The sequence below is a fragment of the Crinia signifera genome, chromosome 5 (assembly GCF_055691185.1).
Source record: "Crinia signifera chromosome 5, ASM5569118v1, whole genome shotgun sequence".
NCBI lineage: Eukaryota > Metazoa > Chordata > Amphibia > Anura > Myobatrachidae > Crinia > Crinia signifera.
This window is the reverse complement of record NC_139221.1, coordinates 82,215,264-82,359,442: the sequence shown is the minus strand read 5'-3', so window position 1 is coordinate 82,359,442 and position 144,179 is coordinate 82,215,264. Positions and strand designations below refer to the sequence as shown.

General features: G+C 45.6%; 1 protein-coding gene and 1 long non-coding RNA gene across 2 annotated transcripts; one reads left to right on the top strand and one right to left on the bottom strand.

Annotated features, from left to right (window-relative positions):
* Nucleotides 1-47,619: 47,619 nt before the first annotated feature.
* Nucleotides 47,620-49,182, bottom strand: LOC146079495 (uncharacterized). The gene is made up of 3 exons (XR_014474567.1): nucleotides 49,126-49,182; nucleotides 48,010-48,114; nucleotides 47,620-47,721 (listed from the first exon to the last, which is right to left on the bottom strand). It is a non-coding gene; the product is annotated as an uncharacterized LOC146079495 (long non-coding RNA).
* An 18,473-nt stretch (nucleotides 49,183-67,655) lies between these two features.
* YES1 (YES proto-oncogene 1, Src family tyrosine kinase) lies at nucleotides 67,656-128,481 on the top strand. The gene is made up of 12 exons (XM_083187554.1): nucleotides 67,656-68,165; nucleotides 113,013-113,271; nucleotides 115,031-115,130; nucleotides 117,597-117,695; nucleotides 118,593-118,696; nucleotides 120,159-120,308; nucleotides 121,609-121,764; nucleotides 122,398-122,577; nucleotides 125,638-125,714; nucleotides 125,801-125,954; nucleotides 126,513-126,644; nucleotides 127,154-128,481. The coding sequence occupies exons 2-12, from the start codon at nucleotides 113,019-113,021 to the stop codon at nucleotides 127,360-127,362; spliced, it is 1,614 nt and encodes a 537-aa protein (XP_083043680.1). The 5' UTR covers nucleotides 67,656-68,165; nucleotides 113,013-113,018; the 3' UTR covers nucleotides 127,363-128,481.
* The last annotated feature ends 15,698 nt before the right edge of the window (nucleotides 128,482-144,179 follow it).

Sequence of the window (144,179 nt, the reverse complement as noted above, 5' to 3'; positions counted from 1 at the left end):
AAAATTTTTTATTTTCAGAAGGTATGAAGGAGAAAAAGCACCACAAAATCTGTGCCCCAATTTCTCCCGAGTACGGCAATGCCTCACATGTGACCAAAAAATACCAGTTGGGTGCATGGCAGGACTCAGAAGGGAAGGAGTGATTTTTGGATTTTGCGGCTCAGATTCTGGTGGAATGAATGGTGGGTGCTATGTGGCATTAGCAAGACCCCCGAAGCACGGTGAAATTATGAACCTAATAATCCATAGATGTGTGGTATATTTTAAAACACTCCTTTATACATAGGCCGGGTTTGTCGGGGCAAGTGTCACACTGGAAAATAGTTTGCTTTCTTATTCCCTTTTTATAGCAAACTTTGCACCTTTTTTGTGTCCTGCCCTTTTTTCCAGTGGAGGGGATTTCATCAGGAAAATGCTGCCCTGGTACAATACGGGGGCCAGTACTAGAAGTACTGGGGCCCTCTGCCTGCTGGTTCCCAAATATTAGGCCCTTTATGACTTCCTCTTGAAAGTGCATAAATGTCCCCCTCTGGCTGGTAGAACGGAATAGCACGTAAGCGTTATACAGTGCCATCTGGATGATATACACGGCCAGCTTCTTGTACCAGATTTTTGTTTTCCGCAGGGCACTGTACGGCTTCAGTACCTGATCTGAAAGATCCACTCCGCCCATGTACCTATTGTAATCCAGGATACAATTAGGTTTTGAGGTGTGGGTACTGGTACCTCGTACAGGGACGGAGGTGGTACTGTCTCCGTGAATTGTTGTCAGTATAAGGACATCCCTCTTGTCCTTATATTTGACCAACAACATATTTTCGGTGCATATTCCCCTGCTTTCACCCCTTCTCATTACTTGGGCAATGTGCTTTTTTGGGAGGCCTCTTTGGTTCTTGCGCACAGTACCGCAAGCTGCTGTACCTCTTGAACCAAGGGCCTTAAACAGGGGGATGCTAGTGTAAAAGTTATCCACATAGAGGTGATAACCTTTATCCAGGAAGGGGTGCACTAAATCCCAGACAATTTTTCCACTAACACCTACGAGGGAGGGGGGGCATTCTGGCGGTTCAATTCTTGAATCCTTCCCTTCATATACCCTAAACCTGTGAGTGTACCCTGAGGTGCTTTCACACAGCTTATACATTTTTATGCCATAGCAGGAGGAGGAGTTTGCAGGTGCACACTAAATATATATGCTAGACCTTTTAATATCTTGCTATATTGCATTTGAGGTTATTAGCATAGTAATGGCCATTAGTATCGGCTTGTCCACCGCGTCCAGGTTACCTCAATAGGACAAGTCCCTAACACTACTCTGGGACAGGTCCAGGGCACAGGGCCCCCCAGGCCAGCCCAGCAGAACCACCCCATGGCATCACATTAGTGTGAAATTAAAGTGATAGTAAAAGGGATAGGGGAAATTATATGTGATAGGACTTACCAAGGTAAGAAGTAAAAGGTAAGAAGTAATAATAAATGTGAAGGGTGCTACATATATATTAAACAAACTAAAGGGGTGATTGAAAGTATACGATATGATGCCATGGAGCAGCCCAGCAACAGCAGCCCAAAGAGCCCTGCGCCCCAAACACAGTCCCACAGACTAACACTCAGCATATATGTATAGTAGGACTTACCCTCATAGTGCCAAGCTGAGGTGTGCAGTCTTGAATGTTGGGACTCCAACCTAATTAAAATCAATTTGGGACAGGTGGGTGGGGTGCAAGTTAAGGAGGAAGGCGTCTCTAGTTCCTTCCAGTGTGTATGAATACACAATATATAGTACATAGGGGGAGGGGCCCTAAACTGCACACCCTGGACATATGAGGTGCTACCTGCTGAGACTAGTAGTGTTAGGGACTTGTCCTATTGAGGTAACCTGGACGCGGTGGACAAGCCGATACTAATGGCCATTACTATGCTAATAACCTCAAATGCAATATAGCAAGATATTAAAAGGTCTAGCATATATATTTAGTGTGCACCTGCAAACTCCTCCTCCTGCTTGCTGCACTACAAGTCTCAGCAGGTAGCACCTCATATGTCCAGGGTGTGCAGTTTAGGGCCCCTCCCCCTATGTACTATATATTGTGTATTCATACACACTGGAAGGAACTAGAGACGCCTTCCTCCTTAACTTGCACCCCACCCACCTGTCCCAAATTGATTTTAATTAGGTTGGAGTCCCAACATTCAAGACTGCACACCTCAGCTTGGCACTATGAGGGTAAGTCCTACTATACATATATGCTGAGTGTTAGTCTGTGGGACTGTGTTTGGGGCGCAGGGCTCTTTGGGCTGCTGTTGCTGGGCTGCTCCATGGCATCATATCGTATACTTTCAATCACCCCTTTAGTTTGTTTAATATATATGTAGCACCCTTCACATTTATTATTACTTCTTACCTTTTACTTCTTACCTTGGTAAGTCCTATCACATATAATTTCCCCTATCCCTTTTACTATCACTTTAATTTCACACTTATGTGATGCCATGGGGTGGTTCTGCTGGGCTGGCCTGGGGGGCCCTGTGCCCTGGACCTGTCCCAGAGTAGTGTTAGGGACTTGTCCTATTGAGGTAACCTGGACGCGGTGGACAAGCCGATACTAATGGCCATTACTATGCTAATAACCTCAAATGCAATATAGCAAGATATTAAAAGGTCTAGCATATATATTTAGTGTGCACCTGCAAACTCCTCCTCCTGCTTGCTGCACTACAAGTCTCAGCAGGTAGCACCTCATATGTCCAGGGTGTGCAGTTTAGGGCCCCTCCCCCTATGTACTATATATTGTGTATTCATACACACTGGAAGGAACTAGAGACGCCTTCCTCCTTAACTTGCACCCCACCCACCTGTCCCAAATTGATTTTAATTTTTATGCCATACCTTGCCCTCTTACTGGGAAGGTACTGGCGGAATTTAACCCTTCCTTTAAAATGTATAAGGGACTCGTCTATGCAAATGAATTTATCTGGGATGTACATCTCTTCAAATTTGGCACTGAAATGATCAATGACCGGCCTGACTTTGAATAGCCGGTCAAAGGTGGGATCATCTCTGGGTGGGCACTGTGCATTATCGTTGTAATGCAAAAATTTAAGGATTAACTCAAAACGAGTCCGGGTCATGGCCATACGGTAAAGTGGGGTGCTGTACAGAACATCTGTACTCCAATATTGCCTAATTTCTGGCTTTTTTACTATGCCCATATGAAACACCAGACCCCAAAACGTCATCATCTCTACTGCATCTACAGGGGTCCACCTAGCAAATGATGACGTGGGGTTTTGAGCAATAAACTGCTGGGCATATAAATTAGTTTGGTCCACCATTAAATTTATAAAATCATCAGAGAAAAATAATTTGAAAAAGTCAATTTCTCTGAGACCTGTGGAATCAAATTGGATTCCTGGGATGGCCAAAAACTCAGGAACCTGGGGCTCAAAATTGTCTGGTGGTGGGGTCCATACGAGATCAATTATTGGGGGGGGGGGTCTCAGCTGCTCTACGGGGGCGTCTTTGAGGGGGTCCCTCATCACTAGAGGAGGAAGAGGAGCTTAAGATGAATCCTTCAAATTCCCCGCTTGCCTCACTGGCTGTGTCAGAGTCAGAGGCAAGTATGGCATATGCCTCCTCCGCTGAATACATTCTTCTGGATGACTGGGATGACATTTGGGATGACATTTGGGATGCCATTTTTATTTTTATGTTTCTGGTAGTGAAATGTTTCAACACGTGTATAGTGTAGGGGGGTACAAACTTTATTTCAATGTAGTATGTAGTGTGTAGTGTGTATGTAGTGCAGAAAAAAAAAAAAAAAAAGGTCCTGCGCCAAAAATTGAGCACAGATGTTGGTCAGTAACGTCCGTCACTGAACAGCGCTCAAAGGCAACAGGAATTTGATCAAAAAAAAAAAAAAATTAAAAAAAGACCCCACAGCACCCTCAAAAAAAAAAAAAGGTGATCAGTGATGCGACACTGATTACCAGTGAGGGGCAGCAGGTGCACAACCTTTGGTGCAACTGACAGTGCAACTGGCAGCAACTGACAGGTATATATAAAAAAAAAAACCTCTGCACCCCCAAAAAGTTGCTGATCACCTCAGATATAGTGATCAGCACAAAAGGGGGGGGCAGCAGACACAAAATATAGCACTCTCTATCACTCTCTGTCACTATCTCTCTCTATCTCTCTATCTCTCACTATCTATCACTCTATGACACTGCAGCAGCAGCACTGACAGTTATATATATAAAAAATAACCCCTGCACCCCCAAAAAGTTGCTGGGGGTGCACAAAAGGGGGGCAGCAGACACAAAATATAGCACTTTCTATCACTATCTCTCTCTAGCTCTCTATCTCTCACTATCTATCACTCTATGACACTGCAGCAGCAGCACTGACAGTTATATATATAAAAAATAACCCCTGCACCCCCAAAAAGTTGCTGGGGGTGCACAAAAGGGGGGCAGCAGACACAAAATATAGCACTTTCTATCACTATCTCTCTCTATCTCTCTATCTCTCACTATCTATCACTCTATGACACTGCAGCAGCAGCACTGACAGGTATATATATAAAAAAAAAAACCTGCGCCCCCAAAAAGTTGCTGATCAGTTAATTTATACTGATCAGCACAAAAGGGGGGGGGCAGCAGTCAGTTGCACACGCAGTACAGCTGTATATATATAAAAAATATATAGCACAATCTGTCACTATCTCTCTATCTCTCTCTATCTCTCTATCTATAACTCTATCACACTGCAGCAGCACAAAATATAGCACTCTCTGTCACTAGCTCTCTCTATCTCTCTCTCTCTATCTCTCTATCTATAAATCTATCACACTGCAGCAGCACAACACAGCACAGCACAACACAGGAAGTCACAAGAAGTAACAAGATCCAGGAACGCTACAAGCAGTGATCAGGTAAGTATTTGCAAGGATCAGGTCAGTATATCGCGGCAGATAGGCACGGTGACCGCACTGCATGCAATTCCAGACCGGAATGGCGTCTGCAGTGCAGTCACCGTTAGTTTAAATCACCCTCCATGGCTGTGATTGGTTCGTCGGTCCGACGAACCAATCACGGCCTTTGGGGGTGGGTGGGGTGCGGTGGGGTGACACCAGTGTCACCCTTACACCCCGTGGTGATTGGTGCTGTACTTTACAGCACCAATCACCACCGATCCCTGTGTCACCGGCGAACGTTATTCGCCGGTACACAGGAAAACGCTGTGAATGGCTGTTCACACTGAACAGCCAATCACAGCGATCGCCGACGGGGGGGCGGCATCGCAGCCCCCCCTGGGCATGCAGGGACATATCTGCTGTCAGGGACAGCAGACATGTTTAAACTGTCACCGCGTCTATAGACGCGGTGACAGTTTAAAGCCATGACGTACATTTATGCCATGTGTCGGGAAGTACATCCCGGCCATGACGTAAATGTACGTCAAATGTCGGGAAGGGGTTAAAAACATTTTTTTGGGGGGGGGGCATCTAATAGTGTTCAAAGCTCAGTGAGGCACCCTAGGTGGTACACCACATAATGTATACATAGACACCAAATAATGTCGACATAGACACCAAAAACGTTAAAAAACGAATGTCAAACTTTTTCATGTTGACATTTTCCATGTCAACCTTTTGATTGTCCACCGATTGAGCATGTCGACCTAATGCATCTTGATCTTTTTAATGTGTCAACCCTTTTCCAGCTTAATTGTGTTGACCCTATGGCCCATACCCATTTAATACTGTGCTTCTATTTGATCTAGTAGGAGAATACCAAGTACGCACATATACTGTACTGTGATTTTACGTCAGTTATTTTACATGTATTAAACATTGTGATATTTTGCTGCTATCAAATATTTGTAACGTGCAAATTTCTTTATTATTCATTTATGAGAGCTTTTCTGAGTCTGCAGACTGTACCTAACATCTTATTGAAGCGCTGTGACTCATGAGTGCCTCGATTAAACTCAATCAAAGAGAAATCCTCCGGAGAATCCAAAGTAAATTTACAGTAAAACTCATGAAACTATGAATTATGGCCCAGGCACTGTCCCTTCTCTCAGGACAGTAACAAGGCATCACAAGTAAACCAATTGTTACATGTTAGAAGAAAATCCATATAAGCATTGTGTTCCCAACAGCTGAACAGGTGGCTTATAAAGGCTATAACTATAGCAATTCAGCCCTTGCTTCATTAATCTCTAGCCTAACATTTTCTAGGACCTTACAGAGATTGATGCTACTATTTTATAGAGAAGGGACACTTCATAATCTGTGTCATTTGAAATGAAGTGATTAGGGACAAGCCTTGGGATTATTATCTGACATTGTCTAAACAAAAGTATGAGGTAGAGCAAATAAGGCGCAAAACAAATTATAAACATAGAGCATAAAGTGTATTACCAAGATAGCCCACACTATTGATGATTCTTTTTATTTTATTACTTTATTTTATTACTAGTTCCCAGACCGTCAAAATGACAGAACAACATAATAGTAAAGTAAAGTAGCACTTGTTTTGTTCCACTGGTGCTATCCAGTGGCTTCCAGCTTGCAAACACTTGAATTCCCCTCAGAAATGTGAAGCTTTAGCCTTTTATTATATAGGTGTTAAGCATGATGCACAAGACAACTCCACCTTAATGAGCCATAAAATAAATTAAAACTAGTAGGAAAGGGGGTGATTCTATGCCACGCTTGGAATTGCAGCCAACAGTGTAACACCTCCTTGCCCTTGATACAAAGCCATAACGAAAAATATTAGCTGGGAAAAGAATCAAAATTGATGCTCCCCAAACACTCACTTGTACTTATCTAAAATATAGCCCTTATTACTAGAGGTTAGCAGGTTCGGATTTCCGAAATCCGAATATACCCGGACACCCCTGATCCAAGTACAGAACCGAGCACTGTTCGTGTATTCCCACCCAAACTCAGAGCTCAGAACGCGACAAAATGTCATCATCCTGCGTCAGATCCAGACTCGATATAGAAGTCCCATGCTGTTTGCCCCATCTTTGACTCCAGCATTGAAGAGGGAAGTGGGTGGATGGGTCTCTGGTGGTCTGTGGGGTTGACTACTTGGTGTAGTCCAGTCCTGTGCTGCTGTGCAGCCTAGTGCTGGTGTCCTGTGCTGCCTAGTTCTGGTATTCTGTACTGCCTATTGCTGGTGTCCTGTGTTGCCATAAGTCCATTGTTGCTGCTGTATAGGTCCAGCCCAATGGTACTGTCATTAAAGTCCAGTCCAGTGATACTGCTGTATTAGTCCAGTCCATTGATACTGCCATTAATGTCCAGTCCAGTGATACTGCTGCATAAATCCCATCCAGTGGTACTACCATTAAAGTCCATTGGTTCTTCCATTAAAGTCCAGTCATATTGCTGTTAAAGTCCAGTGGTACTGCAGTTAAAGTCCAGTGATACTGCCATTAAAGTCCAGTCCAGTGGTACTGCCATTAAAGTCTAGTCCAGTGGTATTGCCGTTAAAGTCCAGTCCAGTGATACTGCTGCATAAATCCAGTCCAGTAATACTGCAATTAAAGTCAATTGCTTCTCCCGTTAATGCCGAGTGATACTGCCGTTAAAGTCCATTGGTGCTGCTGTCAAAGTCTAGTGATACTGCTGCATAAGTCCATTCCAATGGTACTGCTGTTAAAGTCAATTAATATTGCCATTAAAGTCCAGTCAAGTGATACTGCTGTATAATTCCAGTCCAGTGATACTGCTTTATACAGTAATTCCAGTCCAGTAATACTGCCATTAAAGTCCATTGCTTCTCCCGTTAATGCCGAGTGATACTGCCGTTAAAATCCAGTCCAGTGATACTGCTGTATAATCCCAATCCAGTGATACTGCTGTATAATTCCACTCCAGTGATACTGCTGCATCAATTTAGTCCAGTGGTACTGCTGATAAAGTCCACTGGTACTGTCGTCAAATTCCAGTCCAGTGAAACTGCAGTTTAATTCTAGTCCAGTGATACTGCTGTCTAATTCCAGTCAAGTGATACTGCTGTCTAATTCCAGTCAAGTGATACTGCTGCATAAATCCAGTCCAGTGGTACTGCTGTTAAATCCATTGGTTCTGCTGTTAAAGTCCAGTCCAGTGATACTGCAGTATAATTCCAGTGGTCCTGCCATGTGTTGTATAGAATTCCAGGTGTGCTGCCATATGTTATGTATAATTTCAGGGGTGCCCCATGTTTGCCATATAACTCCAGGGGTGTTGCCATGTGTCGTATATAATTCCAGGGGTGCTGCCATGTGTTATGTATAATTCCAGGAGTGGCCCATGTGTGCCACATAATTACAGGGATGCTGCCATGTGTTATGTATAATTCCAGAGGTGAGCCAAATGTACCTCATAATTCATGGGGTGCTGCTAAATCTGCCGTATCTGTCCAGGGGAGCTGCCCTTTTTTTAGTAAAAGAATGGACTGGAAATGAGTGGAAATTAATGTTATTGAGCATAGGAGCAAAACAACAAAAAAAATCTGTGATTTTAGGGGTCTTTATGGTTTTAAAGAAAATACAGATCCAAAACACAAAATACGGGAGTCTGGTGTTTTGGAACAGATCCAGACCCAAAACACAGCAAGAGATACAGACCTAAAACTAAAAGTGCCCGGTGCACACCCCTACTAGTTACATGACAATTCTTTCTTGATTTATTACTGTGATAATTGACTGACACAATACAGATTCCTTCTACCACTTTGTGGGAAAGAACACTGCTGTCATTAATGAGCTACTGCAGTTGTCCCTGTCATGACAAAAGTAGTGTTGAACCACTTTTCCAAAAACTGCACAGACATAGCCACTTTTTATAATTTATTTATTTACAGTTTCATATATAGCGCAGCTAGACCATGTCAACCTAATGCTTCTGTCGACCTAATGACCTGTCGCCCTAAAACCATGTCAACCTAGAACCATGTCGACCTTGACCCATGTCGACCTAGAACCATGTTGACCTATCCCCATGTCGATCTAATGGTGTTGACCTAATGCTTGTCAACCAAGATGCTGTAGACCAAATGATCCCAACCCCGAATGACTTGATTATTGTTATTTTATCTGTAAATAGAATGTCCATTATGGTTATACAGTGTGCTATGTTTTCTGCCAAATACAGGGACCTTGCTGCCTTTAAAGGTTGCAATTATTTACAATATATACAGTAGTTAGTATAGTTAGTTATTAAAAGTATCACATATGAAACTTTTCTTTTATATTTTTATATGGAAAAGTAAGTCACTTTCCCACAAGTGATGTGCTACTTCAGTGAGTTCTTCTGATTAATGTGAGCAGTGAATGTGTACATTTTGACACTAGAGGGTGCTACAGTGCTAATACATGCTAACAGTCTACAGTAACTTACTAATCTACCATTTCTGAAGTTAAATAATACTAATAAAAAAAAACTTTATTCATATGGTACTTTCGTAATAGCATGGTGCCCGTTACGCAGTTAGCGTAGCGTTTCTGTCAGAATCAGCGTAGTGTCGTGCGGCCAGCGTAGTTAGCGTAGTCAGTGTCCCTGTCAGAAGCATAGGTGCCGATTCTGTGGGTGCTTAAGGGGCCGAGCACCCACGGAAACTGATGAGCAGCCACCCGCTCAGCAGCGGCCCACCCGCCCATGTCACACTGCACTCCCCCTCCTTCGTCACTGGCACAGGTACTGTGTGGGCATTTATGTACCTGCACCGTGGGGGCAATTATGTATTTGGCACTCTGGGGGCATTTATGTATTTGGCACTCTGTGGGCATTTATGTATTTGGCACTGTTGCCATAATTTCAATATTGGAGACAACTGTGCTGCATAATATAAATCAGTATTATTTTGTGGCCACGCCCCTTTCCCATGATGCCACTCCCCTATATTTTTGGCTTGAACACCCACCAGCAAAAACATAAATCGGCACCTATGGTCAGAAGTAGCGTAGTTTTCCCGCGGCCTGCGTAGTCAGTCAGAGTTACGCAGTTACATAGGACCCTATTCTGGTTAAGGCGGCCGTGCGTACGTACGTTCCGTATCAGCGTACGTTTGCCGTACGCGGCCGTTGAGCGAAAGTCCACCCACAAAACAGTCGCATACGTACGGGCACAAACACCGACAAAGGGGAGTGGCGTACAATTGAGCGTACGCCAACGTACACGGACGGATCACCCCTTAGACTCCGACAACTGGCGTACAACAGAGCGTACGCCACCGTTTACGGACGTCTCTCGTCCGTCTTACCACCGACTTCTTGCGGCTATCTGAGCGTACGCCACCGTGCACGGATGGGTCTCTATTGTTTTCAATGGAAAACTCAGCGTATGTCACTGCTCGTGAGAGTGAGCGTACGTCCGTGCACGCTGGCATACCCTTCACATATATGACCCTCATAATCTACCCTTTCAACTATGATTAAGACAATTAAAATAATTATTCTATTTGTTAATCAAACATGATGAAATTGCTTGTGAACAAACATGTTAACACATTTTCATAAAAATGATTTCTCAGTGTCATAAGCAGATGTAGCAATCCTTTGTTAAAGAGATGTGATTGCAATAATGTGATTGGTGACATTTTACATCCAGAGTGTAGTAAAATTAAATTCATAGCAGAGCAGAAAGTGGTACAGTAATGTATTTTGGGTGCTATACAAAGATTGTCAGGGCCGGTGCAAGGCACCGGAGCGCCCCAGGCGAGTCAGGGTGGGGGCGCCCCGGTGCCGGGGGGGGGGGGTGTACCTGTCCTGCGGCTGTGTATATAAAGCTTGCGGCGGCGGTGGCAGCGGGGGGTCCCTGCACTCAATAAGAAATAACGAGCACTATCCGCCTGGCTACGCGGAAGCGCTTCTGTTGTGAAAACACTGGCCGCACGGCGCACGCTGATTGGCTGAATCTCAGCCAATCAGCGTGCTGCCAGTGTTTCCACAACAGAAGCGCTTCCGCGTAGCCAGGCGGATATCGCTCGTTATTTCTTATTGAGTGCAGGGACCCCCCGCTGCCGCCGCCGCAAGCTTTATATACACAGCCGCAGGACAGGTACACCCGCGGCACGGGGGGGGGGGGGGGGGAAATGCCGCCCTTCAGTGGCCGGCGCCCTAGGCAAATGCCTAGATTTGCCTAGTGGTGGCGCCGGCCCTGAAGATTGTGTGCAAAATAGTGGGCATGGGCTGAAAACATTGCAGAAACATCCTTTGTAGGTGTTAAATGTGGTTTATGTATTTGTATCATAAATACAAAACATATGTTTGTATTAGATTGAAAAGGTTGACACATGTCGACTTGTGTAGATTGAGTGTGCTGCTGTTTAAAGTATATGAAAACACTTTCAGAATGTGTGTAAATGGTTTCCAAATAACTACCTTGGCATATATAAGCAGGTCTTAAAAAGAATCTTAACTAAAATGAAACCAACCTTTACATGTAGAGAAGTGTAGAAAGATATGCTTCCAATGTGTTTGAGTGCTGTGTGTGGCTTGCAGGTAGTGAAATAATGGTTTGGACTTAATAGACTGCAGCATTGCTTATTACATTCAGGTGTATGTGTTTGAGTAGTAATCAGTATTAATTAGCAGACACAGGCGTCCGCTCTCATGCGGTATCTGTAGGGGTGGTCTGAGGTGGCGGTTGGCGTCCGCCTGTTTTGTGTCCGAAATGAACGGTGCTTTCTCCGAACGAGCGGTAGTAGCAGCGTACATTTTTTGTGCACACCCCCGTGTACGCCCATGTTTACGCCCAGTTTCCCTCATTATTTTGGCTGCTCCCCTCAACACGCCCCTATGCCGCCCACAGTGACCGTACTCTTGCGGACAGGTTTTTTCACACGGAAAGACCCGTCCGTGAGCGTTGTGGAGTCGTCGCGCCTGCGCATTGCGGAAGGTACGCATGCGCAGATCAAAAAAAAAACAGGAACGTACGCTTACGGCCCAGCCGCCCGAACCAGAATAACCTCCATAGTTACATAGTAGGTAAGGCTGAAAAAAGACTTGCGTCCATCTAGTTCAACCTGGTATAGATATCCATTGCTGATTTGGTAGGTTCTGATATTTTACAGACAGATTATATTTCTTATTTGTACCCATGGATGTTTTTCTCCAGTAAATGTTTGTCCAACTTTGCCTTGAACGCATTTAATGAGCCAGCCGTTACCACCTCTCTGGGAAGAGAGTTTGACTGTTCTGACCGTAGTTATGGTAGTCAGTCAGAGGTAAAGGTGAAGTGACTGCAGAATGGCTGCAGAACCTCTCACGATGTTTAACCTGCCGCAGACAGAGAAAGAGTCAATGGCTTTTTTTCAGCAGCACCATTTGCTGCCACTGACACAAACCTGTGGACACCCAATGCGCTTGAGTATGAAGGAGTGCATGTGGCGCTGCCACATTAAAACCTGTCGTAAGAAGATAAGTCTCCGTGCAGCACATTGGTTCGTGGGGTGTTGTATCCCATTTCTTACCCTCATCCATTTTATTTATTCATGGGCAGAGGAGCTCACAAGCATATTGTTTTGTGAGAGACAACTAAAGTTGTCAAACAAAACCACCGTGCTGTACAATAACCTTATGCGGGAGGCCTGCACCGTGGACTTAATGTCGCAGCCCCAACGTCCCAACGACAGATGTGAAGCCAGCACCCTGATGTCCGCCATCAACAAATATATAGAACCGGGAACGACTATATATTCTGATTGCTGGCGTGCATATAACACTCAATAGCTGGAGCAGGCAGGGTACCACCATGCACGGAGTAAACCACCAATATCATTTTGTTGATCCGGAGACTGGGGTTCATACCCAAAACATTGAGGCCTTTGGGGATCTTGTAAGCGGCGTAACAAAAGGCAAAGAGGCACCGCACGCCAAAATCTGAACTCCTATCTCCAGCAATTCATTTGGCGCAAAACTGTTACATGTATTCCGCGTCCCCTCGCAGGGCTCACTATGCTCGCTATGCTCGCCACGCTTTGGGCTCGGTGGCTCGCTGCACTTGCCACACTTTATAAAATCAACTCCAAGCCGACGTGGAGAGTGGGGCATGAACAGGTCGTCTGTCCGCTCACCACGCTTCGGGCTGGCATGGATAGTGGGGGTTTGAAAAGGAGGCATTTGCCAGTATGTAACATGGAGCACTGGCAAATGCCTCCTTTATTGTGCATAAGATGCACTTGCGCCCACATACCCTTTTTGCACGAGACACACGTGCTACCGAACCCCCTAACCCCATCTCCCTGAAGCGGACACAGGCAGCATTGCCGTACACAGCCGCAATAATTACTGAAACGCAGGAGTGTCTGAGACGCACCTGCGTCTCAGACAGCTGGAGCACCTCTCCATGGAGCTCGCATGATCCCCTTTCCGCCAGCGTCCACCAGCGCAGGAGATCTGGTGGTTACCGGCGAGGTGTGAGAGGCGCTCACTAGGCTTGCAGAGCCATGGATGCCGGGGACAGAGCCATGGACGTCGGGGACGGAGTCGGGCTGCCTCGGAGTCACTACGCTAAGTACGCTAACTACACTAGGCAGCCGTTGGGCTGCTGCAGTCACTGCGCTCACTATGCTAGGCAGCCGTTGGACTACGCTGACAGCGTAGCTTATCCTTCACTGAAAACGTAGCGTAGCCGGGCACTGTGCTATTACACAAGTACACAAGTACCATTCATACATATTAAATATCTATCCATACAGCTGTGATTAGCATGGTTATGTTGTATCACAAGAACACAGATGATTGCTAGACGCACAGAATTATGCATAATAAAAATGCTTAGCAATTACAGTTATGAGGAAATAAGAAGGCACATTTATCCGTCACAAACATCGGGTGAAATATAATAGGATGAGAGATTCAGAAAGTGAGAGATTTGGTAAGAAATCTCAAGGTTTTTTTTTTTTAAATGGCAATCATTTACATTTCAAAATCAAACTGATTTTGCAGTGTAAATGATTAAAAAAACTGGAGATTTCTTACCAAATCTCTCACTTTCTGATTCTCTCATTCTTTTCATTTCACACATTTTTTCTATGCTTCTAAATGAGATAAATCATATTTGCATTAGTAATAATAAGCATGTGTGAAATCATTAGGGTTATCTTCAGCACCGACTAGTAGAATGCAACTTTTATAATTAACTAGCTGAGGCACCCAGCGTTGCTCGTGATTGGTTGTTCAATTGGCATGACTTGAACTTTATCCTTATCTTGTTTATCCCTAAATGTCTTTCAATGGTCCCAGGAGGTGTCTACCAAGTATCATTTTTGTTTATGGGGTTTTGTCTGTAGCCATAATCCCCAGACTTTCTCTGAGCAGCAATCTTTTTTATTTCATTTTTTCGGGGCAGGAAGTCACACCAGGAACCAAGGAAAAGTATTTAGGCATCCCAAACCATTTATCATGCATCTGCAACATTTCCACTGAAATCCATCTAATGGAAGGCACAAAAAACCTGCTGCTGGCGGCACGTCCCCTCCCCGGCTGTGTAGTCTACGATGGGACTGTAACGTCGCGCCACGTTGCCGGTGGCAGGGCCGGGTTGCTGGTGGGCAGGGCCAGGCAGAGGCTGATATAGTGCTCAGCGGTGCTGCCTGGCACTGGGACACAGAGTGGTAGATTTTTTTTTAGGTAGCGCTCCCCCTAAAAAACTCGCCCAGTGGGGAGCACTACCTTAAAAAAAACACCACTGAAGGGGTTAAGTACCAGGATAACCACAAAACCAAAATTGTGTACAACATTGGCGCTGCCAATAGTAATCCCACCACCTTTAAGGGTATGAGATTTTACTTCCCCTAATATATATTGGCGACATATGATTGTGGTGTTCTTTTTCTAAAAAAAAACTTAATAAACTCAATAAATTGTCAATAAAGTCAGTGAATTGTCAATAAAGTCAGTTGTGCCTTCTTGTTGGAGATTGGATGTGAGGGGTTGCCACCCATGAGAGTATGGGCCATAACCCCTTCAGCGGCAATCCCGAGAATTTTCTGAGCTTGCCAGTCTGGGCACTGAGGCATAGCCCAGAAAATTCTTGGGATTACCACTGAAGGGGTTAAGGCCCATACACACTGGGCGATTTTGAGCTGAAAGCAGCTCAGTTTTGTCGTTTGAGCTGCTTTCAGCTCAAATGCCGGTGTATGGGCCAGCGATTAGCGCTGATGCGTGCTCCCGCATAATTGCTGGCCACTGCCACTCATCTGCTGGTATTAGCATAATGTCTTGCTATGGAAAGTCGTCCACCCCCTGTGAAAATCACTGGCCAGGGAGAAAATCGCTCAGTGTGTATGCACTGAGCGAATTTCAGGCCAGCGATTTTCAAATAATTGCAGTCCACACTCGCTGGGCAAAATTGCCCAGTGTGTATGGACCTTTACATTTAGAGGCCTACAATGTTTTCTGCACTTACTGTACTTCCTGCCAATCCACCTTTCTTCACATAGGGTACTTACACAGCAAGCATGTCGCACATGGGGGATCCTGTCAGATACCCCTGTTTAATCTCTTATTTTGGAACCTTTTGGAGCTTTTGTGGTAAAGTGCACATTTTCCATTTTGGGGGGAATTTTCATTCAGTACTTTCAGGTATGTCTATGTACAGAATTTCTGGGTAAGCATCAAAGCATGAGTTTGCAGTAATGCTGTTGAAATAAAGCTGGGGCAAAATGAATTAAAATGAGCTTATGAAATAAAGTTAAGAGGAATGACCACTAGATGGTGCTGAATGATCAATTATTACATGACAGTGTCTAAGCTATGGACAGTGTATTTTTTATGCATTTTGCTGTTGTTTTGTAATGATAAAAGACTGAATGTAATTTTTATGGCAGCAGTGTCACAAACCAATAGTCCTCCTGTATTCAGTGCTACGCAAAAAGAGAAGGGGAATGGAATTCAATAGCATACAGTACACAACCTGGAAACACAATCACATAAAAGTGTCATAGTGGAAATGTTGAAGGCGGGGTGGGTTTCCATTGCTGAATCCCGGCATAGCCTTCCCATGCACCACAGGGATTTTAGCTAGGCATGGGCCATTGGGTTGCAACATATTAGGTCGATATGCATTGGTTCGACAACAAGAGGACACATGTAATACTGTAGGTCGACATGGCTAAGGTCAACAGGGTTGGAAGGTGGACACAAGCATTAGATCGACAATGGCTAGATTGACAGTCCAAATGTCTACATGACTTTTTTACATTTTTCTGTCTTAAATGTCAACATGTCGACACGGACACCGTAGAAGTGTACCGCGTCCCCTCGCATGGCTCACTGAGCTCACCATGCTTTGGGGACAGTGACTCATTACACTATATTATTCTCCCTCCACGCCCTAGTGGATGGTAGGGCATGAAGGACTGTTGACACATGTCGGCTCAAAAAAACGTGAAAAATGCATGCGATGCAGCTATTAGAATACCCTCCATATGTGTTCAAAAATGTATATGTTATCTAAATTAACATACAGTATATGCAAGAACTTGCTGCCATATGAAAGCATCACTGCTGCTTCCAATTAAAGGAGAAGCAATGCTCACTCCAACCACAAGAAGGCCCATACACACTGGGCGACTTTGAGCTGAAAGTTGCTCAAAACAGCAGGTTTGAGCGGCTTTCAGCTCAAAGCCGCCCAGTGTGTATGGCCCGGCGGTTATACCAGCAGATGAGCTGCTTTCAGGTTGGCTTTGCACGCTGGGCATAGTCGCCCAGTGTGTATGGACCTTAAGTTGAATTTAATTTGCATGATAAAGGTATATGAGTGCACAGATAAAAATGTGAATATTTGCCCATATCCTAATGTAATACTGCTTTAACACTGCAAAACCTGCTTTCACCCGGTTTTTGAAACGTTTCTTTAACCGGGTCAGAGCAAGTTTTACCCCTTTCACATTGTATGTTTTAAACGGTATATTACTGGTTAATTACCGTTTTTGTACCTTTCACATTCAACCCGTTGTGAAAGGTACAAAAAAGGTAATCCCCACGGTACTTGGTAGTGTTCCTCTGCTATCCCCCTTCTCTGGTACTTGCCAGCTCACAGCGGTCCATCTGCCGCAGGGACCCCGCCGCTGACTTCACATTTGCCGAACGGACCCCCCGCTGCACACTGCCCACTGCATGATCCCGGCTTCCCGGACCGCTGCAAGCTGGGAAGTACCAGAGGAGGGAAGGAGCAGAAGTACCCTACCAAGGACCAGGGGGGGGGGGGGCGTGTTAGCTGGCAAGTACCAGGGGAGGGAGCAGAGGCACCCTACCAAGTACCGGGGAGGGGGGGGGCAGGTGTGTTAGCTGCCAAGTTCCAGGGGAGGGGGGGGGGGGCGGTGTAGGATCCAATATACCGGATCAGACACGTAGACACGTTGACACTGCACACATACTGTAGCAAGTCTTAACCGTGTAGGATCCTTCTTTTCACCCGCTTTGAATTCTCTTTCTCTCCATCGGCTATGTATTTCTCCTTCTCTCTATCAGTCATGTACCTATCCTTCCCTTTCTATCACTATGTACCTCTCACTCTCTCCCCCCCTATATGTTCCTCTCACTCCCTCCTTCCCTCTCTATATGAACCTCTCACTCTCTCCTTCCCTATCTATATGTACCTCTCACTACCTCCTTCCCTCTCTATATGTACCTCTTACTACCTCCTTCCCTCTCTATATGTACATCTTGCTCCCTCCTTCCCTCTCTATATGTACCTCTTACACTCTACTGTAGCTCTCACTCCCCCCTCCCCTCTCTATATGTACCTCTTACACTCTACTGTACCTCTCACTCCCTCCTTCCCTCTCTATATGTACCTCTTACTCTCTACTGTACCTCTCACTCCCTCCTTCCCTCTCTATATGTACCTCTTACTCTCTACTGTACCTCTCACTCCCTCCTTCCCTCTCTATATGTACCTCTTACTCCCTCCTTCCCTCTCTATATGTACCTCTTACTCCCTCCTTCCCTATCTATATGTACCTCTCACTACCTCCTTCCCTCTCTATATGTACCTCTTACTACCTCCTTCCCTCTCTATGGCCCTTATTCTGAATCGGACGGTACGGCCCGCGTGCGGCCGTACCGCCGATGTTTTTAGTCTGCACATGCGCAGAGGTCAATCTGCGCATGTGCAGCCCCATTCGCCGCAGACGTATTTCGTCCGCCGCAAAGGGGGCGTATAGGGGCGTGAGGGGCTTCATACCCTCATTTCCCTATGTATACGCCCCGCGTTTCATGGGCGTTCCCATGCAAACGCGGGGCGTATGCATGCTAATCAGGGTATGACGCCACTGATGGGGGCGGAAAGCTGACGTCGCCGGATGTCAGCTCTCAGCCCCCATACAAGCTATCACACGGACGATTGTCCGTGTGGTCTCAGCTTGCGGGAGCTGCTGTGGCGTGCGGCCCTGCCTTCGATGGTCGACGACCATCGAATGCAGGGGGCAGCTCCCACCATGGTGGAGGCGTACGCCCCACCATTTTTATGCGGATCGCCAGCCGTCCGTGTACGGACGGCCGTGGCGATCCGTCTCGTGGGCGGGGATTGGTTTGTGCGGCCGGAGCACCGTGTGCGGCTCCGGCCGCACCAACCAGAATAAGGGCCTATATGTACATCTTGCTCCCTCCTTCCCTCTCTATATGTACCTCTTACATTCTACTGTAGCTCTCACTCCCTCCTCCCCTCTCTATATGTACCTCTTACTCCCTCCTTCCCTCTCTATATGTACCTCTTACTCCCTCCTTCCCTCTCTATATGTTCCTCTTACTCCCTCCTTCCCTCTCTATATGTACCTCTTACTCTCTATATGTACCTCTTACACTCTACTGTACCTCTCACTCCCTCCTTCCCTCTCTATATGTACCTCTTACTCTCTACTGTACCTCTCACTCCCTCCTTCCCTCTCTATATGTACCTCTTACTCCCTCCTTCCCTCTCTCTATGTTCCTCTTACTCCCTCCTTCCCTCTCTATATGTACCTCTTACTCTCTATATGTACCTCTTACTCTCTACTGTACCTCTCACTCCCTCCTTCCCTCTCTACATGTACCTCTTACTCTCTACAGTACCCCTCACTCTCTCCTTCCCTCTATCAGCCATGTACTTCCCCTTCCTCTCTATATGTAGCTCTCACTCCCTCATTCCTTCCCTCTGTATATGTACCTCTCTCCCCTTCCCTCCCTCTCTATATGTACCTCACACTCCTTCCTTCCATCTATTAGCCATGTACTTCCCCTACCCTCCTTCTCTGTTTTTACCTCTAACTCTCTTCCCTACTTCCTTCTATCAGCTATGTATGTACATTTCCTTCCCTCTCTTTCTCAAACCTGTACATCTCCTCCCCTCTCTTTCAGCAATGTACCTCTACCCCCCTCTCTCAGCCTTGCACCTCTCCCTCCATTTGTCTAAGCCATGCATCTCTCCCTCCCCCTCTCTGTCTGTCTCAGCCATCTACCTTTCCCACCCTGTACCCACCATGCACCTCTCCCTTAATATCTCTATAAGTTTCAGCCATGCACCTCTCCCTACTCCTCTCGGTCTGTCTCAGCCTTGCCCCTCTCTCTCCCTCTGTTTCTGCCTTTCATCTCTCCCTCCTCCTCTGTCTCAGCCATCCACCTCTCCATCCTCCTCTCTGTCTGTCTCAGGCATGCAACTCTCCCTCCTCCTCTGCCTCAGCCATGTACCTCTCCCTCCTCCTATCTGTCTCGGCAATGAACCTCTCCCTCCTCCTCTCTATTTCAGCCATGCACCATTCCCTCCTCCTCTCTATCTCAGCCATGCACCTCTACCTCCTCCTCTCTCTCTCTCAGCCATGACCCTCTCCCTCATCCTCTCTATTTTTGTCATGCACCTCTCCCTCCTCCTTTTTTATTTCAGCCATGCACCTCTCCATCCTTACAGTATCTCTATCTGTATCAGCCTTGCTCCTCTCCCTCCCTCTGTCTCAGCCTTGCACCTCTCCCTCCCTCTGTCTCAGCTATGCACCTCTCCCTCCTCCCTTCCACCCTGTCTGTCTCAGGAATGCACCTCTCCCTCCCCCTCTCTCTCAGCCATGCTCCTCTCGATCCTCCTCTCTCTCAGCCATGCACCTCTCCCTCCTCCTCTCTCTCTCAGTTATGCTAATCTCCCTCCTCTCTCTCAGCCATGCACCTCTCCATCTTCCTCTCTCACAGCCATTCACTTCTCCCTTCTCCTCTCAGCCATGCACCTCTCCCTTAGCCATGCTCCTCTCCCTCCTCCTCTCTCTCAGCCTTGCTCCTCTCCCTCAGCCAAAGCAGAGGGTCTGAAGCGCTAGGGATAGTCACTGTGTGCTGTGTACAACTGCTGCCGTGCGGTGGGAGGACAAAAAAAAGACAAAAACAAGACAAAAAATGCCGGCAGGCACTGTGTGTACACCAATTACACTTTAATGATAATACAATATTAGATATTAATTGCATGCATGCAAAAACATATACAATAAACATAATAACATTAATAAATTTAAACAAATAAAATAAAAAATGAAATATAAAAAATAAAAACTGTTTTAAAATATGCAAGCACAGAAGAAGTCTTGGCTCATATAAACTTGATCACTCAAAGGACCCTGTTAATCAATGGTTTAAATGCAGGTTCCAATATGGTTTTGCTCTTTCTCCCACTAATATAGAGATGGTAATGCCTTTATGTAAGCAGTTAGTATTACTCACACATCCGTCTCCAGAGTAGAATAAGGGCAGGAGCACGCAGTATGTATTCCGATATCTACAGGTAGATTGATCCTTGCTGGCTAGTGGTTGAACCGTTGGTGACAGGTATCTGCTGGTGGGGCTAGCCAGCAGTCTGGCCACTAGTTGCAGGTACCGTCAATTATAAAAAAACCTGCTAACACGGGTGGCTGGTTGTATGTCCACTACTGATGCCGCTGACCATTTATGCGGCGTATCCAAACTTCAGACTACAGTCCGTCCAGCAGGCTGGGCTGGAGATGGGTTAGTTCAGCAGCAGGCAGTGAAAGGCGGCTGTGACTTATAAGTGCTGCACGTACAGCCGATGGTCAGATGGGGCGGTTGAGAATGTGGGCGCCATCTGCACCTTCTGTACCGGACCCGTTGTTTATTATCATCCAGGTTTTGGGTTACCATTCAGCAGGTATGTGCCACGGGTTACCTGTCAGGCAGCTGTGTTTTTGGAGTCCTCAAAAAGCGCGTTTCACTGTGCTCAGGGCAGCTTTATCAATTCAGAATGCACTTCTCCCTCCTCCTCTCTCAGCCATGCACCTCTCCGTCCTCCTCTCTATTAGGCATGTGCCTCTTCCTCATCCTCTGTCAGCCATGCACCTCTCCCTCCTCTCTTACAGCCATGCGCCTCTGCCTCCTCCCCTCTCCCTCCTCCTCTCTCTCAGACATGCACCTCTCCCTCCTCCTCTCTCTCAGCCATGCACCTCTCCCTCCTCCTATATCTCACCTGATACACCTCTCCTTTGTCACACTAGCAGTGGCACCAGCTGGAGTGTAACGGAGGCTAGGTGCCTTGATGTGAGGTTTTTGCATAAACGACAGAAGGGAGTGATGCAATTGGATAAAAGAAAACCATTTTTAATAAAGATACTGTAATACAGGAGATGAATAGTGGCACAAAGGTAATACTGAAGATATGCGATAACCAAAGTCAATGATATATAAAAGTTATTGTAAAGCACGAGGTTGATATCTGAAGATGGCTTGAAGTGTAGATTGGATAATAAACGTAAACTTGAATAATCGAACTGAAGAATATACTTGGAAAGATGATTGAAGAATTGAATGAAAGATTGGATGATTGGACGGTTGGACGATTGGACGATTGGAATCCGGAAGGAATAATAGCAGGCCTGAATGGCTGTGACCAGGAGGGTTGCAGGTGAAGTGACCGTCAGGTGAGGAAAAGGGTGATCCCCTTTGGGGGGCTAACCTTGTCCGGACTGTAGAGGCGGCAGCAGGGTCCTGCAGGTGGATGGTCGAGTACAGCAGGCAAGCAGAAGTATTCCTCTTGGAGATACCTGGCAGGCAGCAGCGCTGTCAGCAGGAGGGAGTCAGATGTCTAGGGAAGGACATCATTGTACTGACTGACTCCTAGACCTAGTCAGTCAGTATTTATCAGGAGGGCTGCACTGCAATTGGTTAGAGCTGATTGGCAGTGCAGTCCCATTGGAGAAACCAGATGGCTGCCGCCTAGGGGCGGCGACAGTTCCCAGCCTGCAGGAAGCATGTGCAGCAACTCCAGGCTGTGTGTCCAGCAAGGCCCAAACAGGCACAGAGCATCATGGAGCCTCAGAGGTAACCATAGTATGGGAGGCATGGGTAGTAACCATGGTGGTCGTGACATCCTTCTCTCAGCCATGCACCTCTCCCTCCTCCCCTCTCTCAGCCATGCTCCTCTCCCTCCTCTCTCAGCCATGCACCTCTCCCTCCTCCTCTCTCTCAGCCATGCATCTCTCCCTCCACCTATATCTCACCCATAAACCTCTCCCTCTCTCAGCCATGTGTTTCTCCTTCCCTCATTCTTTCTCAGCCATGTACCTCTTATGCTGACTACCCTGTTTGCCTCCTGTTCTGTTGCCCCATACCAACTTCTCTAAATGTTATGCTATCCATTCCTCTGAATGTTTCTCCTGATACCTGTGCACAGAAGAAGGGGATGGAGAGCAGCGCACTGCACAGGCGGATACGGAGGTCGCTGTCGGGGATGTAGGTCTGTGCAGCCAGGTTCAGAGGTCACAGCTGGGGATGGAGGTCTGCGCAGCAGGGGTCAGAGGTCACAGCCAGGGACGGAGATCTGGGCAGCTGGGGTCAGGGGTCACAGCAAGGGACTGAGGTCTGTGCAGCAGGGGTCAGAGGTCACAGCCGGGGACAGAGGTCTGCGCAGCCGCAAAGAGTTATCCCTGTGTGCACTGCTTGTGATTATACATTGCCGTGGCCTGCCCGGCACTTAATAGTACCCGGAGAGGCATCGCTCGGGCCGGCGTCAGGGTACTGGAGTCCTGGTGGATTTAGCCACATTTAGGCGAAATCACTGTCACAGCCAGTTCCGCGCTCCTCACTCTGTGCAGCGCTGCAGAAGTTGAAGGTACTTGGGTCTGTGCCGAAGTGGCGGTATGTCATACTGTTGCATACTGCCCTACTTCGAGCACTGTTTGTAGGTATTCCACTTGTATCTGGATTGTAACCTTTGGGTATTACTTCAAGACACGACTAAAACTGAAAGTAAATAAATTACATACACATCCACTAATGTTTTTTATTTGTTTTTAAACTATCTTTAGATATTTTAGTTTTTATTCCAAAAATTAAATGGTGGGTAGTATTAGAAATAAACTTAGAATAATGAAATATAGATATTACGTTTAATACCACTTATTTACAATGAAAATATATCAAATACTAGGAAACTGCAGAGAATAACAATTGAAAATATAATACAGGCCGAGTCTCCCTTATCTGTTTTCATACTTTCCTCATCCCCCGGTTTCCACAGTGGCCATCGGAATCCTCTTCAGTGGCATCCCCGATCCCAAGGATGCATTGTGCGTGAGCGATGGTGACGTCACCAGCATACCCGCGCACTTGCACAATGCACCCCTAGGACCGGAGATGCCACTGTTGAGGATTCCAAAGGCTGCCGTGGATGCCAGGAGACACCGTGGACATTGGGGGACCATTGGGGCACCGCCGGGGGACCATCGGGGCAGAGCCGGAGGACCAGGTGAGTATAAAAAAAATATTCTGAAATCCGTAAAAATCCCTTATCCAAAATGCTTGTGGTCCCGAGCATTTCGGATAAGGGACACTCAACCTGTATCATATTGACAATATTTGTAAATGTAATTATGGTACAGTTAATGGTTCCTATTAAATATACAAATTAAGAGTAACCTTTATTATGTCTCTTAAAAAAAAAAAACACTTTAAATTCCAATTAGCATTTTCACCCCCGCATTGATCTTATAAACTCATTACATCTACACATTTATTAAAAACAGTCTGTTTCATCTTTTTCTTTGTTGCACTTGGTTATCTTCTGTTAAAGTGCAAGATAGAAGAAAGAGGGAATACTAATGTATTCAAAAGTATATACAGTGTATATAAAGTGAATACAGTCCTTTTTAACTGATGGTATACCACTATAAAACTATGCTGTACTTCATATTCCAGACAATGGCCCTTATTCAGATCTGATCGCAGTACAAATATGTTTTCAAAATGGGCAAAACCATGTGCACGCATTGGGAGGTGTTCCCTCCATCTGGAGCTGCCTCTTTGATGTCTATGTGCTGTAGACGAAACAGCCCATGAAACCAGGGATATGTGCATGCATAGTACCTAGGTTGGTACTGCACCTGCGTCAGTCCTGGGGCTTGTCATATCTATTATACAGGCACCAGGGACTGTGATTTCACTTCTATGAGCTGTTGCTGAAGCAGCCCATAGAAGCTGGCCGCATGCGCAGTACAGATGTCAGTAATGCGCATGCACCAGGTCCGGCACCTGTCATCATTGTACAGGGTCCGGGAACACTGCAGCAGTGGCGGGGACTAGGAGGAGTGGTGGTGATGCCGGTATCGCAGTCAGCAGCAGCCCCTGATCACTACTAATGAGTAGAACTTCTGCAGTCTAAAAAGCTGAGTTCAGTATTACGTGGCGACGGTCAGGATCCAGATGATTAGTGTACATCGGAATCCTGGACTCTGGTATGCTGACAGGGGGTGCGCAAAAAGCCCCATGCAGGCTTGGTGGCTCGCTTTACTCGGCAGAGGTTCTTTTCGGTACTTGTGTATTGTCACGGCGCCAGACTACGCTACATTTTCAGGGTAGGCTAAGCTACATTGTCAGCATAGTCCAACGGCTGCCTAGCGTAGTCAGCGTAGTGACTCCACAGCAGCCCTGCGTAGTCAGTGTAGTCAGGCAGCTAGTCACCATATTAGCTGCCTGACTACAACTAGGAAAGCCTAGTGAGCACCACACACACAGTGCCGGCACCCGCATGATCCCCTCTGCGCTGGTGGACACGGCATAGAGGGGATCATGCGGATGCCGGCAGAGAGGCACTCCATCTGTCTGAGATGCAGGAGCATCTCAGATGCTTGAGCATCTCAGTAAGTATTGCGGCAGGGTACGGAAACCCTGCCGACAGGGTTAGGGGTTCGGAAGCACGTGCGTCTCCTACACAAAGGGGGTTGCGGCCACAAGTGCTTCTCATGCACAATAAAGGAGGCATTTGCCAGTGCTCCATGTTCAGGGCCGTTTCTAGAGGCGGACAAGCCGTGCAGCAGCCCGGGGCGCCGCACGGCTTGTCCGCCTCTGTTTGACAGCTGGGGCGCCCTGCAGCTCCCCCAACGCCGCGGCCGCCGCAGCCTCCTCCCTGGCGTCCACACACAAGAAGCAGAGGGAGGGGAACGCATCGCGCGTCTCTTCTTCCCCCTCGCACAGTGTGTCACTGGGCTGTCAGCCTATCAGAGCTCGCGGGCTGGCAGCCAATAAGGAGCCAGCCCGCGGGGTATGAATGGCTGATGGGCGACGGCTCGTGAAGGGGAAGGAAAGAAGCGCGATGCGCTCCGCTCCCCTCCCCAAGGAAGCAGTGCTGCAGCAGCACTCTCCAAGGAAGCAGCAGCAGAGGCAGAGGCGATGGCACAGGGGGAGACACAGACACAGTGAGTTTGGCACTGTGGGGGCATAGATCTATGGCACTGTGGGGGCATATTTTTGGCACTGTGGGGGCATATGTTTGGCACTATGGGGGCATAAGTGTGGCACTGTGGGGGCATATGTGGCGCTGTGGGGGCATATGTGGCACTGTGGGGGCATATGTGGCGCTGTGGGGGCATATCTGGCACTGTGGGGGCATACATCTGTGGCACTGTGGGGGCATATTTGGCACTGTGGGGGCATATATCTGTGGCACTGTGGGGGCATATGTTTGGCACTGTGGGGGCATATTTGGCACTGTGGGGGCATATATCTGTGGCACTGTGGGGGCATATGTTTGGCACTATGGGGGCATGAGTGTGGCACTGTGGGGGCATATGTGGCGCTGTGGGGGCATATGTGGCACTGTGGGGGCATATGTGGTGCTGTGGGGGCATATCTGGCACTGTGGGGGCATATGTGTGGCACTGTGGGGGTATATATTTGTGGCGCTGTGGGGGCATATCTGGCACTGTGGGGGCATATTTGGCACTGGTGGCATATGTGTGGCACTGTGGGGGCATAGCTGTCACTGTGGGGGCATATATGTGTGGCGCTGTGGGGGCATATCTGGCACTGTGGGGGCATATTAGTAAACGGCATCAGTTGTGCGTCAGCGGCGCATGGGGCATAATTTGTAATGGCCATTACGGTGTGGGGTCTAATAGGCATCACGGTGTGCGACATAATGTGTAATTGTCATCACGGTGTGTGCGACATAATGTGTAAATGTCATAACGGTGTGTGACATAATGTGTAATTGTCATCACGGTGTGCGGCGTAATGTGTAATTGTCATCATGGATAAATAGTGTATAATGATTTAAGTAGCCTGTCATTGTTTGGCCTTGATCTGTGAGGTGTACTAAGTCCCTGTGTGGCCTTCAGCCGGCCAACTTAAGTGCGGGAGGACAATGACAATTCCTGCGGTAACCAATGTCTGGTCATGCAGGATGCAAATGTGTGATGTAAGGTAATTGTTTTCCTCCTAGACCACGCCCTTATATTAAGCCACACCCTTTTTTAAATTAAGCCACACCCCCTATTTTGGCGCGCGCCTTCGGCAATTTCCGCAGTACCATGTTATGTATTTGGTTGGGGGGGGGGGGGGCGCATTTTTTTTCCCTTCGCCCTGGGAGCTAAATTGTCTAGAAACGGCCCTGTCCATGTTACATACTGGCAAATGCCTCCAGTTGAAACCTCCACTATCCACGCCAGCCCAAAGCGTGGCGAGCGCAGCGAGCCCCGCAAGGGGACGCAATACGCGTCCTCCCAACATTTTCACACCCCCACTATCCACGTCGGCGTGGAGTTGATTTTATAAGGTGTAGCGAGCGTAGCAAGCCACCGAGCCCGGAGCGTGGCAAGCGCAGCGAGCACCGCGAGAGGACTCGGATTACTTCACATGTATTCCACGTCCCCTCGCGGGACTCGCTTCGGGCTCGCCACACTTTTTAGAATTAACTCCACGCCGACGTGGATAGTGGGGGTATAAAAAGGTCAGGAGGATGCTTAGCGCGTCTCCTCGCCGCGCTTCGGGCTGTCGTAGATAGTGGGGGTGTTTCAGGAACACATTCACACCTGTCATGTCAGGCAAGTTAAAATGGTCAATGGTTCCCACACAATGTAATAAGCACAGACTGACTACGCTAACTGCGTAAGCTCTGGCTGGCTGCGAACGGGCGGGAACACAACGCTGATACTAACAGGGAAGCCTGACTGACTAAGCTAACTACGTAAGCTCAGCTAGCCGCGAATGGGCGGGAACACTACACTACGCTGACTAAGGTGCCTACGCTGGCCGTGGGAACACTTCACCTATTCTGACAGGGACGCTACGCTAACTACGTATGGAGTGTAAATGGATATGTGAAGAATTATATGTGAAAGTGCAGAGATGTAGGAATGGTAAAATAAAAATTAGAATATAAAAAAAGCAAAGAAAGAAAAGAAAATAAAGGTACGAACATACTGTATAATGAAATATGAAGAAGAAGGAAGAAACGGAAACCTCTACAAAGTACGAGTTTACTTAAACACAGATTCTTAAAATAAAAAAGGAGATGTGAAGTTATACTGCAAGTATACAAAACCTGATAAATTACTATAAATTACTCATGATAACTACTCATGTCACACAATCAGTAGCAATCAAATATATTTTCTACATGAGCAATCCAGGAAAGATTATTGCTAGAGGGGCTGTAACATCCTTTTATAGTGATGTAGAGATGTGCCATTTGTTTGTCTTATGCCACTTTATATTCAGTGCACTATGATTGGTTCTCAGGGGGTGTAAAATTAATGCAAATGCAGACTGACAGAATGATGATGCCCAATTCTGCGTACCTCAGGCCTGACTCCTAATAAGACACAGTTCATTATGTGAATGGAAATTAAGAATTTTAGCTAAGTTCACAGAAGAGAATTTACACATTTTTGTACATTTCTGGGCGAGTTGGACGGATCTTGTCCAGATCTCTGTTTACATGAGATGGGCATTTCTGTGCTACATTACTATGGTTGGACAAAGAAACACTGCTTCATGTGAGTTGTAATGACAGAAATGGGAATGCTGGGTAGGACCAAAGCAAGTGCAGATAATAATGATAATGGTTACGCTAAACAATTAAACATTTCTATGGGGTTTATATTAACCTGCCGCCCACTCCAGATTACAGCTACAAACTACAAGTAAAAACAGATAGGGGGCCAGATTCTTTAAGCTTCAAAAGTGATAAAACGGAGAGTGAAAACCAACCAACCAATCAGCTTCTACCTCACATTTTTCAAACACAGTCTGTGACATGGCAGGTAGTAGCTGATTGGATGGCTGTTTATCACTCTCCATTTTATCACTTTTGAAGCTTAGAGAATCCGGTCCAAGATCAATTAAAGCATAGCGCTGGTTATGTGCAATTTGATATGGAAGTTTGTATAAAATAAAGTTCTTATATTCTTTAGATTTTCTTAATGTTTGCAGACTTCAGATTAGAATAGTTCTGTGTTTAATCCTCTTTTCTTCTTTTTCCAGTGTTGTATTTACCTGGTATTGAGTAAAATGTTTTTGCATGCAGATGGTCCGTTTCTGGTTGTTCAAATGAGATATAATGGCCGGGATGTAATGGGAGTTGAGTTTGGTCCACATTTGTGAAATGTCCAATTGTTCCACAAAAGTCACACATTTTGCAAAGTCAGACAATGTAATAGTGTCCGAGATCATTAAAAGTATATATATATATATATATATATATATATATATATATACAAACAAAAATAAGTGCGCAAGTCCCACAAAAGTCCAGTTCCAACAGGGTTAAAAATAGAACCCAAGGGGACGTGGCTTGGCGGCCATCGGCAGAGGCTGCTCTTTTGCTGGGCTCCGTTTGGTCTCACTCACATCTGCCCCCTGCGGGTTCCTACGTGCCCACAGGACCCTCCACGCTATCCCTCATCCACCCCTGGCCCTCCGGCGCCGGACTGACCGAGCTGCGGAGTCGGGGTGCCTTTTTCAAGGCACCTGCGGATTGCGGCCTACCTTTGGTCGGAGGCCGGTGCCTCTATTTCCTGGCTGCCCCTCAGATGATCCAGACGCCGCGGGGTTAACACTCCAGAAGAGCTCCCGCCGCCGGCTGCCGACTCTCCAGACAGGTACCTCGCCCTCCCGCCCGCTGGTGACACTCCCGAGCTGCTGCTGCGAGGTGGGAGTCGCGCTGTGACCCGGCGCTCCCGGCGCTCCCTCCGTGCACCCACCCTGCGGCTGCCTGTGCGACCGCAGCGCCACACTCATAGCGAGCAGTGACCGAGACTGCTGCGCAGTACACCGGGCTCTCCCCATCGGCCCCATCGGAGGACACAGCGGCTGCCTGCTGGGGGGCGGAGGTCGGCACTGTGACACGTGCGTTGATCTCTGCTTCCCCCACGGCTCTGCAGTTCCCTGACCCTTGCCTTGCACGGCGGGCAGGGGACTTTAAGAAGCAAAGCGCACAGCCTCCCGGCACCCAGGCAGGAACCCCCCCTGACCTCCCAGCACGACCAGTTCCCAAAGCCAGTTCTCTCACCTTCATCTCCCCTCACCAGGTGCTCCCTCCTCTGGCTCTCTGGACACCTCTGTCCCCCCTTTAAGAACTCTCACTAAACTGCCCCTGCTAAGGGGGAAAATTAACACACAATAAAAAAAAATATATATATATATATATATATATTAATAAAAAAATAACAAAAAATATACAAAGATTAAAGGGTAATAAAAAAAAAAAGTGAGGAAGAATTAACGCTCAGCGAACGCTCATAAGCAGTTTGCGCTTTCACTCTGTGACCCCCAGGAGCCGACAGATGTTAGCCCCCCCTCTGCCATGCTGCCCCACTAACGGGGGAATGTGATCTCCGTCCCCTAAGACACACAGTGCTTCACCTACATGTAACTGCCATCTAGCCACTTCTCTTAAATGGGCAAAAGAGGGAAGGGATCTCAAAGCCGAACCCCTCAAAAGCCACGCACCAGCTCCTACCAGCAGAGCTTACGCTCCTTTCTTTCCACTCCACAATTCGCTGATTCCCCAGAAGCCCCCTCGGACGACGCCGCTTCCACTTCTTCCAGCATGGCCGCAACCCCTCCACCAGGGCCCTCTCAGGACGCCATAACACAGTTAAGAGGTGAAATATCAGAGATCCTCTCTCATGTTAAATCTCTGCCCTCTAAACAGGACATGCAGGCCCTTGAATCGAGGATCCACGAATCTCTTCAATCCCAAATATCGCTAGTCCAGACTGATGTGACCCATATTGGCACACGGGTTGCCGCACTAGAAGATGACAGAGACGAAGTTCATTCCCAGCTCCTTCACATGCAAGAATCGCTAGCTCAACAATCTCTAGACTTGCGGGCAGCGCAAAGCAAATTAGACGATCTGGACAATCGTGGACGTAGGAACAACTTGCGGGTCCGCGGCCTACCAGAAGACATCCCCCCGTCGGGCCTAATGGACGTTCTTAACAAAATCTTTGGAGAAATACTGAACCTAGACCCAAATGACTCAATTGAATTTGACCGGGCTCATAGGGCCTTACGTCCGAGAGGAGCGTCAACGGACCGCCCGAGAGATGTCATCTGCCGTGTCCATTACTTCTCCCAAAAGGAGGAAATCCTCCGCAAGATTCGCTCCTTGGAAGCAGTGGAGTTTGGAGGAACCAACATTCAAATCTTCCAAGTCTTTTCCTGGCGCACTCTTCAGCAACGTAAGATGCTGAAGCCCCTCACGGAGGCCCTTCGCCACAAAAATATTAAATACCGCTGGGGTTTCCCGATGTCCCTCCAGGTCTCGCATAGCGGCCAACCCCTCACCCTCAAAGATCCCTCAGGTCTCCCGGACTTCTGCTCCACACTTGGTCTGGACCCAATACAACTACCGGACTGGCAGGCCTTCTCACTCCCCGCCATTCCCACACCGAGCCTACCGAGAAGGCCCCGTTGGGATCTGGTTAAATCCCCCAAGAAAAAGTCCAGGGATGCGGGCCCCTCTTCAGCTCCTGATCCCCCGTGACCTGCTGGGATCCCCCTCCTTGCCCATATCTGTCTCTCTTCCACTCCAATGCGTTGGAAGGCTGACCATACGTTACTACGGCTTATTTGAATGTGTTACCCCATGTTACATTACCTGTTAATAAGCATTGTGTTTATTGCTACATTTTACTGTTACATACTACTGTTTGCTCCTACTAATCTTCCCACTTGGGTGGACGGAGGCACTGACCCCCAGTGTGCCCCCTGCCGCAACAGTCTTTTCCGTGACATAAGGGCTCTGGTAGTCCCTTTTTTTTTGTCCGGATGCGGCTTTCCTTTTTTTTTTGTTCTCAGATTGTTTATTAATCTTCAGTATTGGAAATGTTATTGACTATGTTTATTTTTGTCTTCACCTCCTCCTCCACTACTATCCTTTTTCCTTGTCTCCCCTCCCCTCCTCTCCCCCGTTCCGGTACCCTAGCTCTAAGTTTCTTTGCCCTCCTCCTCCCTCATGACCACCTCTCTCAGGATTCTATCCATAAATGCTAGAGGGCTGAATGTCCCAGAAAAGAGGTCACAGGCCCTTCGCTCTTTCCGTGCTGAAAGGGCCGACATAGTCCTGGTGCAGGAGACCCACTTCCGCCAGTCCGAAACCTCCCCCAAACTTAACAATCACTATTTCCCCACTGTCCACTACTCTAACTTCTCCCAATCCAAGTCTAAGGGAGTAGCAGTCCTTTTTGCTAAGCATCTACCAGTATCCAATATTGTTGCACACGAGTTGGAGGAGGGGAGATGCCTCCTCATTACCTGCACTATAGCCGACTCCACCATTACCATAGTTAATATATACGCCCCTAACCAGGGCCAACCGGCCTTCCTAGAGAAAATGCTGGATAAGATATCATCCATGCGTGTCGGCCTTCTGGTCATTGGTGGTGACTTGAATTGGGCTCTTGACCCCCGCTTAGACGCCTCCTCTGGGCCCACCCACCCTGAGAGGACACTACGCAGGGTAAGGCGGCTACTCCATACTCACCAGCTGTCCGACATCTGGCGTATCTTACACCCCTCGGAAAGAGACTATACTCACTTCTCCCCCCCTCACCAATCCTACTCCAGAATAGACTACTTATTAATAGACCATAGCCACCTCCAGATTGAACACGATGCTAAAATCGGCCCAGTGACCTGGTCAGACCACGCCCCCATCTCCCTAGACCTCTCCCTAAGACCTACCCTACCAGGTCACCGACCCTGGTGCTTTAATGAATCCTTACTTAATGACACATACTGCAGATCACAATTAGAAGAGACCATCAAGGACTACATTACCAATAACTCGACCCCTGAAGTTGCCAAGCTCTCAATTTGGGAGGCGCACAAATGCGTTCTGAGGGGGAAATGCATCCAGTTAAGCTTCTTCCTTAAGAAGCAGAGATCTGATCAGATAGAGAAACTTCTCAGGGACATACAGACCCTTGAATCCTCTCACAAGTCCTCCCTCTCTCCCGACACTTACTGTGAACTCCTTGCTGCTCGGTCGGAACTGAATAGGATCCTTTTAGATAAGATCAAATTCTCCTACAGAAAATGCCGTAGCAAATACTATAAATGGGGCTACAAACCTGGCAAAATGCTGGCCCGTGCCCTTCGCGAAAAAAGAGCCATTTCCTTCATATCCTCTATCAGGGATGGGACGGACTGAACTTTCCACGAGACGGATAAGATAGCGGAAGCCTTCTGCTCCTACTATTCCTCGCTCTATAACCTCCCCCCTACAGAATCCTTCCCTGAGGCTGGGGAGAAGCAATGCGCGATATTATCTCACCAGGGTAGGGTTCCCGAAACTTAGTCCAGCCACTATAGAGGAACTAGAAAAACCATTTTCACTCCTCGAACTAGAGGAAGCTATAAAATCTTCCCCCTCTGGGAAGAGCCCAGGCCCAGATGGTTTCCCCATTGTTTATTATAAGGCCTTCAAGGACAAATTGCTCCCCATGCTCCTGGAAGCCATCAACTCGATCTCAGACTCGTCCCCCTTTTCCAAACAGTCCCTTGAAGCCATCATTACAGTTATCCCTAAAGAGGGCAAAGACCCGTCCCTCTGCCCCAGTTACAGACCCATATCACTTTTGAATTCTGACCTGAAACTCTTTGCCAAACTCTTAGCAAATAGACTGAAGTTGCTCCTCCCGAGCATCATACATAGTGATCAAGTGGGGTTTGTCCCGGGACATGAGGCCCGAGACAACACCTCCAAAATCCTGGCTCTAGTCCACCACATCTCTAAGACGGGTGCTCCAGCGATCCTGCTCTCTACCGATGCCGAAAAAGTGTTTGACAGGATCGACTGGAGCTTCATGTCAGGTATCCTCCAGCACATGGGATTAGGCCCCACTTTCTCCCAACACATTCTCTCCCTTTACCGTACTCCATCAGCCAAGGTCAAGGTCAACGGCTCCTTATCCACTTCCTTTAATATTAGGAACGGCACTCGCCAAGGCTGCCCCCTTTCACCACTAATATTTATTCTCTGTATGGAGGCCCTAGCCCTCTCTATAAGAGCGAACCCAGATATCTCTGGCTTCACCCTCCTCGGCCAGGAATATAAACTAGCCCTATTTGCCGACGACCTACTCGCAACACTCACATCCCCGATCATCTCCCTCCCTAACTTAATGGAGGAGTTTCGTCTCTTCGGGGCCCTTTCGAACTTTAAAATTAAATACACAAAGTCAATTGCACTAAATATTACCACTCCCCCTAGTATCATCTCCGGCCTCAAATCAGCGTTTCCCTTCACCTGGCACGACTCCCAACTAAAATACCTAGGCGTAGTCATTACTAGATGCCTCTTCCAGCTCTTTGAAGCTAACTTCACCCCCCTCCTTACGAAACTGCGGCACGATTTGTGTTCGTGGAGAGCTCGACCTTTTTCATGGTTTGGTAGATTGGGGATCCTGAAGATGAACTTCCTCCCCAGGATCCTTTACCTTCTCCAGACCCTCCCCATTAAGATCCCCCAACATTGGTTTAAAGATATACAGGCCATAATACGTGATTTTGTCTGGGCAGGAAAACGACCGCGTCTGAGATTAGATCTCCTACACAGATCAACATCTAGGGGAGGCTTAAGACTCCCATATATCCAAGGATACTATCAGGCCTCACTACGAACTAGGATCATTGAATGGTCGAGAAGAGATACGACAAAACAATGGGTTCGGATCGAGCAGCAGGAACTACGCACCTCGGTATACATAGCCCCATGGCTCCCCTCCTTACCTGCCTCAAGCCATCCCACTATAGGACCCACCATGCAAACATGGAAATCCCTTAGGAAATTCCCCTCCATTTCCTCAAAGACCTCCCCGTATAGGTCCTTTCTTGCACTTAGCTGCTTTCCTCCTGGTACAGATTTGTCGGCCTTCAGCCGTTGGTTAGACAGGGGACTCTTCCGAGTAGGACAGCTGGTGAGCGCAGGACGTTTTTTGTCTTTTGATGAAGTTAAAGCTGAATGGAGCCTACCAGATGTGGAATACTGGCGGTACCTTCAGGTCCGTCACTATTTCCACTGTCTTGATCCCTCCAACACGCTAACCAGCCCCCCGTCACCCTTTGAACTCCTTTGCGCCAATAAGACCCCCCCACAACACACCATCACCACAATATACAATCTTATCCTGGCAGATATCAGCCTCAAACCTCCCCACTTTACGGTAGCCTGGGACCGAGAACTGGGAGAGGAGATAGGTGACGTCAACTGGGAAAAGATTTTATGCCTGGCTCACGCATGCTCCACCAATGTGGGTGTCCGCGAAACACAATACAAATTAATATCTCGCTGGTACAGATGCCCAGACACCCTCTCCAAAATGGGCACTGGAGCTCCCAATATCTGCTGGCGTTGCTCCGGGGCCCCAGGAAACCCACTGCACATATGGTGGCAGTGCCCTCTTATCCTACCTTATTGGTCGGAGATATTCAGAATGTCTGCGATTATCCTGGGAGACCAGATCCCCACTGACCAACTATTCTGGCTATTCCACCTCTCACCAGCCCCCATATCGAGATACAAAAACTCCCTGTTATGCCACCTGAACAATGCTGCTAAATCGGTTATCCCGGTGAGATGGCGCTCCTCCTCTCCTCCAACAACAAAGGACTGGTTCAAAAAAATAGACTTTTACATGGACATGGAAGACATCCTAGCCTCTGCTGAGGACAGACACGCCCAGTTCAGGAATACGTGGTCCCGCTGGCTGCTCTTTAAGGACACCAAGACCTACAAAGAAGCAATAACACCCTAATCCTCTTGGTACCCCCTCCCCCCCTTTCTATCGACCGGGTCATCGGTCATCTCCCCCCCTCACGCTTACTCTCCCGCTGACCCTCCCTGTCGGAAGTGGCCGTAGACCCGCGTCCACGACTAAACTTTTTATCTTAACTACTGATAACTAAATTTACGAACCGGAATCCCCCCCCCCCTTCCGAAACCCATTCCTTTTCCCCCCTTTTTTTTTTTCTTTTCTCTTCCCCTCCCCCCCATACCAGTTTTTGCATATTCTATTAAGCTAATGTACTGCTCTTCAATTATCAAATTTACAATGGAATTATACTGTGTTTGCTACACCTAAAACAATAAAAATCTATTTGCATTAAAAATAGAACCCAAATCCAAGATTCCAAGATTCCTGCACTCTAGTCTGTATACGACCAGCAGCTCCTGATTAGACACCCGGATTCTGAAGGTCAATCAATCTATAAAACAAGCAAAGGAGCGCTCCATAGTGCAATATGTAATGTAATTTATTGACATAAAAAGCCCTCTGACGAAGTCCTTTGATGACGAAGCGCATTGGGGCGTGGCCTAGCTTCAACCTGCTGTGTTGAGCTGTGTGAGTGTGAAGGCCCCCATACACTAGCCGATTTTGGTCAGATTTCAGCCAGATCAGTCTGATCTGGCCGAAATCGGACCAAAATCGGCTAGTTTTGATGTCCCCTCAGATCCGATGCGCGGTCCCGTGCGCATCGGATCTCCGTCGGGTGGTCGGACCTGCTGCACGTCCGACCACCCGACTTGGGACCTAGTGGGGCGGCGAGGCGGTAGAGGGAGCAGGGGGGGCTGGGGACGCTGCGGGGGACACAGGCGGCATAGAGCCGCGCAGGGGGAGCCGGCGCGAGCTGTCAGTATTGAATAAAAAAAAAAAAGCCCATACAATGCATGGGCGGCCTGTGATTGGCTGAGCGCTCTCTCAGCCAGTCAGCAATTGGCTGAGAGAGCGCTCAGCCAATCACAGGCTGCCCATTCATTGTATAGGCTTTTTTTTTCTAGCACTGACAGCTCCCGCCGGCTCCCCCTGCCCGGCTCTATGCCGCCTGTGTCCCCCGCAGCGTCCCCAGCAGCGGGGGACACAGACGCTGTCCCCGCAGCGTTACCAGCAGCGGGGGACACAGACGCTGTCCCCGCAGCGTTACCAGCAGCGGGGGACACAGACGCTGTCCCCGCAGCGTTACCAGCAGCGGGGGACACAGACGCTGTCCCCGCAGCGTTACCAGCAGCGGGGGACACAGACGCTGTCCCCGCAGCGTCCCCAGCCCCCCTGCTCCCACCTCTGTAGCCCCCCCCCCCCCCCTGCTCCCCGGGTTTTTTACATGTGATAAATCAAGACGATTTATCACATGTAAAAAATGGCACATCAAGTGCCAATCTAATCAAGCTCCCCCGGGGAGCAGCCGGGGAAGCTCAGGGGGAAGTCGGGGGCGACTTGTCCTAAGGACAAGTCGCCCTAGTGTATGGGGGCCTTAACCTCTCCGTCACTCTGTGAGATTCACAGATCCACACTGTTAAACACTGCAGTTGTGACAACCGTCAGTAAGGGTACGTTACCCATTGCTTTTATGTGTTCTTAAAAGCTTTTTATGTCAATAAATTACATTACATATTGCACTATGGAGCGCTCCTTTGCTTGTTTTATATATATATATATATATATATATATATATATATCGCATACAGAGGGGAGCAGCACACCGGTGTAAAAATATATAAAACAACTTTTATTTGTGACAGCAAATAAAAGTTAAGTTTCATATATTTTTACACCGCTGTGCTGCTCCCCTCTGTATGTGCTACTATTTCCTCTGAGCGGGCACCCGGTGGAGCACTATCTCAAGAGGCTGTGCTGGACCCTGGCGTGATTTTATATATATATATATATATATATATATATATATATATATACACATGCAGAATGAAGGCACTCAAAGTTCCTTAGGTACACCTTGCCCGGGTGCTGGAACAGTCGGAGGACATCCGAATCATATGGAGAACAGCACTCACAGGACTTTCAACAAATAGTAAATAAAGCTAGGACACGGCGGTCTCTTAAGCAACGTTTCGTCCTTTAATGCACGTCATCAGGCTCAAATTGTACAGCAAATGACACTTACCTATATAGACACCCCCCATCACCGTGCGGCTGGGCTGCCAGGCTCCCGACCCCCGTCTGGTCACTTGTGACGTCACTCGTAGGCGGCTGGGGTAGCCATCCTCTGGTGGACAGCACAGACGCTGTTTCTAAGAGACCAAAATCCGGCCCCTAGAGATACAATACATAAAACAAAACATTAAAATCCTGGAAAATACAACAAAAATACAGATAATAGTCAGTTAACCAAGTGCTACTCCATTTCCCATGCCTCAACCTACTCCACACCCCCCAAACCCATTTCCAACCCCCCTACTACTCCCCACCACCCACCCCCAACCCCTACCAATCCCCACCACACCCCACAACCTTCATCTCTACTCCCATCCCAGCCTCATTCCTCCTTGGACCCCCATCCCCAACCACCCTAACTCCTGGAAATGTGAACCTGTATGTCACAGCCAGATGTAAGAAAACAATGTGCCTAATGTTGATATACACATTTACACACATCACAACACCCACATATGTGCATTCCAAATCATCGTTAGCTCCTCAACATCACTCCAGTCACACCATGACCTGTGGGGTGTCCTCCTCCAGGAACAATGGGCCCCTTGGTGTAGGTTTGGAGTGTGGGCATGCCTCACCCCTTCAGTGTTTGACATTACAGTACATCCATTGAAAGATCCTTGAGTAGTGGTGTAGAAGTCATGTTGGTCCAGCTGTTTTGGAACTACACTTCCCAGCATGATGTGCAACATACATTTATATATTGGCTTGTTAATACTGCGGCAGGCCATGCTGAGACATGCATTTCCACAACATAGGTCCATGATTTGTACACCAATGTCCTACATTTTGTAAAAAAATTAACTGGTTAAGCATCACCAATGTCATGACTCTTAAACTGCACAGGTTAATTCTAGGGTTTAAGGTATTTTCCCCAGCACAAACCTCCCAATTGTGATTCTGCATACATTGGAAGACACTTATTTGATATCATGTCATATGTATGTGTGTGTGAACATCATAGTAGTTTGTAACATGTTCACAGCAGGCCCATCTTCAATGCTCATTTACAATGTGTGCTGCCTTCTCATTGAAATTGCAGGTTTAAATTGCCCGGCTGGGTGAAAGACTTTAGTTTTTTATATATATTTTTTTTAAGATTATAAATAAAAGTTTATAAAAAGTTAGAAGTTAGATGTGATTTTTTATAGTAATATGTTATAGTGTTTGTAAGGACAGGTGGAGATACAGTAGGTGCATATACACATGTGTGATGTAACTTATATATGTATTTTAAAGTGAAGGGTCATAAATGAATGGTGTGTGAATGTGTGGGTTGTAGAGTTAAATAACACATACTGTAAATGCATGAATGTCTGTTGTTAGATTAAAACATCACACATATCATTAGGGTAGGTAGACATGTAAATAAATAGGAACATATTAAATATTCACATCATTTACAGCATGCATACAGTACCAACAATAGAAACGCAAAAAAATACAACATTGGGGTACACATAGATAGTGATTACAGTTGCACATTAATACACAATAAATACACATGTAATGTGGGTTGAATTGTAGATAAATTCCGGGAGACTAATAAGGTAATAAGGAAATCAAACATCACACTTAGAATAATTGGGAAACTGCTAGAAGCCAACTTCAAAGGGAATTCCCTTTGAGGTTGCCTTCTAGCAATTTCCCAATTATCTGAATAATTGCTGGTCCATACAAGTGATGCGTACGCTCCCGTGCTCGGGCGTACGCCACCGCCTCTGATCGGAGCTGCATTCTTTCTCCGATCGCTGAGGCTGTGAACCGTCCATGCACTGGAGCGTACGCTCATATGCACGCCACTCCCCATTGTCAGCTGCTGACTCCGTCCGTGTGCGGATGTGTTGCTCGCCCAAAAGAATGCGGTATTTGCTCGTATGGACCGTACATATGGCGGTCCACTCGCATCAACCAGAATAAGGGCCAAAGGGAGGTGAGTGAGAAGAGATGCAGGTATAGATGGTAGGCGAGTAAGAGAGCTGTAATTGAAATGCAAGAAGAGTGCTGTGAGAACTGGAGGGAATATATTATATTTGTTTGTTTATCAAAGTACATCGTCAGCCTGCTTACTGCACTGTATACCCAGCATTATGCTAAAAATAAGCATACTGGTATTAATTGTCAAAAGCTAATGCTATTACAGCAATGCTGCTGACATATTAAGAGTTTAAACACTGGAAACCATGACAGCTGGCTAACAAAAACACACATACACACACAAACAGAAGATCCTCACATAAACTCCTATGTCACTTTGATGGATATGTCAGCACCTGCACAGCACAAACATAGCAGCCCCTATATGACTGCAATGCATCTAACAGGATAGTATATTCCAAACACACTTACTACTTAACAACAAATGGGCCCTACAACTGAGCCACCCCTAGATTTAGTGTTGAACATAATTACAAACCAGGTGTGTAAGCAATTGAACATCCTGTGCTAACATCAACATAAATCTCCGCACCACCGGCAGAATGCCCTTCTGTCGACCATTCCCCTCAGGGTGAGAGATGTTCTAATCTGATTCTCAACTTTAACAGCGCTGGATCCACTCTTTATCCCACAGAGGCTTGATCCTCAATGTCTCAACCAGTGAACAAGAGAGCAGGCAAAAACTCTTTGATGAGGAACTGCCTTGCAGTATTGGCACTTCCGTGTTTTTGACCCGACACTGCGGCATATTCTTTCTCACATCCACTGTCCTCTTTCTTCTTCCTGGCAGCTTTTATTTTATTCTGTCTTCCCTCTACAATCTTCAGGAGAACTTCTCTGCTCCCTAATCGCTAACAAATTTTCAATCCCATGCTCTTGCTTACCAAAAAGCTGGAGCCAGGTGGTGGAACCATGACATGTTGAGCCACACACTGTCGGCCATGATTGGCTATAATTGAATGTACCACATTCCTATTGTTTTAATATTCAAGCTGTCCATAGCTGAACCGAGGATTCACAGTACCAGGCCTGCCTTCTTACTAGCACCCTTTTATTTTTGTGTGTACTGTTTTTAATCTTTGGGACCTCTGCTCTGTTCCTATAAACTGATGAACTGCCAGCATCTCGATTATATCATAATATGGCAAGCCATGATAGGCTTCCTGCACCTGGCTCTGCATGCACTGGGACCTATTTTTGACTCACACATGGCTCCAAATTCAAAGTGTACAATTCACATTGCTTGAGCTTGAAGTTTTAACATGGGGAATGGGTAATGGGACAGAGTATCTGTGCACTAGTACCACCTATGGTTTTTGGATATTTTATATGTTTAATATATATTGATCCACAGTTTGATTATATCAGGTGCCTCAGCACTAATGGGTGTTGTGGAGGTGCTCCCCTGAGAGTAAAATATAATGCAGAGCGGAGAAGATAAAGTACTCTCTTTTTTGGGGGGCACGCTTTTTTAAAACTTAGCGTTCAATAATAAATTGATTTAAAAATTGTGTATGATTATGACATGACAAGACGAACACACATTTAACATACAAAATAACAATTATTTCTATAATAATTGTGGGTTGGTCTATATTGTTAAGCTCACCAATCTGAAGATATTCTGATTGGGAGCTGCATATCACACAAAAGGAGGTACCACAGTGTGTAGGGTGGACCGCAAATATTTGAATGACGTATAATAAGTACAAATAAATGCCTATTACGCCTCTTCTCTTAATAGTTTATTTAAGAGATAAAAGAAGGAGTCCCTTCTTCCTGGGTGGGATTTAACATCGGGATCCCTGCAGTTTGTTTGTGTCACGGTGACTGCTGCTGATTGCTCTATCCGGACCGGCTCTACCAGTCCTTACAATTGAGTGGGACTGTCCGTGTGACAGTTGCAGATCTGGAAGAGAAGAAGTTTGGGTGTTAAATCTCTCTCTGTTAGAGTGGGTATCTCCCTGGTTAGCTAGTGCCCTTGCAGGGATGTACAATTCACACTGCTTGAGCTTGAAGTTTGCCATTACCAGTAAAGGGATTACATTTACCAGCCTAATGATGTCTCTGGCATCAGCTTCAGGATCAGGTAATACGGCTGCAATTATGGCAGCTCCTTTTCTAGCCTTGGGCTCCTCTTCATGCAGAGCCGGCCCTAGCCTAAATGACGCCCTAGGCAAGATTTTGGCTGGTGCCCCCTAGCACCGCCACTAGTTTTGCCTCTGACCCTGCTCCCCATTCCCAGCACCATCAACCCTCATCATAGCAGTCATCATTTTGTTGCTCCTACCCGCAATATTTTAAATAGAAACAGTGCACACATTCGGTGCGTGGCCCAAACAGGGGTGTGTTCTTGCTGGGAAGGGGCATGGCCACACAGTAGTACCCCTAATTCAAATTATGCCACACAGTAGTACAACTTTATTCACATTATATCATGCGATGGTGTCCCTCATTCACGTTAAATCACACAGTAGTACCACGTTACCTTATATACATTACTCTTCACATTATTCACATTATACCCTTAGAAAAAAATCCTGAGAAAATATTGTATTTTAAGAACCTCCATGGCCACATTGCAACCCAGCACAAAGCAGTGTGTGGGCAGAGGAGAAGAGCTGCAGCTGCTGCTGTCACTTAAGGGGAGGAGGCCCAGGGTCAACACTGGGCCCTTCCATCGGACTTTGTCCTGGGTTATTTGTACCCCCTACCCCTTTCTCTCAGCACCCCTGATAACACATGACACACATTATTAATATCCTTATAAAAATAATGCCCCTTACACATTATGCCAACCTTTATTAATGCACTTCATACACATAATGCCTCTTACACATATGTTGCACATTATTAATGCCCTTATATACATGACACACATAACGCCCATTACACATATGTTGCACATTATTAATGCCCTTATACACATGACAAACATAATGCCCATTACACATATGTTTCACATTATTAATACCCTTATACACACATAATGCCCCTTACACATATGCCGAACACTATTGCACAACCAACCCACCTCCAGACAGCACTCGCACAGCCACTAACTGTGACCTCTGCCTCTGCTTGGATACAGATGTTTCCTCATACATCTTGCCTCAATAGGCCATGCAGCTCCTGGCCAGTTCTGCTAATGTTGGGTGCCTTTTTTGCTGGAAATTCATCTTATTTGCATTGTTCTGTGCCAGGACACCCAAGGAGCTTCCGATTATTAAAATGATATGCAGCATGCCTATATTCTGTGTGCGACTGTGGCTGTACCTGCATACAGAATGCTATGTTACAATGATTTCCATGAATACACTATTTCATATGCAGATACAGCCTCACTCACACAGAAAATATAGGCATGCTGCATATAATTTTAATTAGCAGAAGCTGCTGGTGCCGCTAGGCATTCCAAATGCCCTGGGTGTTAACTACTTTGATAGGAGACTCACATTGGTACTTAGGGTTGTTGTTCATTCAGACATGGATGTTTCTGTTAGGGATGCCACCAAGGTGGTATAGGTGGCATAGGTGGTATAGGTGGCACTGTTGCACTTGCCCAGCAGTCCTTGAAGCCTCCTGCAGGCTAAGGCTTCAACTATAACAGCCACTTTCAAAGGGGTAAATTTGGTTCACCCCAACCCCGGTGCCGCCAGGACTTTTGAGGGAACAAGGCTGCTACAGGAGGCTGGACAAGGCAAACACAGGACTGGAGTCAGACTGGGACACAAAAAGAAAGGACCAGACAAACAAGATAAATACAAACTTTAGCACACCACCAAGTGCGACTAGCATGGGACCACTGCAGCAGGTGGTATACACGAGCACCACAGCACTGGAGATGGAATTACCAAGCACTGGGTACTGAACCACAATGGTGTCAGAGGTGCAGTCCCAGGCAGTGTCTAAATGCAATATTGTACAGGCAGACAAGTGACAGGACCGGATTGCGGAGCAGAGCCGACACAGGCAGGTAGATACAGACAGTACATAGAGCAGGACCAGACTGTGCGGCAGTTCTGGTTACAGACAGACTAATGGGTGAAACCACAGGTACATAAACAGAAGCTATATTGGAGCAAGTATTAACTGGGACAAACAGGACCAAACATAGCACAGGCACATGAAGGGTAAAACAAACTTTGGGAAACAGGATCCAGGTAGGTACAAACTCAGGGCTGGATATGATAGAGTATACAGACAAGGACTAAGTACAGGGGATAAGCATACATGTTAATCAGGTTAGCAAGCATGTGCTCTGCTGCAATGGCTTGAAACAAGCAGTATTACCCGCCCAGAGCTTAGGGCAGGCTGGGTAATATAAGGAGCAATGTCCAATCAGAACAGCTAGAATGGAAGGAGGAAAGTCACTGCAGGTGCGCAGCCTGACACATGGCAGATACAAGAGTCAGGCTGCATTTACACAGACCCGCCAGAGGCGGCTCTTAACAGTTTCATCAACATATAAAATGATGACACTCACTATGTTTCATGGTCATAATGGCATAATTAACATAATGTAGTGAGACACATGGTTAAAAGGATTTCCCTGTTTAAGCACACTACAGCAGTTAAACATTGATCCAGGTCCAGGTTTTGGTTGCAGCTAAGGAATCTATTGCTGCAGAGTTGATTGATGGCACCTGTTAGCTGCCTTTAAAAAAAAATTCTGTGGACAAGTCCAATGCTCCAGATGGTGGACTAGCTGCCATATGGGTTATGGTAATGACCATTTGAGAGATGTACAAACTTATTAGAAGATTTTAAACTTTGATGCTGTGATCTGTATTCTGCTTGATGAGATCCATGTTGCGTCCTGACTGTTGTGGAGAAATACATGTGCTATTTGTACCTTTGCCTGGTCTATGTGATCTGTGTCACAGTAGATATTGTGCAAATGAACAGTTGGAATGTCGTCATAACATATTTCTACTGTAATAGCCATAATCTAACTCTAACCATAATCTCAGTTTAACTGCAACCCTAAATTGGCAATGTTGACATGGTGACTGTCAACTTTTACAATGTCTACATAATAACCACGTGACTGTTGACATTCTGAGGACATTCCACAAAAAAACACCTTTGTGCTGAAGCTAACATTTTCTATAATTACTGATTTAATTCCATCCATTTCACCTCCAGCTTGTCAGTGTGTACCCACTTTAGAAAAAAATTCTGGTTCCAGAAATAATGTATAGGTCCAAGTGCCATAAGTAGTCCAATTATTTCGTTTGAAATGTCTATTATACTACTTTAATTACATTTGGAGAGAATGGGGCAGATGTATTAAGCCTGGAGAAGAGATAAACTGGAGATAAAGTGGAGATAACTTGGAAGAGTTAACGCACCAGCCAATCAGCTGTGTTTGAAATATGACAGTTGGGATCTGATTGGCTGGTGCGTTATCTCCTTCCACTTTATCTCCATTTTATCTCTTTACCAGGCTTAATACATCTGCCCCAATGTTACTTAACTGCCGTAGAACCCATCTTCTGGGTTTAGTTAGTAAGATGGGAGTTCAATTTCAGATGGGATGTTGCTATGGGTGACCAATCTGAATCTTATTATTTATTTAACACCTTTTAGAAGATAATAGAGAGAAAATTATTTGTTGACCATAGCAACAGCTCATCTTCAATAGAACTCCCTTCTTCAGAAATAAACCCCTTATATTGTGGTTAAACAGCAAAAATTAAGGAACTTTAGGATTTTATTCTGCCAAAATATGCTATCTATGAACTTATGACTCATCACCACTTCCCCATTATACCACCACATTCATCTTTCAGTTTAATTATGTATTTTAAAATGAATTCAGGTGTCTATGAAACTTGGAAACCAGAACAATATGGTTCAAATATTGGGATTTCTCCTGCACAAATGCTGATGGGAAGGAGGATTAGAGCAAATCTCCCGATATATGATGAACTGCTTAATACACATAACTCAGTGGTGGTGAGACTGAGTAAGGGATGTCAACAGGCGAAACAGAAACTGTTCCATGACAGGCGAACAAAAAGCTTATCTGATCTAAAATCGGGTGACCAAGTCCATCTCTGAGATCACGAGAAAGGTATTTGGGTGCAGAAAGGTAGTGTGCAAGCAAAAGTAGCACCAAGTCGCACCAAGATCTTATACTATACGTACAGAGCATAGAACGGAAGTAAGAAGAAATCGGGTGAATTTAAGATCTAAACCTAACCATGATGAAGACAACATGACTGAAGAATACCCTTCATGTGACATGTATGATGATCCTGATAATGGTGAACAAACCATGATTTTAGAAAGGTCAAACATGGTCGATGAAACACAGAGGGTGACATATGGTTTGACCTAAATGCGCATCTTTTTTTAGTGCACCACATCGCCGCAAATCGCACTTTTTGAAATCGCACTTTTCAGTCATAATTCGCATATTTAATGTGATGCGTTTTGGAGGCTGAAAAGTGCGAAGAGGTGCGATTTGCGGCGAAGTGGTGCGATTTTAAGTAACAAAAAAGTGCGAATTCTTCCGCCGGTCATGTGCAAATTTTGGACCAACCGGAGTGCGATTTACAAAACTGTCTCCGCATGACTAAGAACCCCCCAACCTATTGGCCCACCTGTGTCCCCTCCATTATGCATCACACCCCCTATATAAAGGGGCATTGGCGCCATTTCACTCTTTGATAGGAAGAAAGGAGCATGGAGAGGAGCAGTGGCAGTGTGAGTAGAGGAAGAGGTGTTGGTGGCAGAGTGAGGAGTGGCAGAGGGAGCAGTGGCAGAGTGAGGAGTGGCAGAGGAAGCAGTGGTAGAGGGAGCAGTGGCAGAGGGAGCAGTGGCAGCAGCCAGACAAGTGTGAGAGCCAGCAGTGTGGCAGGCAGCATGGCCACAGCAAGGGCAGCCCCACACCAGGCCCTGGGCGTCCAGCCCCAGCAGGAGGAGGTGGACGATCCGCTGGATCCCCATCCTACAGCCAAGACCTTGACCATACCCCACACCAGCTGCAGGAGGGCCACATGTCAGAGGTGGAGGAAGATGGTGGTGAGGAGGAGGAAGACACTGGCATGGAGGAGGAGGGCTACATGGCTGGTGTTGAAAATGAGGAGGAGGAGGTGGAAGCTAGCCGCACAAAAAGTGGCCGAAAGGTCCGCTTTTCATATGAAGAAAATGCAGCACTTGTCCGGGCTATCCTGCCAGTGTTTGACCGTTTGCTTGGCAGATCTCACCACAAGACCACTGCACAGCGCAAAAGGGCTATGTGGAAGGACATCACCCAGGCGGTGAACGCTGTCAGTCAGCACAAGCGCCTGGTCCGCAATGTGAAAAAAAGATTTAACGACATCAAAAGGCAGTTGAAAAATAAAATGGCCATGGAGTTGGAGGAGGCCACCAAGACTGGAGGAGGAAGCCCCACCACTGTGTGCTACAATGCGTATGAGGTGAAGCTGAAGCGCATCATACCCCCTGAGGTCCTGCCTGGCATGCACGTGGCGGATTCCGATAGGCCGCAAACGCCATCTAGAGCTGGTAAGTGTGACCACATGCAATCCTAAACATACATGCCAATGTATTATAACTATAATGTTCACTTGTATTGTTATGCTAAGTAAAGTGCTGCTGTGGAACTACATAGCCCAGCAAGGTCATGCACAAGAAATTGCCTGCTAGTACTTTTAAATTGCTGATAATGCTGGGCCTTGTAGTTCCACAACTGCTCATATTGATTAACACTGTAACATTCTTTCTAGCAGCCTAACATGTATGTGGACAAAAACCCTGAGGTGTACTGGTGGTTTAGCTGCCATGCCTACATACCACAGATTATCCAATAGTTGTCATGTGTACAATAGTTTAATAATAATAATGTAACACAAAAATCTTTTGGTTTAAATAAAAAAAATGGTGGAGAAAAAATAAAGTAGTCCTTGTCCAAAGGGTATTGTCCATTATTGTCAACTCAATGCATGTTTGCAGAAAATGCTTCGCCATTGCAAGGTCCATAATGCCTGCCCATCTTTCCTTGTACAGATTGTCCATCCCGAAGTGCTGCGGCATCCAAGACCAGAAGGCCCGTTGCTGCAGAATCTGCGGAAGCAGGTAAATGAACAAAAAACACGCCATTACACATACAGTACACACACCCATGTCACCTCAACAATATCTCACACCACATTCATCTCCTGCTGCTACATTGCAACGGAAATGAATGTAATCTGAGCTAGGCATGTGACATATTATTAATGTCAATGTTACATGCTGTATCGGGGTACATGTGTAAGTACATAACACCCCTAGGTATGTGCGTCCAGCATCTCAAGCCCTATGTAAAACAGTATAGATGACAGTGTGGCCTATATATGCATCAGTACTTACCTCTTCATCTGTATCCACAGGTGCTATACAACTAGGGTCAAACCAAACAGATTCTTCAATGATGGTGCTAGACGAAATGGACATCATTCTTGAACCAGTCGACACCTTTGCGGCAGAGGAAGAAATACAGACCTCGTCACAGAGTGATCTTCCCCCAAGTGGGGTGTCTCCCAACCCACCCCCACCCACCAACACACCCCATACAGCCGCTTCGGCTTCCCAAGTAGCTAACTCCTTGGTCAATTTCAAGGAAAAACAGATAGAATTCATGGCCTCCCAAAGCCTCCAAATAGGTAATATCCAGGGGTACATGCGTGACACCTTCCTTCAGTTACGCAAAATGGCACGTAGTGTACGGGTAGGTGTAGGCACTCATGTGCGCATTGCTAACAGCATTGACACCCGTTTTGCTGAGCAAACTGCTGCTGTAAGGGAGCAGAATAGGCATATTGGCAGCCTGGCGCAAAGTATTGCTGCACTAACCCAATCATGCACAGCGCAGACTAATGCCTTACTAGCTATGCAGGCCCAAATCCAGCAGCTGGAAGCCAATGTAGGAGGTGGCGCAGCATCCACCCTCAGCAGTGTATCCAGCACCCCAATAAGTGGCTCCCCCACTTCCCCACCCCATCAGAGTATTAGGACCCGTGGTGGGCTTGGTACAGGGTCTAGAAGTGGTGTAGGGGTGCCTGATGCTGGGCGAAGGTAGCTCATACATATGTTTCTTTATTTTTTCCATTCCCAATCATCTTGTAACATGCCCCCAGAGTTGTTATTTTTCATCTGCAAAAATGCAGATTGCGTCTGACAAAGTAGACAGAAGTAAAAATGTCTAGCCGCATACCATTGTGTTTGTGTATTATTTTTAAACCAATTATTGTGTGCAGTATAAAATATTGCAATGGTATATGACAATGGGATTGCACTAAAGTAGTGTGGGGTATCTCCTTGGCCGTCAAAGGTTGTGCATCTACATATTCCAGCAGGCTCTGACACTCATGGTTTGGACTGTAATGCTTAGAGTGTGTCAGGGCATGCTGGCATGTGTAGTTCCACAACACCAGTGAGCCATGTTTGACTGCATACATCATTCATACATGTATCAAATGTACTTACAAGCTAGATATCAGCAAGGGATAGGTCAGCACCACCATCTGCATCCGTTGGGCTCTGTGTATTAGGCTAAATGTGGGTGAAAGCAGATGGTATTGGTCACACATTAGTTAATGAGTACACTTACAGCACAGGTACATTTCGGAGTACAGGGCACATGTGCTTACCAGAAAAGTATCGGCTGATGATGTGTGTGCGCACCAGATTTCCCCTCTGCGTACCCCTCACTACCCGAGGTGTGGTAGGTTGGGCTTCCTGCAGGACTGCTGCATGTTCCTCCTCCACATAGGCAGGTTGGGACAGGGCTATGTTATGCAGCATGCAGCAAGCCTGGATAATCATGACTACTTTGGCAGGGTGGTAAAGCAGTGTACCCGACGACCTGTCCAAACACCGGAAGCGACTCTTCAAGACGCCAAATGTGCACTCCACCACATTGCGGGTTGCAATGTGGGCTTCATTATACCGGAGCTGTGCAGGGCCCTCTGGGGTGCGCAAAGGTGTCACACACATTGCAGCAGGTACAATTAGGGACAGACAGGGTAATATGTTAAAAGTTACTTACCTAGTAGCCAGCCCTCTGGCATTTGGTGGTTGGTAAATCTGTTCCAGAGGGCTGAGTGTCTCAGAATATAGGCGTCATGGCAGTTTCCCGGAAAGCCTGCCACAACACTCAGGATTTTCAAATTAACATTGGATACAACCTGCACGTTCAGGGAGTGCCGCCCACGCCTATTGAAGTAGACGTGTCCCCGCACGTGCGGTGCCCTAATCCCAATGTGTGTGCAGTCTATAGCTCCCAGCACGCGAGGGAATGCTGAGAGTCTATAGAAAGCCAACTTGTGGTCCTGCCACTCCTGCTCAGAACTGGGGAATCTGATGTATGTCCGCCACAACTTCTTTAAAGCAAGTAACACTTGAGTGAAATGCTTAGAGAAAGTGGCCTGTGATACCCCCAAGGCCCATGAGGTCACAGACTGAGTGGAGCCTGTGGCCAAATAGTAGAGGGCACACATTAATTTGTGCAGCCCAGACACTGCATAGTTGCCTTCCCCAAAAGGGTCCAAATCATCTCTCACCTGCTCATATAAGTCCAACAGGTTAATGCGGTTCAGCCTAAACATCCCCACAACCTGTTGATCCGAGAGGGAGTCCAGGTACAGCCGAGCATGATACATACGTGGGGTACGCAGTAGTCGGGGGGCTACCTGGATCTGGCGCGCAGCTTCCTCCCTCCTGCGCAGCTTCTCCAAATGGGCCACATCACAAATCATCAACTCCAAACCACTCTGCAAAATCTCCATGTCTCAAACCCTCAAAGGTGTCCTTAATGATGTTGGGGTTTATGTAGGGGTGTTTGTGAGTGAAAATGAGGGCACCTGTGGTGAAATTAACCATGTGTGCACTTGACCAAAATGAGTTCTGGGCCAAATCGCCAAACAGAACCTGGTCTGAAATAAGTGCGATAATTAGACACCTAAAAAGTGCGATTTGCGAAAACGCATTGCATTAAATAAGCAATTTGTATACTTTTCTATACGAAAACATCTGGATGCGATAAAAATGCGAATTAATCTCGCACTTTTGGTCCGCATGCGTTAATGCACATAATATGCGATTTCAGTCCCTTAGCGCATCCCATTAAATTGGCGATTTGATGGAAAAATGCGATATCGCCATTTTGTGGACTAATTAACGCCAAAAAATGCAGATCTCATCCCATAGAATGTCACCCAGACTGTTTATTAAAGATCCAAATATGCAGACCTGGGAGACTCATTGAAACGTGTTAGATGATGTTCTTAATATGAAGTTGTTAATTGTTGCATTGAAGCGTACAGGGCTTATCTTTAAATAAAAGAGGATGCGATGTTAGTGTATTAGAATGCTAAGCCTACCCCGCATGCTGGGACTTGGAGAACCACAAGTCCCAGCATGCGGGGCATTAAAGGGCCCGTTGGCACTTGTAGTTCTGCAGTACAAAAAATAGTTAAATAAAACACACTGACACCCTGAAAAATAAAAGTTTAATACACACAGAACACACACACACTGATACTTACCTACCTTGAGCCCGTAGGTCGGTCCCTGGATCCTGGGTCCGGGCTCCAGGGCAGAAGAGTCCGGTTCCGGGGCCTTGGTCCTGGTTCCGGGGCTGGTCCTGGGGTTCCGGGGCTCCTGTCCTGAAGAATCCGGGGTCCGGGATCCGAGGTAGTCCCCAGGGGTACCTAAGGAAGGAAATCCTACTCACCTGGTCCCCGGCGACGACCTCGGCATCCTCTCCGCCTGAAGCGCTGCTCCCATCTGGTACCCGGCTTACAGGACTTCACCGGCGCAGAGATGTTTCTTCCTCGGCGTCTCTGGACAGAATGATTTCTGGCCAATCAGGAGCCGAGAAAGTCAGCTCCTGATTGGCAGAAATCATTCTGACTGGAGACGCCGAGGAAGGAACATCTCTGCTCTAGATGCGCAGAGATGTTTCTTCCTCTGCGTCTGTATTCAGAATGATTTCTGGCCAATCAGGAGCCGACTTTCTCGGCTCCTGATTGGCCAGAAATCATTCTGTCCAGAGACGCCGAGGAAGAAACATCTCTGCGCCGGTGAAGTCCTGTAAGCCGGGTACCAGATGGGAGCAGCGCTTCAGGCGGAGAGGATGCCGAAGTCGTCGCCGGGGACCAGGTGAGTAGGATTTCCTTCCTTAGGTACCCCTGGGGACTACCTCGGATCCCGGACCCCGGATTCTTCAGGACAGGATCCCCGGAACCCCAGGACCAGCCCCGGAACCAGGACCAAGGCCCCGAAACCGGACTCTTCTGCCCTGGAGCCCCGGAGCCCGGACCCAGGATCCAGGGACCGACCTACGGGCTCAAGGTAGGTAAGTATCAGTGTGTGTGTGTTCTGTGTGTATTAAACTTTTATTTTTCAGGGTGTCAGTGTGTTTTATTTAACTATTTTTTGTACTGCAGAACTACAAGTGCCAGCAGGCCCTTTAATGCCCCGCATGCTGGGACTGTGGCATTACCCTGCTGGCTGGTTGGGTCCGGTGCTGGTTCTTAAAATACGGGGGACCCCTAGTCATTTTGTCCCCCGTATTTTGGGAACCAGCGCCGGACCTTGAGCCTGGTGCTGGTTTCATGAAATCAAGGGGACCCCGATTTGTCGGGGACCCTGATTTTATGTCACCAGCACCGGCTCAATGAGTCCGGGGCTGGTTATGCTCTGGCGGGGGACCCCGCGCGTGTTTTTTTTTTTTTTTACTTTGCGCTTTCCTGCAAACGTGCGATTTTCAGACATGAAAATCGCACATTTTCAGGACGAAAGACAGCGCACCAATTCGCCGCAAATCGCACCACTTCGCACTTTTCAGCCTCCAAAACGCATCACATTAAATATGCGAATTTTGACTGAAAAGTGCGATTTGAAAAAGTGCGATTTGCGGCGATGTGGTGCGCTAAAAAAACATGCGCATTTATCTCAATCCATAGAATGTCACCCTACCTTACTAATATGCATAGGCGAATCTAGAAATATGGTAATGGGTGGTCCCAGATACAAATAATGAAGCAGGGTGGACCTTTGCGCAGGGAAGCCGCATGTCAAAAGGGGGCGTGGCCTCATGGAAAGGAGGTGTGTCATCACAAAAAGGCCTGGTATTACACCTTAGACCACACACCGTAATGCCCATTACACATTTTAGCAAACTCCATAATACCAGTTACAAAAAAAAGCCACACGCCGTAATGACAATTACACATAATGCCACACACCGTAATGACAATTAAACATAATGCCACACACTGTAATGCCAATTAAACATAATACCACACACCGTAATTCCAATTAAACATAGTCACACACCATAATGCCCATTAAATATAATGCCACAGACTGTAAGGCCAATTAAACATAATGCCACACATCATGATGTCCATGAAACATAATATTACACACAATAATGCCTATTACATATTATATCACATAACTGCCACATACCTAAATGCTCATTGTCAGAGGTATATTGCTCGTTGCCAGGGGTTGCATGCTTCTTGCCAGGGGTCTCATTCTTGTTGCCATGGGGAATTACATTCTCATTGCCCAGGGGGGGATTTACATGCTTATTGCTGGGGGAAGGGGGGGTGGGGTGTAACATGCTTGTTGCACCAGTCCAGGAAGAAAAAATCCCTCTCTGCAGCAATGCTGGCTGCTGTGGCTGCACAAAAGACCAAGGAGCAGATAAGTCTGGCAGGACTTGAAACAGAAGAACCTAGCAGGGGCACGGCGCCCGCACAATACAGCTAGCCGAGCAGCTGCGGGCACATACGCCGCACAGCACAGCCAGCCAGCCACACAAGTAGACGGCCGAGTTGAGAGCCACAGGGGTCACAGCTATTACAGGCGGCCAGGGGCACGGAACCACAAAATAGGTACGGCAACTCAGTCTGCGGCTGCCGGCTGCTGCTGCAGCGGCTTTCAGCGTCCGGGTCTCTCAGTGCCCACCTCCCCCCTAGTTACGGCCCTGGCCAGGCCAAATACATACCGGCCCAGGTAGCATGATGTGACACCCTGCCCCAACCTGCCACTGGCTCTGTCCCAGTCGCTATCTTCATTCAATACTCCCGCGGCCGGCATCCAATCAGGAGCGGCATTAGTGGTATTGGTGGCCGCTCCTGATTGGCTGCCAGACCGCAAGCTCCTATTGGCTCATGGTCCAGTGGTATCGACGGGGACGGAGACAAGCTGCTTGTTTGCTTAGACGTTAACCAGTGATTATACAGCTTGGCAGCGTACAGCCCTTTTCTGACGGCTGTGATTTCTTTAAATTGCGGCGGACGGCGGTCTAATGGGTGGTCCAGTGCACCCCCGGACCACCCCTTAGATTCACCTATGCTAATATGTGTAAGCCTGAATCTTCGGTGATGGTCCCTAGGACCAGGGGAATGCTCGGAAGTGGGTGGTGCTGAGCAGGGCAGGCGACAGGGGGGGTCATGGGGGACAAGTGTGATGGGCCCCAGCGATCCGAAGGGCCCCAGAGCCTCCATGCCCCAACACGGCCACAGCCTGTTTTAGCTGGCCTGTCAGTGATCCTCACAGCCCGGCCATCTACTGTGCACCATCTGTGTGTGGCTGAGTCTGACTGACTTACTGTGTGCCACTGCTGTCTACTGTGTGTGCGCCCTGCTGCTCGGCACTCAGCCATCTACTCTGTGTGTGCATATGGCGTGGGGCACAGGCCCACAGACGTACCCGCTGCTGTGCCAGCAGCGGGTGGCTTCAGTCTCTGGCTCCTTTACTTGCCATTATTTTGTAAAAGTGACAGGCCAGCAGTAGCCGGGAGCCAGCAGGAAGCAGCAGCCAGGAGCCAGGCCAGCAGGACCGAGAATGAGAGAAGTCCACACCTGAAAACAGGATATGGAGCAGCGAAAGGTTGAATGAGGCTCATCCAGAAGAGGGTTGTGTGGATTTGGGATTAGGTGGGGGCCCCAGAAATATCATTGTACAGGGCCCCAAGATTTCTGTTGCCGGCCCTGGTGCTGAGACAGTGTGTCTGGAGGAGTTGGATAGAATAAAACAGCACAGCAGTGAACTCACATGTCTCTGAGTCCTTATGACTGGATTTACAAACATATGAACAAAACAGAATGCTGAGAGGAAATGTGGAGCAGGTACTGAACCAGGAGCCAGGGTACTGATTGTTGTTGTACTGGCAATGTACTGTCCTGGTTTAATTGGGATGCTTTGAGAACTGGGAACCACTGGGAGTGGAACAAGTTGCCAGAGGGGACATGGATAGTTGCAAAGAGACAGACCCAAACCCAGTAACACATCCCAGACACCAGCATGTGACAAAAAGAGGACAGGTAGATGCAACTGCATGAAATACAGAGCGGGCCGAAAACTTGTTTATGAAAGTGTAAGCACCTAGTAAAATGCTAGTGTAAGTGCACACTGTGACGATGATGATGGCAATGATGACTGCCATCAAACAAGGGCTTTAGGCAGTCTGTCCAGTTGCATAGATGTGTGCAACTCTGCATATGGGGAAATATACTGTATCCATTTATTTCTATGCATGCATCTGTCCCATTATGTTATGTCAGTAAACATGTCTACCTCTATGGGCAGTTTTCAATGCCTTCGGCAAGTAGGATTGTGCAGTGAGAATGGATGGTTTTCGGCAAGGATCGCAGAAAACCAGCCATCCTCAACGGCTGCTCGCTGTTATCAATGTTCTGGGGAAATCCTCGCCGGCAAAGGAAATGCTCACTGGCAAAGGTTCCCCTAAATGGCGAGGGTCGAAAATGCAGCGAAAATGATGGCTGCGCTCTGCTTTTCCACCCCGCTGAAAAGAACCAGCAAGGTACAAATGGCGAGTGAACGGGGGGCAGTTGAAATACTGATGGCGAGCTATGATGGTGAGTTATTGGCACTGATTGCTGTCATATACAGTAGCTCGCCTTAAGGGCATTGAATATACCCCTTTATGTTGTAGGGAGGTTTTACCATGAGTCTCTGCTTTGGTGAACTGTGGATTATTTATAAGCATGCCTTTCATTAATTCTAAGTAAATAAACAGGGCCGGAATTAAGTAACTGTCCGCCCATAGGCACAACAATGTGTGGTGTGTCCCCCCCCTGCATTTTGCGGACCCCCGTGACCCATTTACCGCGATTCACACCCCACCCTCACCCCCCACGCACATTTTGCGGGCCCCCGCAACCCCCCCCTCCCGCGATTCACGGACCCCCCCCCGCGACACCCGTGATTTGCAGACCCCGCAACCCCCCCCCGCGTGATTCACGGACCCCCTTTCGCGATGCGCGGTCCCCCTGCAACCCCCCCTAACATGATTCACGGACCCCCGCGACCCCCCTCCTGCATTTCACGGACCCCCGTGAGAAGGGGGACATACCCTCCAACTGTACCGATTTAGCCGGTACAGTACCGTTTTTTAATGGTCTGTAACGGCTGAATCTAACTGTACCGAACGTACCATTTTTTTGTAGCCAGCTCCTCCGACTCTGGGAGTTGTAGTTTTCTATTTGTAGTTTCACAGTTGTACTGTTGGCTGCTCTTCCGGCAGCGTTAGCTGAGAGGGAGAGTGGCTGGCCAAGAAGACTTCATTTCCCAAGGTGCCCTGCAGGGGGACTCAGCGGGCCCGCCTCCCCTGCTCACACACTTGGCACAGGGAGGAGATGCAGGGAAAGACAGATGCCGCCTGATTAGTGAGGGAATGCCAGCCCTCCCACTACCGCAGAGCACATGATCGGGGATTGATGCTGAGCTGAACTGCTGGGGAAGGTAGGCAGCAGCAGTAGTAGCACAGCATCAGCATGTGTGGGGGTGGGGCTGGGTTGTTGTATGTGTTAAACTCCACTTTCTAGAGTGGTGGGAGTCCTCTTGAAAATAAAAATGCACAGTACACATTTGGAAAGGGGGTGTGACAACACCCACTTTAAATGTGGCCACACCTATTTTACACATGGCAACACCCCCTTCCCGAATGTGTACCGATTTCTGCCCTTCAGATGTTGGAGGGTATGGGGGGAGTGCCGTGCTGCCCCCAGCAGGTGCCGCCTGTGGGATATCCAGCCCTATAAATGTCTTCCTATGAAATTCTACCTTCACAGTTCAGTAATCATGGCAGTATTGAATTTCCATGCTTCCCACTGTAGTAAGCAAATTCTAACAGAAATAAATATCAACCTTGCATACCAATCTGAGAGTCTGATAGTTGGCATCAATTCTCCTTAATATAAAACTTTCCACTTTTTTTCTGGGGGTTTACAAACCACTTTTTTCCACAATGCAAATTCTTTTAGCAGTTTCTTACTGGAAAATATTCATAATATTCATAATGTCAAATACAGATAGTTTCAGCACATCCTAAAAAGAGTACAATTAGGAAAATAAATTCTAATAATACATCAGCGTGATAGCTGAAGTTACATTTTATTTAAAGGGAGCAGTTTCTGCATATTTAAATTTGTTACTACTAGAAAAAGATAAAGAAAGCAGTGTAGAGTTGTGTGAAATATGCATCTTTAAACTGCAAATGTGCACCAACAACACGGATCTGTATGTAGTTTTTTCACATATTTCACGTCTGTTTATACCTGGAAAGGTGGAAGAGAGTAAACAAGGCTTTGGCAATGATAGACCAATTGCTGCAAAAGAATAGTCATGTGATTGCAAAACACCACTGTAGCTATATGTCTGTCTTGCAGGTTCCCGGCCTCTGATAATAAGCAGCATATGGGGCCCATTTAACATAGAATATTTGCACTAATTCCACAAAAACACACATTTTCTAATGAGCGTCTGATGGAAGTGTCAGGTCAAGAGAAAAGCATTGTTTGTGTTTAGCATAGACCAGGGGGTAACAGGGTCACTTAAAGCGAGTAAGCATGAACCTCTCCTCTCACTTTAACAAGTTTATACCAAAAGAGACATACGGGCACTGTTTATTGTTCCTTTTTAGAAGTCTTTATAAACATGGCCCTTATTCTGGTTCACTCGTAATGGCAAATTCCTTCTCAAATGGACAAAACCATGTACACTGACTCAAATAACTCACTGAAATCTAAATCTCTCTCCACATGTTACATCTGCCAAACCTGCATTGCACATGGTTTTGTCCATTTGAGAAGGAATTTGCCTTTGCGAGTGAACCAGAATGAGGGGCTATGATCACTTGCCCAATGATGATCCACAAACTGGTTTGGATTCAACATAAGTTGATCAGATGCAATGTGGATGTGGCCTATACAAATGCCTTCATTGTGCAGAGACTGTTCCCAGATAAAAACGTTTCTTATGACCAACATATTCATATTGGCATTATTATTACATGACGCCGCAGCGTCATGACATCATTACGCGAGACGGACCACGATAAAATGGCAGCCCCATAAAGCAGACAGTTTTCTGAAACTTTCTGCGGTATGGGGGCAGCCATTTTATCGTGGTCCTTCTGCATAGAATTATTAATTCACGAGCCTGTCCAGCTTTAAGTCTGGCCGCCCAGCACCCGTTATAGTCTGCACTGCTGACAGTGCACCGCTGCGTTATGACTCTGCGCCATCCCCCTTAAAGTTCTCTCTGCAGCTTTGCATCCTCCTGACTCCCGGCACCGGCTCAGGACGCGGCGGTGTTATGGGGGGGGGAGAGAGAGGTCAGAACACCCCCACTGCTGTGCTGTCCCTTCTCCCAGGGTGTATGGCATCTATATGATCTGGGAAAAAAATCTCTCTCCCTCTCTCTCCCCCTCCCTCTATCATCCCCTCCCTCTCTCATGCCTTCCCTCCCTCTTCCCCTCCCTCTTCCCCTCCCTCTCCCCCTCCCTCTCCCCCTCCCTCTCCCTCTCCCCCTCCCTCTCCCCCTCCCTCTCCCCCTCCCTCTCCCCCTCCCTCTCCCCCTCCCTCTCTCTCTCTCTCTCTTTATGGACACAAGTTTTTCATTCACATATCAGACATAAAGATTCAGGCTGTTGAGATATTTTAACCATCTAGCTATTTAATGTCATTTATTTAGTTTAATTCCAATTTTTGATTATATACCTACCTTGAAATGTTTTTATTATATATATAGGCTGACGTGGGGGCGGTGGCACTCAAACAAATGGCACAACAGCAGGCAAGTATACCGACGGTAGTCCCTTTATCAAGGTGCTTGTGAGACAGTACAATACAAAAAAAGAACATACCTATATACCCTGGACCCGTTCGCGTAGCCCGGCGTGGCGCCGGGAGGTGCAGATTAATGAAGTCATCCAACCCGGACACAGCACAGGGGCACACGGAGGAGGTCACGTGATCTGGAAAGATCCAATAAAGAGAAGTTAAAACTTTGCTAAGGCAACACACATATATACGCAACAATGCATAATACAAAATAAGCTATTAAAAGACATAAAAAGCATCACCATATTATTAGTAGCCTTATATATCTATGCACAGATAAGCATGTAAAGAGAAATAGATTCCTGACTGCGCAAAAAATAGCCCAATAGTAATGGCCTGCGACATTTTGCAGCGGAAAGCATGCCTCAGTATGATAGATGTTAATGTACAACAACGATAGAACTGCTCCACTTAATACAGCCCAACTAAACACCCTAAACGGGTTTATACAAAATATGATAATCCAAGATTTTCATTTAAGCCTCGGGGAGCTAGCGTGTCGAGGCAAAAAATCCATCTACACTTGCATCGGGATCCCCGAGCAATCACCACCCCTAAACAGAAAGGGGGATATGATCAATGATCCTGTAGCATAGCGAAATGAGTGGATGCCTGGCCTCAATAAAACGTCTGGCCACCAGGAATTCACTGTGGCAAGCAGCAAGGCCAATCTTTACATTGGACCGATGTGCCGTTGCCCTCTCCTTAAAAGCATGATCCATTTTGCCAATATAATGGCGCCCACAGGGCAACTGATCATATAGATCACAAATCTTGTGCTGCAACTCACTCTATGTTTGATTTTAAATTTCTTGCCAGAGTAAGGATGGTAAAACACATCACCCTGTACCATGTAGCTGCACGTAGTGCAACCACTGCAGCGATAGCCGCCCAACTTGGGAGTCCCCAAAAAGGTGGGTGGCTTAGGTGGAGGAAATCTGATATCATTTTTCACAAGGTGACCCTTGAGATTTTTATCCCTTCTTGATGCACACATGATGGATTTATTGTGCAGAGATGGTAACTGGGGATCTGTGGTCAACAGGGGCCAGTGTTTGTGGGTAATTTGGTTTAATTGTGAACTTTTATTATGGAAAGAATTGACCCAGATGAGTCTATTACTAGTTCTATCTGAACTAATAGGATTTAGAGCTTGTTCACGGCTCATGGACAAGACCTTGTTTTTAGATTTTATGACCATATCATCTGGCTAAAAACTTGTCTATCATCTTATTTAGAGAAATCTCAAGGTCAGCAGGATCACTTGAGATGCGCAAAACTCTCAGCATCTGCGAAAATGCAAGACCTTTTTTCAAAGGGATGGGATGGTGGCTGTTGGCAATAAGGATGTTATTCTTATCGGTTATTTTTGTATATAAAGAAGTAGTAATTTTGCCATCAAGCAATTTAATGTTAACATCGAGGTATTGTACCTGTCTGCAATAGATGAAAAGGTAAATTTAACTGGAGAATCAGTATTGTTATGCGAGACAATTAAATTCTCCAACCCCTTAGCACCACCCCTCCAGATGACCAAGAGGTCATCTATGTATCTAAGATACAAGATGACAGCATCCTTTACCTGCGGATTTTCAATAAACAAGCATTTATCAATGGTATACATAAACGCATTAGCAAATGATGGGGCCGCTGAGGACCCCATCGCACACCCTTTGCGTTGGAGGTAGAATTTACCATTGAAGGTAAAATGATTGCGTGAGTTACAGTCATTTCAGAAAAAAACCCAATGGAAGGACCTGTGTACAAAAGATTGTCAGTGATGAGCACGGTCACCGCCTCCAGTCCCCTATCATGCGGATGCATATCTGTGTGTTCCCACTGGTACTATGCACTCACTTCCATGGCTATATTAGAAGGTGTTTCCATAATGTGTCATGGGCATAATGGATTGGGTAATATTCTGTAATAAGCAGTACGATGTGTTCCATAATGTCTAATGGGCATTATGGTGTGTTCCATAATGTGTAATGGGCATAATGGATTGTGTAATATTCTATAATGGGCATTATGGTGTGTTCCATAATGTGTAATGGGCATTCTAGTGTGTTCCATAATGTGTAAAGGGCATAATAGATTGTGTAATATTCTATAATGGGCATTACGGTGTGTTCCATAATGTGTAATGGGCATTATGGTGTGTGCAAATGCCATAATGTGTAATGGGCATAATGGATTGTGTCATATTCTGTAATGGGCATTACGATGTGTTCCATAATGTGCAATGGGAATTATAGTGTGTTCCATAATGTGTAATGGGCATTACGGCATTACAGTGTGGCCATGCCCCATTTTCGGCACGTGGCTTTGCTGCGCAAGGGTCCCACCTCCTGCAGGTGAGCCTGTGTGCTCAATAATGCCAGGGCCTATTTCTGGTCCCTGTCCGGGCCTGGGTATGATATGAGGATGATGTGAGAGGCTCGAAGTCCACTGCTAACTAATATTTATGCCGTAAATGTATATTTTGATTGCAAGTAGCTGTGGAGACAAGGGGGGAAAGAAGAAACAATTGTATTTGGGAGGCAAAGGAATACCATAGTGAGTGACCGACAAAATCCATGTTTTATTTGAAGACTAGACATCCTTCAGTGCCTCCTACACAAACATGCCCTCTAGCATCTATCTGGAAGATGAAACATTCTATGAATTCTACATGACACACAGCCCAATCCTCACTATCTGGTAATTCAGAGATGTCAAATTCCGCTGTTTCTGTGAAGGAGATCATTGGAAGGACATTTTTGAAAGCATGGTTAGCATATTCACATTCACATTCCATTAGTCCACAAGAAGAAGTATGTATACAGCAAAAGGCTTCAAATGCAGGTGAAGGCTTACTGAGAAAGAGTATAGGAAAAAGGCCTTATTGCAGATAATAAAAGATTTTAATATGGATAGAAAAACATATTTTGTATATCTAAAAAAGAATAATGGGAAATACTGTTTGGTGCTAATATATTTTGACATTATTAGATTTATTATAGACCACAGGTTCTCAAAGTCGGTCCTCAGGACCCCACACAGTGCATGTTTTGTAGGTCTCTTCACAGAATCACAACTGAAATATTAGCTCCACCTGTCAGTCATACCCCTTTTAGACCGCCACAAAAAACGTCAACGGCGATGTAAAAGGGGTTAACCCGTGTCCCTTTACATGGAACTTCTACCCAGGTCTTGACCAGGGCAGAACATGGGCAGGACCTGGGTAGAGGGCAGTGTAAATGGGTACGCCGGGTCTTCTGACCCTGCTCCCGTTTACAGCATCCTGCGGTCAACATGGAGGTTAAGCCGGGGGTGCAGACAGCAGCGGAGGTAGGGAGGAGGTGAATGGATGCCTGTGTGCAGCATCCATTCACCTCTTGGATGGGGGCTGGGGGGTGCACGGGGGCAGCCCAGCAGCTTGGGCTTGCCCCAGCGCGACAACCGACGGTCCTGATGATTGGACATGATGTTATCTCCAAGTGCCGCCCCCATTTATACTGTGGGTCGGCACCGCACTGTAAATGGTGCAAATCCCGGATCCGACCTGGCTTGGAACTGAATACTGGGTCAGATCCAGGATTTGGGTGTAAAAAAGGTATCAGTAATGAATGCACCTGTGCACCTGCCGGGTGACCTGGAAAACGTGAACTGTGTGGAGTCCTAAGGACCAAGTTTCAGAACCACTGGTATAGATTATACTTTTACTTCAGTGGTTTTTTTTTTAGAAGTTAAGATGTTGCCCATAACAACCAATCAGATTTCAGCTATTATCTTCCAGAAGGTGCTACTATCTTCTTGAAGGTGTTAACAGCGAGCAACAGCGCCACTTATAAAAATCCACACTTAAATGGGCACCTTTTCAGCTTTCTTATGATCTCTAACGACTTTTTGAGATAAGAGGGATCCTTAGTTTTTTCAAGTTGTTTGGGCACTGCTTTATTATATGTTAGGAGAGAATGTATGTGTATACGTGGCCCTTGTGTGGATATAATATAGGAGCCAAAAATAAAACCGGTACATGCTATCTTATGAAGACTGCTTTTAGTAGACAAGTCTTCCACAGTCAAAAAACTCATCGTCAGTGACACTTCTTGGAAAAGGAAACTGTACCTTTAAATCAATTTGCTATGTCACTGGGAACTACAGTCCCAAAGTTTCATTATATAATTGTCTAATTGTACTGTATGGGTTTCAGAAGGAACTTCATCTAAGTTGTGTAGCTGCATTTCCTGAAGAATATCATTACTAACTAATAGCTATGTGTTTCCACCTTGCCTCTGAGATAATCTTTGACATACTGTATGGCTAATTGTTGATTACTTCGAGAATATTGAGTAACAACTAAAGAGGCTTCAGGCTAGGAGGAATGCACAACATACAGCCTGCATATTGATTGAATGGAAATGCCTTGTATTACAGAAAACTGGACTCATGTCTTATTGTTTCAGTTATTAGGGAGATGGAAAAGTACCAGCCACCTGTTACAGGCTGAGTTTATAAAATTACATTTACTGTAGGCGCTTATTTGCTGGTAGTTTATCTCTTTCCTCTTTATCACATTCCAAGGATTAGTACTTCTCCGCCATGATTGATTGAGATGCACCGGAAACTACAGGGTACACCAGGGATGATTCAGGTTAATTTCAAAGTACATTTGGTTTGCTAATGGACAAAACCATGTGCACTGCCGGTGGGGTAGATGGAACATGTGCAGAGAGAGTTAGATGTGGGTGGGGTGTGTACTTCAAACTGAAATGTACATTTCAGTGTAAAAATAAAGCAGCCAGCATTTACCCTGCACAGAAACAAAATAACTCATCCAAATCTGTGCATATGGTTCTGTCCATTAGCAAACCAAATGTACTTTTGTGAGTGAACCTGAATCAGGCCCACCATTAGATAGAGAACATACAATCCCCATTGCCTCCCCCAAAGGCTCCCTGACTGTCAGTCATTTTGCGACTGTAGACTCACTGGGGCAGATGTATTAAGCCTGGCGAAGAGATAAACTGGAGATAAAGTGGAGAAAAAGTGGAAGGAGATAACACACCAGCCAATCAGCAGTGTTTGAAATATGACAGTTGGAAGCTAATTGGCTGGTGTGTTATCTCATTCCACTTTATCTCCAGTTTATCTCTTCGCCAGGCTTAATACATCTGCCCCACTGTGAGAGGCGTCGCTAAGGTACCTTAGCGCGGATACAGTCAGCAGATAATCGCTCAGCATTGTATACATTTTTGAATCAGGCCCAAAATACGTTCCGCAAATGGGTGTATGTACAACTCTATTCATCTGCTCTATTAAGAAAGCGTTATTACAGCTAAAAATAAATGGGAAACAGACAATTTTGTACCACGAACAGCCAAACATGTTAATTATCATCATCATCAATGGCTGCCAGACTGTGTACCTTACTAGCAGGCTATATCAGCAATTTCTGTGGGTACAGTGTGTATTGCTAATATATAATTTCCTTCCTTTAAAATCACATTTGATACTAGTGATTACACTAATAAAACTGGTGAGCTTCTGCTCAAAGCTACCCGATGAGACTATTCTTATTTGCTCTTTAAAGGCTCCTGAGCCCAACCATGACAGTATATTGGTTCATACAGAGGAATTATTTCTCCAAAATTAGGCTGAACAACCTTATTACATGTCTCCCAACATTGTCAGATTCAGAATTGGGGCAAAGTGTGTGCCTATCACACTTATTAATGGCAATGTGTTGCCAACCAACACAATTTGCCAAAGGGCCCGATTCAGACCTATGAATTAGCACATTGCAAGGTGTGATTTCACTGGAGCAGGGCAGTGCAGGCATGAGTTCAAGTCTGAATTACCCCCAACATGTTGGTAATCAACGCAAGTCCTAAAGCAGTGGTGGCAATAATAGTCCGGTAAAGCTTTACCTGCTGCCCAGGTCCTTGTGCTGCCAATCTGAGGTTATAAGCTGTTAGCCAGCTTCTGCATCACATGGCCTCTCCACAACCTCTATCGGGACTAGTAAGTGCAATGTATTATGTACATTGGGCTCTGCCTTCTACCTTTTAGTTCTGTGGAACTAAGAGTCCCAGCAAGCCCATTGATGGGCCCCATGCTGGGACTTGTGTTTCTCCAAGTCCCAGCATGCATTCCAGACTTGCTGGGACTTATAGTTCCACAGCAAAACCCAATGGTTTTTCTATTTTTTACACTTGAATGAGCTCGGGACCCACAGCTCAGCGGTACCGGGGACAGCACCAGGTTTCAGCCCTGACAGGTAAGTTCTGGAGGGGGGGGACCACTTCGTTGAGGGGGGTCCCCACTCCCCCAGGACCCCTGCCCAGGCTGACTGGACGGTAGGGTTAATGTTTTGGTTGCGGGACCTTATATAATAAGTGACAGCCCTCGGCTGTGACATTACCCTGCTGGCTGGTTGGGCCTAGTTCTTAAAATACGGGTGACCACTATTGATTTTGTCTCCCGTATTTTGGGAACCAGGCTCAGCCCTTGGGCTGGTTTAAAAAAATCAGCGGAGCCTTACGCAAATTGAAGCGTGGCGAGCATAGCGAGCCCGCGAGGGGCGGTGGTACGCATCCTCCGACCTTTTCATACCCCCACTATCCACGTCGGGTGGAGTTGATTTTATATAGTGTGGCGAGCGCAGCGAGCCCAAAGTGTGGCGAGCCCCGCGAGGGGACACGCATTACTTCACAGGTATTACGCGTCGGCTCGCCACGCTTCGGGCTCGGTGGCTCACTGCGCTCGCCACACTATATAAGATCAACTCCATGCCGACGTGGATAGTGGGGGTATGAAAAGGTCGGAGGATGCGTACCGCCGCCGCTCGCCACACTTCGGGTTGCCGTTCATAGTGGGATGGCGTTAACAATGGGGGGGCATTTGACATACAAATTACCCATCAGGGTGGGTATACAATAAAAAAATTGGGTCCATTGGGCCATTTAACATTGTTCCTTATGTAAAATCGGGTCCATCGCATCGGTCGCATTGTATGCCATTATAATGGCATACAATGGACCCGATTTTACATAGGAATTTAACATTCAATACAATGCATTCAATGTTAAATTGCGTCGGTCGCATCGCATACCTTAAGTTAAGGTATGCGATGGACGCGATTTTTTAATTGTCGGGAAAAAGGCTAAAAATCGCGTCGGTCGTGTCCAACGGGTATGCGATGACCCACGATGGGCGCCGTGCTAGGAAACAAGTACCAATTTCCACCATTGGGTCCACATGTAGGGGCTGTTAATCTCTACAGCCACCGATTATAAACATTAGGAGGCAACTCTGAATTCACCTGTGGCTACTCCTCTCTTGCTGCTATTTAGATGTGCCCCCAGGCTACACATACCGAGGAAGGATCAGAAAGTGCAAAGGGGATGGGAGGGCCATCTGAGATTGGTGGCTGCTGGAAAATAACCTGCTGGCAGCCACCCAGTAGGCGTTTCAGCCATTAGGGGGGTAATTCTGGTTGGCTCGCTAAGCAGCAGCAGTTCGCTGCTCAGTGAGCTTTTAAATGCCGTCCGCCAGCCATGTGAATGCACCCCTCACCCCTGAGCAAGCGCCATGGAGACTATGCAAGTCTCCAAAGGCGCCTGCTCAGAAGCCCTGCACATGCACAATTTAACTCTCTCTGCACATGTTACATCTGCCCCACCTGCAGCGCACATGGATTTGGCTATTTTGAGAACATATTTGTACTGCGATCAGATCTGAATAAGGGCCTGTGCCTGTGTATGGGCCTCAATGCGTGTGTGTGACAGACGCTAGTGAAGAATTCATGATTTTTTTACCCTTCACTTGCCGTTCGCAAGGTGATTGACAGGAAGTAAGCGTCTGGGGGTGGTAAGCGGACGTTAAATGGGTGTGTTATGAAAAACACAAGGCGTGCCCAAAAAAACGCTGGGAGATTCAGAGAAAAAGCAGGCGTGCCGAAGCATTTCGTGGAGGGTGTGCGACATCAGCTCCAGGCCCGATATGCCTGTATTCCATGGCTATCCCTCGCTTGCGATGAGTGGTGACCTGTGGAAAAATCATGTGGTGAGGATTTTGGTAATTTCCGCTCGGCTGTGAATTCTTGGCTAGCCGTACACATCTATTCGCACATCGTACACATTCATTTGCAAGACAGGATTTTACTATGGCATGGTGGCAACTACCTGATTGCTGGCTGCTGCTAATTCGCTCAGCAGCGATCACGTCTGAATAAGGCCCCATGAGGTATAATAACTTGTTGACTTTTAAAGTGTGTAATATTTGTAAATCAATACACAACATCAGACCAGAGGAACAGTAGCAGTTGTGAGCCAGTCACAACCCTACCCCCTCCCTGCCACACAGCACAGGCAGCCATGTTGCCGGGCATGTTTACGGGACTAAGTAAAAACCGGACCCGGATAAGACACCGGAACGCCGGACCAGACATCAAACTCTGCATTCCAGGGCTTATAGTGTCTGGTCCGAGGGGTGTCCCATGCAGGTGGTGTCTTGTCCGGGGGGATGCCTGTGATTGCTCACACCAGGGACATGGGGAAGGGGAGATTACAGCCTCCCCGTGTGGTCTGGACCGTTCCAGTTTTTATTACACCCCCGGACCATGCGGTGAGGCTGTATTCTCCCCCCTCTCCTCTCCCAGGTGACAGGTGCGAGAGCAGCCTCATCAGATGGAGCACCCCCGGACAGGACACCCCCGGACCGGATACTACAAGCTCCGGAATGCAGAGTTTGATGTCCAGTCCGGCATTCCGGTGTCTTATCCGATTCCGGATTTTACCCATACCCCATGTTTACTATACATTCCATCCCTCCTGGTGCTGCCGGGAGTACAGCAGTGCAGCACAGGGGCAAGAGCTGCACTCACAGCACCTTCATGCCACCACTGCCAGTGCCTGCTGCTCTGTTGTTCGGTGTGACCCTGCCTCCGTGCCTACTGCTGTACAGTGTGACCCTGCCTCTGTGCCTCCTGCTGCACCATCACCACCAGTGACTGCTCATCATCACGCCCGCCTCTCCTCCTCCTGCACTCCGCCCCCGGGACTGGAGAGCCGCTGAGCGAGGAGGGGGGGAGAGATCACAGGATCGGACCCTGGATGGATCAGCCTCTGATTTGTGCAGGAGGAGGAGGAGGAAAGAGATCAAAGTGCATGATACAGGGCTGCAGGAGCAGCATGGAGTGACCGCCGCCGCTGCCCTCCCCCCGATCACCGTCTTCCGATGGCCACCGACTCCCTGCGAGAGTGAGCGAGGGAGGCAGACACCCCACTCCCCCTCCTCCTTATCATCCTCACCACCCGGGTCTCTGATTCCTCTCAGGAACAAGTAACTTATGTGCTGGTCTGGCAGTGGATCCGGCAGGTAAGAGGAGAGCCCCGGCCCCGGGCCACGCTTATGTGTGACCTGCATATATGTACGTGTGTCCCTCGCATGTTCTGTGTGTGTTCCTGTGTTATTGTTCCTGTGTGCTGCTGTGCTGGGATCGGGAAATCCCGAGACTAGGCCATGCATCCCACCCCTTCCCTGCTCTTCCTTCCTGCCCCAGCCCTCAGGAAAGCAGCCTCCCCAGGTCCCGGAGTCCGGCCGGTGACTCATGGAGGCGGCGTGTGCTCGGGAAGGGGACACAGCTGGCAGGGCAGGGGCAGAACTTCAGGGCAACTTTTGTACCGTTTAGTGTAGTTTGTGTGTCAATGTGGTGCCCTGTGCCCGAGGCCTGTCAGGGCTGTTACTTACAGGCCATGCCACACCATCTGTCCCAGGTCTCAGTGCCCCTCACCAGCCATACTGTACCTGTCTCCTTACTATATGGTATCCCTTTATCTTATCACTGTTGTCATGGCAGTTCCAACAGCTTGTATGGCAGAGGGAGGCCTGGTGCCAGCTAGGGAAGGGGTGCATGGCCTGAGAAGGGAGAAATGCTCTTAGGGGTATATTGCAGACCAGTGTGTGAGATATTAGGGTGGTTATTATACAGCCTGTGATAGGATAAGTGATATGCAGCCACTTTCTCCTCATTAGGCCCCACATACCGATAATTGGTGACTAGGGGGTTTTGTTTATGTGCCTGAAGAGGTTAATAGTGTTGTGTGTTGGGAGAGGAAATAAATCCTGTAATCCTGCTTTTGACCCTCTTCCACATGAATAGTCATAGAGAAGGAGGAGGGAAGGAATTCATTCACAAGCTCCCCTGCCCTCCCTCTCCCATCCCTTCATACAAATGGCCGGCTGTCCTGTCTGCTGATAGCTGAGAACAACTGTTTGGAGAGACTCAGTGGCCTCTTTATTCTCAGAATGATTGAAGAGGACAGCATGAAAATGTTTGTGTGTAATACTGTATATAATGTGTGTACATGAGGTTCTATAATGTTTGCATGGTAGTACGGTATCTAGAAATATTCTAACTTTTCTGCTTTTATCACTAAGATTTCGATCTTGGTAGAATATATATATATATATATATATATATATGTAAAAATGAAAAAAGATATTGGCGACTAATTATTGTAAATAAGATAATTTGAATAAAAAATAAATATTTAATAGGATGACAATAAAACAATATAAGTAGAAGGACAATTGTATACCAATGGACATATGATTACACAGTAAAAAGCTGGTATTCAAGATATACAGATGTAAAAACAATAATAGGTAGGAAATAGGGTGAGGATATATATAAAAAAAGGGGGATTTTTTCTTATATAAAAAAAAAAAAAAAGTAAAATAAAAAAAAAAAATATTTTTTTTTAAATATGAAGAATACTGAAAAGATATATAAAAAAGTTCTTAACTTTTGCAGTGATAGGAGGTAGGTAGCCCAACGCGTTTCGTCGTAGTGACTTCTTCAAGTCACTACGACGAAACGCGTTGGGCTACCTACCTCCTATCACTGCAAAAGTTAAGAACTTTTTTATATATCTTTTCAGTATTCTTCATATTTAAAAAAAATATATTTTTTTTTTATTTTACTTTTTTTTTTTTTTTTTTTTTATAAGAAAAAATCCCCCTTTTTTTATATATATCCTCACCCTATTTCCTACCTATTATTGTTTTTACATCTGTATATCTTGAATACCAGCTTTTTACTGTGTAATCATATGTCCATTGGTATACAATTGTCCTTCTACTTATATTGTTTTATTGTCATCCTATTAAATATTTATTTTTTATTCAAATTATCTTATTTACAATAATTAGTCGCCAATATCTTTTTTCATTTTTACCTATTTACTCGTGAGTGACATACCATCGCTCTTACTTAAAGATAGGCTGACACCCTCTATATTATAAGGGAATATTATTGTTTGAGGAATATACATCCAGCACAAGTGGCGCCCCCTATCCAAAACTAACATATATATATATATATATATATATATATATATATATATATATATATATATATATATATATATATATATATATATATATATATATATATATATATATATATATATATATATATATATATATATATATATATATATATATTTTTTTTTTTTTTTTATCAAGACGACCTACTGTATTTATGAAACTTGTATCCTGATTGAGAGGTGGACGCAGTTCGTATAGCAACAGCTGTATGAAAACATTGGAAAGCAGCAGGAGGCATCTTGTGTAAATATACACATCCTTGCATGCTTGTAGGATGCGCTGCTGCGTCAGATCACTTGTGTGAATATTGGCCATCCTCACGTTGCGCAGGATGACCCCAGGATGTTCACGATGCAGAGGCCAGGAAAACTGCGCCCACAGACAGAACCGCTGGCCTCACCGTCCCAGAATGTCCTCCATTTCTGGGAACGCTGCCCCGCTCCGCCCACCCCAGCACCCAAATGTTGGGATCTAGGAGCATGACGTGAAACTGCGCAGGACCTATTCTGCAGACAGGGCTATTGATGTGCAGGCACACAGATGCAACTATTCTCCCCCTTTCAGCCAGCATGTGAGATTTCAGGATCTGGTGCCTGCTAGCGGAGTGCAGGGCCAGCGGACGTGCGAGTATTCATTGCCATGAATGGCATGTGCGAGCATCTCCAACGTGCGAATACCCTGTTTACGGGCTGGCGCTATCATGGTATGGTGGGATGGGAGCGGCTCCATCTGTACCTCCATCGGAGATGTATGTAAGTCATGCGGTTTACGTACATCTTCAAATGGATGTGGTATGAGGCTACGACAGTCAGGATTCCTACAGTCAGTAGACTGACATTGGAATCCCGATTGCCTGTACTCGGACAGCAGGGCAAGCGCAACAAAGACCCTTGCGGACTCCTGTGGCTCGAGCTACAGGTGCTTTTCTCCCTCTACGGGGGGTCATGGAGCCCCATGAGGGAGAATAGCTCCTGTAAGTCAGGATCCCGACTGTCGGGGTTTTAACAGTGGGTATACTAACCGTCAGAGTCCCAAGGTGCAATGTTTAGACATTGATGTGTCCTTGCAGAAACCATGTTTAAGTGCTTTACAGATTTTTATGCTTCAATCAAGTTCCTTAAGTTCGTTATCAAGTTTCACTGATTGATTGTATTATTCTGTAAACCTTCAGGGCAGTGGCTTTGATGGTGGGTCCAGTTTTCTGAGTAAAGATCTCATTCCTGCTAATACATCTATGTCCTGACACAGAACAAAAAGTTCAATGTATTAAATTGCAGCATTAGGTAACAGACACCTGACAGGTAAAAGTAAACCTTAGTACATACCTGAACAATGTTGTGTCCCAGCAATGTGATGTAATAAAGCAGCATGGCCCTCATTTTGAGATACTGAAGTAGCAGAAATGCTGTAGACTATTCTGCAGTTTGATTTTAATGCCTTAGAGCTAAGAATCGAATCGTGATCGGGTGCGCAAAACACAGTGCAATTTGCACTAACTTGCACTGTGTAGAGTTGATAAGTGCTTGAATAGATGCTGCATTCTTGCTTGCAGCATTTATTCATACTGTGGGGGGGGGAGCCCACCACCTCTGTAAGTGCTTGGCACACCCCCAAGCGTCATGGCGCTGCCGACAGTCTGATCACACACTCCTCAAACACACACTTTTTTGACATGCGCTGTGATACTGTGCCTACACCTCAGCCCCCTGCCCACATCCTAGCGGGACACTACACCAGACAAATATAAGGTACTGTAGGTACCTTTGTGTGAATTAAGTTTTCACGGCAAGCCAAAAGTTTTTTTTTTTTATTGAGATATTAAGCAAAAATTGTTAAATTAAGTAAATTCTGTTTGTCGTTCTTAGGTTCAGTTATGTGGTGGAGGGCAGATTCGCCTTTTTTTTTTTTTGTCTGTATGTTTTTGATTGGAAGCCACAAGTGATAAACAAATGATTTCACTTGGTTCTGGACCACCAACCCAGTGCCCTGAGGATTCCCATTGTGCTACAACACCCAGTTTAAGAACCACTGAACTAAGCATCTGTGGAACATGTGTCTGTGTTCTGTTGTGTTTCATTCAAATGATATTGAAATATGCTATCTGAAAAAATGGGAAAAATTGCAGGCTGCGTTGTCAAAACAAATACTGTTATTTTGGTCTGTTCTGTTCTAAGCTAAAATAAAAGTTGTAAGCTCTGTACAAAAAATTCCATACCTTGATTGAAGTTGTTTGACACGACAGTGGACACATTAATGAAAATGAAGTATGTTCATTGTGTATGATGACTGATGTTAGTGAGTTCCCATCATTTTTAAGTTTCACAGGTACCTTGGATTCTAAAAATGTAAATCCTTGGCATTACAAGATTCAAAACACGCTGTGGGTTTAGTGGGATAATACATTGGTTCCTGTCGCAGGTTCTCACATGTGCCCATATAATAGATCCATAGTAGTCCTATGATGCAGTTGCTCGCAGTCACTGAGAGGCTAGAAGCACACTAAGCGGTGACATCACAGTGCGGAAAGCTGTCAGCCAAGCGTTGACTGAAAGCAACTGGTATCACAAGACTCAAGCTCTTCAACTGCATCTGAGCCTGGTCTACCGGGACTAGATAACGTGCCCACCGGTAAAATACGTTTTCTGACCGCTGCAATGTGATAGTGGCTAATGCTGTGTACACTATTGCTTTTGACTATATAGTGCAAATTGCACCGTGCTATGCAGCACCTGATCCCAGTGGGTAGCATCGGAATGAAATGTAGAAATAGGTTCTGTGCTACACAGTCCCTATCTCAAAAAGAGGGGCATGCTGCTCAATGCAGCATGGTCCCCGCTCCCTCCCTGTGCCGTCCCTCCGTACCCGCCATATGATGCCAGCACCCACCGATATTAAATCTCACAGTATTCCGTCACATTCTATGCCGATGCACCAAATAGAAAAGTAGGGTCAAATAGAAAAATAGTCACATTTTTAATGCAGTTACTCAAAATCAGTTAAGATACAATTGTCCATAAGCCAGAATCGCACCGTGTGTACACGGCTTTAGGTTGGTGAAATGGAAACGGCATGAGGAAGATAGATACTAGGGTAGTCGAAGAAAAGATGGATATCAGGTGAAGAATCGCAGGGAGGACAGAATGGGGGAGATGGATAACAGAGAGGGCAGGAGGGGAATTCAATGCTAGGTTTCCATAAATTGTGTGCGATTGGCTTCCATAGTGACAAATGGCCAGATTCCGATTTGTACAGTGTCTATGCACCTGCAGTTCAGTGATTATCATTGGACTGTGCATGCACCGCGACCACACTGTGCACTCGCCCAGATACCTTTTGCAATGCTAATCACTTTAAGGATTTATTTGTAGAGTGATTTCTAGGAATGGACCATTTTGGGGAGGTAATGGGGGAGTGGTAGAAAAACACAGGCCTATCACTGAAGTTTTCGGGTCATGTTTCTGCCTTCAGTTGTGAACCTATACATAGAGAAACATGGCACCAACATCACTACTGCCACAGCCAAACTTCATGATCATAGACTCACTTGGGAGCTGATGTTCCTCATTTAGATATGGCCCAATTGATGATATGTGTACACAGTAGTTGAGGGCTTGGTGATGGCTCTGCTGATCAATTATTAGGATGGCTGCTTCACTTGCGATGTTGCAGCTGCGTATTTATGTGTACAAATCTGAAATGGTCTCAAAGCTATAACTTCATAGAAAGGTGCATGGATGTTTTTTTTTGTTAAACCTATTGAAAAAAAGGTGGTCATTGCACACTATGGCTTATATGCGCTCCTGTGAGCTATTCAATTATCTCCAATAAACCGACACGTGCTGCAGCTTTCGTAACACTTGCCTCTGACAGGTGAACAAAGATCCCCTAAAACAGCCCTCTTTTCATCCAAGGCAGGGCTTTTTCAAGCAAAAACACACAGGATTTACAGAAACTGTGTTTTTAGGGGAAAACTGTTTTTTCTCTTTTTGGGTGTCCAAATTGGATAGCTGGGGAAAAAATAACTTTGGAGCAAAATTGGCATAAGTGTCCATCTTTCGCACCCAATGCTTTTTCAGCCTAAATTGTGTATTGTCTCATAGCAGTGGTAGCCAACTGCAGTCCTCGAGAGCTACCAAGTTTCCAGACAACCTAGCTGCTGCACAAGTGCACTCATTAATCACTAACACACACACACACACACACACACAAGCAGGGAATAATAATAATTGTATTTATACTGTAAAGCACTCTATCTCCACTAGGACTCCATAGATTGTAAAGTGATCACTCCGTAATTAGTATTTGTGACTTATTTTAATAATCACTGCCGGGTGACCTGGAAAATGTGAACTGTGTGGGATCATGAGGAATGAGTATTAGAACCACTGCTCTATTGTGTCGTGATTCAAAAGAGTTTGGGTACCACTGGTTTAGGCCAAGAAAGCAGGCTCTTACTTAATGAAAACATCAAATCTTTTTCAAAGTTTGTATGATGAGTGTCCAAAGAAGCAGCATTGGACCGACATCACTCCATCAACAAAACCAAGCTTACTCGGAATGGGCAACAGAACTCCTCTGGCAGGGCAACGCATTGGAAGGTGCATGTGCTGATCTCTCACCATCAGTATTGTATGCAAATTATTAGATTTGCATCTACCAATGAAACAGACCCCTGTTTTTTGTCTGGAGCTTTTCACATAACTAATTTTAGTTTTGCTGTTCTTAGGTTTTCATGATTAAGCTCTGCACTAGGACTTCAGGCAAGGGAATTTTATATACATTATACTCCCGAGTAAATATACGAGCTTTGGCTATTAAATAACAAGACTGTACTGAATAAATAAATTAATCCTATTGCGTGCGTTTAAAAGGAAGCCGGGAACCTTGACCTTGGACTATACCAAATTGGTTTTGCAGAGTGTATATCATATGCACGTCTGAGTGGCACAAAATATTTAATGACCATAATGTGGAAGATGAACGCCCCAGAAGGCCGCCTACATCAAAAACAATAGATGTGGAAAAAGATTAAGAAAATTGTTCGAATGATGGCAGAACTGGTAAACCTTGACAATAAAGTGTTAGGCAAGTTGTGCATCAAGATCTTCACATAACAAGCATATCTGCTATTATGGTTCCAAGCAGGATTGGCTGGTTTAAACCAAATGGTTTAAAAAACAAAAAAAAAAACGTTTCCTTGCTTGTTGTGTGTGGTCTTAATCTAAATCCGTGTACACACTGGGTGATTCATTGAAGCAACTATGACTACATTGTCAAAATAGCTTAGAATGTGTCCCTGAATAACCCGTGTGTACACAGTAGGCAATGCGTGGCCCCTCCGCGTCGCTATCATCCAGCCAAATAGACATTGCAGGCAAAACCAGACGTCGCAGTGTCTATTCGGCTGTACACACTGGCTGCTGCTGAGGATAGCCGCTGGCTTCCCTCCGGCAGCGACTGGGAGATTTTGACTAGCAAAATCGCTTAGTCAAAATCTCCCTGCTACAGCCCATGTGTACACCACTTTAGTAAGCTGAACCAATGCATTAAATTGCGCGCACACACACAACAAAGATAGAGGGATGTGAATCAGAGAAGAGGTGCTAAGTCTGCTAGCATCAAGCTTCTACACCAGCATTCGTTAATTCTAATGTATTTACCATTATTGAACAACTTCTGACTGCTCAATTGTCTTTAACTATTGTAGAAATTTTTCCTTCTTTTGGTTTAGTTCATTCGAACTTTGAAACAGACTGGGAACTGAAAAGGCATCTAAACTAGTGTTTTTTTTTTTTTTTATTAAAAATGTTTAATGCCAGTTACACATCCAGTGCCAATGCTTAAATCTTTTTTTGTGTGTTGAAAAGTACCTGCATGTACTCTGAAAAGTACTTGCATGTTTTAATTATGTTTTAGCCTAAAATTGGTTTTATTGAAAGATTCCAAATAAATAACTTCAAAGCCTATTAACTTTGGATTGTTAGGGGGATATTCAACTGGGGGATATTCAATCCAGGGTCATGACTGTTGGACTAGCCCAACAGTCTTGACCCTGTCCCGTTCTCGGCTGGCTGAAATCGGCAGACGGGATTCAAAGTCCCACCTGCCGGATGCCTAAAAGGGGGCGTGGCCTTGAGATATGCCTGTGGATAGTCAAGCTGAGGCCGGGATCCCGACAATCGACAGCAGAAGGGGCCCAACGGCTTCTAAATTCGGGCCTGTTCTGCCGAGATCCCTGTTCAATGCTGTCGGGGAAGACCACATTGACTAGGGCCCGGCCGCTATTTACCCTGTCGGGAATACCGGCAGGAGATTGATTACCCCCCTAAATGTTAGAAAGCAGTAAAACATGGTTAATCAGTTTCTTATACATAGCAATGTTTCACAGTATTATCATAACAAACCGGATTCTTCCTTTTTTTTTTTTTTTCTTTCTTTTTTAAACCAAAACATTTAAATTTGTCTTCTGTTTATTTTTTTATTAATTGTCAAAATACAAAGAACATAAACTATTAAACACTTGTATAGTTGAAAGTATTCTTACTTTGTAGCATGTTTCCACTCCTGCCTAAAACCTTTGACAGCACAATATTCAAATGTTCTTAAATAACAGTGCAAAGTGTAGGTTACTTCCAAGATAGTTACATTCTTGGCCACTTCTCATAATTACCACTTCCCAGATTCCATGATGACCTCATTGCTGGACATTTTTTACTGTTAAACACTCTGATAACAGATATATTGTAACCCTGAAATTTCACAATGTCAGATGTTGACCTTTTGTGTGTTCTGTTTTTCTAAATAGCAGCAATGCTGAAAGAGTATACAGAGGGGTGTGGCGAGCTGAAGGCTTTTACTGCTCAGTGCTCACTAAAATATCAAAAAGTTGCATGTACATCTTTGAAGGCTAAAATGACCTTTTTGGCTGAGCAACTGTTTTTTTTTTTTCTTATAACAAAAAAAGGTTTGTATTTAGGAGCACCAAAACCTTTTTTTGTTGGGGGGGAGGCAAGATATTTCAATTTGGAACATCTGGACTGACCCTCCTCACCACCTACCTAATGACAGATATCCCACAAACAGGATCATACACAACCATGAAATCTTCTGGATCCCAGTGCACATTCTAGAGTTCATTTTCATCTGAACTCCGCTGGAATTGTGCGGAGGTCAGGGGGTGCTGTTGGAGGACAACCGCTGGAGGGGGAAGAGGAGGGGCCAGCCAACAGTAAATAACCATACACTATGGGGGCTGGAGCTGTGGGGCAAAAGGCCCTGGAGGCAGACAGACCATGACTATGGGGGTGGGAGCAGGTGGAGAAGCCCAGAAAGGGTATTCTCTCCCTCCTGACACTGCACCCATAGGGTACGTATGCATCATTCCAAAATCTGTCTATTTGCAAGTTCTCTGATTAGCGATCCATGCTGAAGTAGGGCCTCTCTAAGGTAAAGCTCCAGCTGATTTTAGACCGATCTATTGCACCAAGGATAGCGGTGAATAATGATGGCTGTACTCCCAAGCATATTGGGGCTCTATGGCTGACAGAGTACGGGCAGGGATCCGCTGGCTTTTGGAAAATGGCAAATAATTCAGATGTTGATATTATGCATGTCGACGTGTTATCTGTTGACAATGTGACTTTATGCCCTTCAGCCTAACAGGATGTGGCGTTCCTGATCGTCTTCCTGCTCTACTACCGCTCTGTATGCTGATTGATTCAGTTTTGTTTCTTCTGACTCTGAGTGTAAAAGTCTGATAGTAGAACAGAGCTGTATTTTCTTATATATGGTACTTCTCAAGTGTGCTTTATTTCGTTTGAGTATATTTCTTGTTTGAGAACGATTCCTGGTTACACCTTGTTTATATTGTAGCTTTATGCTTTTGTTTCCGCCCAGGCTCTGTTTACTCTTTACTTGGACGCCCAGTTTTCCGTCTGTGTTTGAATAGTGTTTATTTTCCCATTTGGCTCAGACCAGCTATCAACAGTTTTCCTCTAACTTTTGTTTTGAAGACACAACATTGTTTGTGGAAAATAAAATCTACCGGTAATCTAAAAAGATCGATGCATGCAGTGGCTCTAAAATATAGTCAGCTAACTTTTGGCATTTTGCATGATCTATTTGATTGCATCCTACATTTAATTTGGATTTTGTTAGGAATTTTTTGTCACGGGTCAACACAAAGTACGGGAGGGAAGGTGTGCCTATTAAAGTTAAGGTGAATATACACTAAGGCCAGCGATTTTCACATCATTGCTCGGCATGAGCAATGATGTGAAAATCGCTGTCCGATAAATCGGTCAGTGCATGTGTGAACAATTATTCTTACAAAATGCAATAGCAATGCGGTAATAATTGTGTATTTGCTCTCTGATGAGGAATTAAGAATTCATGTTTTAATTCCTTATATATGTGTTACTATAACAGGGATGGCCTACGGTTTTGGATTCTGGTCTCCCAGTGGTGTCTATTGACCATGACTGTAACGATTTTATGCATTCGATTTTCTTTAATTGCGTGCTTTTGTTTTTTAAAGTTTTCCTTTGCTTCCATATACTTTTATGTTAGTACACATGAAGCAGAGGAATGCTAAGAAGTCTTGGGAAATTCTCTGTTGTTTCCATTACCAGAACTTCCTTCCTCCTTGTCCAAGTTTCTGTTTGAACAAGAAAGACAATAGGCATCCAGGAAAGATGGCTGCTGCTGAAGCATGAAACAACATTATAGGAAAATCCTCTTTCAGGAGAACACAAGGATCAGAATCTGGCACTGAATGTGTTGCGCATGAGTTTACTGTGCAGGCAAAATGAAGATGTAGACTTTTTTTATTTATTTTTTTAATTCTAATAAAAAAATAAAAAAACATGGGTTTCATAAGAACACATAATGTAATATCAAATATCAATTTGGATAAAGACATAAAAGCCCTGTACACACAGGGTGACTCCGCCTCTGTGCTGAGCAAGGTGCTTAAGCACACGGCACACAAGTGATGCATCTGTGATGTGTGCTGAGCAGTGTTTTACTAGACACAACGCTGTCATCTAGCAGGATAGACATTGCATGCGCTGTCTATGTGTGCGGGCGATGCTGATGGGTGGGTCCACACATTGCTATTACACACAGTGTGCCATGCTTTATTTCTAAGCGATCTAGTCAGATCGTTTAGAAATTAGGCTTAAATTGCCCCCTGTGTATGCCCCAATAAGACATACATCATATATAACCGTGCTCATCGTTGCTGCACCACAGCACTCGTGCCGGGTTTTACCACGGCAATGTCACCACTGTGCAACTGCAATTATAGCATTTCTATGAGCTGCGGGTGTGAATTAGGCGCACGCGTGTGGCAACTGCATAGTGCCATTCGCCACAGATATCTCATGTGATGATTGGCCCGGCAATCTGTATTATAGTAGCATATAATGGCACTATTTTGATGTTTCCTATATGAGAAATTATGTATCACACACAAATTATGGGCACTCTAGTTAAAAGCCTGTGAGTCTATCTGCTCCTACCTTTTATTCTCTGTCTTTACAGTTCCCTTTCTCCATATACAGCTAGTTTAAAACAAACCAGTTTGCTTTCACTTTTCTATTGAGGTGTGATTTGGTTTTGTCGAGTGGTGTGTGTGTGTGTGTGTGTGTGTGTATGTGTATATATGTATATATATATATATATATATATATATATATATATATATATATATATATATATATATATATATATATATATATATATATATATATATATATTCTCTAAAACAACAGAAACTGGCACTCCATAGTGCAAATATCAATTGTAAAAAGAATGTTTATTGCACACACATAAAAAGAAAAATGGTTGAAGTCTTGTACCAAGCACTGCCATTATACAGCATGAAATCTGTGTGCTGCACCTTACAAATATCGGAGCTGGTTACACTCACTTAGGCTCCACATCCACAACTATGCTAGGCCACGCTCCTACGCGTTTCATCATGAAGACTTTGTCAGCGGGCTGGCCTAGCATCAGTCAGTAGCCTCTATCTACCCGATCTCAGGTGCAATTGTCAAATCCTTCTGGGATCATTAAACCTAAAAGATTCTGTCTATCGTAGTTACCCATAGCAACCTTTGCACATTAAATCATTATATATCCCTAAAAACATCTGAAAAACTCAGCATTCTCCACATTGAATGCATAAAAAATATACATACACATATAATATAAATATATACAGGTTGAGTATCCCTTATCCAAAATGCTCGGGACCAGGAGAATTTTGGATAACGGATTATTCCGTATTTCGGAATATTTTAATATTTCAATGATGTATTTTGAAGTATCTTGCATTTATGCTGTATAAACACATAATATACACACAAATATATTTTATTACCACATAAAATACACACAAATATATTTTAATTGTTCAAAAAACAAGGTTTCAAAACGTGAAACAAAATGTGTGTACTATCTCAGCACTGAATTTGAATGCCAAGCAATCATTGTCTTGCACATATATAATGCCAGTTACATATCATGTCCTAAGTGATGCTGTTACAAATGTCTCCAGTGAGTTTTTAGCAAAAAAATTTTTTTTTTTCACTTTCTGGAATGTCCGTATTTCGGAATAATTTGGATAACGGATATTCGGATACGGGATACTCGACCTGTATTATAAATAACATGACATAATGCAAATAGTTATAAGAAACAAATTAATGTTTTTTTTTTTTTTTTTAAATAAGTTTTTGGAATACAGTATTATTTACCTAAAAAGGATGTAATAATGTATTTACAGAATACATCCAGAGTGATTCTTTTTTAAAAAGCAGAATATCCCTATTACCCGCGCTTATATCAAGGACCACATATTCTAGTCCCACAAATTACATGCCTGCCGGGTCACTATTTTGGCATGTTTCAAAATGTCGGGGGGACACTGAGTTCAAGAATACACACTTTTAATGTTTGTTTTGTTTGTCTGACATATCTTTTGTGTGGCCTACTGGTCAGGGGGCATGGCCTATAAATTGTGTCACTCCCACAAGGCCACACCCTATGTCCCCTGAAAATCAGGCCAGTTGGAAGGTATGGTGTATCTTGCGCACCCAGGTGGTATTAATAAAGGCTGTAATGAACTTGTTCTCTGGTTGTCAAAGGGAGGGTGTCTATATTATACCCATTTCACACCAGAAAATGACCCACCTCGGAATTCGGCCCAGGGATCATGCCGGGGCATTCCCGGGTTGGCCTCTTTTCACACCAGAAAAGTCCCTGCATTTTATGGTGTGGGGAGGAGGCATGAGGTAGGCAGGAGCTGGGATAGCAGTGGGGGCCGGTGAACAGTACTCACCCTGGGTTGCTGGTCCTTGGTGAAGGCCGGTGATCCACACAGGTGGCATGCATAGATGACCGGTCAGATGGAGGGTGCAGGAGAGCTGCGCCATCTTCATCCGCCAACTGTCTGGTCATCTGCACCTGTGTCGATCCCTAGCCTGACAACCCACATCGTGGACCAGCAACCCGGGTTAGTACCCCCTACCCCTTTCACACCGGCCAGGACCCTGGGTTGAACCCAGGAACAACCCTGCTCCATAGCAGGGTTGAAATCCCAGCAAATGTTCAAAACCAGTGCTAGTTGGAACCTGGGAAATTAGGCTGGTGTGAAAGGGGTATAAGATATCCATACTGTTAAAAAGCTTTTCCACCTTTTGTCTGTTTTCTAAATAAAAAGTTACATTTGCTCAAAAAGGGTTATTAGAAATATTTGCTATCCGTGCAGTCCTGCAAGATCATTTTCTTTCCAGCGGCAAGAAGGCTCCTTCTACTTGCTTTGTTTTACCTTTTTTATGTTTCTGTGAGGGGAGAAAAATAAAGTTCTGTTGTAATGACTTAATTTTCATGAATGTGTCACAGTACGTTTTCTGCGCGTGTTGGTAATAATGCAGCTTCTTATCAGTGTTCATTTGTCAGTTATGGAAAGGGTATCTCATACATTATACTGGTGAAACATGACCTAAAATAAATAAGCCCTGTAATCTACATAGAAATGTACTTTGAGCTCATGACTTTCTCTAATGCCAGTTGCTCACCAATAATTCTAGACAATATTAAGTCATTCTATTCATAAATCAATTCTGAGATGTCTCATTAATAATTATTGCATGAATAATAGTTTCTGGATTTATGTAAAATGTTACACCTTTGTATTATGTGTCTTAACCCTTTAAGTGGAAAGTGATTTTGTGAAAATTGCCACACAAACATTTTATCCATCATAATGACCACAACGTTTACCGTATTTTGGTGGGTGCCGGATTACGCTCCGACGGGGGGATCCCGACATCAGAATCCCGACTGCCGGGGCTCCAACAGGGGGGGATCCCGACTCACAGGGGCTATTCTCCCTTGTTGGGGTCCACGACCCCCATAGAGGTAAAATAGAACCTGTAGCGAGCCACCAAGCCCGCAGCGAGCCCGCAAGGGGCTTCTATGCGCTCGCCCCCCTTGTCGGAGCACCGGCAGTCGGAATATTGACGGTCAGGATCCCCCTGTCGGCGCGCCATACCGCACCCATTTACAGTCTTTTTTTTACTAATATATATATATATATATATATATATATATATATATATATATATATATATATATATATATATATATATATATATGTGTGTGTGTGTATATATATATATATATATATATATATATATATATATATATGTGTGTGTGTATATATATATATATATATATATGTGTGTGTGTGTGTATGTGTGTGTATGTGTATGTATATGTGTATATATATATATATATATATATATATATAATTTTATTTTCTCTACCGTCCAATGGGATACTGGGCTTCACTACTATGGGGATTGAGACCTCCGCAGGAGAGACAGGCACATAAAAAAACTTTCAGTGTGGGTGCACTGGCTCCTCCCCTCAATCTCCCTCCACTAGTCAGTTTTTGAAAAATGTGCCTCAGGAGAGGCAGTGCTTCTGGATGCTCCAGAGTTTTTTCCACATTTATTTTCAAGTTTGTTATTTTGGGGCGCTGTAGTGACCACACAGCTGTCCTGCTTCGTGGGTGTCAGGGGAAGGGTCAGTCCCCGACCTCTTCAGGTGCAGAGCTGACCCTGCTACAGGACAATCCAGTCCTGCGTGGGACTTGTCACCGCACAGCATTGCGCTGTAGCGAGCAAGTCCCCTAGCCGCCGCACACCCCTGACAGGTCTGAAGACATCGGTGGTGAGTACAGGCTGGGGGTCCCACAAGGGGTCCCCGCAGCCATTTCTGGTGCGGCAAGACGACGGCTAGTAATGGCGGCTCTCCAGCAGGGACCGCGTGAACACCGCGTCTGATAACTGGCATAGGGGTGCTGCCGCTGGACCACCAGGGACACCCCTCAGGGTATAATGTATGATATATATATTTTACACCTTTAATAATGTCAGTATAATTCTATGTAAGCGCCAGCTCCGTGTAAGGGGGCGGGGCTTCACTCAGAGCGGGACCAAGCTCTGCTGGGCGCGCGCTGTCACTTCCTGCTTCTTCACACGCTGCCAGACTCCATTACAGGGCTCCTCACTGGCGTGGTGGATCCGGGTACTTGCAGCACGGCAGAGACAGCAGGTTTTTATAGCGATTTAGCGCTGCTGCGCTATCTAGCTTAGTCAGACACTGTTTTGTTTATATCACTGTGTTTAGCGTTACCAGCTCACCCAGATCTGTGAGTTCAGGTTAAGGGTGCACTTGGCTCCCCAATTGCTCTGTTTTTTCCCCACTGTTTAGTTACAGACACAGCATAAAGCAAGCACATAGTCTGTTTTCACTCAGAGGAAACACATCCAGCAGTGTGTGCACGTGTGTGACTGCGTGGGGGTTGTGTTTGTTACTACAGACATTGTAGTACTATCTCATCATGGTGAAAAAGTTCACTTGTATGGTGTGTAGCACCAAGTTTGTGCCCAAGTCACAGTCCCAGGTTACTTGTGAGGCTTGTATGTCACCACAGCCCAGTAGTGCTGACACCCAGATCAGTGGGGTTCCCCCACAGCTTGCGGGGCAATCGCAGGCAGACGAGCAGGAGCCTGCGTGGGCCTCCAACATAAAGACCTTGTTGGATTCTGTGGCTTCACAGCTTTCCACTAACACTCAGCAAACGCAGAGGGTTCAGAGGGAATTATCCATGTTATCTGCCAGGGTGGATATTCTTCATACCCAAAATGTACCTCCCCCGCCCGCACAGCCTCAAAAGAGGCAGGCTACTGCTATGGATCCTGACACAGATGAGGACGATGAGGACATATTGGAGGAGGGTGAGGAGCAGGGTCTGCAGGAACCAGCTCCTGAGACGGCAGTACATGGTCCCGAGCCCCTTATCAGGGCCATTAGGGATGTTTTAGATCTCCCTGTAGAGGCATCCACAGAAGGAGATCCTTTCTTCATGACTCAGAAGAAACAGCCAGTGTACTTCCCTGAGCAGGCAGAGTTAGAAACTGCTTTCAGGGCTGCATGGCAAAACCCTGATAAGAGGTTTACTCTTTCAAAAAAGGTTCACAAATGCATATCCTTTTGAACCTTTGGGCAGAAAGAAATGGGAGGAGCCACCGGTAGTGGACTCCTCTGTTTCCCGCCTCTCTAAGAAGGTGTTGTTACCAGTCCCAGGGGTATCCACCCTTAAGGACGGGGCGGACAGAAGGCTGGAAGCTACCCTCAAGTCCATATATACGGCTAGTGGGGCATCCCAGCGTCCAGTTTTAGCCAGCTGCTGGATGGCCAAGGCTATTCATACCTGGTCAACCCAGATTCAGGAAGGCTTGTTGGGTGACATGACTGTGGCCCAGATAGGGGACAGCCTGCGTCACATTCAGGACACCGCAAAAATACTGTGCGAGGCACAAAAGGAATTGGGCGCAATCAACGCGCGCAATTCAGCCATGGCGGTGTCAGCCAGACGGGCCTTGTGGCTGCGGCAGTGGTCTGCAGATGTAGACTCAAAGAAGAGTGTGGAGGGTATTCCCTTTTCAGGAGAATGGCTGTTTGGCAGTGAATTAGACGGTTGGATTTCCAAAGCCACGGCAGGAAAATCTACCTTTCTTCCATCAGCCCCCACGGTTGCAAAGCGTACCTTCACAGGTGCTTCCCAGCAGTCCTTTCGTGGGAACAGGTTTCGCCCCAAGGCTAGGGGCGCCTCCAATGCCAGCAGGGGCACGAGAGGCAAGTTTAGGAAGCCTAACACCTCCAACACCCAGGACCGTCCAAATGCCGCGACTTCCTCTAAGCCTGCAGCATGACGGGGTTTTCCCGCCACGAGACTCTCTCGCGGTGGGAGCGCGATTGTTGCATTTCAGCCATGTGTGGGACGCCTCGGGTCTGGATACCTGGGCCAGAGGTCTCATTTCTCTAGGTTACAAGCTGGAATTCGACAAACCCCCTCCCAGACGATACTTCAGGTCGGCACTTCCAACATCCCAGGAGGATCAGGTGCTCCTTCAGGGGGCCATTACCAGGCTGCTTCAGTCTCAGGTAATTGTACCGGTGCCAGTCACGGAGCAGGGCCAGGGATATTATTCCAACTTATTCCTAGTACCGAAGCCAGACGGCTCAGTAAGACCCATCCTGAATCTAAAGTCACTGAACCCCTTCCTGCGCGTGTTCAAGTTCAGGATGGAGTCCTTGCGCTCTGTGATCGCCAGCCTAGAAAGAGGGGAGTTCCTGGCCTCTATAGACGTCAAAGACGCCTATCTACACATTCCTATCTGGCCCCCACACCAAATCTATCTCAGGTTTGCCTTGGGGAACAACCATTACCAATTCCGGGCGTTACCTTTCGGCCTGTCGACAGCCCCGCGGGTTTTCACAAAGGTAATGGCGGAAATGATGTCACTACTCAGGCTCCGAAGGGTGAATGTAGTGCCATACCTGGACGACCTGCTAATAAAAGCAGGGTCGGCGGAGGCTTTAAGCAGTGCTCTCAATCTGTCCATACAGGTTCTAAGAGACCACGGGTGGATCCTAAACATGCCCAAATCATCGCTGGTTCCAACCCAGAGGATGGTTTTCTTGGGCATGATCCTGGATACATCAGAACAAAAAGTTTTTCTGCCGATGGAAAAAGTCACTGCAATACAACAGCTGGTCAGGGAGGTCCTACAGTCACCTCTGGTACAGATCCATCTTTGCCTCCGGCTTCTAGGCAAGATGGTGGCTTCATTCGAAGCAATACAATTTGGCCGCTTCCATTCCAGGACCTTTCAATTGGATATTCTGACAAAATGGTCCGGCTCCCCCCTGCATATGCGCAGAAGGATTGGCCTTGCAACAAGAACCAGGATCTCGCTACAGTGGTGGCTAGATTCATCCAATTTGTTGGCAGGCAGACGGTTCCAGATCCAGGACTGGATTCTGGTAACCACGGACGCCAGCCTGAGGGGTTGGGGAGCTGTGACACAGGGAGTCCGCCTACAGGGTCGATGGTCTCCACTGGAGTCAGGCCTTCATATCAACAAGCTGGAGTTGAGGGCGGTCTACTATGCCCTGTTACAGGCAGCTCCATTGTTACAGGGAAAGGCGATCCAGGTCCAGTCGGACAATGCCACCACTGTGGCCTATATAAATCGGCAGGGTGGTACCAAGAGCATGCCTTGCATGAGAGAAGCGTCAAAAATTCTGTCCTGGGCGGAACAGAATGTCCAGGCCCTGTCTGCCATTTTTATCCCGGGGGTCGACAATTGGGAGGCAGACTTCCTGAGTCGTCACGATCTTCACCCGGGAGAGTGGGGCCTTCACACTCAAGTGTTCAATGCCATAGTGGATCTGTGGGGGCTCCCTCAGATCGACCTGATGGCTTCACGATTGAACCACAAGGTAGCAATGTACTGTGCACGGACCAGAGACCCAGGGGCGATAGCCGTGGACGCTCTCACCTGGACCTGGGATTTCCAATTGGTGTACCTCTTCCCACCTCTCCCATTGTTGGCTCGGGTGCTAAAGCGGCTCCGGCATCAGGGGACGGAGGCCATACTGGTGGCACCAGACTGGCCAAGAAGGGCCTGGTACGGGGACATTCAGGCCATGCTAGTGGAAGACCCGTGGCGTCTGCCCCTAAGAGAAGACCTGCTCCTCCAGGGCCCGTTCGTCTTCCAGGACTTACAGCGGCTACGTTTAACGGCCTGGAGGTTGAGCGGCAGATCTTAGTCCACAAGGGTCTCCATCCCTCTGTCGTCACTACAATGATAAAAGCCAGGAAGCCGGTGACGGCTGCTCATTATCATGTAATATGGCGCAGATATATTGCCTGGTGTGAGAAGAATGACTTGCCTCCGGCCAGTTTTCGATTAAACAGTCTGCTACGTTTCCTTCAGGCTGGCCTGGATAAGGGACTCAGATTGGGTTCCTTAAAGGTCCAAATCTCCGCACTATCTGTGTTTTTTCAGAAAAAGATTGCGGCCTTGCCGGAAGTGCAAACCTTCTTACAGGGGGTGCTCAGGATTCAGCCCCCCTTTGTGCCTCCCACTGCACCATGGGATTTGGAAGTAGTTCTTACTTTCTTAAAATCAGCCCGGTTTGTTCCACTGGAAGAGTCTGAGCTGCGACACCTCACTTGGAAGACTGTTGTTCTGCTGGCGCTAGCTTCGGCCAGGAGGGTGTCCGAGCTCGGGGCCTTGTCTTGTCGGAGCCCTTACCTTGTGTTCCACAACGATAGGGCGGAACTCAGGACTAGACCACAATTCCTTCCAAAGGTGGTGTCAGGGTTCAACCTAAACCAACCTATTGTGGTTCCTTCTAGCGCGACACACCCAGATATACCAGATACCTTGGATGTAGTCCTCACCCTTAAGGGGTATGTCAAGCGCACAGCTAGGATCCGTAAGACGGACAGCCTGTTTGTGCTTTATGATGCGCAGAAGAAGGGTTTACCTGCTTCAACGCGTACCATTGCCAGGTGGATAAGATGTACTATCCAACAGGCTTATGCATCAGCTGGTTTGTCGCTTCCTTTTTCAGTAAAGGCTCATTCAACCAGGTCTGTAGGTACCTCTTGGGCGGCTGCTCGAGGGGTGTCGGCAATGCAGCTATGCAGGGCCGCAACTTGGTCAGGGCAACACACATTTGTGAAGTTCTACAAGTTTGACACCCTGGCCAGGGAGGATTCCCAGTTCGGGAATGCGGTTCTACAGCAGAATCCGCACGTTCCCACCCGTTCTGGTAGCTTTGGGACCTCCCCATAGTAGTGAAGCCCAGTATCCCATTGGACGGTAGAGAAAATAGGATTTTGGGTACCTACCGGTAAATCCTTTTCTCGTAGTCCATATGGGATACTGGGAGCCCGCCTCAGTGCGGCTTTTTCTGCTGTCAGACCTACTTTATGGTTAGGCTTATTGCCTTGTTTTCTATAGGATAAATATGTCTATAGATTGTTCTAGTTACAGGTGTCCTCTTAAGTTGTTAGGATTCACCTCTTTTATATGTTTTTTGTTCGTTTGGGTGTGCTGGATGAATCTCACCACAATACATTATCACATACTCCTCACATGCTCTCCTTCGGCACAGTTTTTGCATTAACTGACTAGTGGAGGGAGATTGAGGGGAGGAGCCAGTGCACCCACACTGAAAGTTTTTTTATGTGCCTGTCTCTCCTGCGGAGGTCTCAATCCCCATAGTAGTGAAGCCCAGTATCCCATATGGACTACGAGAAAAGGATTTACCGGTAGGTACCCAAAATCCTATTTTTATTTCTGTAACAAGCAGATGTTTTTCCTCTGCAGTAATTTTTATTTTCTGTAACCCCTTACAGGGTTAACTGATTTAAACCACGGTGTAGGAGGCAAAACATTCAGCCCTAGATTTCCTTTAGATGTACAGGATCTTGCTATTTTGCCGTAGGCTGAATAGATACAGGTGACATAGACTGTGCAGGCAAGTCCATCTTGACTATTTAGCCATGTGATACCGACGTTACAGGGCCACATATTGCATGTGGCTGAACACTGCGATATTTGACTTTATAGTCAAAAACGATAACCAGAATTGCACTGTGTACACAGCTTTAGAAGCCGGTGTAAGCAATTTCTAGGTCTGCTGTCCTAGTGCTATATTCAGCACTGTGTCAGTATTTGTTTAAAGGGCTCCATACACTACAACGATATGTCTTGACCCTGAAGTCGGATGGAATTTCCCTTGAACTTCCCCTGGACCTTCCCGGGAGTGATTCCATACGATTTTGTATTTTGGTATCATTTTTGCATAAGATATTTCTCATGCTATTGATCAAGCCAAGATAAATCCCATGAAATATATCTTATGGTATACAATTGTACCATAAGATATATCTGATGGGCTGGATTAGGGGGCTAGAGGGACTGGAAACATCAGTCAAAAACATTTCATTTTCCATCCGATTCCATGCGTTTCTGATCAACCAGTGGTGCAACACTTGCAATCTAGGGGATCCTATCTGACAGTGATGGGACGCTCATTGGATCACATGAAAAAACGCATACGATTTGCCACTTTACAAACTGTATATTGGCCAGAAACAACGAATTTGAATGAAATTGTGCCTTTAATCGTGCAGATGAATATGATAACAGGCTAACGCCTTTCCTCGGTTCTATTGGGAATTCAAATGTTTGGTGCGCCAGAACCCATAGAAGGTGCCGATCGAGGGATTCAAGTGTTGCTCCATAAGAGGCGTGCTCAGCTACTCGTGCTGACATTACTGATGTGGTGTTCTGTCATTGTGACCGGCTGGTAACTAATGTGTATTTCTCTTTCAATGGTCCTGGTGACACAGCTCAACACTGGGATGTAGGAGGGTCCGAAGGAGCCAGGCACCTATCCTAAAGTTTTAGAGGGTAGGCTCCTCCCCTACTGCATCCCTGGACTCTCCAGTTCGTGTTAGGTGCCCACTGGAGTGGGTGCTATTCTAAAGGGCTGCAGGAGCAGCCGAAGAATTAGAGTAGTTAGGGGATTTTTATTATTTTATTAACTTTTACCCTAGCTAGGTAGGCACAGTGTGAGGATTCTCATAGTGAATCCTCACACTGCTTGCGCAGCAGGAGCTGACAGAAGCGCGTCCTGTCAGCTCACTGTGCACAGGGGAGACACTGTCTGGTCCCCCTGTGCAGCGCTTATAGCCTTTTCTAAAAGGCTGCCTGGGCTCCGGAGTACCCTGAAACCGGCTCCACGCTTAGGTGGGGATCATGGGGGACAGGCGCTCCGTGATGGCGGCGGCCATTTTATGCGGAGCTTACACGCTGAGCTCCTAGATGAGAGGACAGCAGCGTTGTGACAGGCATGTTCCAAGTGATCCCCATTTGAGGGGGAGACACTGGAACTAGGAAATCCTACCTAAGGAGCGGCTTGCTGGGGGTGGTTGGCGCCAAAAGGTCACGGACCCCGCAGCAGCAGGGACCTGTGGTCTCTTCCTTCACTCTGACTTTGGCGCCTTTCAGAACGCTTGCAGCGGAGCTGAGCTGGCTTACTGATCCTGGCAGAGTGACTTGGATTTCCTGGGCATCGCTTCCCCGCAGTTGAAACCAACAGACAGATAAGTGATTGGGTGCATTGCCTCTGTATAAACGCTTGTACATTGTTTGCACTGTGTATACTGATAGATATACATTTATCACTTGCATCATGTCTGAGCATCAGGCTGTGGTTTTGGGGGAGGGAGCCCTTAATGCACTGAGCGCGTGCAATGTTTGCACACAAAAATATGTCCCTGAGCAGATGGCCAAGGGGGGCTTATGTATTACTTGCGCTGATGTGAGACCCATGGGCAGTGATCCCCATAGGGCAGAGCATATGGAACCTGCGTGGGCCAGGGCCCTAGGCAGGTCAGTAAACGCTTTGGTGCAGCTTTTGGACAGGCAGAGTGATGGGCTGGTAGAATCACAGAGACCTATGCCATCATCTCAGCAGTCGTCTGGCTCCTTGCCTCTTACCCAGGCAGATCCTGCACTTATCCAGGTGATGCAGGATACTGCAAAAGGGATTAACAGGTTCAGTGAAATGCTGGACAAAATGGATGATGTGGCAGGGACCCCTAGAAGGTCTTATGCCTTAACTACTGTGGTAGATGAAGAGGAAGGAGAGTATACTGACATCCCCTGGGATCAGGGTGATGATTTGGAAGAGAACTCTGCTGCTGGTATAGAGGATCTCATTGTAGCTGTGAAGCAGGCTTTAAAGCTGACTGTGGAGGATAAGACTCCTGTTAAAGGTGTTTTTAAGCGACAGCGGAAGGAGGCTGTTACTTTTCCTTCAGATGAGGGGTTACAGGAATTGTTAGAAGGGGCTTGGAAAACTCCTGATAAGAGGCTTCAGATGCCTAAGCGATTCCTTAGTCTGTACCCCATGCCAGAGTCTCATGCGGAGCTCTGGGAAAAGGTCCCAGTTGTGGACGCTTCAGTGGCACGTTTGTCCAAGGCTACTGTATTACCAGTACAGGGCGGTGCAGCTTTTAAAGATTCTGTGGATAAAAAGCTGGAGGGAAACCTCAAGGCTATCTTTGAAGGGGTGGGGTTTACCTTACGACCCCTTATTGCTTCAGCCTGGGTTTCTAAGGCCATGATAGAGTGGGCTGGTGAATTATGCACCATGCTGCAGGCTGACCCGGGTGCATTACTGCTTGCAGAAAAGATTAAGGCAGCAGCAGAATATGCAGTTGAAGCAGAGGAGGAAGCTATTAAAATGGCAACCAGAGTGTCCACAGTCTCCATTAATGCCAGGAGAGTGCTTTGGCTAAAAGCCTGGGAAGCAGACAATGAGTCCAAGAAGGCTCTGGAAACATTAGCCTTCAAAGGAAAGGTACTCTTTGGTACCGAATTAGAGGAGATTATAAAACAGGCCACAGGCGGCAAAAGTACATTCCTGCCGGCCTCCTCAGCAAAGCAGACGTCCAGATTTTCTGCTTTTAAGCCGTCTTTTCGGCCCTCCCCTAGAGGTGGTGCGTCCTTTCGAGGACAGTCTTTCAGGGGAAGGTTTCAGCCCTCTAGAGGCAAGACACAAAAGTCAAAATTTGGCTCTTTCCACAAGAAACCCATGCATGCATGACTGTCAGGGGCTTTGCCCGACAGTGACAAAAGTGGGCGGGCGTCTCACGCTCTTCAGGGACGCTTGGGCTTCTCTAGACCAGGATGCCTGGGTGCTAGACATCATAACACAGGGTTACAAAATCCCTTTCAGAGGGCCACCTCCGAAGAGGTTCATTCCCACATCCTTACCAAAGGAGGCACGGCTGCGTACAGCTCTTGTGAGAGCAGCGCACTCCCTTTTGGAAAAAGGGGTGGTGACACTAGTCCCCAAGACAGAGTGGAAGAAAGGCTTTTACTCCACGCTGTTCCTGGTGCCCAAACCAGACGGGTCTTTCAGACCAATACTAAATTTGAAGTCTCTAAATGTTCATTTATGGGTAGACCATTTCAAAATGGAGTCTCTACGGTCAGTACTCCTGAGTCTGGACCAGGGAGAATTTTTGGCGTCCATGGATGTCCAGGACGCATATTTGCACGTTCCTATACACGGAGCATCAGACCTTGTTGAGGTTTGCCATAGGAGACCTGCATTTACAATTCCGGGCGTTACCCTTTGGGCTAGCAACCGCGCCAAGGGTATTCACAAAGATAATGTCAGTAATGGCGGCGGTGCTGAGGCTCAGGGGAATCACAGTAATACCCTATTTGGACGATCTCCTGTTCAAAGCAGAGTCAGCAGCCATGCTGCAGAGTCACTTGGCAGAGGCCATCAGTTTTTTGCAGGCTCACGGCTGGATTTTAAATTTGCAAAAATCTCAGTTGGTACCGTCACAAAGGCTCCAATTCTTGGGAGTCATACTGGACACCCATCTTCATCGGGTATTCCTCCCGGAGGTAAAGGCCAGGGATCTGGTCACCCTAGTCCAGGAGATTCTCAGGGCTCAGAGCATTTCAGTATGGAGGTGCCTCAAGCTCCTGGGGAAGATGGTGGCGTCATTCGAGACGCTTCAATTTGCCAGGTTCCACTCTCGGAGGTTCCAATGGAACATTTTGTCAGCTTGGTCAGGAAACACTTTGACCATGAAATCCGAGATGATAGTGCTGTCTTCGGACACCCGAGAATCCTTGAAATGGTGGACAGAAGTAGATTCCCTTCAGTGGGGTCGGTCATTACAGACCTGGGACTGGTTGATAGTAACTACCGACGCCAGTCTCAGGGGCTGGGGGGCAATAGTCCTGGATCTCAGGCTTCAGGGCCTGTGGACGGCAGAGGAATCAGTGTTACCAATCAACATCTTGGAGCTGAGAGCTGTCTGGAAAGTCATTTCCTTGGCGGGAGACAGGTTACAGAACCTCCCTTTGAGGATTCAGACCGACAATGCCACAGCTGTGGCGTATCTGAATCACCAGGGAGGTACACGCAGCAGATTGGCCATGTGGGAGGTATCCAGAATCTTCCTATGGGCGGAACAGAATGTTCCAGCTGTATCGGCTATATTCATCCCAGGAATAGAGAATATAGAAGCCGACTTCCTGAGCAGGGAGGAGCTCAAGGAAGGGGAATGGAGCTTACACCCTCAGGTGTTTCACCAAATCACTTCGATGTGGGGAACTCCGGATGTGGACCTGATGGCATCCAGGATCAACCGTCAAGTGCCCAGGTTCTATGCCAGAACAAGGGATCCACTAGCGGAGGCAGTGGATGCCATGACTATTCACTGGCAGGGAGATCTCCTTTATGCATTCCCACCAGTACCAATGTTACCGAGACTTCTGAAGAAAATACAGGGGCAGAAGGTTCCAGTGATCTTAGTGGCCCCAGATTGGCCAAGGAGATCCTGGTACTCGAGGCTTCAGAGGTTGTCTGTGGACTCATGGCGTCTACCTCTGAGACCAGACCTTCTAAGACAAGGCCCTTTCAATCACCTGGATTCAGATCGATTGATTTTGACGGCCTGGCTATTGAAACCACCATTTTGAAAAGAAAAGGGTTTTCTGAGGCAGTAGTACAGACTATGATAAAAGCCAGAAAAGCTGTATCTTCGGCAAATTATTATAGAGTCTGGAAGACTTACATTCGATGGTGTGAGAGAAGAAAGGCTCATACATCTCATTTTAAGCTATCAAGAATGATGGAATTCTTACAAGATGGTTTTTCATCGGGCCTAAGCCTTCAGTCACTGAAGGTGCAGATTTCGGCCTTGTCCATCTATTTCCAGAAAAAGATAGCCATTTTGCCGGAAATTCAAACCTTTTTACAAGGAGTATCCAGGTTGAAACCTCCATACAAGCAACCAGTAGCACCTTGGGATCTATCACTGGTTTTGGAATGCCTTCAAAAGGCACCTTTTGAACCTTTAAGGTCGGCTGACTTTAAGTTTCTTACGTGGAAGCTAGTGTTTTTGTTAGCAGTAGCATCTGCTAAAAGAGTTTCAGAATTGGGAGCTTTGTCATGTAAATCTCCCTTCTTAATTTTTCATGATGACAGGGCTGTTTTAAGAACAGTGCCTCAGTTTTTACCGAAGGTGGTATCTACCTTCCATTTAAATCAGGAGATAGTTCTACCTGTGTTTCAACCCCCAGAGGGTTCTAAGAAAAGGGACAAGTTGAGAACTTTGGATGTTGTGCGTGCCTTACGCATATATGTGGACAGAGTGAAGAGTGTCAGGAAGACTGACACATTGTTGGTATTGTATGACGTACACAAGATTGGTTGGCCTGCATCTAAGCAGACTATTGCTAGGTGGTTGCGGTCTGTGATAGCCTTTGCATACACCAAAGTGGGTAGACCAGTACCGGCCAAAATAAATGCGCATACCACCAGGTCAGTTGCCACCTCTTGGGCGGTTCGACATGGGGCCACAGCTGAGCAGGTTTGCAGAGCTGCCACTTGGTCATCTGTTCACACATTTGCCAAATTCTATAGATTCCATGAGTTCGCGTCGGAGGACGCATCATTCGGGCGAGCAGTGCTGAGAGCTGCAGACCTGAGCGTACCCTCCCAAAGGACCGGCTCTGGAACGTCCCAGTGTTGAGCTGTGTCACCAGGACCATTGAAAGAGAAAAAGGGATTTTTGTAAGAACTTACCGTTCGAATCCCTTTCTCTGATATGGTCCTGGTGACACAGCGATCCCTCCCTTACGCTCAGTAAGTATGCCAGAAGTTTCATGATGTTCATGTTAAAATGGTTAAAAGTTAACAGTTTTCTGTTATAAAATGTGCATATAATATGTGCAGGCGTTTGTACTGAGTTAATGTATTCCAGTGGCTTTGAAAGATGAACTGAAGAGTCCAGGGATGCAGTAGGGGAGGAGCCTACCCTCTAAAACTTTAGGATAGGTGCCTGGCTCCTTCGGACCCTCCTACATCCCAGTGTTGAGCTGTGTCACCAGGACCATATCAGAGAAAGGGATTCGAACGGTAAGTTCTTACAAAAATCCCTTTATATTTTCAATGCTGTAAATTCTTCAGTTTTTGTTTTTTTAAGATAATATTACGTTTATGGGGAAGTGTTTGTCTGATACGTCCTTTACACTTTACCTTTGTGATACTCAACTTAATCTTTATGTTCCTTATTTAGGCGCATTGCAGACTTGGTTTTTATGAGCCATCTTTCTAATAATGTGGCCTTTTATGATGTTGGTAGCAGTTCGTCCGCTTGTTTGAATGTGTTTTGTTTTTATTACTTGAGTGTCTTTACTATTTATAGGTTGAACGATTGTTAACATTAAATTTTTGAATGCTAAATGTTATGTTTTGAACAATTGTGCCCTGAGCCACATGCACTTAAACAGCTGGAAAGCTCCTTTGCCTACGCATACATTGTAGTAAAGAGTAAATGCAAATGATGTTACTAATTTAACATTAATATCCTAAGCATTTGCATTCTGTAGCCCCAGTGGCTGGTGTTTTACAGGAATTGTGCTGATTTGATACTGCTCATGTGCAGATGTAATAGGAAATTATCCTGGGCACAATTGCACAGATCCGGTCGTCTGGTAAGGGAGCTTGGACTAAAGGTCTTAAAGAGTTTATTTCCTATTTCTTGTTTCCTGATAGGAGAGTGACCCACATGAGTTACCCTGATGGGGTCTGTCAACTAGATAAGCTATTTCTCACAATTCAATTCATTGTGCAAGGCCCAATAACAGAGATCTAACTGTTCCCATCTGCATCGCATCTAGTACAAAAATCATGCAATGTTCTACAGCAATGTGCTTTTTCTTCTACTACTTTCGTTCTACTACAAAAAGAATGGTCGGCACATATTTTTTGTGCTGTGTGATGTGCGCGGGAGCATGCATCGCACCGGAAGGACGTACTGTATATGAGCGGCTTAAGAACCAGCAAAGTAAACCTTCAGGTTGATACTATTAGCCACAAGCCAGTGTGGTACCTCTGGGCTTGTTGATTTCTGTTTGCAGCCACACCAGGCTGAGTACAAAAATCTGCAAATTTGGGGCGAGCAATTTGAGGTTTCGTTGCTGGTGTTTCTCCACTATTGGTGTCCTTGCTTGTCGTAGAATTGACCCATTTGACTATATCAACAGCATATTAACACAGGAAGCCTGATTCAGATGTGGTCATGATGCCAACTCATCAGTAATCTTTTCTGTGACAAACTGCAAGGCAACTCAAACGTACTGTAGCAGCCATCCACAGTCGCCATTGCAACAAACTTAGCAACTGCGTACTACCTCATAACTGCTACTCAAATGCGAGGAACATAGACTTGTTGAGTGCCTCAGTGGCTTCAGTGTCAATGACAGATTGCCCACTCCACTTGAATGTGAAAGCAGATATTTTAGTGTTTTTATAGATTTTTGTTTGCAATCCTATAAATGTCATGAGTCCAATGCATTCATGGAGCATGATACAGAAGTGTGCGCAGAAGTGCCCCAGATGTGTCTGCCTCTCCCACCTGCAACTGTACACAAATCCCCTGTATTCATCTGCCTCCTGATTGGAACTGATGACATAGATACACATGGACTACACCGTGTGTTCTGAGTACCAATGACTATTTGATTGTTTGCTGCACCAGTGATAAATGCTGACATTCTATTTGTTAAATTATCCATCAGCTAGCACAGGAGGATGCGCTGTTTCGGCTGGTGTGAGCCACATCTCGCTGGCTTCCCACAGTCTTCTCCTCTAAGCCAACTGAGTGAGCTTTGTTGAGAAGGTCCCAAGCGGGCACCCCCCTGTGGGAGAAGGTACCAAACCTTAAAGCGATTTTGGACAATTTCATATGATGGATCGGGACGAGAAATAAGGTGAAAACTGGCCAAATCGCATTGCATTTGACATTCCATCCGATGTGTTTTTCGGATCGGACCTAGCGATTGAACCTCCTGCACATAAGATATTTTGGCACCTGCGATGTATCTCATCTGGTTTCCCTTTAACTCTCCTGGCCGCTTCACCGGAGTCCTTTCACATTCGAGAAATTGCATGTAAAAATGGCAGGTATAGGAACCTTGATGATTAGCCACACGCAGTAAATGATAAAGCTACTTTCTTATGGCTAAATACCCACTGAAGGTGTGTGTGTGTCCAAATCTAAAAGACCTGGACTTCTGGATAAAACTGGCCATCATTAGTGCTGTCAGACAATGGCCACATTTGTTTCCCAACTCAATACACCATCTATAATGGGTCCCCATCAGACCTTTATCATGGATCGCTACTGTCTGGCTATCATATTGTAGCTGCTTGGGTGGTGCTTTTTAGTAATATGGAACTAATTTTTAAAGCCACAAGAAATTATTTCATACATCTTATTAGGTAATGCTGACAAAAGAAAGGTGTCTCGTTACATTAATTCTAACAAAATGATGTCTGGGTTAATGCTTTACTGTGATCTAGTTTTCTCTGAGATATATTTGGTTTATTGAAAGCATGGCTGATATCCTTATGGCAGATATATGGGAAATGGTGATTGGTTGATGTTTCTTGCAGTTCTGTCAACTTGTCAATCTAATCTTGTTTCCAATAAAGCAAAACATCCAAAACAACACGGTTCCCATAACAACCATTACTCACTGCTTTTATTTGCTGTGTGGAGAAGTACTGCTTCATATCTTGTACAGTAAACATTCTGGTACTCTTTACCTAGCACGGCGCCACCGATCAAAATCGTGGTCATCGCGGGTAAAAATCGCGGTAATCGCGGGCATCGCGGGTAAAATTGGATGGTCGCGATGCCCGCGATTACCGCGATCACCGCGATTTTCCCATAGGGAACAATGTTAAAAAAGGCTGATTGACCGCGATTTCACTGTTAAATGGCTCAATTGACCCAATTTGGCCATATTAACCCTGAATTAGGCCCAATTAACCCTTAAATGTTCCCAAAAATTTTTAACGCCACCCCACGATCCACGCCAACCCGAAGCGTGGCGAGCGCAGCGAGCCCGCGAGGGGCGGCGGTACGCGTCCTCCGACCTTTTCATGCCCTACTATCCACGTCGGCGTGGTGTGGGAATATAATAGTGTGGCGAGCGCAGCGAGCCACCGAGCCCGAAGTGTGGCGAGCGGACGCGGATACCTTCACAGGTAGACGCGTCCCCTCGCGGGCTTCACAGGTGTCCGGGTCGCCACGGACACCTGTGAAGCCCGCGAGGGGACGCGTATAACTGTGAAGGTATCCGCGTCCCCTCGCGGGGCTCGCTGCGCTCGCCACGCTTCGGGCTCGGTGGCTCGCTGCGCTCGCCACACTATTATATTCTCACACCACGCCGACGTGGATAGTAGGGCATGAAAAGGTCGGAGGACGCGTACCGCCGCCCCTCGCGGGCTCGCTGCGCTCGCCACGCTTCGGGTTCGCGTGGATCGCGGGGTGGAGTTAAAAATTTTTGGGGACATTTAAGGGTTAATGGGCTCTGTGGCCCATTTAACATTGATTCCTATGGCCAAATCGGGTTGATTGAGCCATTTAACACTAAAATCGGGTCCATCGCGACTTTTAACATTGTTCCCTATGGGAAATCGTGAGCATCGCGTCGCGGGCATCGCGGGTACGTTTATGGCCGGCCGCGACGCGACCGACACGATTTTTAAGTTTTACATTGATTTCAATGGCAAATCGCGGGCATCGCGTCGGTCGCGTCGCGGCCATACATTAATGTACTCGCGATGCCCGCGACGGGCGCCGCACTAAGTAAAGAGTACCAACATTCTAATTGACCATGTATAACGATTGCCCTTTACATGTGTTTCAACTTCATAATTTTTTATTTTTTCACACTTTTATTCTTTTGTTTAACTGCATTCAATTGGTGCTTACAGTACGTTATGGTGCCCACACACAGTTACCTTGCGATGCGCGCTCCCGTGCACATCCTATAACAAGGTACAACAAGTATGTGCAGCACATACTTTTTGGAATAGACCGTGTTGCATCTAGTCTAAAACATATGGTGTATGGGCAGCTTAAGAAACTGTATTTATTTAGTGTTCAGACTGGTTCTGTGTTAATTACTGTTTTATTATTTGGTACATTATAGGTGTAGATGTTGGATTTAGAGATGGGCAAAGCGACTCACTAAAGAGAACAGGGATTCCGTGAGCGTTCAGTGGAAAGATCCAGTTCTTTTGGGTGTCCCACTGGCTCACTTTGGGGGGAAAAGCTGCTTATTTACGGTTTGAGTGCACTAAGTGTAGTATTTGTTCGTTTTATTTACATTTCAATTGATTCTAGTAATGTAAAGCGAATTTCATACTTTAATCTCACAGGTCATTATTTTCACTTATTTTTCTAATTATCATGCTGAACACCGATCCCATATGCCGCCGGACCCACTTGTCCGCTAATATGATAATCTCCACAGCGTCAGGCCTCAATGTGTTCAACACCACACACACAAGTGTGTAAATGAAGCCAGACAGGGGGGACTGTGTGATACCAGACAATGATGTAGCACACGGCTGTTAGTGGTCCACTGGTGTAATAGAGGTGTGATACACCAGGAAGTAAAGCAAGTGGGAGACAGACAGATGGAGCCCAGCTCACAGGGGTCCAGATGCACTAAGCTTTAAAAGTGATAAACCAGGCATGTCCAACGTTGGCCCTCCAGATGTTTTGAAACTACACATCCCAGCATGCTTTGCAATAGTTTTAGCATTCTCTAATAGGAAAACTGTGGCAAAGCATGCTGGGATGTGTAGTTTCAAAACATCTGGAGGGCCAACGTTGGACATGCCTGTGATAAACCATCAGCACCTACCTGCCCTGTCACAGACTGTGTTTGAAAAATGTCAGGCAGGAGCTGATTGGCTGGAGGTTTATCACTCTCCATTTTATCACTTTTGAAGCTTAGTGCATCTGGCCCATGATCTTTACTTCATGAATCTGGTGCTGTAAAATGAAAATTAAAAGTATTAGACAGACCTAATAAATGTAAAAAAAACACGTGTACTGCCTAGCCAAAGTCTGTGTGCCTGTGAGTGAAAATGTGTGGTCATGCTACCCACCTTTATGTGATACTATGCTGCTTCTGGTACTCCTTGATGCTCCTGTGAGCAGCATCCAATCCTGTGGTGCTTCCAGATTGTTCTGCAGCAGCCCTGTTTTAGCAGCAGCACTCAGCAGCTCCGCCTCCAATGCAATACTCTCCAGAGTTAGTACATCTCAGCTGCCATAGGTGGCAGTGCTGAGCTCAGACATAATGTGGATTGGACTCTGCGGAGCTGGATGAACTACAGCCCTGAGTCAGGCAGTACTCTAATGCTGGGTACACACCAAAACGATTTGGATTGGATGCAAATCGTATGCAAATCGGATCGTACGATTTACATACGATTTGCATACGATCTGATCCCCTCTGTATTCAGATGAATAGATCTTTTACAGATCCTACCTGCAGCAGATAGGATCGGATTCGGATCCAATTCAGATCCAACCAAACAATTTTGACCAAATCTGCATCCAATCTGCATCCAATCAGTCTGAATTGGATCCAGATTGATGGGATTGTGCCAAAATCGTTTTGGTGTGTACCCAGCATAAGCTACCATATGTGGCATTGCTGTGTTCAGGCAAATGCATTGTATGAAACCGAAACTAAAGGAATGGCCATTCACCTTTTAGGGAGCAATGGATCACTGTCTCTTTTAAGTGAGCCATTCAAAAACCACCGGCTCACTCACGTCCGGCCCATCATTAGTTGGATTCATGTAGTATATCTCTGGCTAAAATAATGTCTGCGGGCTTCATGTTACTGATGCATTGGTCTTCAATGGCTGTTCATTTCAGTGCCCTAATGGCAGCAGATGGAGACTAGTGGAATAATTGCAGGTCGGTTTTAGTATTTGTGCTTGAAAGGGATTTTTTTTTTTTTTTTCCACTTTCAAAAAAATATATTTTTTTACATAAATCCTGAACCTACAGATCCAAATCAGTATAGCCAGGTGCATTTGGTAAGGTGGGGATCCAGCCTGCAATTTCCTGTTAATCCGGAAACTGTGCACGGGTACTGTGATTGCATCTCAGAACTGGGAAACAAGGGGTCATATGCACCACCTCCTGCAGTTGCATCGCTAAGGATAATATATGCTAAGCAAAGCATATATGATCCACCCTGAACCAGGTCTCTTGGCAGGTATAAAATGCACATGGCCATCAGGAAAATGACTGTGGCATATGCTTAAGCTGGACATATATTAGAATATCAGGCCCTATCGATTGTGTGCACATCGTAAAGTATTTTGGTGCGATGCGCAGTCCCGGGGGTCGAGAGGTTGCTAGTTGAGCAACCTCTCGACCCCCGGGACTGCGCATCGCACCAAAATACTTTACGATGTGCACACAATCGATAGGGCCTAGTTTTTTACTAGTTTTTTTTTTATATGCCGTGACTACAGGCACAAGTTACTTTATTTAAAAAAAAAACAAAAAAAACAGCCCATTGTAAGGGAATTCCTGGTAGTATTCCCCATTCTTGTTGCTTGTGGTCTTCATCGAAGTAGACTCAACCAATGCAGTAAATAACACCCACAAAACAAAGTTATAAGGTACCATTTACTAAAGGGTTGCATATGCAATTGCATATGGGCGGGATTTACTATTGGGGGAATTTATGTCCCTGCAGGTGTAGGGACAGGGGAGCCCGTCCATGCGATCTGCTTCACGAGGAGCTGAGAGGTCTGCATATGCGCTACTCCGCTGAACGCACTGCCCCGCCGGCTCATGCGCAGTCTAATACCGGGCAGCATCTGAGCACCCGACGGTCAGAGGTCACGCTTGTCAGGCCTTATCCCCCGCATCCGGCCGCACCGCCCACTGAGCTGCACCTGGAGGCATCATGCACCACTCCTGTCTACCCTGCTCGTGGTCGCATAGCCCCACCCGCCCATGTAAGTACGTGTGTGTTTTTTTTTTGTGGTTTTTTTTTGTTTTTTTATTAAGGAGGCCAATTCTAGGATTCAGCTTTTTTTTTTTTTTTTTTTTTTTTTTTTTTAAATCCCGGGATTGAAAACATTGTCTCTTAATAAATAATTGAAAAAAGTCTCTTCATAAAACTCTCTTAATAAATAATTGAAAAAAGTCTCTTCATAAAACTATCTTCTAGGCACATCCAAGGTAAACTCCCCAATCCCATGTGTAAAATCCCCATTGTTCCCAACCTCCCTCAAAAAAAAATAATGGAGCTTTCTGACACATAGCACTTTAGTTAGGCCCATCGTGCCACATGCTGTGTGTGTGTTATAACCACAGCATACTTTAGTGCTGTGGTGCGTTCACACCTGCTATGGAAATTCCAGAGCACGCCTGTCCAAACGATAGTGGGGGAAAAAAAGCTCTGTCCATTTTTTTTTTTTATCTTTCTGTTGAGTGAACTGTAAATTAAATCGAATCTGTTTGTCAGGGTTGCATCAAGGAAGCTGACATTACTTCTGTATTTGGTTGGCTGTAGCGTTTGTTTATGTGTGCCTTTTGTTATTGCAAGTGCTCTCAGGAATAGCTTTGTATGAACAGGCAGCATCATAAACGTGCTAGGCTTCCAAGCACGGCTCTGAAGAACGACAAGCCTGTGCAGCACCTGTCAGGGAAACAACATGCCTTTTTTGGGAATTTGGAAAGAACTTTATGAAATCTGGCAGTGTGGTTTCAGGAATGACTAGCCCTGGGTTGCAGATGACAGCACATTTTATGTAGATGGATTTTAACCCCTTGTCCAGTTTTTGTCTCCAAATAAGTGCTTTAATAGGATAAAGCTGAAATCACAGAAATTTCATTGAGCGAATTGGTTTTGTACAGTTTTAATGTTGATGCTACATTTTCCACGGAATCGGGACATCTGTCAGAATGAACTTAGGTCTACAGTCATTAGGTCGACCCCACTAGGTCGACTGGCAGGAAGGTCGACCTGACTTAAGGTCGACATGGGCCAAGGTCGACATTACTTAAGGTCGAATTTTCATAAAGGTCGACATGAGGAAGGTCGACTGGTCATAAGGTCGACATGGGTTTTTCACTGTTTTTTTATCCGAATGTCGACACAGTCGACATGGACACAGTTGCCAATGAGAAGCGGACCCTCGCATCGCTCTCTTCGCTCGCAATGCTTCGGGCACGGTGCATCGCTGCGCTCGGCACACTATTTTATTCTCCCACCACGCCCTAGTGGATGGTAGGGCATGAAATACCGCCTGTCGGCACATGTCGGCTCAATAAACAGTGAAAACCCCATGTCGACCTTATGACCAGTCGACCTTCCTCATGTCGACCTTTATGCCCCTTTCAGACCGCACTTTTAAAACGGTAAATTGCCGTTTTTTTACCGTTTTAAAACGGTAATGTGTGCGGTCTGAAAGGTCCAGTCCCACTTAACCGGTTAGAAAATGCCGTTTTTTCTAACCGGTTAAAATGCAGGGTCCTACCCGTTTCTGAACCGGTATTTTAGCGCAAAAATCGGCTCAGAAACGGTATTTAGGACCCAGCCAATGAGCTGGGTCCTAAATTCAGCACAGTGAATACTTAATGAGCGCTCATTAAGTATTCACAGCACTGGAGCCCCCCCCCCGCGCGTGTCGACACCCCCCGCGCGCGTGTCGACGGCCCCCCCGCGTGTCGACCCCCCGCGCGTGTCGGCGCCCCCCCCCCCCCCCCCGTGTCGACTTACCCCGTGCCGGTATCTCCGTTGTGGTTCCCGGCACTGCAGCTCAGTATGCTCGGAAAGCACTTATGAAAAAAGTGTCTTTCAGAAAATGGCTGCCCCCCATACGGAAGACAGTTTTTTTAAACAGGGTTTCCTATGGGGCAGCCATTTTCTGGAAGACACTTTTTTCATAAGTGCTTTCCGAGCATACTGAGCTGCAGTCCACAACGGAGGTACCGGCACGGGGTAAGTCGACAGGGGGGGGGGGGGCGCCGACACGCGGGGTGGGGTGGGGGGGGCGTCGACACGCGCGGGGGGCGTCGACATGCGCGTGGGGCGTCGACATGCGCGGGGGGCGTCGACATGCACGGGGGGCGTCGACATGCTCTCGGTCGACACGCGAGGGGGGGGGAGCTGCACGGAGGGGAGGGCTGAAGGCTGCACTGGCTTTGACCCTGTATTTGGAAAGTTTCCAAAAACGGGTCTGCCAGTGTCAAAAAATCGGCACTTAAACGGTAATATACCGTTTAAGTGCTGCGGTGTGAAAGGGGTTTTATCTGGCAGACCCGTTTTTGGAAACGTTTCCAAATACAGGGTCAAAGCCAGTTATGCGGTCTGAAAGCAGCATTAGTCAGGTCGACCTTCCTGCCAGTCGACCTAGTGGGGTCGACCTAATGACTGTAGACCTAAGTTCATTCTAATAGATGACCGCATCCCTTTTCCACTGGGTGCTGCAAATCAATAAAATGTGGTGCCTGGGATATGGTGATACAAACACACTTGTCCAAGGTTACAAGGAACTGACACCAGTTTGCAGATAAAGGTAGCGATGTATCCTCTAAAGAGGACAGGTGGAGACTTTGCCCATAGCAAACAGCCTGTAGTTATTGTTTTAGTGAATGTACTAACTATATCATAGCTACTGTAGAGGCTGATAGGTTACCACATATACTTTTGTTTCTAGGTTACCACATATACTTTTGTTTCTGTTCTATAATATTTCATATACTTTATGGATCTACCACTGTTTTCCTGCATTGTTTAGCTCCTGGTAAAGGGGTCCAGCATATGCCTGGTGATGATGGTCCTCCTGCTGCTCCACATTTTCTCTTCATTGCTCTTCCCACACAATGCCTGCAGTATGTACTTACCCTTTTCAGCGCAGAAGGGTCATCCAGCAATGGTCAGTCATGTTTCTTGCTGCAGTGGGGGGCATTGGAAGGGCACAGCTTCCACTGCACATGCATGTTGGACATGACGTAGATGGAAGAGATTATTATATAGACTGCATCCTTATTAGGGGGGCCTTTCCTAGCCCATTTTTTTCAATCCCAGGATTCAGGAATAAAAAAACTGTCAACCGAGAAACTGTCAACTTATGAACTCTGTTCCAGGAGAAGTGGTGTCAGCAGACTCTATAAATACGTTTAAAATAAGGTTGGATAAACCTTTATTGGTTAAAAACATCCATGGGTACCAATAAGTAACATAATATGTCTTTAAAATATCGGAACATACTATACAACAAGGGATAAGCTACTATAAACATAGGTTGAACTAGATGGACGATAGTCTTTATTCAGCCTCACCTACTATGTAACTATGGGCCTTTATACTAGTTCACTCTTGGAGGCAATTTCCTTCTTAGCTGGACAAAACCATGTGCACTGCAGGGAGGGGCAGATGTAACAGGTGCAGATAGAATTAGATTTGGTGAGTTATTTTGTTTCTGTGCAGGGTAAATACTGGCTGCTTTATTTTTACACTGCAATATAGATCTCACTTTGAAGAAAAACCCCACCCAAATCTAATTCTCTCTGCATATGTTACATCTGCCTCACCTGCAGTGCACATGGTTTTGTCAAGCTAAGAAGGAATTTGCCTCTAAGAGTGAACTAGAATAAGGCCCTATGTAAAAATGCTTAGAAGCAGTACTTCAGTGGGTGAGATAGAGGGTGCAAGCCGTTGCGTGGCCGCGCAGTGGGACCTCTAATATCATGCTGCACAACATGTTTGTGGGGAAGTGCCTGAGGTGAGCGCTGCTGGTGCTCAGCGCAGCCTGGCGGAAAGAGATGAATTGCGCATGCACGTTTTTTATCATGAAATCCCAGCCCGCTTTAATCTTAATTGTACTTTACCATAATTCTGTTAAAAGAAGCCCACAGGATAAATTCTTTACTCTGTCAGGGTAATTTAAAAAGTAATATCATTTTACTATTTGTAGGAGTTTATTACTTACAATTCATGTTGGTAAATTGGTGTTACTGCTAAAAAACTAATGCATGTGGTGTGGTCTGCTCCTCCAACTGCTCCTCCTGATTAGCTTCTAATAATAAAACCCAAAACTACACGTGCAGTGTTTAAACATGAACTATCATAGTAGAAAAACTGAATGACCATTCCCTTCTAAATAAAGTCTATAACTCCCACCTGTTCGGCAACTGGGTGACATACATTGTAAGTGTGTGTGTGTGTGTGTGTGTGTGTGTGTGTGTATGTTAGCAGCATGTGTAAAGATGCACAAGAGCTTTTCTGATTAGAAGTAGTGTAAGCTTCTTAAGTGGCAAATCTCAGAATTGTTTTCTTAAATACTATGCTGAAAATAGTTTATGCAATATACAGAATTGGCCTCTAAGCAACCAATAATTTTTTACATCTTGTGGAATAATACTGTAATTAGAATTATTCTAAGGGCCTAGAACTGCTCATTGCAATGACGTAAAACAGACCATTATCATATTTCAGAGACCTGAGTTGTAGCAGTGACCATGTGCTTTGCCAAACATTAAGTGTTTGTGCCAAGCGTGTATGGACACTGCATGCAAGCGTGCATACACACTGAGCGATATTACCCGGCCCAGTGATTTTCAGAGGAGTGGATGACTTTTTCCATAGTAGGACGCTAGGAACTCACCACCCATCACCGTAGCATACATACTGGGCGGATTTTGAGCTGAAAGCAGCTCAAATGGCAAAAGTAAAGGCCCATACACACTTGATGATTTTCAGCTGAAAATCGCCTAGTGTGTATGGCCCAGAGATTGCCTACTAGCGATGATGTGTGCTCCCGCATCATCGCTAGGAAAGTGCTTCATCTGCTGGTTTTACCAGAAGATGTGGCGATGATGGATGATTTTTCATCCATCATCGCCGTGTGTGTACGCTGCCAGGCTGAAAGATAATCCATTTTCAGCCCGGCGGACCGTCCTGCTGCCTCCCCCGCCCCCTTGCCAGTCATACTTACCCTGTGCTGGTCGGCGCCGCCCCGCTCCGCTCATCATCGCAGAGCCCTGCTTCCCTGCCCAGCTAAACACCAGGCTCTCTCCCCCCCCCTGCTCAACACGGAGCAATAGCACAGCTCCACTGTCTGCCAGCCAACACGACCTGCTGGCCCCGCCCCCCTGCTCAACATCTGGCCACCAATTTATTATTTATTAACAGTTTCTTATATAGCGCAGCATATTCCCTTGCGCTTTACAAAAGGAGACCGTGATACAACAAACAGGGTATTTACAGACAGTCAAAGGTAGGAGGTCCCTGCTCGCAAGCTTACATCTATAGGGAAATAGGCATTGATACATAAGGATAGATACTGTATTCTGTATTGCATCGATTCCACCAGAATGCAAGGTTCAGTGACTGGTTCTGGAATTTAATAAGCTTGCCTGAAGAGATAGTTTTCAGAGAACGTTTATAGGTTTGGAGACTGGGGGAGAGTCTTATTGGGCTTGGGAGGGCATTCCACAGAGTGGGTGCAGCCCGCAGAAAGTCTTGCAATCGGGAATGGGAGCAAGTAATGAGTGTGGATGAGAGACGCAGATCTTGGGAGGAGCGTAGAGGTCGGGTTGGAAGCTACTTTGAGAAGAAAAGATATGTATGTTGGTGTAGTTTGGTTTATGGCTTTGGAAGTAAAAGAATTTTGTATTGAATACGGTAGAATACAGGTAACCAATGAAGTGACTGACAGAGTAGCTTTGCAGAAGATGAACGTCTTGCTAAGACAGGGCTTGACACAACCCGGGGGCCAGGTCGCCATGGCGACCAGATTCTGCTTCCTGGCGACCAGATTTACCAGGAAGCAGAACCCCCGGGCAGAGTGGTGGCTTGATAGCAGCGGGTAGCGCAGTTCACAACTCTCCCGGCTGCCGGGAGATGGACAGGGAGAAGCAGGGAGCTGGCAGCAGCGGGTCCCCGGGGCTTGCTATCCTATCAGCACTTACAGCAGCCTTGGGTGCCTGTTTCAGACACTTAAAACAATGGCGCCGCAGTGGGTTATGTTCAACATAACAGCCAGCACGGCAGCAGCCCGGTGCAGAACGCTGCCGATGTATCAGAGGAGGTCAGCAGCGCACCTATTTCAAAGCTCAAGCACGGCTCCCGATTAACTCGTGTAATAGGCGATTACCTCCTGTATGGCTGTGGAGCTGTATTGCTGTGCCAGATGTCGTCTTGACAAAGGACTGACTTATGTCCGAAACGTCGACTAATTGACTGGTCTCACTGTGGTGATGTATTGAAATAAATCTTTATTGCTGGTACTTTTGGAGTGTGCACACTTGGTTGATTTATTTATACTAAACATCAGCACTCACCTTTCCTAGTTTTGGGGTGCCCTATGGCTTGTGACCACATCGTTTAAACAAACATTGTAGGGGCTCTGCACACACTAAATTACTGAATTGATGAATGCATTTAAGCCTGCAGCCCCCTTCACGGGACCCCACTTTTCTGCAGGTCCTAGCACTATCGCTCTAAAATGGCTACAATATGCATAGCTATGACATTAATGTTTGATTCCAGGCATGCTATCTGGTCTAATGCTCACAGCAGACTATGCTTTTAACCCCTTCCCGACATTTGACGTACATGTACGTCATGGTCGGGAAGGACTTCCCGACATTTGACGTACATGTACGTCATGACTTCTAACTGTCACTGCGTCTAGAGACGCAGTGACAGTTAGGTGATGTCTGCTGTCCCTGACAGCAGACATCCCCCCTCGCCGCCCAGGGGGGGCAGGGGTGCCCCCCCCGGTCGGCGATCGCTGTGATTGGCTGTTCAAATCTGAACAGCCATTCACAGCGTTTCCTGTGTTACCGGCGGCTAAGCCGCTCGGTAACACAGGGATCGGTGGTGATCGGTGCTGTCAAGTACAGCACCGATCACCTCCGATGTGCAGCCCCCCCTCCAACCCGCCGGGCACTCACCCAGCAGCAGCTCCCCCGGAGCGTCTGAAGCGCACGCAGCGCTGACCTCCTCCCCCCTCCCCCCCGCAGCAGCAGCAGCAGCATCAAGCTGCAGAAAAAGTAAAAAAAATAATAAATATATGCACTGAAAAACTATATATATATATATATATATATATATATATATATATATATATATATATATATATATATATATATATATATATATATATATATGTGTGTGTATATACCGCACCGATCGCCAGCCCCCCCCCCCCTCCCACCCGGCAGCCCCCCTCCCACCCACCCGGCTGCCGCAGCACCAGCACCCCTCCCACCCCCCCGCCAGCCGCAGCGCCAGCCCCCCTCCCAAAGCTGGTGACTAAAATGGGGTCACTTGTGGGGGGGTTCCACTGTATTGGTGCTTCAGGGGTCTTGCTAATGCGACATAGCACCCACCATTCATTCCACCACCAAAAATCACTCCTTCCCTTCTGAGTCCTGCCATGCACCCAACTGGTATTTTTTGGTCACACGTGAGGCATTGCCGTACTCGGGAGAAATTGGGGCACAGATTTTGGGGTGCTTTGTGTCCTTCATTCCTTGTGAAAATAAAAAATTTTGAGCCAGAACTGCATTTTTCTGTAAAAAATTACATTTTTTTACACAAAAATGCAGATCTGGCTCAAAATTTTTCATTTTCACAAGGAATGAAGGAGACAAAGCACCCCAAAATCTGTGCCCCAATTTCTCCCGAGTACGGCAATGCCTCATGTGTGACCAAAAAATACCAGTTGGGTGCATGGCAGGACTCAGAAGGGAAGGAGTGATTTTTGGATTTTGCAGCACAGATTCTGGTTGAATGACCCCCGAAACACCCATACAGTGGAACCCCCCCACAAGTGACCCCATTTTGCAAACTACACCCTTCAGGGAATTCATCAAGGGGTATAGTGTACATTTCAAACCCCCCGGGGTTTCACCAATTTTGATACAACTGAGCTGTGAAAATGAAAAATTTATTTTTTTCATTTTCACTGCCCAGTTGTACCACAATTGGTGAAACCCCTGGGGGTTTGAAATGTACACTATACCCCTAGATGAATTCCCTGAAGGGTGTAGTTTGCAAAATGGGGTCACTTGTGGGGGGGTACCTAACTTTTAGCATCTTATGGTGCCTAGAAACCTACATTGTGCCTAAAAAATAATCTCATAAAAAGGAGGCTCCAAAATCAAGTAGGTGCTCCTTCTATTATGAAGCCTGTGGTTTGGTCACCGTGCACACTAGGGCCACATATAGGATATTTATGAAAACCAAAGAATTGGGGGAATCAATTTTTAGTCACATTTCTCTAGTAAAATCTACTGTGTTCCTTAGAAAAATTTATTAAAATTGCAAATCTGCAAAAAAAATGAAATTTTGAAATTTCACCTACACTTTCTTTTAATTCCTGTGAAACACCTAAAGGGTTAACAAACTTCCAAAATGCTGTTTTGAATACTGTGAGGGGTGCAGTTTTTGAAATGGCATCATTTATGGGGGTGTCTCACATACAAGTCACTCAAAGTCACATCATAACTGACCTGGTCCCTAAAAAAATCAGAGTTTGAAATTTTCTTGAAAATTTGAGAATTTGCTATTCATATTTGAAGCCTCCTAGTGTCCAAAAAAATGAAAAGGAGGTTGAAATAATGATTGCAACATAAAGTAGACATATGGTCTTTGTTAGTTATTAACTATTTTGAGTGGTATGTTTATTTGTCTCACAAGCAGAAAATGTGACATTTTGCAAATTGCAAAATTTTCCATTTTTTCACGACATTTTGGTATTTTTCACAAAAAAACACAGACTGTATCGACCCAAATTTACCACTAACTTGAAGTACAATGTGTCACGAGAAAACAATCTCAAAATCACTGGGATAAGTTAAAGCAAAAAAAAGTTATCCCCACTTAAGTGAAACATGTCAGATTTGAAAAAAATGGCTCTGTCAGGAACGCAAAAACTGGCTCTGTCAGGAAGGGGTTAAAGGTGAGCAGTTACCAACACACCTGTCACTAATCATCTAGGGAAGTGGTTAACCTAAGCTATGCATTATGGGTTAATACAGGGTGCATGAGAGAATGTGACCACAATAAGACTAATTAAAAAAAAAAAATCTAATAAACAATATATACACTAAACATTGGCACTCACCTTTCCTAGTTTTGGGGTGCCCTATGGCTTGTGACCACATTGTTTAAACAGACATTGTAGGGGCTCTAAGCGACCATAGTCCCAGCGATTATGGCTGAAATCTGGGCTTAATGACGGTGTGGAATCTGGCTATTGTCCTAGTGTGTATAGACCAAAAGCACGCCCATGTTGATAATCGTTCTACCAAAGTGGATCATACCATTGTTTGACATGTTGGTACATTCTTTCTTTATATGACTGCAAGTGATTTCTGTTTGTCTTAGATGACAGGCAAAGGAAGAGATGTAGCTGCTCGGAACTCATTTTAGTTTGGTGCGTGTAAATTACCATCATTTACCTATAAATAGGGCCTATGTTTAAAAACTATATCTAAACCGTTTCTATATTTAAGGTGCCCACACACAGTGCGTTTTGCCAATGCGATGCATTGTGCGCTCCACATACTTTTTGGACTAGAGCGCATCACATCTAGCACAAAACGAAAGCTGATTTGAGTACATCTTACGCATTTTGAACTAGATGCAATGCAATCTAGTCCGAAATGCACGGGCCGCATAGCTCTGTGTGTGGGCACCTTTTTAGATGTATTATGCCCAGTGTTATTTATATAAGTTAAACCTAACCTGTAGGGGAATACTACCAATACTGAATAATTTGCATCTGTGTCTATAACCAACATGCTATCTGTAATGGGAAATGGGGTGTGTGTGTGTGTATAGTTTGGTTTTAGGTCCAAACAGCGTTGACGTTTCAAACCATATGGCCAGCATGAGCCTCCATGACCTCCAAGCAGCAAGGTGAAAACTTTTTTTTGACAAACGGCCATGTGGTCCGAAACGTTGACTCTGTATCGTTATTGGTGATGTATTATTAAATTGTACTTTTGAGGAGTGCCCTCTCTTTGGACCTAACACCGAACTATATACTTCTATATGGCACATTTTTTGCATAGTGGAGCACCCCACCATTGACCAGAATTGGATGCGTGTGCGGATTCATCGACTAGATAGGTATAGAGATATCCGATATATAATAAAAATAATGAATGCTATGCCGTGGTGCTATTTATGATTGGCAGTTCTTTCTGTAAAAAAAAACTCTCATTCTCCTTTTTTAAACATAGCCTCACAATAGCTTTTTCTGTGCAGTCCTTTCACCATAACTCATACTCGTGAACCTGCAGAACCGGATTGCCAAGGTCATGGGAGAATACGTAATTGCCAGAGCAGAAAGAAGAGTTTTACTATATAAATATGACCTGTTCTAAATAGTGTTATTGTTGTAAATGTACCTTTTAACACAGTACAATGTCCATCTTTGTATTCATCTAATCCACTTTCATTTAACCCACTGTCCTTTCTGTATTTACAGGTAATCATGGGCTGTATTAAGAGTAAGGAGGACAAAGGTCCATCAATAAAATACAGAACAGAACCCAAGCAAGAGCCTATCAGCCAATATGGCGGTGACCCCACACAGACTGCACAGTCCCCATCCATCAAAGGACCGCCCGCTAACTTTAATAGTCATTCCATGACTCCATTTGGAGGTTCTTCTGGAATGACTCCCTTTGGAGGAGCATCTTCCCTATTTTCACCAGTGCCAGCTCCATACCCCGGAGGTTTGACAGGTAAGCAATAACTGGGATCTGTACAGGGATGACTTTCCTACCGCTGTACCAGAGACTTTCATTTAGTATCCTCAGAATGTCTCAGGCTGACTCACATAAAACAGAACTTGATTGCTCCTTTTAATCTGAAAACATTTCAAATTGAATAATCTCCTAGTCTACTCCCAAAGTGGTCACATTTGTGTGCTTGCTCAGTGTACTAATCACCATCTAATTAGCTGTTACTTCATAGCATGTTTCAGTGGTAATCTAGGCAGTGCTTAATGCATTTTACTCGTTTTAAAAATGAAGTCATTTTTATTACTATTACAATTTTCAATGTTCCTGTGCAAGGGAAATGTGTCATTGTCATTTGAACTGTGAGTGATGTTGAATGGATTTTGGTAAGATTTATCTTAGAGGCCTTATTGGTTAGCTTTCTTTCTGGCCTGCATAAGGTATCACAGACACTGTAGATAACATGTCCCAGCTTTCAGCTTGTTGCAGGTTCGGTTGGCAACCACTGTTAATAAAATCTGTAATGTCTGTATCCCTGATGTAGTAATGGTGCCAGCAAGGACTAGGTTGTGTTTTTTGGGCATTGACATTGTCTTCTGTGATGCACTGTATATGCACATGTCACTTTGTTTTAAAGGCCCATACAAACCCCGGGGGACTTTGTGCTAAAAGCAGCTTAGTTTTGTCTATTGAGCGGCTTTCAGCTCCAAAGCCACCCAGTGTGTACGGGCGCTGATGCGAGTCCTACTGTGGAAAGCCGTCTGCCCCAGGGAAAATCGCTAAAACGCTCATTGTATATGCACTGGTGTTCCCTCTAAGCTTCATTTGCAGGGGGCCGCACCCTCTCCTTTTTGTGTGTGCCCTTACACTGCCCCCCGTCGCGCTGACATGATGATGAGAACTTTTGGGGTGTGCCATCATGTGTAATGGGCATAATGGTGTGTGGTATAATGTGGAAGAAGCATTAGAGTGTGTGCCATAATGACATTACGACAGAATATGTAATGGGCATAGCAGAGTATGACCATGTTTAATGGGCATAATACTAGTGCAATGTTCAAATTTTTCAAAAATCCTACAGTCAATACTATGCACTGAGCGTTTTTCATCATTGGTCACTTTTTAATTTGACTACTGAATATCCATACACACTGAGGGGGGTATGCAATCTGGGATCACGGCTGTCGATCCCTGCCGACAACCGTGATCCTGGCCTGTTTGCGGACTGATCGACTGCAGAAGAACAGACATTCAATGTCCCGCCTGCCGCTCGGCGCAAAGGGGGCGTGGCCCACAAAAATGGCCGTGGATTGGCGATCCACGGCCGGGATTGCGGCAATCCACGGCCATTATCAGCAGAATGGGCCCAACAGCTTCTAAAGTGGGGCCATTCTGCCGTGATCCCGCATCAATGCTGTCGCTAAAGCCCCCCCCCAACTGCATGCTCGATGCTGACCTTATCGTCAATGAGGCATGCTAGCTGGGGGACTGGGTGATGTCACTGTATGATATCTTTCATTGTGTATGTACTATATCCTTGATGGCTAACTATGACACTCCAGCTCTTGTTGAACTACACATCCCAGCATGCTATGCAGCATATTTAGCATTACCAAATAGCAAAACTGAAGCAGAGCATAACTATTTTGCTCCTGGGGCAAATAGCCTAGTGTGTATGGGGCTGTAGTGTATGCTTCTGTTGTTCCCAGAAAACCTGGAGATTTAGTTTTTGCTAACCTGGAGAATTTTCTTTCCTTCCCAGGGGGTGTGACCGTCTTTGTTGCCTTATATGATTATGAAGCTAGAACATCAGAAGATCTCTCTTTTAGAAAGGGAGAAAGATTCCAGATCATCAACAACACGTAAGATATTTCCATACCCGCACTCCAGCTGCGAGCTTGTTTAATTACTAGGAGCATGTCTCTTGCATTCAATTTTAAGATCTAGTCTGTCCCTCCTTTGAAAGGTTTGTGTCCTGAACCCTAAGGCTTTAGAGCAGTCCCTCTGGTGATACTGGTATACTACAAAAACTGTATGGTAAATATGATCAAGAAAGATTTTTATCTAATATAAATGTATAATCATTGGTTAGAAGAGGCAGTGACTTGGATATCCATTTATAAACAACATTAGCAGGCGTGAAAACAATCAGTTCTTTATACATACAGATATTAAAGGTTCTGATCGCCATACCTACCAAAGGGTCACTGAGATCTAAGCTTGAGCCGAATGTGGCTCATGTACATGGAAACCATTGGACAGCTGAAAGATCTCTCGTACAGGTTCAAAAGAGAGCTTAGCTGTTTCAGGACAGCTAAGAGGAGAGGACAAGACAGATTTTGGTTGGTTTGCCTTGTAAATGATAGCCGCTTTAAAAATATGAACGTTCTCTCACAAGCTCCAGCACTTCTGGCTGCTTGTGCCCTCATTACATTTATCACATGGTCTAATATAACATTGATTTCCTATAATAGCATATTAATACATTTACAATGTCACGCATTACACAGAGTCTGCATTTAGAAATAGGGATCATCATCTGAACAATCACTGATGCCAGTTCCTGTTACGTGGGCAGCTGAAATCAAGGTGCCGTCAGCCTAATAAGTCATTGTAGAGAACAGCACTTAGAAAATTACTTTGTGAGGCTGATATTTAAGGAAAATGAAGCTCCATTAAAACTCTGAGTAAGCAAAGATATTGCAGTTTGCCAATGAAAATGATTATTCGTAATTATTCCACTTGCTGCTTTACAATTTCTTCAAAGGAATAGTTCAACGCTGAAGTCTTCCGGAGGTGTGTGTGTGTATGTAATATACAGGTAGAGTCTCTCGTATTTGGAGATCTCTTATCCAAAATATTCCAAAAACAGTGTTCCCTTTCCTCCAAGCTTAGGGGATGCCCACGTGTCCTCTGCAAAGACCACCTGACCATTCTCTGTATTAGCCCTTGAGACTAATATTAAGTGCCTCTTTTCCAAAATAGTAGCCTGGCTAATCGTTTCTCGTAGTAAAAGGCCCCTAAGCACTTAATCAATTTGGTTGCCCTTCTCCGGACCCTCATCAGTTCCATCATGTCTTTTTTTTAAGGTGTGGTGCCCAGAACTGGACACTAAATTCCAGGTGGGGCCTTACTAATGCTTTATACAGGGCTAATATCACTGTCATCCCTAGCCTCTATAACTAGCCTCTAAATGTATAATGCTACAAAACAAATTCCTAATAGGGCCTAAGGACGAGGTGATTTCAGGCCATTTTCTAAGCGATCTCACTAGATCATTTAGAAAATGCGCCTACATCGCTCCGTGTGTAGGAGCGAACTCGGCAATTAATATGCAGCATGCTGGATACATCTAGTTCTTACTGGAGAACACTAGCCCTGACAGATCGCTCAGCACACCTCTCTGTGCAGTGCTGTGTGCTGAGGGATATATATTACTCGCTCAGACATGGCATGTGTAATTTATAACTAATGCATACCAAAACTTCTGAATTAAGCCTCTTGCTTACACGAACTGACCTACAACAAATCAGACTCTAGACCACGAGGGAAATCACAGTTCCCCTAAATGTATCCTAGCACAGCATACAACTAGCAGTGGCTAGTCATTATTGATCTGAGCAGAACGGGCTTTTTAAGTATACACCATGTACTATGTGAATGCTGTTTATGGTATACTAATGGAAATAACAGCAAATATTAAATACATTTTATAGCACTGATCACTGAGATTTGTTTGTAGTGTATTTTTGTCTGTGGGGTTAACCGTTCTGTTAATTCTTAAATCATATCGTGCTTCGGAATTAGTTTGTATTAGGGTGGGGTGAGGGTGCTCCTGCTTCTTCTTCTAGTATGGGCACACTGATGCATTTGGAGCAGTGCCAAAACAATTCTTCATTTTGACGAATGCGGTCGTTTAAATGTGACAAATGGGTGAAGCGGGGACAGTTTTTTAATGTGCATCCTTTGCTTTGTGAATGCGGTCATAGCTGACCTTTATGTCATCACTACACTAACTGAGAAATTTGCCCTCGTTCACAAGGCTTACTTCTGGTTTGCAGAGGTGTTTTCTGAGCGTAGGAAGATGCTTTGAGGCACTTGGTGCAAAACCATACAGCTTTTTCTTGTGCACCTGTCGTGTGTTGCGTACATGAGGTACAGTGAACCAAGTTAGAACCTTGATAAAGATAGTATGTGGATAGATGGCAGAATTCACATTGAATATGTAGGAATTCCAAATGTTATAGATCATCGCTGTGTTTGCGCTGTTTGTTATAAGTTGGTGTACCTGATGACTACATTTCTAATTAATCATTTTTCTGTTGCAGGGAAGGGGACTGGTGGGAAGCACGTTCTATAGCCACTGGCAAGACTGGTTACATACCCAGTAATTATGTAGCACCTGCGGACTCCATACAAGCAGAAGAGTAAGAGCTAAAGAAAAATTAAGATAAAATGTGTTTGTTGTTTCCCCCCCTGCAATATAGCATAAAATGGCAATTAATGATGGCTGCTGTACACTCTACACCTACACTAGACTACACCATTCATGTGCCCTGTGCTGAGACCTGGAAAAAAATTTCCTGTATGGTGGGGTCCTGATGACATAGTTTAGAACCTGTGCAATAAATAATACATGTCAGCTGCACTAAAGCAGTAACATTGCTTTAAAAAAAAAAAAATACTAATGGAATCATCCTTACATTTAAAAAAAGTATTTCTAGGATTTTTACCACCCTCTCACACACCAATCACAGCTGCAGCAGCATCCAATAGACATGGCCTGCTATAGACATTAAAGGCCCAACCACACTGGGTGACTTTGAAAGAAGCTCAGTTTACTCATTTGAGCTGCTTTCAGCTGGAAAGCCGACCAGTGTGTACCAGGCAGCGATGAGCACTGATGCGCACTCCTACATCATTGCTGCCCCCCTCCCCCAATCATTGGTCACCATACACGCTGGCAAAACCGCCCAGTATGTATGGACCTTAAGTTTGGTTTTCTTTCACTGGATCCATTATTTTACATCTGTTTCGCAGTTTTTTAGTCAGGGACTATAATCCTGTGAGACTGAAAATCTATCCATTGTGATATATCTTTAGACATTTCAGTGAGACGAGGCTAAGCAGGTGTTTGAAACACTGTAATTGGTGTTTACCTTCATTTGTGTCAATTGCTAAATAAATATCACACCCCAAACAAGTGGAGACACACACACATTAATACAGATTTGGGAATAGGGATGCTTGTTGCATGCAGATCATTATAGCATGCACTCAGGAGCAGGAAGTGTGACTTTTTTGATTGTTTGTTTATTTTTCAGGTGGTATTTTGGGAAGATGGGGCGGAAAGATGCTGAGCGATTACTTCTCAGCCCAGGCAACCAGAGAGGAACATTTTTAGTTCGGGAAAGTGAAACCACTAAAGGTAATCCTGTTGTCTTTCATTCCTTTATTTTAACAAAGTTTTAATTTAGTGCTTTAACCCATTGTGAGACTGTCTGCTGAATATTTGTGACCACAGACGGTCTTAGATGCTGCTTTGCCCACAGGGTGAGCTTCTACGTCGTCGTCGTCACCCCCACCCCGCCCAAAACAATGACTGCTACATGGTATTCACAACCTCTTACAGGATACATGCATGTGGGATGTTCTCTTGATGACCTTATTGGTGTTTTACAAGTTTAAAGTATTTTAACCAGATAAGCATAGCTGACACAGGTGGAGAGAACCCTTCTGTAACTGATAAAATGTTTGGGTGTTTTTTTTTTTTTTATTGACTGGTTCACTTCTACCCCTTTTACACCAATATCCTGGATCCGACCTGGTATTTGGAACACGGTTCCAAGCCAGGTCAAATCTGGGATTTACACTGCAGTGCCGACTCGCAGTGAAAACGTGGGTGGTGCTTGGAGATTATGTAATCTCCAAGTGCTGGGACCGCCGGGAACCCCGAATATTGTGCCCAACCTCCATGTTGACCGCAGTGCGCCGTGGTCCAGAAGTTGGGCTTCCCCATTGCTGTAAACGGGATCGGGGTCGGATGATACCCGTTTACACTGCCTTATACCCATGTCCTGCCCATGTTCTACCCTTGTCAGAACCTGGGTAGAAGTCCTGTGTAAAGGGACACGGGTTAACCCTCTTTACACCGCCAATAACCTGGGTCCATGAGGGAAAGTCCCATTTTTTGCGGCGGTGTGAAGGGGGTAAAACCATATTGCACAACTTATTCACAAATACATTATTCGACATTAGTATAAAAGAAAGAAAAGCGAACCAAGCTCAATACAACATGGAAAGAATTCAAAGTCATCATGATACTATACAAATATAGTATTTCTAATAAAGAAATAAAAAGACAAAAATACTGTATTGCAAGTCAATTACATGTCAAAACGGGTTACCGGAACTAATAACAGCTAAATTATACCATGTGGTAATTGTGCAGGGTTTTGTTTTGTTTTTATTCAAATTTGATTTGCATTACTGACTGAAATTGGGTGCTGGCAAGTTACCAGATGAACAGTGGAATAACATTCTTAATTCCTAATATCAGAAATTGATAGATCCAGAGCAAGCCCTTTCCTCCTGTGTATGTTAGGCACAAGAAGAGGGGTTGGAGCACATAGTACCTGGTGTACACTTAAACATAGGAATCATACACACCTGGCTCTGTGTCGTGGTCTGCTTCATGCAGGCAATGTGGAAATTAGGGTTCATTCGAAATCTTTGGGGGATCACACAGGATGCACGCACAGGTTTGTTATAGTCCTGTGGTACAAAGTACACACGTAACTTAACCATGAACTTGCTTTTAAAGATTTACTGTAGAGAAAACAAATTGGTAGATTTTCCAAATATGTTAAGCCATGTCCTTCTCCTCCCAGGCGCTTATTCCCTCTCCATTCATGACTGGGATGAAGTGAGAGGTGACAATGTGAAACACTACAAGATCAGAAAACTTGACAATGGAGGATATTACATCACTACGCGGGCACAATTTGACTCCCTACAGAAACTTGTTAAACACTACTCTGGTAAGACTTCATGAACAAGAATGCTCCGTTATTTCAGCTCCTGCTTTGTGCAGTTATGCAAATTGTTTTATTTACTTCATCTAAAGGAAATACTAGTCAATAAATATATAAACATTCTTATATCAAGACTTGTATGGCTACTATAAATAAAATGGACTATGTCAATGTAAAATATTAAGTTTTAGGTGGCGTTTGATAACTGCTGTTGGTGTGATGGGACTCGTGCTCCAAGGGCTTGAGGGGTAGATGTTTGAAGCAGTGATAAGGGAGTAGATGTTTGAAGCAGTGATAAGGGAGAAGTAAACCAGAGGAGAAATGACCCATGGTAACCAATCAGGTGCTGTGTATAATGTTATTATGCAAATTATAGATGTTACTTCAGTGCTGATTGGTTGCCATGGGCCATTTCTCCTCTGGCTCACTTCTCCTTCCTTATCACTGCTTCATACATCTACCCTTCAGTGACTGCAGCCCTGTCTACTCTCTGTTTTTAGGGAAAATCAGATTTGCCCTATTCAATCTCGGTACCAATTTTTTGCCTGGGTGTAAACCATATGGATCAGTAAATTTGCGGGTGTTTTCATCCAATTTTGGGTCCCATTTCGCCCATGCCAATTTGACAAAAAAAAGTGAATTATTGATGTTTTTTAATACCCCCCCCCCCCCCCCCCCTGTCTTCCATTAATATATATACCAGATCAGGTTCTAAAATAATAGGCAGCAGGCAAAAGGATGTTAATATCTAATCTATAATTTGATTTGTGCGGATGTGTCGTCATACTCCAAGCATCAAAATGTCATTCAGCTTCAACCTCACAGGAATTTAGTTTTTAAAATGTATAAAGTCGCAAAAGCACATTGGACTTGGCGTGAAAATAAAAAAGCCACTACATCATTGCTCTATGTCCTTGATGGCTAACCTTGACACTCCAGATGTTGTTGAACTACACATCCCAGCATGCTCTGCTACAGTTTTGCTATTTGATCATGCTAAAACAGGGCATGCTGGAATGTGTAGTTCAACAACAGCTGGAGTGTCAAGGTTAGCCATCACTCCTCTATGTATATTTATTCAGACTCATTCACATACAGTTGTACAAGCGTTTTGTGAAGCAATTTAGTTAGTACGGCCTCATTAAGTGGTTGTGCATGGGACTTGGCACACCGAGAAGAGCTGTTTGGTGCAACTGCAGCAGCAGCGTATGAGGGCACAAAGTAGATCTCTCATGTGCTCAGATTGGAAAGCTGTATGATAGTCTAGTCTATGTAAACATGAAAAATCTTTGTTTTTATATCTTAGAACATGCTGACGGCCTGTGCTACAGACTAACAACTGTTTGTCCCACCGTGAAACCTCAAACCCAGGGATTAGCAAAGGATGCATGGGAAATTCCAAGGGAATCTTTGAGACTTGAAGTGAAGTTAGGTCAAGGCTGTTTTGGGGAAGTATGGATGGGTAAGTATTTTTAGCATTGCAATCCAACATTTTTGTTCCCATTCTTTACCTAAATAGCTTTTTATATTTATATCAATTGAGTGTGGGACAGTAACAGGAATTGGAGCCTTTTCTTCACTTTTTCCATCAAGACAGAAAATGTTTGACAATCGCTAGTTAGCAAAGGAGAAAGAATTGATCGAGAATCCAAAATATCTCCATCTTTTTTGGCGAAGAAGCAGTCAAATATGTGTTACTGTTGTACTAGGCGGTCTTGTAACATGTGCGATCTACATTGATGAGGAAAGGAACCTATTCACCAAAAACACATGCTCTGAATAATAGAGTCTTGGCCTGCAGAATACAAGCTGACCAAATAATAGGTTTCTAACATTATTTAATTGTGACTTTAAAGAACATGGCAACTTTAAAACAAGGGACAGCATGCTTCTCTCTCCGTCTCACAACACTATCTGCACACTGCCTTACAGGGCATCAGTTACTTGGGCGTACCAGCTCCTTATTTGCCACGTATGGAAGTAGGTTAGCTAGGTAGGACTTAAGGGGTTGTGGACAATATGCTTTCATTGCCTGCTGTTGTTCCTGTACAGTTGATTTGTATATAACTTCCTCTTCTGCATTCTGTGTTTATAGGAACTTGGAATGGAACGACAAAAGTAGCAATCAAAACACTAAAGCCTGGAACAATGATGCCTGAAGCTTTCTTGCAAGAAGCACAGATAATGAAAAAGCTCAGGCACGATAAGTTAGTCCCCCTTTACGCTGTGGTCTCTGAAGAACCAATCTACATCGTTACAGAGTTCATGTCCAAAGGTTGGCCTCTATTAAGATTTTGTTAACGTCATGTCTTTATCTGGTCTCACTTGCTAGGGTTTTGGCTATGGCCTGTATGTGCTGCATGTAGTGTATTTGGCAGAGTTTTATTAGAACACTTTTCGTTTGGGTAGTAAATGGTTGCTGCAGCATATGCATAATTCTGGGTTCATCCAAATCCGAAACGCTCATTTTACCATGGTCATAGCCTAAAACATTGGGTAATAATAAAAGGGAAATCTTAACTTGGATTCTGTTGGCTTTGTTGTAAAGATTTGTTCAATCTCAAACCATAGTAAACCCAGAGGATTCTAATGAATTCTTGTATCCGTGTTTCCATAGCAACACTATATTATAATTAATTATCTTACTATGTACGTAGCACCAGCAGTTCAGTACAATACCAGATCATCTGAACCTGCATCCTTGTCCAAGGACAATTTACTAAACTCACCAGGTGCAATTTTAGTCTAAGTTAATTGACCTACACTATTATATGCACTATTATATATGCATGACCATACATATATAAAGGAAAAATAAAATTACAAAAAAACGTTCCGGACAGATGTATAAAGTGGAGAGTGATAAACAGCCAACCAGCTCTACTCCACATTAAACCAAACAACATCCCTTTACTAGTTCTTGAAAACATTGTATTTGATGACACTTGCTATGCCAGGCTTGCTATTAATAAAAATCTGACAAGAGATCACTCCATCTCTTACATCCCTCTCTGGGATTTCCCCCATCTTTGTCTAATTCTCTCTTTTACGGCTGGAGAGATAAAGGCCTTTCACTCATATCCAAAGTTTTTGACCCAGGAGGAACTATTTGCACCAGTGTTGTCAAACTCATGGCCCTTCAGCTGTTGTGGAACTGCACGTCCCAGCATGCCCTGCCACAGATTTTATATAATGGATTGCTAAAACTGTGGCAGGGCATGCTGGGACATGTAGTTCCACATCAGCTGGAGGGCCATGCATTTGACAACACTGATTTACACGTTTGCGAATCTTGAAGATCAGTATGACCTATCCAGATCAGTTTTTCATGTACCTCCAAGCCCGCCACTACATTACCTCTTTAGATCAGACAATTTGTTCACCAAATTCACATGATTTTATTAATTCACTCCTGAAATCCTCTACCCTCCTATAATATCGCACAAAACCTCTATACACCCAACTAATTACACAAACACTGGTGAACTATCCTGCTCCCCTGCAATGTTCCCTCTAATTTTACAAAGGCTGTGTGCGGCAAAAGGTATTGGCTGTGCGACTTTGGAAGGAAATTACAATTTTTATGCGTCACTTATATCTATAACTGGAAAACGATGTTCAGCATTTATGTTAAACTTACTTCAAAATTATATTAAAATTCAAAACATTCAAGACACAGCACACAATGGGGCAGATGTATTAAGCCTGGCGAAGAGATAAACTGGAGAAAAAGTGGAAGGAGATAATGCACCAGCCAATCAGCAGTGTTTGAAATATGACAGTTGGAAGTTGATTGGCTGGTGCTTTATTTCCTTCCACTTTTTCTCCACTTTATCTCTTCACCAGGCTTAATACATCTGCCCCAATGTATTTAATGGGTGAAACACACATTAATTGAGGCCACAACTGCAAAAAGGGGACCACTGCTCCCCTGGTCTTCTGAGATACCTAACTTACTCTCACTTGCTTCACCACATAGACATTTTGACTTGGCTTACAGGTATACACAATCCTCATATTATTTATAAGAGGTCCGCTTTCGTTTCCTTCATAAGGCCTACATTTCCCCTGCTCAGCAAAAATATTGGGTTGCCGAGGAAACTGGAATCCTCAGGAATGATGCCAGAAATGCCATCATTCCTGTGCTTCCTTTATGTACTGCATATGGGAATGCAGCATTATAAAACCTTTTTTTTTTTTGCCTTTATTAACACTCCTGAGATATTTGATTCCCCTGACCTCCTATCTTGTATATTTCTTCATTTCGACAATTTACACCTCGACCCTCACTGTCATTTTCCCTTTCTCTTTACTAGCAACAATTTTCACCGTAGCTAAAAAGATCATTTTTAATTCACTGGACTTCTCATACCTCCCCGACACTGAATCGGGTCTGACAAAAACTACTGCAATTGTTATACTTTGCTAGAAAATCTTTGATGCAATCAGATATTAAATCAAGGGCAAACGTTTTTTTTTGCCAAATGGGGCCTCTACTTAACACTACATGGTATCTATTGCATCCTGTTACCACCACGGCTTCCGATGTGCTCATTTAACATAAGTATTTTCTGCCTGCTCACAAACAATGATCTACCCTCTTAAGACTTTACCATTATTTGTTGAGTAACACTGTTACTCTAACATTAGTAACATTATTAGTAACATTGTTCTCCCTTTTTCTATATACTAGCTCCTACATTCTCTCTTCTCCACCTTCTCCCTCCCTTCTATTCATTTATTCTCCCTCTCCTTTCATTACCTCTTTACTCCACTTCTCTCTCTCTCTTTCTCTCATTTAACATTCCTTGATTTATCTTTCTGGTATCCAGCTCCTTTTACCAATTTTCACTGTTCCATTTCGGAATCTCAAGAAATGCCGGAATAGTTTCACATATTGACATGTGTTTTTTTAAATTGTATTAGCTTCCCCTCTAATTTATTGTAAAACCAATTAAAGTTATTTACCAAAAAAAAATAAAAAAATCAACCAGCCAATCAGCTCCTACCTGACATTTTTCAAACCCATTGTTTGTACCATTAAAGATAGGAACTGATTGGCTGGTTGTTTATCACTCCATTTTATCACTTTTTGAAGTTTGATACATCTGGCCCTTAGCCATAATAGGAAAAACAAATTGTACATTCCAGCAGCTTCAGAGATTTTATCTACGCGACATGATAAAACTAGGTAAAAGGCAAAGTACAGAGAGGTGGTTTCTAATGCGATCCGAAACCAAAAGTTATCATTCTAATATATCTAAATAATTATACTGAATATGTTGGAACCGATGCTGTTGCTGGTGATCTCAGTTTATCTTCTGTTTTAACACAGGTAGTCTATTGGACTTCCTGAAAGAAGGAGATGGAAAGTATTTGAAGTTGCCACAACTTGTTGACATGGCTGCACAGGTAACCAATCACGTCGGGGAAGCTGAATCAGCTGTCTGTTCGCCATATGAGTAGTAGGTTAATGTGTCTCTCTGTCTGTTGCCCAGATTGCAGATGGAATGGCCTATATTGAAAGGATGAACTATATTCATCGAGATCTCCGAGCTGCTAACATCCTGGTAGGGGACAATCTTGTTTGCAAAATTGCTGACTTTGGCCTGGCCAGGTTAATAGAAGATAATGAGTACACAGCAAGACAAGGTACGGTGCCCATATGGATATTGAAAAAAAAAACACAAAATAGATATGTAGACTATACTTTTAATTACAATGGTTTGTGCCTTTCAAAAGTAAACAAAATGCTGGGTATAGTAAGGTCTCTGATTTTTAGTTTATGTAATCGTGTACTGTAAATGTGAATCCTATTTTGGTCTGCAATGTTTTCCCAGGCTGTACACGTTTATATGTAAATTGAGTTGTGTTCGTGAATTTTTAAATCTTAAATACGTACAGTTTATTTATGCACGAGGGGCTTCAACCTCCCTCTGTTTCCTGGACTCAGCATCCTGCGGCCAGCCATGTTTATTGCATGAAATGCTGAACAATTACAATATCAATGACTGTAACTAAATATCATTGAAAATGAGCGCTATCATACGTTCTTTATGCCACCCTTATTAACTATCCATTTTGTTCTCCTGATTGTGGGAGGCAACGTGATAACTAGGGTGACTTGTTGTATGTATACAATTAGGCACAGAATCGCGTGCCACTGGAAATTCTTTTAACTATAAAAATATTCTTTCTTTGGTAATGTAGGAGCAAAATTTCCCATCAAATGGACCGCTCCTGAGGCTGCCTTATATGGCCGGTTTACCATTAAGTCTGATGTCTGGTCATTTGGAATTCTCCTGACGGAGCTTGTTACCAAAGGAAGAGTGCCATATCCAGGTACTGTATGCAAGAGCTCACTGTTCTATACCAGCTCCTCGTTTTATTTTGCTGATGGGGTTCTCTTTCCTGCTACATGTTTACATTCACCATTTAGTATTTGGGAAATGTTGGGTGAAATATTTCTGAGAACCTCTGATCAGATTGTGTTGGATACTCATTGGTAGGTTGTGATCATTTGCTTTTTAGAAGTCTGTTAAGAATACTGTAGAAAGCCTTTAATGTTACAGTAAATAAACAATATCTTATTAATAACATAGAGGCAAATTTAAGCTTGGAGAAGTGATAAAGTTTGAGGTGATAATGCAGCAGCCAATCGGCTCCTGTCTGGATTTGAAAAATGACACTTAGGAGCTGACTGGCTGCTGCGTGGCTGCTGCGTTATCACTGGACACTTTATCACTTCTCCAGGCTTAATACATAGTCCTCATAATGCGCTAAACCTCATGAATTCTACCAATGGCATGCTAGCAATGACTTACTGACTGATTGTGAAATCCTTTCGGTAGGGATGGTGAACAGGGAGGTTCTGGAACAGGTGGAACGCGGGTATAGAATGCCCTGTCCGCAAGGATGCCCAGAGTCCCTGCATGAGCTAATGAAGCTGTGCTGGAAGAAGGACCCGGATGAAAGACCTACCTTTGAGTATATTCAGTCATTTTTAGAAGACTACTTTACTGCAACAGAACCACAGTACCAACCCGGAGACAATCTATAAGATTAAAGACTTTAAATCAAATGCACAAATCTGCCAAAAGTATACCTTTCTAGGGAAAAGGAGAGTCCACGATCCCTCTGCATGCTGATGGCAAACTGGAAATCCACACTACAGTTGCACAAAACCACTTTGAAAGTATTGTAACTGGACACATGATGTGATTCAGAACAGGTCCCAAAGAAAGGGTGATGTCTGTGTGGTATGGTTAGGAAGGCCATTACAAGAACAATCATGTTATTTTTGCAAGTAAACATTTCAGGATCACAAAACGGGCTTCTCACCGGACCAAACATTTCATTCCTCTTCAGTAAAGCTTTTTGTCTTCTTGTTTATAAGTATATCCCAGCTAACCAATCTCCGTGACCTAATATTACAATAGATTCTTTCCTACACGTCTCAGGCCCATGAGTGAGAGAGGATAAGCTGTTGGGAGTGGGAGATGTTCTCGTCATTAGAGCTACAGGTTATCCTGGGGTTTAGGAGCAAAAGAAGGACAGTAGTGGGAAAGCGTACTTTTGTCCTTAATGTTCCTTTATGGTATTTGCCATGCAATCACCGCCATCCTTAAGGGACTTCAGCACCTTATTCTAGCTCCTTGCAGTCTAGGTCTTGCCTCCCAGATCCTTTCAATCTGCACTGAACAAGCGACAACTGCTGGCAAAGCATAATAGTGGCATATTGGGGAGAGGTTCCACAGCCTTCCCCAAATGTGATTTTTCTCTTCAATGTGCTTCTTCAATCCATTATTCACTTGGGCAATCAAAAGCCGGTATAGATTATTTGAAGTGGAGATAATCATTTGTATGCAATCTTGTCTTGCATTTTTATACTGTTATGTTTGGGAACTTTATCTGTTAAAAAAAAATATATATTTAAAGTCAAAATCCAGTTTCTCTATTCCGGTATTGGAATATTAAAGTCCTGACTCAATCTGGGGATTGTCTAGAGTTCAGGGACATCAGTAATAGCACTTTGGCTTTTCTTTGATTAGAACTTGCGGTACTCTTTACCTAGAACGGCGCCCGTCGCGGGCATCGCGGGTACATTTATGCCTGCCCGCGACGCGACCGACGCGATGCCCGCGATTTTCCCATTGAAAACCATGTTAAACCTGAAAAATCGCGTCGGTCGCGTCGCGGCCATAAACGTACCCGCGATGCCCGCGACGCGATGCTCCCGATTTCCCATAGGAAGCAATGTTAAAAGCCGCGATGGACCCGATTTTAGTGTTAAATGCCTCAATCCACCCGATTTGGCCATAGGAATCAATGTTAAATGGGCTACAGAGCCCATTAACCCTTAAATGTCCCCCCAAATTTTTAACGCCACCCCACGATCAACGCCAACCCGAAGCGTGGCGAGCGCAGCGAGCCCGCGAGGGGCGGCGGTACGCGTCCTCCGACCTTTTCATGCCCTACTATCCACGTCGGCGTGGTGTGAGAATAGAATAGTGTGGCGAGCGCAGCGAGCCACCGAGCCCGAAGCGTGGCGAGCGCAGCGAGCCCCGCGAGGGGACGCGGATACCTTCACAGGTAAGCGCGTCCCCTCGCGGGCTTCACAGGTGTCCGTGGCCACGCGGACACCTGTGAAGCCCGCGAGGGGACGCGTATAACTGTGAAGGTATCCGCGTCCCCTCGCGGGGCTCGCTGCGCTCGCCACGCTTCGGGCTCGGTGGCTCGCTGCGCTCGCCACACTATTCTATTCTCAACTCCACGCCGACGTGGATAGTAGGGCATGAAAAGGTCGTAGGACGCGTACCGCCGCCCCTCGCGGGCTCGCTGCGCTCGCCACGCTTCGGGTTGGCGTGGATCGTGGGGTGGCGTACAAAAATTGGGGGGACATTTAAGGGTTAATTGGGGCTATTTGGGCTCTGTAGCCCATTTAACATTGATTCCTATGGGAAAATCGCGGGCATTGAGGCATTTAACGCTAAAATCGCGGTCAATCAGGCTTTTTAACATTGTTCTCTATGGGAAAATCGCGGTAATCGCGGGTACCCGATTTTGATGTACCCGCGATTTACCCGCGATGCCGCGATTACCGCGATTTTAACCGCGATGCCCGCGATTTCAATCGTGGGCGCCGTTCTAGGTAAAGAGTACCGAACTTGCATTAGTGTGGGGTGACTGGAGACAAAATGTGAATGTTTTGAATGACTGTATGCAAATCTGGTTTACCTAACTGTGGTTGGAGCATACGGTCCCCAGTGTCTAGCTGGCTGGCCAATCATGCTCTTGCAGAATTTCACTTTTGCAGCTAACGGACACATATCTGGCAATAAATTAACTTTTTTTTTTATTTTTATTTTTTTTTCATTAATATGCTTATCTAACAATAAAAACTGAAATTCTAACGTGTATATCCCATAATAGCCTTGATATTGTAACTTGTAAAGGACTGAGATTCCCTTTTAACCTCCAGGTATTTGATCATGTATTATGTTTACTGTACACAAACTGTTATCTCTTTATTTTATTCTTCCTTCATGGCAGTGCCATCATTCCACTTTGTTACCTGCAATTTCTTTAATGAGGTGAGGCTATTATTTTTTTTAAGGGCTTTATATAGAAATCATTGAATTGTATCTTTTTATAAGTCTTTTCAAGCCAATTTAACTGGAACTGTGTACTTGATAAAAGGAAACCAGTGTTTGGCAGTCTGGCTGTCATCCCTTGTGTTACCACAACTAAGTAACAACAATGTAATATCATTTGTATAGTAAAGGAATAAAACACTAATTATTGCATTTATTTTAAATAATTGTGATCTCTCTAAGAGGGGAGACTATTGGTTTATACATTTAATACAGTTTTATAATACCTGTTGGAACAACAAAAGATCATTATTCTAGCACCCTGCAAATTTCAAAACCCATGCAGTTCCTCTCTCCGCCCTGGGGTGTCACTCTCTGCTTTGGTGCTTCTGATCTGTATCTCAATATGGAGATACAGACCAGTCTGTGCTTGAAGTATTAGAACACACAGTGACACCCCAGGCTGGAAAGAGGAACTGCATGGGTTTTGAAAGGTGCAGGATGCTAGAATGAACACTGTTATGTAAAATAAAAACAACAATTTTGTGTTTGGATTTTTTTTTTACTTATTCAATTGTTGGTGATGAGAAAATATGTACAATTGTACTATGGCCACTTTTGGAAGTAAAGGTAACTTGTTACCATGAAAATAACCTCTTGTAATTCAGTACCATGTACTGTATGTCATGCTTGCCACTAATTGCAGCAATGCACATTCATACTTTTTTTTTTCTACATATCAAGTTGGACAGTGGCGTAGCGAGGCACACTCAGAGGGTGGAGCCTGTGCTGCATTGGGATTAACCCCTTCCTGACACAGCCAGTTTTTGCCTTCCTGACAGAGCCCTTTTTTTCAAATCTGACATGTATCACTTAAGTGGGGATAACTTTTTTTTGCTTTTACTTATCCCAGTGATTTTGAGATTGTTTTCTTGTGACACATTGTACTTCAAATTAGTGGTAAATTTGGGTCGATACAGTCTGTGTTTTTTTGTGAAAAATACCAAAATGTCGTAAAAAAATGGAAAATTTAGCAATTTGCAAAATGTTAAATTTTCTGCTTGTGAGACAAATAATCATACCACTCAAAATAGTTAATAACTAACATAGACCATATGTCTACTTTATGTTTCCATCATTATTTCAACTTCCTTTTAATTTTTTTGGACACTAGGAGGCTTACAATATGAATAGCAAATTCTCAAATTTTCAAGAAAATTTCAAACACTGATTTTTTTAGGGACCAGATCAGTTCTGATGTGACTTTGAGGGACTTGTATGTGAGACACCCCCATAAATGATGCCATTTCAAAAACTGCACCCCTCACAGTATTCAAAACAGCATTTTGGAAGTTTGTTAACCCTTTAGGTGTTTCACAGGAATTAAAACAAAGTGTAGGTGAAATTTCAAAATTTGCAATTTTAATACATTTTTCTAAGGAACACAGTAGATTTTACTAGAGAAATGTGACTAAAAATTGATTCCCCCAATTCTTTTGTTTTCATAAATATCCTATATGTGGCCCTAGTGTGCACGTTGACCAAACCACAGGCTTCATAATAGAAGGAGCACCTACTTGATTTTGGAGCCTCCTTTTTATGAGATTATTTTTTAGGCACCATAAGATGCTAAAATTTAGGAACCCCCCCACAAGTGACCCCATTTTGCAAACTACACCCCTCAGGGAATTCATCTAGGGGTATAGTGTACATTTCAAACCCCCAGAGGTTTCACCAATTTTGATACAACTGGGCAGTGAAAATGAAAAATTAAATTTTTTTACACAAAAATGCAGTTCTGGCTCAAAATTTTTCATTTTCAGAAGGTATGAAGGAGAAAAAGCACCCCAAAATCTGTGCCCCAATTTCTCCCGAGTACGGCAATGTCTCACATGTGACCAAAAAATACCATTTGGGTGCATGGCAGGACTCAGAAGGGAAGGAGTGATTTTTGGATTTTGCAGCACAGATTCTGGTGGAATGTTGGTGGGTGCTATGTCGCATTAGCAAGACCCCCCAAGCACCAATACAGTGGAACCCCCCCACAAGTGACCCCATTTTGCAAACTACACCCCTCAGGGAATTCATCTAGGGGTATAGTGTACATTTCAAACCCCCAGGGGTTTCACCAATTTTGATACAACTGGGCAGTGAAAATGAAAAATTACATTTTTTTACACAAAAATGCAGTTCTGGCTCAAAATTTTTCATTTTCAGAAGGTATGAAGGAGAAAAAGCACCCCAAAATCTGTGCCCCAATTTCTCCCGAGTATGGCAATGCCTCATATGTGACCAAAAAATACCAGTTGGGTGCATGGCAGGACTCAGAAGGGAAGGAGTGATTTTTGGATTTTGCAGCTCAGATTCTGGTGGAATGAATGGTGGGTGCTATGTGGCATTAGCAAGACCCCCGAAGCACGGTGAAATGATGAACCTAATAATCCATAGATGTGTGGTATATTTTAAAACACTCCTTTATACATAGGCCGGGTTTGTCGGGGCAAGTTTCACAGTGGAAAATAGTTTCCTTTCTTATTCCCTTTTTATAGCAAACTTTGCACCTTTTTTGTGTCCTGCCCTTTCTTGCAGTGGAGGGGATTTCGTTAGGAAAATGCTGCCCTGGTACAATACGGGGGCCAGTACTAGAAGTACTGGGGCCCTCTGCCTGCTGGTTCCCAAATATTAGGCCCTTTATGACTTCCTCTTGAAAGTGCATAAATGTCCCCCTCTGGCTGGTAGAACGGAATAGCACGTAAGCGTTATACAGTGCCATCTGGATGATATACACGGCCAGCTTCTTGTACCAGATTTTTGTTTTCCGCAGGGCACTGTACGGCTTCAGTACCTGATCTGAAAGATCCACTCCGCCCATGTACCTATTGTAATCTAGGATACAATTAGGTTTTGAGGTGTGGGTACTGGTACCTCGTACAGGGAAGGAGGTGGTACTGTCTCCATGAATTGTTGTCAGTATAAGGACATCCCTCTTGTCCTTATATTTGACCAACAACATATTTTCGGTGCATATTCCCCTGCTTTCACCCCTTCTCATTACTTGGGCAATGTGCGTTTTTGGGAGGCCTCTTTGGTTCTTACGCACAGTACCGCAAGCTGCTGTACCTCTTGAACCAAGGGCCTTAAACAGGGGGATGCTAGTGTAAAAGTTATCCACATAGAGGTGATAACCTTTATCCAGGAAGGGGTGCACTAAATCCCAGACAATTTTTCCACTAACACCTACGTACATCTCTGCAAATTTGGCACTGAAATGATCAATGACCGGCCTGACTTTGAATAGCCGGTCAAAGGTGGGATCATCTCTGGGTGGGCACAGTGTATTATCGGTGTAATGTAAAAATTTAAGGATTATCTCAAAACGAGCCCGAGTCATGGCCATACGGTAAAATGGGGTGCTGTACAGAACATCTGTACTCCAATATTGCCTAATTTCTGGCTTTTTTACTATGCCCATATGTAACACCAGACCCCAAAACGTCATCATCTCTACTGCATCTACAGGGGTCCACCTAGCAAATGATGACGTGGGGTTTTGAGCAATAAACTGCTGGGCATATAAATTAGTTTGGTCCACCATTAAATTTATAAAATCATCAGAGAAAAATAATTTGAAAAAGTCAATTTCTCTGAGACCTGTTGAATCAAATTGGATTCCTGGGATGGCCAAAAACTCAGGAACCTGGGGCTCAAAATTGTCTGGTGGTGGGGTCCATACGGGATCAATCATTTGGGGGGGGGTCTCAGCTGCTCTACGGGGGCGTCTTTGAGGGGGTCCCTCATCAGCAGAGGAGGAAGAGGAGCTTAAGGCGAATCCTTCAAATTCCCCGCTTGCATCACTGGCTGTGTCAGAGTCAGAGGCAAGCATGGCATATGCCTCCTCCGCTGAATACATTCTTCTGGATGACTGGGATGACATTTGGGATGCCATTTTTATTTTTGTGTTTCTGTAAGTGTAATGTTTCAACACGTGTATAGTGTAGGGGGGGTACAAACTTTATTTCAACACGGGGGGTATGTAGTGTGTAGTGTGTATGTAGTGCAGAAAAAAAAAGACTTTATACAGGAATTTGATCCCAATAAAAAAAAAAAAAATTGAAGGGGTTAAAAAAAAAAAAAAAAAAAAGGTCCTGCGCCAAAAATTGAGCACAGATGTTGGTCAGTAACGTCCGTCACTGAACAGCGCTCAAAGGCAACAGGACACCCACAAAAACAACGTGGGTGTAAAAAAAAAAAAAAAAAAAAAAATTAAAAAAAACTGCAGAAAAAAAATGATATCAACCTGTGCCAAAAATGCTGTTCAGTGATTGTACGTCACTGATCAGCGGCCACAGGACACCCACACAAGCAATGTGGGTGTAAAAACAAAACCCCACTGCACTCTCCCAAAAAAAAAAAACTGCAGATCAGTGATGCAGTGATGCACCACTGATTAGCAGTGAGGGGCAGCAGACACACAACCTGACAGGGTATATATATAAAAAAAAAAACCTGGACCCCCAAAAAGTTGCTGATTAATTAATTAAAACTGACCAGCACAAAAGGGGGGGGGGGCAGCAGTCCGTTGCACACGCAGCACAACCTTTGGTGCAACTGACAGGTATATATATATATATATAAAAAAAAAACCTGGACCCCCAAAAAGTTGCTGATCAGTTAATTACTCAGCACAATCAGCACAAAAGGGGGGGCAGCAGTCAGTTGCACAGGCAGCACAACCTTTGCTGCAACTGACAGGTATATATATAAAAAAAACCTCTGCACCCCCAAAAAGTTGCTGATCACCTCAGATATAGTGATCAGCACAAAAGGGGGTGCAGCAGACACAAAATATAGCACTCTCTATCACTCTCTGTCACTATCTCTCACGATCTGTGACTCTATGACACTGCTGCAGCAGCACACACAGAAGTCACAAGATCCAGGAAGTATCCAGCTGCTGGCAGCACGCTACCAGCGGTGATCAGGTAAGTTTCAGGCAAGGATCAGGTATGTATCACGACAGATTGGCACGGTGACCGCTCTGCACGCAATTCCAGACCGGAATAGCGTCTGCAGCGCAGTCACCGTTAGTTTAAATCACGCGCCTTGGCTGTGATTGGTCCGTGGGTCCAACGGACCAATCACAGCCTTGGGGGCAGGTGGGGTGAGGTGTCGTCGTCACCGATGACCCCCTCATGCCCCCTGACGCCCGGCGGTGATTGACACCTGTGTTACCGAGCGTCTGATTCGCCGGTAACACAGGAAAACGCTGTGAATGGCTGTTCACACTGAACAGCCAATCACAGCGATCGCCGACGGGGGGGCGGCATCGCAGCCCCCCCTGGGCATGCAGGGACATGTCTGCTGTCAGGGACAGCAGACATCGTCCCTCTGTCACTGCGTCTCGAGACGCAGTGGCACTTTGAAGTCATGACGTATATATACGTCATGTGTGGGGAAGTACATCCCGGCCATGACGTATATATACGTCAAATGTCGGGAAGGGGTTAAATATTAAATCCCTTCATGTTGATAACATGAGGGTGGCAAAGAAGCCTACAGTATGTGAGGAAGACTGTGCAGGAAGGGAAAAGGAAACCTGTTTGGGAAAAGAAAAATAAGTGATTGCAGTTATTGGGAAAGGAATTCAGAGAGCGGTAATCTTATGGATAGCAGAGAGAGAAGTGTGTGGCAGCAACAACTAAAATGAAGCCTCAGAGCTAATAACATTAAGATAATAGTGAAAAAAAGGAATGTTAATAAAATCCACTAGGACCGTTAGTGTAAGTGACAGACTTCCAGTAGTGACAGGAAAGCACAGAGCGTGGCAGGGATGAGTGATGTGCTGCGGGGACCTGTAAGGATAGATCAATTGGTGCAGATTTACAGCCTATTACTTGGCTCCTAATGTCACACCTTGTTTCATTTGACCTTCATTGTATGTATAGTAATTTGTAAAACTTTCATATCCTTTTTACTTAATGTTCTATAAAACCTGTGTTGGTATGTTCAGGAAAACTGTCTGAGCACTCAGTGTAGGGTGTGAGGCAGTCTGACATAGACGTGTGCAGCATAGCCTATCACTGGACTTCAGCTTGTTCTCTCTCTTCTTTTTCTGGCCGGCCTGTATAACGTCATTGTATGCAGCGGAGTAATAGAATGTAATGCTAATTCTTCCAACCCGCTTGGGAGAGAGGAGAGGGATATAGTAATGTTTTACACCTGTAGTTTATAGCCAGCAGCTGTGAAGATGATGTGACTCCTCTATTACTGTATGTCGCCACCTCAATTCTAAGATGTTTTTAAAAGGTTAAAGCTGTGGACACACAGTAATTCTGGCTATCGATTTTGTGCAGGCAAGTCTATCTGGACTATCTTGCCTGCAGAATGTGTTTGGCCTAGATAGTCTAATAGGGCCTACACATGTAGCAATAAGCGCCATCGATTTAGCAAAGGCGCTTCCCGGAATCTAGATCGCTCAGAAAGTGTCAGTAATTGTGCTAAGCGATTAAGCCTAGGTGATTTCAAGTTAAGCAAGAGAAAACCAGTGAGTGTACCTGTGACCTAGATCACTATCGCTCGTTTTACAAAACACGGGCCATGTGCTAAGCTTCTTGCTAAGCGTCCTGACTAGATTTATACTGCATGCATGATCTACATCTCCTGGCCTCGCTATGGGCCCTGCACACAGCGATGTTTGTGATTAATTTCTAAGCGATGTAGTCAAATCGCTCAGAAAATAGGCTTTATCGCTACATGCGTAATTTTGATTTTGTTGAGAGCAACTAGTCTTAAATCATCCAATTCTGCCCCATTTGGTCTTGTTTACCACTGGTATACAAATACTAAATTCCATAGGTCTTTCGGACAGTTTTATCCTAATTTCTCTGGAATCACCACTTCTTCACTTCCTCTGTCCTTTTAAGGTGCCCATACACAGTACGATCATTGCATGCATTTTAAACGTGATCGAATCGCACGCAAATCGCATGTAATGCGATTGGGCCCTAATTCAAGAAGTATACATACTTTCTCTACCGTCCAATGGGATACTGGGCTTCACTACTATGGGGATTGAGACCTCCGCAGGAGAGACAGGCGCATAAAAGAACTTTCAGTGTGGGTGCACTGGCTCCTCCCCTCAATCTCCCTCCACTAGTCAGTTTTGAAAAATGTGCCTCAGGAGAGGCAGTGCTTCTGGATGCTCCAGAGTTTTTTCCACATTTATTTTCAAGTTTGTTATTTTGGGGCGCTGTGGTGACCACACAGCTGTCCTGCTTCGTGGGTGTCAGGGGAAGGGTCAGTCCCCGACCTCTTCAGGTGCAGAGCTGACCCTGCTACAGGACAATCCAGTCCTGCGTGGGACTTGTCACCGCACAGCATTGCGCTGTAGCGAGCAAGTCCCCTAGCCGCCGCACACCCCTGACAGGTCTGAAGACATCGGTGGTGAGTACAGGCTGGGGGTCCCACAAGGGGTCCCCGCAGCCATTTCTGGTGCGGCAAGACGACGGCTAGTAATGGCGGCTCTCCAGCAGGGACCGCGTGAACACCGCGTCTGATAACTGGCATAGGGGTGCTGCCGCTGGACCACCAGGGACACCCCTCAGGGTATAATGTATGATATATATTTTACACCTTTAATAATGTCAGTATAATTATATGTAAGCGCCAGCTCCGTGTAAGGGGGCGGGGCTTCACTCAGAGCGGGACCAAGCTCTGCTGGGCGCGCGCTGTCACTTCCTGCTTCTTCACACGCTGCCAGACTCCATTACAGGGCGCCTCACTGGCGTGGTGGATCCGGGTACTTGCAGCACGGCAGAGACAGCAGGTTTTTATAGCGATTTAGCGCTGCTGCGCTATCTAGCTTAGTCAGACACTGTGTTGTTTTATATCACTGTGTTTAGCGTTACCAGCTCACCCAGATCTGTGAGTTCAGGTTAAGGGTGCACTTGGCTCCCCAATTGCTCTGTATTTTCCCCACTGTTTAGTTACAGACACAGCATAAAGCAAGCACATAGTCTGTTTTCACTCAGAGGAAACACATCCACAGTGTGTGCACGTGTGTGACTGCGTGGGGGTTGTGTTTGTTACTACAGACATTGTAGTACTATCTCATCATGGTGAAAAAGTTCACTTGTATGGTGTGTAGCACCAAGTTTGTGCCCAAGTCACAGTCCCAGGTTACTTGTGAGGCTTGTATGTCACCACAGCCCAGTAGTGCTGACACCCAGATCAGTGGGGTTCCCCCACAGCTTGCGGGGCAGTCGCAGGCAGACGAGCAGGAGCCTGCGTTGGCCTCCAACATAAAGACCTTGTTGGATTCTGTGGCTTCACAGCTTTCCACTAACACTCAGCAAACGCAGAGGGTTCAGAGGGAATTGTCCATGTTAGCTGCCAGGGTGGATATTCTCCATACCCAAAATGTACCTCCTCCGCCCGCACAGCCTCAAAAGAGGCAGGCTACTGCTATGGATCCTGACACAGATAAGGAAGATGAGGACATATTGGAGGAGGGTGAGGAGCAGGGTCTGCAGGAACCAGCTCCTGAGACGGCAGTGCATGGTCCCGAGCCCCTTATCAGGGCCATTAGGGATGTTTTAGATCTCCCAGTAGAGGCATCCACAGAAGGAGATCCTTTCTTCATGACTCAGAAGAAACAGCCAGTGTACTTCCCTGAGCAGGCAGAGTTAGAAACTGCTTTCAGGGCTGCATGGCAAAACCCTGATAAGAGGTTTACTCTTTCAAAAAGGTTCACAAATGCATATCCTTTTGAACCTTTGGACAGAAAGAAATGGGAGGAGCCACCGGTAGTGGACTCCTCTGTTTCCCGCCTCTCTAAGAAGGTGTTGTTACCAGTCCCAGGGGTATCCACCCTTAAGGACGGGGCGGACAGAAGGCTGGAAGCTACCCTCAAGTCCATATATACGGCTAGTGGAGCATCCCAGCGTCCAGTTTTAGCCAGCTGCTGGATGGCCAAGGCTATTCATACCTGGTCAACCCAGATTCAGGAAGGGTTGTTGGGTGACATGACTGTGGCCCAGATAAGTGACAGCCTGCGTCACATTCAGGATACCGCAAAAATCCTGTGCGAGGCACAAAAGGAATTGGGCGCAATAAACGCGCGCAATTCAGCCATGGCGGTTTCAGCCAGACGGGCCTTGTGGCTGCGGCAGTGGTCTGCAGATGTAGACTCAAAGAAGAGTGTGGAGGGTATTCCCTTTACAGGAGAATGGCTGTTTGGCAGTAAATTAGACGGTTGGATTTCCAAAGCCACGGCAGGAAAATCTACCTTCCTTCCATCAGCCCCCACGGTTGCAAAGCGTACCTTCACAGGTGCTTCCCAGCAGTCCTTTCGTGGGAACAGGTTTCGCCCCAAGGCTAGGGGCGCCTCCAATGCCAGCAGGGGCACGAGAGGCAAGTTTAGGAAGCCTAACACCTCCAACACCCAGGACCGTCCAAATGCCGCGACTTCCTCTAAGCCTGCAGCATGACGGGGTTTTCCCGCCACGAGACTCTCTCGCGGTGGGAGCGCGATTGTTGCATTTCAGCCATGGGTGGGACGCCTCGGGTCTGGATTCCTGGGCCAGAGGTCTCATTTCTCTAGGTTACAGGCTGGAATTCGACAAACCCCCTCCCAGACGATACTTCAGGTCGGCACTTCCAGCATCCCAGGAAGATCAGGTGCTCCTTCAGGGGGCCATTACCAGGCTGCTTCAGTCTCAGGTAATTGTACCGGTGCCAGACACGGAGCAGGGCCAGGGATATTATTCCAACTTATTCCTGGTACCGAAGCCAGACGGCTTAGTAAGACCCATCCTGAATCTAAAGTCACTGAACCCCTTCCTGCGCGTGTTCAAGTTCAGGATGGAGTCCTTGCGCTCTGTGATCGCCAGCCTAGAAAGAGGGGAGTTCCTGGCCTCTATAGACGTCAAAGACGCCTACCTACACATTCCTATCTGGCCCCCACACCAAATCTATCTCAGGTTTGCCTTGGGGAACGACCATTACCAATTCCGGGCGTTACCTTTCGGCCTGTCGACAGCCCCGCGGGTTTTCACAAAGGTAATGGCGGAAATGATGTCACTACTCAGGCTCCGAAGGGTGAATGTGGTGCCATACCTGGACGACCTGCTAATAAAAGCCAGGGTCGGCGGAGGCTTTAAGCAGTGCTCTCAATCTGTCCATACAGGTTCTAAGAGACCACGGGTGGATCCTAAACATGCCCAAATCATCGCTGGTTCCAACCCAGAGGATGGTTTTCTTGGGCATGATCCTGGATACATCAGAACAAAAAGTCTTTCTGCCGATGGAAAAGGTCACTGCAATACAACAGCTGGTCAGGGAGGTCCTACAGACACCTCTGGTACAGATCCATCTTTGCCTCCGGCTTCTAGGCAAGATGGTGGCTTCATTCGAAGCAATACAATTTGGCCGCTTCCATTCCAGGACTTTTCAATTGGATATCCTGACAAAATGGTCCGGCTCCCCCCTGCAGATGCGCAGAAGGATTGGCCTTGCAACAAGAACCAGGATCTCGCTACAGTGGTGGCTAGATTCATCCAATTTGTTGGCAGGCAGACGGTTCCAGATCCAGGACTGGATTCTGGTAACCACGGACGCCAGCCTGAGGGGCTGGGGAGCTGTGACACAGGGAGTCCGCCTACAGGGTCGATGGTCTCCACTGGAGTCAGGCCTTCATATCAACAAGCTGGAGTTGAGGGCGGTCTACTATGCCCTGTTACAGGCAGCTCCATTGTTACAGGGAAAGGCGATCCAGGTCCAGTCGGACAATGCCACCACTGTGGCCTATATAAATCGGCAGGGTGGTACCAAGAGCATGCCTTGCATGAGAGAAGCGTCAAAAATTCTGTCCTGGGCGTAACAGAATGTCCAGGCCCTGTCTGCCATTTTTATCCCGGGGGTCGACAATTGGGAGGCGGACTTCCTGAGTCGTCACGATCTTCACCCGGGAGAGTGGGGCCTTCACACTCAAGTGTTCAATGCCATAGTGGATCTGTGGGGGCTCCCTCAGATCGACCTGATGGCTTCACGATTGAACCGCAAGGTAGCAATGTACTGTGCACGGACCAGAGACCCAGGGGCGATAGCGGTGGACGCTCTCACCTGGACCTGGGATTTCCAATTGGTGTACCTCTTCCCACCTCTCCCATTGTTGGCTCGGGTGCTAAAGCGGCTCCGGCATCAGGGGACGGAGGCCATACTGGTGGCACCAGACTGGCCAAGAAGGGCCTGGTACGGGGACATTCAGGCCATGCTAGTGGAAGACCCGTGGCGTCTGCCCCTAAGAGAAGACCTACTCCTCCAGGGCCCGTTCGTCTTCCAGGACTTACAGCGGCTACGTTTAACGGCCTGGAGGTTGAGCGGCAGATCTTAGTCCACAAGGGTCTCCATCCCTCTGTCGTCACTACAATGATAAAAGCCAGGAAGCCGGTGACGGCTGCTCATTATCATGTAATATGGCGCAGATATATTGCCTGGTGTGAGAAGAATGACTTGCCTCCGGCCAGTTTTCGATTAAACAGTCTGCTACGTTTCCTTCAGGCTGGCCTGGATAAGGGACTCAGATTGGGTTCCTTAACCCCTTCCCGACATTTGACGTACATTTACGTCATGGTCAGGAAGCACTTCCCGACACATGGCGTAAATGTACGTCATGGATTTAAACTGTCACCGCGTCTATAGACGCGGTGACAGTTTCAACATGTCTGCTGTCCCTGACAGCAGACATGTCCGTGCATGCCCAGGGGGGGCTGCGATGCCGCCCCCCCGTCGGCGATCGCTGTGATTGGCTGTTCAGTGTGAACAGCCATTCACAGCGTTTTCCTGTGTCACCGGCGAATAACGTTCGCCGGTGACACGGGATCAGAGGTGATTGGTGCTGTAAAGTACAGCACCAATCACCGCGGGGTGTAAGGGTGACACTGGTGTCACCCCGCCCGCCCCCAAAGGCCGTGATTGGTTCGTCGGACCGACGGACCAATCACAGCCAAGGAGGGGGATTTAAACTAACGGTGACTGCACTGCAGACGCCATTCCGGTCTGGAATAGCGTGCAGTGCGGTCACCGTACCCCCCTGCCGCCATACTGACCAGAACCTTGCTCCATACTTGCTCCATACTTACCTGATCGCTGCTTCATCACTGCTTCCTGGATCCTGTTGCTACTTGTGCCTTCCTGTGAAATTGTGCTGCTGCAGTGTACTAGCTAGATAGAGAGATAGAGAGATAGAGAGAGATAGAGAGAGATAGAGAGAGATAGAGAGAGAGATAGTGTCAGAGAGTGCTATATTTTGTGCTGCTGCAGTGTGATATAGTTATAGATAGAGAGAGAGATAGAGAGAGAGAGATAGATAGAGAGGCCTAGTGACAGAGTGCTATATTTTGTGCTGCTGCAGTGTGATAGTTATAGAGAGATAGAGAGAGATAGAGAGAGAGAGATAGAGAGAGATAGTGACAGATTGTGCTATATATTTTTTATATAACTGACTGCTGCCCCCTCCTTTTGTGCTGATCAGTATAAATTAACTGATCAGCAACTTTTTGGGGGCGCAGGTTTTTTTTTATATATAGATATACCTGTCAGTGCTGCTGCTGCAGTGTCATAGAGTGATAGATAGTGAGAGATAGAGAGATAGAGAGAGATAGTGACAGAGAGTGATAGAGAGTGCTAAATTTTGTGTCTGCTGCCCCCGCCTTTTGTGCTGATCACTATATCTGAGGTGATCAGCAACTTTTTTGGGGGTACAGAGGTTTTTTTTTTTTTATATATACCTGTCAGTTGCACCAAAGGTTGTGCACCTGCTGCACCTCACTGGTAATCAGTGTCGCATCACTGATCACCTTTTTTTTTTGTGTGTGTGCTGTGGGGTCTTTTTTTAATTTTTTTTTTACACACACTGTGATTTTGTGGGTGTCCTGTGGCCGCTGTGCGCTGATCAGTGACGTACATCACTGATCATCTTTTTCGGCACAGGGTTGATCTATTTTTTTTTTTTTTTTGATCAAATTCCTGTTGCCTTTGAGCGCTGTTCAGTGACAGACGTTACTGACCAACATCTGTGCTCAATTTTTGGCGCAGGACCTTTTTTTTTTTTTTAACCCCTTAAATTTTTTATTTTTAACCCCTTCATTTTTTTTTTTTTTATTGGTATAAAGTATTTTTTTTTTTCTGCACCACATACACACTACACACTACATACCCCCCGGATTGAAATAAAGTTTGTACCCCCCCCTACACTATACACGTGTTGAAACATTTCACTACCAGTAACACAAAAATAAAAATGGCATCCCAAATGTCCTCCCAAATGTCCTCCCAAATGTCCTCCCAGTCATCCAGGAGAATGTATTCAGTGGAGGAGGCATATGCCATGCTTGCTTCTGACTCTGACACAGCCAGTGATGCAAGCGGGGAATTTGAAGGATTCGCCTTAACCTCATCTTCCTCCTCTAGTGATGAGGGACCCCCTCAAAGACGCCCCCGTAGAGCAGCTGAGACCCCCCCCCCAATAATTGATCTCGTATGGACCCCACCACCAGACAATTTTGAGCCCCAGGTTCCTGAGTTTTTGGCCATGCCAGGAATCCAATTTGATTCCACAGGTCTCAGAGAAATTGACTTTTTCAAATTATTTTTCTCTGATGATTTTATAAATTTAATGGTGGACCAAACTAATTTATATGCCCAGCAGTTTATTGCTCAAAACCCCACGTCATCATTTGCTAGGTGGACCCCTGTAGATGCAGTAGAGATGATGACGTTTTGGGGTCTGGTGTTTCATATGGGCATAGTAAAAAAGCCAGAAATTAGGCAATATTGGAGTACAGATGTTCTGTACAGTACTCCATTTTACCGTATGGCCATGACCCGGACTCGATTTGAGACAATTCTTAAATTTATACATTACACCGATAATGCACAGTGCCCACCCAGAGATGATCCCACCTTTGACCGGCTATTCAAAGTCAGGCCGGTCATTGATCATTTCAGTGCCAAATTTGAAGAGGTGTACATCCCTGAAAAATTTATTTGTATCGACGAGTCCCTTATACATTTTAAAGGAAGGGTTAAATTCCGCCAGTACCTTCCCAGTAAGAGGGCAAGGTATGGCATAAAAATGTATAAACTGTGTGAAAGCACCTCAGGGTACACCCACAGGTTTAGGGTTTATGAAGGGAAGGATTCAAGAATTGAACCGCCAGAATGCCCCCCCTCCCTCGTAGGTGTTAGTGGGAAAATTGTCTGGGATTTAGTGCACCCCTTCCTG

Excerpts from the sequence above, each read along its gene's own strand:
- YES1 (XM_083187554.1), top strand. The coding sequence starts at position 113,019 with ATGGGCTGTATTAAGAGTAAGGAGGACAAAGGTCCATCAATAAAATAC. Across the intron at positions 113,272-115,030 it reads ATACCCCGGAGGTTTGACAG|GGGGTGTGACCGTCTTTGTT; the intron begins GTAAGCAATAAC and ends TTTCCTTCCCAG. Across the intron at positions 125,955-126,512 it reads TGAGTACACAGCAAGACAAG|GAGCAAAATTTCCCATCAAA; the intron begins GTACGGTGCCCA and ends TTGGTAATGTAG.